Source organism: Hylobates moloch, unplaced genomic scaffold, assembly GCF_009828535.3.
Source record: "Hylobates moloch isolate HMO894 unplaced genomic scaffold, HMol_V3 SCAFFOLD_5, whole genome shotgun sequence".
In the NCBI taxonomy this organism is placed as follows: domain Eukaryota; kingdom Metazoa; phylum Chordata; class Mammalia; order Primates; family Hylobatidae; genus Hylobates; species Hylobates moloch.
Window position 1 is genome coordinate 33278370 of NW_026652280.1, and position 137781 is coordinate 33416150.

General features: G+C 42.7%; 1 protein-coding gene across 4 annotated transcripts; it reads right to left on the reverse strand.

Moving 5' to 3' along the window:
- Nucleotides 1-17970: 17970 nt before the first annotated feature.
- Nucleotides 17971-111813, reverse strand: ARK2N (arkadia (RNF111) N-terminal like PKA signaling regulator 2N). 4 transcript variants are annotated; one of them, XM_058438400.1, is made up of 6 exons: nt 111726-111813; nt 68518-69302; nt 44747-44929; nt 30995-31121; nt 21845-22017; nt 17971-20020 (listed from the first exon to the last, which is right to left on the reverse strand). In XM_058438400.1, the coding sequence occupies exons 2-6, from the start codon at nt 69230-69232 to the stop codon at nt 19986-19988; spliced, it is 1233 nt and encodes a 410-aa protein (XP_058294383.1). In that variant the 5' UTR covers nt 69233-69302; nt 111726-111813; the 3' UTR covers nt 17971-19985. The 4 variants fall into 4 exon arrangements, with proteins under 4 accessions (XP_058294383.1, XP_058294384.1, XP_032008290.1 ...); XM_058438401.1 differs by lacking the exon at nt 44747-44929; XM_032152399.2 differs by lacking the exon at nt 17971-20020 and having other exon boundaries at nt 21282-22017.
- Between the last annotated feature and the right edge of the window lie 25968 nt (nt 111814-137781).

Consider the following 137781-nt stretch of genomic DNA (forward strand, 5'->3'; position numbering starts at 1 on the left):
TTATTCAGAACCAGAATGAAACAACAACAGTGGTAATAGCTGCCACATACGGGGAGCTTGCTCTATGCCAGACACCATGCTAAAGGACTTCACGATACTTCATCACATGTATCACTTAGCACTGTATCATACTTTTGAATATATATATGTGTGTGTGTGTGTGTAAAGTTTTAATCACTTGAATAACAGCTGCTACTATGACCATTTAGCAGATGAAGAAACTGATTCAGAAAGGTTCAGACCCCTGCACTGACCCTTAGACAGTGAACAATTGCAGGGTCCAAACCTGGGTTTATCTGGGTCCAAAGTCCAAGTTCTTACTTCCTCTACCCTGGCATTGTTTCTGGGGCTTTCTATTATTTCTGAGGCTTCCATCTGAATATTTCTGGCACGTCCTGTGCAGCACCTAACATGGCCATAGGCACACAGTAAGGGAGTCCTTAGGGGCCATGTGGTTTTTCTAGAGCACTGGCCGTGGTCCTGCCTCTTGTGGGTGCTGGTGGCATCTTTCACTTCCACCTCCAGGCACAGGGAGAAGCTGACTGGAGGGGATTTGGGAGAGGCCAAAGAGGGCTCAGTCCAGCTGTCTCCACCTCTCTTGCTGGATGGGAGAGGCATCACATTACAGAAACTGATATACCCAATTCCCTGAGACCCACGGAGGGCAATCCTGTTCGAAGTTTCCACCCTTTGTTCTCTCCCACTGAGCCCCCAGGGGGCTGATAATCCAATTCTCAACAAGTCCTTCCTGGCTGGTAATTGCATTGTGTTTTGCTCCCAGTCCAATCAGGGCCCTCATCCTACATCTGTTTGACAAAACACTAGGCCAGGCATCTTGGGAGGGGCAGAGACCTGGGAGGCACTTTTCAGCTTCCAGGAGCTTAATATTTCAGTTGCCACAGGTGCAGGGACTGACATCCAATTGACTAGCAATCCATGACTGCTGCCCACTTCCAGGACAATCGCTGAGGTCAGGAGAGCTCAAGGTGGTGAGCCTTAAAGGAGAGGTGTGTTGTGGAGGAGGGGATGATGGACAGCTGGGTTCTGGTAGACAGGGAGGAAAGACGGAGGTGTGGGCAAAGTCCTGGAGGTGGGAACATGCATGACACATTCAAGTAACAAGAAGTAAGTCTGCCTGGATGGGCCTTCACTGTCTTCAACTAAGGGATGACGAATGACTCCAAAACACTCAAATTGTTCCTGGGAAGTCGGGTGGGGGGAAGTGTGAGTCAGCAGGCTCCTCTCACTATGCCCATGGCCCAGCCTCGGTCTACAGAACAGAGAGAGCTTGGTGCTGGAACTGGGTGTGCAAGGGTGCCCCAAATCAGGACACAACCACCTCATTCGTCCAGCCCAGAAATAGGGACATTTCTTCATCTCCTCTCCCACTCCTACCTAATCTAATCTGTCTCCCAGTCCTGCCTATTTCACCATCTCAGCTCTTCACTCATCTCTCTGGCAGGCAGGCACTGTCACATCTCCCCTGTCTCTTGGGGGCGAGCCCCTCCCTGATTGCTCTCCTCCACCTTGTTGCTCTCTGGCACATCCACACATATCTCCATGTGGCTCCCCCATGCATGCCACTTTCCATGACTTCCCAGTGCCTTTAGGTCCAGAGCCTTTTGTGGCTTTGTCCTCTCATCTGGCTGGTGCCATCTCTTGCGACTCTAAGCTCCCCAAAACATTCTGGTTTAGTTCTGGGCCTTTAGTTCAATTTATGATTATAATGCCCATCCCACCAGTACCTTCTATATGTGCTTAATCCTCACGGAAACCCCATGTGGAAGAGGAATAGAAAGGTTAAGTGACTTGTCTATGGTCACACAGCTGGTAAGGGCGGAGCAGGATTCGCATACAGGTGACTTATTCCCATAGCCCAGCTTCTTTATTTTTAGAGACAGGGTCTTGCTCTGTCACCCAGCCCAGAGTATAGGGACATGATCATAGCTCACTGGAACATTGAACTCGTGTAGTCCAGCTTCTTAACACTAGATTATAGTCTCTTCAGAAATGTCTATGGACACCAGTGGCCTCCTAGCCCTCCACATTCCCCTCCAACCCACGTTCACTATCAAGTCCCAACTGCATTTAAGGTTTCTGCTTAACTGACACCCCTCCACGAAGCTTTCTCTGGTGCCCCACTGTCCAGGTTTGGGTTAGGGCAGCGGTTCCCCTACTTTGATGCACACTGGAATTACCTGGGAATCTTTGTAAAAATCCTGCTGCCTGACTCCCACTCCTAGACATTGCGATTAAATCAGTACAGGGCGCACTCTAGACAAAAGCTCCATAGATGACTGTAACTTGCAACGAATCTGGTAACGATGGGCAGTGCAGTCATTCTGAAATTGGAGCAGGCATCAGAATCACCAGAAAGGCTGATGAAAAGAGATTGCTGGGCACGGCCCCAGACTTTGATTCTATATATCTCGGTTAAGGTCCAAAAATATGCATTTCTAGCAAGTTCCCAGGTGAGACTGCTACTGCTGTGGGTCCAGAGACCACATTGGGGGAGCCGCTGAGCTAAGGAGTCCTCCAGGTGCTCAAATGTTCCCAGAGCACCCGGTGGTCATCGCCACCTAAGCCCTTATCACATCTATTCTAATTGTCGTGTGCTCCTCCACTACCCCGGCCAGGCGACAGCTTTCTCTGTTATCTTCGGTAACTAGTGTCAACAGAGGTTGGGTGAATGAATCCACGAGACACCCAGGCAGGCTGCGCACTCCACAGCAATCCTTGTTTCTAACTGGAAAAAGTTAGAAACTGAGCGCTGGGGGCAAGCACTGTCCTAAGCGCCTCACACCGACGGCCCCTTAATCCTCACAAGCACTCTACAAGTAGGTGCTACTACCATTCCATTTCAGAGACCCTCGAGGAAACCTGAACACAGAGGGGTGGAGTAACCATTGTGCTGGGAGGCCCTTTATCAGGTGACCCCAAAGCTCTCCCCCACCACCGGACCCACACGCCCAGTCTAGACTCCCAGTGGGTTTCCGAGTACAAGTCTCCACCTATTGGTGGGTTGTGAGATCAGCCAGTGGGTGTAAGCAGCATCTTTTAAATGACCCAATCTGGCAGACCTGAACAGAAATAGACAAGAATACACTCAGGTAGTGACAGTAAGTATTGTTCAGCAAAACATCCATGTGCATAAGCGTATACTGGCTCGTGATATAAAATCTATGTCTGACTGTGAATCATAGTCAACAAAGTTTTCAAAACATTAGCTTAGAGAAACAGCCTCCAAATCTCCAAGCAAGTCCTCCGTTCTCCTGCCAGAGCCGGAGCTAGGGAAGAGCTAGGTCGGCCTCTGCTGGGCGCTGCCGGGACTGCATCATGAGCCTGGTAAAGTGCCCCTGGGCAGGAGGGCTCTGCTCTGCGTGGCTGTGGAGAGGAAGTTCCAATTTCAAAATACAAAATAATAATAATAATAATAATAATCAGATAAATAAAATAAAATGTTAATTCATTTTTATTTCCAAAACAAATTCTTCCCTGGCCATCAGTCCCACACTGTCTCCGCTGTGGTAGATGGCTTTGTCTGTAATCATTTCATCTTCTCAGGTAGAGCAGAGGCTCCTGAGGGTCCCCAGGGATTTGTGTCTCCACCCAGACCACTGTGGCTGGCTGACTGGCCAGCATGGAAGAAGGAAGCTGTCGAATCATTTAGCTCATCATGTAGAACCATTTAGCTTATGATACTGAACATCCAAGCAAGAAATAGTAAGGCCTGGGCCTTTCTCTTGTTGCAAAATCAAAGAGGGGATATAGCGTGTAAAATATATTAAGTAGCTGACCAGGCACAGTGGCTCACACCTGTACTCCCAGCACTTTGGGAGGCCAAAGCAGGAGGATCACTTGTGGCCAGGAGTTTGAGACCAGCCTGTGCAATATAGTGGGATCTCATCTCCTACCAAAAAATTGTTTTAAATAGCCAAGTGTGGTAGTTTGCACCTGTAGTCCCAGCTATTCAGGAGGTTGAGGTGGTGGGGACCGCTTGAGCCCAGGAGACAGAGGTTGCAATGAGCCATGATGGCACCATTGCACTCCAGCCTGGGTGGCGACAACGAGACCCTATCTCAAAAAAATAAAATAAAACATATCAAGTAGCTACTGAGGCAGGTAAGCATATATCCTATATCACCAAATCTTTGTTCCCACCTTACTATGCTCACTTTACAGATGAGAATACCAAGGCCTAAGATTATAGGCTGATGAGTAGAGTAGCAAGTTCCAGAAGCCAGGCCTCTGGACCTCTAGGCCAGTCCTCTGGAGACAAGCAGAGGGGACAGAGTTGGCCAGGACCCTCTTCCCACCTGGGCCGTTCATTTGCCTCTACCTTTGCTGTGCCTTTCAACTCCCTACAGTGTCCCTGGCAAAGCTAATTCCTTACAGATGAGACTATGGTCTTTGAAGAGTGGGGCCTTCCCAGTTTAGACCTCTTTGAGGTTCCCAAACCCTAACTACTGAATTTGTGGCCTTTCAGACAGAAAGTACATTTTCACTGTTTTTCACGATAACCGCCTTCTATTGGAGCATAAATTCGACTAAGAGGAGGCTTTCTTGTCTACTGTGCACCATGATAGTTTGAGCTAAGCCTGTTTTGGGGTGGGGAGCTCAGGACAGCTGAGTAAATAGTCGAAGAGGGATTTGGAGATGGGGGAACTTGCAGGGAAACAGATGAGGAGCAGTGAATAAACGAGGATCGCAAGGTGTTCACAAAATGGTACGAGGGTACTACAAGATCTAGAGTAGACCCAGCCCACACCCAAATGCTTGGGCCCTGGCAGTTCTGTGGAGTAAGAGAAGGGTTTCATGTCCAAGTTTTAAGTCCATGGCAGAATAGAGGGAGCACATGCAGACACAGGAACCAAGAGGCAGAGGTAACCCCAAGAACCTACACCCAAAGTCCACAAACATCTTGGAGTGAACTTGGAGTTTCCACAGGGCATTCCACAGAGAAGACGGGAGTCTCAGCTGGCATCTCAAGAGAAACCTGAGTTTCTGGCATAGCCCTGTGTTTACCTCTGAAACACACCAGGAAAGAAGGACAAACTTCCCAAGAAGACCCTCAGGAAAGCAGAGCAATGCAAACTGCAGTAAACCACCGTATGTAATCAATCAACAAGTAGGTATTAATACCAGGCCTCCTACCTTATCACTTCTGCACTTATAGCCTGCAAAACAAGCAAAGAACAAAAAAGGCTCACAGGTTGACTATCTTGACAGTCTACCCTTCCTCCCTGACAACTGTAGGTATAACTATGCCCACCCTTGCCTCCTTCCAGCTTCCAGGAAAGTTTTCCTTACCTGATCCAAGTTAGTTTATCTGGCTTTGAGTATCACATTATGTCCCTGGGCTCTCTCTCTTTCTCTTCCATCAATCATCCCTTTCTGGTGTCCCAACTGGTGCTTTGTCATCAGCATATACAGGATGTTTATCATTCCAGTATCTTTTAAAACTCTTCCTTGGCCGGGCGCGGTGGCTCATGCCTGTAATCCCAGCACTTTGGGAGGCCGAGGCGGGTGGATCACAAGGTCAGGAGATGGAGACCACGGTGAAACCCCGTCTCTACTAAGAATACAAAAAATTAGCCGGGCGCGGTGGCAGGCACCTGTAGTCCCAGCTACTCCGGAGGCTGAGGCAGGAGAATGGTGTGAACCCGGGAGGTGGAGCTTGTGGTGAGCCAAGATCGCACCACTGCACTCCAGCCTGGGCAACAGAAAAAAAAAAAAAAAAAAAACTTCTTGACTCTACACTCCTCTGGCTAACCCAAAACTTGCTTTTCTCTCAAACTCCGGAAAATCTGTGGCACTGGCTTCTACCCATGGTGCTGATAAATTTGTTTTGGCAGTTGCTGAGTTCAATGGGCAATAATTGGTTCTTACTTCCCATGGCCCCTGCAGCACTGCCTGCTGGCCCCTCTGGCTACGTGAAACCAGCTTTCACAGCATCACTCTCGTGGTCCTTTGCAATGCCCTTAGAACAGGTTTCTCAGCCTCAGCACTAGTGACATTTTGGGCTGGATCATTCTTTGTTATGGGGTTCTGACCTGTGCACTGTAGGATGTTCAGCAGTATCCCTCATCTCTGTTCATTAGATGCCAGTAGCAGGTTCCTGTTCCTGTTGTGACAACCAAAAATGTCCTCAGGCATTGCCAAATATTTACTGGGGGGTAAAATGGCTCCTGGTTGAGAACCCCTGCCTTGGAAGGATGCCTCCGCACTGGCCTCTTAGGAATGCATTTTCTCTAGCCTGTGGTTTTATCTGTCACCACATGCTGACACATAAATCAGCATCTCCAAAAGTCACGTGGCCACTGCCTGCTGCACATTTCCACTGGATGTCTCTTCAGCATGTCAAGCTCAGAGTGAACTTGACCTTTTCCTTCCTGTCTTCGTTTGAATTCTCCTAGGAGCAGAGATTGAGACAAGGACTTAGATGCAGGTGGTTTAACTGGGAGTTGATCTCGGGACACAGAAGTGAAGAATTGAGGAGAGTGAAAAAGGGAGAGTGAGGAGGAAAAGCCAATATAAGGTGCATCATCAAAGTCACTGGCATGAGCAACGGGGGCTGAATTCCGCTGGGATCTCCTGAAAAGCATACAGAATGTTTCCCAGAACTGTCCAACTCAAAGAGGCTGGGGCATTTGTCTACCGGCTCCCATCCTCCATTGTTGAGTGTTGTCCCAGGGCCATTAACTCCCCTAATTTCTGGGCTCTGCTTGATTCACACAAGCCAAACAGACTCCTGGGACTTCGAAGGAGGAGCTGAAATAGAAATCTGAATGATGCACTCCGTGTGATGGAAGTTGGGGTGCTGTCAGCATGAGTCCAAGCTCACACAGAACTGCCTACCACAGCTGCAGCTGGTCAGAGGCCGAGGAAGGGGATGTGACGCAGGACACGGAAAGTGGTCTACTCCCTGCTTGCACCACTCTGATCCACTCATGCCCCACATTCATTAAGTCCATTCTGTTACTGGGTCTTCAAGGTGGTAGCCAGGCATCTAGCAAAAAGATTTCATACAAGAAAGTTAACAGGAGGAGCTACAACCCTGCTCCCTGCTGCTGTAAATCCAGGGGCTGACTTTGCTGTTTATTGTCTTCCTTCTCTAGCCTCTATTCAGGATTTTCCTCATTGTCAGCATTTGAGCTGTTCCAGGTTGCTTGCCTGATGGGTTGACACTTATTGACATCCCTGGGGGTTTGAGCCCTCAGGTGACTTGGCTTTTTCAGGCCATACTTGCTACAAGGGCCCATGGCACCAAGAGACATTCTGGATTTCAGACCTATTCTTGAGTGTATTTTCTGAATGCTAGACATTCTTTCACCTTGGTGCTAGTGAATCACTGAGAGTGATGGTGAGAGGGACCAATCCTGTATCTACCCTTGATTCCTGAATCTGTGTGTTCTAGCAACTGGTACCACGTTATCAGCTATATCCTGAATGACAATAGCCAACCTCAGTGTATCATCCTTGAGTTGGGAACCTTAACTGAGTTTTTAAATATATATATATATATATTTTTTTTTTTTACCTTTATGGTTTGACTCTGGGAAACTGAGTTTTTAACGAGCCGTCCCATCATTCTATTAGGTCCACGGCTTCCCCTAGTTGCGGTATATACCACATCAGTGAACTCCCTGGTCATGCAACCCTTATTGCACCTAATTTGCCATAACATGGGCCTCTTAATCTACAGTGATGTGATGAGGCATCATATGTAGATAAATCAGGCACTCCAGAAACCCTCAGCTTAACACCAGAGGTAGCAACCCCAGGAAAAAGGATTTGCTGCCCTTTCCAAGGTGGAAGGGCCCTGATGTAGTCAAGATGCCTCAAGTGGCTGGCTGATCAAAGGCACAGGGCCTGTCTCTGCACTGACAGATCACCAGTCAGCAGTGGCAGTAGCTGTCTCCGTGGGCCCACGCCTCACCTCCGTCCTGGTCACCATGGCTACTCCATTCATAGGCTTACTGTGCAAGCCCTGGGGACAAAGCTGGCCTCCACAGGGTGAGTCACATCGTCCACCTTGCTATTCGGTACCCTTCCCATGGTGGATGCTCTCTGGGAAACATTTGTGCCCACTCCCATGGGATCATCCACACGCGTCTTCCCCAGACCTCCTTGTCTCCCTACTCATCTTTTCCCTTTCAGACCCCTTACTGACCAACGAAGCCATTTGCTGCCCAAGATTCCATATGTATTCTTATGGAATCCTAAGTCATACGGTCCAAGCAACAGAAGTACATACACTCCTATGTATTGCAATAAGGACAATCTAGAATAGACAGAAGGAAGATAATGAACAGCAATTTCAGCCTCTAGATCTGCTGCAGCAGTGAGCAAGGTTGTAGCCTGTTCTACTTTCCTGTACAAAGTATTTTTACTAGATGACTGGCTGCCACCTTGAAGACTCAGTGGCAAGACAGTCTTAATGTGGGGCATAAGTGGCTTGGAGTGGTAGATTTATCCCATGCCAGGGAGGCTCAGAGAGTGTGCAGTGGGGAAGGTGGCAGTTCCAATCCACCCTATTTTTATTTCTTCCTGCACTAATAGGTCTTTTCAAGCTGTATATTCAGCAGGCCTGACCATGGCCACACACGAACATTTACAAATCAGAAATTTCATCACATCCCCTTCTTCAACCTCTGATTTCAGCTGCAACTGTGATAGACAGTTCTGTGTGGCCTGGATACCACTTTTCCCTCTTTTCTAAGTTGGTGAGCAGGCGTACATGAACAGGCTTGAAGCTCTGCCCACTGCAAGAATTTCCCCTACCCAGTGTCTTTCAGGCCTACCTTAACTGGGGCTTTAAGTAGAAACAGCAGTCCATTTTGGCTAACACCAACACAATGAACTAGGCCTAAGATTATTCTAGAGTAGTCACAAGAAAATCTTTGGTGTGAAGTGGAGTCATTAATGCCACAGGCGCCAGCCTTGGGGGCCTGAGGAAGAGGCATGTGCAGCTTACTTTTACCCTCCGGCCCTCCTCATGCCTGATCCCTGAGCCGTACACCTTCCATCTTAGAATGAATTGCTGTTGGCCTGCTTGAATTTATGACCTGAGTGGCACAAAACCCAGCTCATGATAAACATCTCTGATGTCTTGATTAATGATGTCCAGTAGTCAGATGCTCTGTCTCTACCAGGACCCAAAACACATTGGGATCTGCTTTTCAAAATGTTTATAGCTCTCTGCTGCAGAAGGCATAGCCTTGCTCCAAAATCCTTAGGAAATCTATAACACACCTCCCTTATTGCAGCTTGCCAGAGACTCCACACTTCGTCTCTCCACTGGGAATACTTCCGGCATTGTGGATTTGCTGGGTCATATGGTCCAAGTGACAGGGCAGCTAGCATTGTAGCCTGGCTTGTGCTGCAGAGCCTTTCCTTGCTCCAAGTCATGCAATGAATGGGTTGAAGCAGTATTTCTAAATATGTTACGTGTTGTGTTCCAAAGCCAAAGAGCACCATGTGTTCTTCTTCTTAATGGCAGAGCAAGGGTCCCCAACCCCCTGGTCGCAGACCAGTACCCGTCTGTGGCCTGTTAGTAACTGGGCTGCACAGCAGGAGGTGAGCAGCAGGTGAGCAAGCATTACCACCTGAGCTCCGCCGCCTGTCAAATCAGCTGTGGCATTAGATTCTCATAGGGGCACAAATGCTATTGTAAACTGCAAATGCGAGAGATCTAGGTTGCGTGCTCCTTATGAGAATCTAACTAATGCCTGATGATCTGAGGTGGAGCAGTTCCATCCTGAAACCATTCCCCCCATCAGCCCCCAGGAAAACTTTCTTCCACAAAATGGGTCCCTGGTGCCAAAACGGTTGGGGACCACTGTGGTGGAGGATACAAAAGGCAATTAATTTATCCTCACCTCAGAGGGCACATGTGACCCAAAAGCATCTGCTACAAACCTGATGCCTTTTCTGTATTTCCTACTTAGCGAATGCAACATCTGGCAGCCTTTCTTCCTTTCTTCCTCACCCATGGGCTCTGCACCTCATCCCTCACCCCCGCCAACACTGCATGAACAAGTCCCACAGATTCAAACTTTATTCATTCTGACCTCTCCTTTCCATTTCCCCTCCCACTGCCTTGATTCAGCCTTCATCGTTTATCTGTTTCGATTCCTGCAAAAGCTTCCTGATAAAATTCCCTACTTCCAATATCAATTCTCCTCTAATTCACTCCACTGCCAGGGAGAGTGGCTTATTCCTCTCTTCTATACAATACTTACATTGTTCCCCATCATTTCAGAGGTACATCTTTGTTGCATTTATGTATCTAGATGCCCATTTTCTACCTCTAACAATAGGTTTTTTGCAGGTAATAAACATGTTCTATTGGTTTCCAGAGGTGGTATGTCTGTGGAATGTTAGTGAGGCATTCAAGGTCCTTTGCCACATAGCTCTTACGTCTCCAGCTTGCTCCCTATCACTTCTGCTTTCTCCCAACTACCAGTCCCTCTACTGAGCCATGCTCTCTCTCACCTTCATGCCATGCCTGAACTTTGTATCTGAATGACTCCTACCCACACCCTCCACTCTTTACGTCCCTGGATTCCATTAATTTCTACTCATCCTTCAAACTCAGCTGAACTATTGCCTTCTCCAAGAGCTCCTTCATCATTCATTCATTCATTCCATCCCACCAGCTAGTTTAGGGAGCCTTTTTGTTCCCAAAGCACCCTGCATTGACTGCTAATCTTAGCAGCATTTGTCAGGTTTTGTGACAATAGTTTGTTATACCAGACAGAGGTAGCTACCTGAGGGTGAGGATTGCCCCAGGGTCTGGCCGAGTGCCTAGCACATAGCAAATACTAAGCTGGCTCAACCAGTGAAATGTGCATAGTCCAGAGGTAGTAAACCCCCAGCCCTCAAGCTAAACCAGTCCTGCAGACAAGTGTTGTTTGGCCCACACAGTTCCTGGCTGAGAGGACAAACAGGATTGATCCAGGTTATAAGACTTTCAAGACTGATGGACCAGAGCTGGCCTCCATTCTCTTTGGTTACCTGTCTAGCCAGCCAGAGATGTACACAGGAAACATCAGATCAAGGATGCAAGTGACCACAGCTCCCTGGGTGCACTCAGTCCCTTACAGCAGTACCTCAATTATAACTCCAGGTCTCAGTAGTCTGCACAAAAATGGGGGTCACAACACCAGAACCACCCTAGGCTCACTGTTTTTTATCCCGTGCCAGGAAGGCTCACAGTGTGGAGTGGGGAAGGTGGCACATCGGTGACAGTCCACCCAATTTTTCTTTCTTCTTGCACCAACAGGTCTTTTCAAGCTTTATATTCAGTAGACCTGACCATGGCCACACACGAACATTTACAAATCAGAAATTCCACATCTACATTTTTAAAATCCAGATTTCCATTTTCTCTTGAAAAATCCATAGATATGGCAATATTGAACATTTACTCTCATAACAGTTGCAGCTTCCTCCTTTAGATTGCCATAAACTCTATCCAGTTTGCCATACTCCCCATTTGTCTTTTATCTGGACCAACGAATTATTTCCATTAACAGCCTTGCTTCTATAGTCATCTGAGTCTGCAAATTTCAAACTGCTGTCCTGTTATCTTATTTGATCCCTCCCCCCAAATCTAGGGATGGTGGTAGGCATACAACTATCCTCCCTTTTAGAGATGAAGAAGGTAAGAACCAGAGAGGTGGCTGGCCTCGTAGGTCACACAGCTTGTTAGCAATGAAGACATGACCCAAAACTAGATCTTGGGACTAGTGATTTTTCACCACCCCAGGCCAGTTATCACATACCCAACTGTTGCTTGCTCCTTTCTCTAAAGCACTTATGTCTCAAGGATGCATGTAATGCTTTAACTGTGTTGCTGTGAAATAGTCGGCAGGCCTACAGACAGATTTTGTTATACACACTTCTCAGCTGAGCTAGCCAAACAAGGACCAATGTAGGGCTGACAAGATGGATGGAGCGAACTAGGCCTCCACTCATAAACTCTTTATGACAATCCTGTAAGGTAGGAACTATTATCCCCATTTTATGAGTGAAGAAGTTGAGGTCCGGAGAGGTTAAGCGCATGTATTCTTTGGTTCTATTGGCTGTTAAAACAATGACATACTTCAGTTCCAGCTGGTAAAGGGCCCCTGCCCTGAGCTGCTCGAGTGCCTTCCTCACCACCCTGGCAGCCCCGCCAGAATTCACACAGTCTAGCAGTGTTAGGGTTAATTCCCTATCTGCCACAGACTGCGGTTTCCAGGAATTTGTGACAGTCACACCTCCAGTGTTAATTCTAACTGGTTGGTGCCTGAAAGGATGCTGAAAATTTTTTGAATATTTCACCGGAATAAAAGGTTTGCATTCTTAAGATATCCACTTTTAACATTATGGCAAATGAATCCACTCTACCAAGAGCTCAAAGAGCTAATCAGCAAGAATTTAGCCAAGACTTGAGGAGATGCAGAAGACTATTAAATAGACCAAAGAGAAGTGCCCAGCACTGACTAAAGCCAAGGTCCCAACATGTTTTCTGCCTTCACAGACCTACGGAATGCCATGAAATTTCAGCAGTTATGACAGTGACTCTCAGGGCTTGCAACCAAGAGAGGGAGCGGGAATCATGGAAGCAGCATCTCAGAGGAAAGGGCATGTATAATGAGAAGGCATCCCCATCCCCACCTCAGTGCCCAAAGGATAGAGTTATGGGCTCTCTGACATCTGGCAGGATGTCAGAGTGACTGCAAAACTTTCTGGGCAAAAGCCAGGCGAAGGCCCAGGAGCTCACAAGCTATGGTGATGTTCTTGCTCAGAGGGGAAAAACGCCTGCATCCTTCACCCCACCTCCCAAAAGCCTGTCTGTGGAACACTCCCTGGAAGTTGATAAGCACTCAAATTTCAGCAGGGAATAAAGGTTAGTTTCTTTCTGAATAATCTTCACCCTTGGGTGGCAGGTTTGGATGGCACAGAAACCTCAGCAAGCCACACTTCTCTTCACAGGGGATAGGTCTCCTACTAAAGGCACATCTCGGGGTCAGGGAAGCCTGCAGCCAGGGAGAAGGTTGGTCATGGTTGCCTTCAGTGACTGCCATCTTGGTCTTTGGGGTCCCCTGTAGCTGAGTTGTACCTTCCTACTATCCTTTCTACCTCCACTAACTCATTTTCTGAAGTGTGGTACCTATTCACAACATGCTATTAACAGCTTAAGGCACTATACCCTCAATTCCAAAGGTCATGTGTATTTTCATATAACAGCTTTATTGAGATATAATTCACATACCATAAAATTCACCCGTTTATAGTGTACAATTCAATGCTGGTTAGTACAACAGTCCCCTTATCTGCCGGGGATAGATTCCAAGACCCCTAGCGGATGCCTGAAATCATGAATAGTACTGCATCCTGTATATAGTGTTTTTTCCTATGCATATATACCTAAAGTTTAATTTATAAATGAGGCACAATAAGAGATGAACAAGATAGAATTTTAACAATATACAGTAATAAGTTATATGAATGTTGTCTCTCTCAAATCTTACTATACTATACTCACCCTTCTTGTCATCAATCTTATAAACAAGATGGCTAGTATCTAAATGAGCAGACAGCATATACAATATGGATGCGCTGGACAAACAGATAATTCATGACCCAGGTGAGACAGAGAGGAACGGTGCGAGATTTCATCATGCTACTCAGAGCAGTGTGAAACTTAAAACTTATGAATTATTTCTGATATTTTCCATTTAATATTTTCAGACTGCAATTGACAGGTTACTGAAACCACAGAAAGCAAAACCATGGATAAAGGTGGGCTACTGAATGTTCAGAGGTGCAACCATCACCACTCTAGAGTATTTTCAAGACCCCAAAAAGAATCCCCTTACCTATGAGCAGTCACTCCCTATTTCTACCTCCTTCAGCCTCTGGAAACCACTAATCTACTTTACTTCTATAGACTTATCTATTCTGGATATTTCCTGTAAATGGAATAATATGTGGTCTTTGGTAACTGGTTCCTTTCATTTAACATCGTGATTTCAAGGATTATCAATGTTGTAGGATGTATTGGCATTTCATTCCTACCGAGTAACATTCACTTACATGGCTACACCATATTTTGTTTATCCACTCATTGGCTGATAGACATTTGGGTTCTTTCTCCTTTTGGCGATTATGAATAATGCTGCTATAAACATTCATTGTAACTCTTAGGTTTAACCATTTGAGGGACAGCCAAACTCAAAGTGGCTGACCATTTTATATTCCCACCAGCGATGTACGACGGTTCCGATTTCGGTTCCGATTTCTCCACTTCCTCACCAATACCTATCTTTCTTATTCTAGTTATCCTAGTGGGTATGAAGTCGTATCTCATTGTGGTTTAGACTGGCATCTCTCTGATGGAAATGTTAAGCATATTTTCATGTGCTCATTGACCAACTGTATATTTTCCTTGGAGAAGAGTCTATTGAGATCCTTTGCTGATTTTTTAATTGGATTTTTTTCTTTTTTTTTTTTTTTTTTTTTAGAATTGAGTTGCAAGAGTTTTTTACACACTCCAGATACAAGTCTCTTATCAGATTTAATATTTCCAAATATTTTCTCCCATTCTGTGGGCTGTCTTTTTACTTTCTTGATGGTGTCCTTTGAGGCACAAAAGTTTTTTTTTTTTGATAAAGTCTAATTTATCAATGCTCATGCATTTGGTGAACATAGCTAAGAAGTGTTGAGAGCTTCTAAAGGGAATCAGCTTCAGATCTTACTTGTTTCCACTAACATTGGGAAAGTCACAAAAGAGTTTTCATTCTCAGGAAAAAATCTGATTATGAAATATTTAAAATATACAAAAAGGTACAATGAATAACATACATTTGTGTCCTTGCTACCCAACTTATGAAATTCTACCAATAAAGCTGAAGTCCTCTGTGACCCCTCCATACCTCCCCTTCCAGAGGCAACTATTACCCTGAATTTGGTGTTTATTATTCTCATGCATGTTTATACTTACTACATGTGTATGTATCCTTTATCAGTATGCAGTATATTGTCTTTTAAAATTTCAAACAAATAGCAGCATGTAGTGCATATTCTGCAACTTGCTTTTTCTCTGCCCCAAGTGAAGAGCAGAGAAAATGGGCAGGAAAACCAGAAAATTGAGGTTTTGTTTTTCTGAAGAGTTAAAAGGTTCTAATTTGAATCATTTTTTTAAAACATCTACTCTCACAAAGTCTACCTATGTAAATCCAAATACACAGTTATTCTTCTGTTATCAGTTTTCCCACCTGTAAAATTAGGGTAATAATCTGTACTTCTTACCCCACGTGAAACTTTTGAAATAAACATTCCTTTAAAACTTTGAAAACAGCTTTTAGAAATTCAAGGTTCTGTTGGTGTTAGTCATCCAATGCCTTCCCAAGGCTTAAGTGAGATGATAGAACTACAGTCCTTTGAGCAGTTTTTTGGAGTAAGCAGCTCTCTTGAGTTACTGCTTGAAAAGCCTGATGGCTCTGCAGAACAATGAATCATCCCCTAAAATCACATAGCCTTTTACTTTCAAAAAAGAAACCCGAGACATTCTTCATTTCACAGGTGCAGAAACTAAATCCTTTAGCAGTCACTTGGCCTTTCTGTGATCTCCTGTTCCCTGGGTCAGACCTAAACTCACTCACCTGGCCTCTGGTCTAACCCTCTCATGCTGCAGAATTCAAGATCCATCCTCAAGTCAGATTTGCTTGCTTTAGAATCAGTCACGAAAGTGAGGGCTCAACAGTCCACTACACTTTACCTTTCCACTCTCAGGATGGAGCAATCATGAAAGGGGAACAGATGTGACTCTGGGATATCAATTACCAAAGCACAAAAGAAAAAGCTGGTATCTTCTAAAAACTTCAGCAAGGCCAATGGGGAAAAAAAATCTTTAATAAAAAAGAAAAAGCTGCCACCAAATAGCTTCCTTCACTAAAGAGTAAGAAGCTAGACAGACATAATTTACAACCAAGGTGTGTTCCCAACAGCAGGACAGGGTCTATGAGCAGATTATACCAGTGCTGCTGCCACACTTCCTTTCTGAGGGCTGACTTCGCTGCCAGCACTCACTCCCATCATTCACCCTACCCTACCAAATGGGTCCTCAAGTCCTGGCAGGGAATCCTCATCACACAGAGGGATCCCTGCCTAAAGGCATCTCCACCTAGAAGGCATATCGTGTGTACAATGAATTAAACCAACAGAGAGTATCAGGTGAATGGGTGCTCTTTCCAAATTTCTGACACTCATGATCATTACTTGCATCTTTTTCTGAACTCACTGCTCCTACCACTACTTACTGTTGCTTTCTTCTGCTCCAGGCAGATTCTCCCAACCAAAGTTCCACCGTAGGCCAGAACCTCTCTAATTCTATGAATCAGTGCTTTCAATCATGGAATCATGAAAAAAAAAAAAAAAATCGTGCCTACCAATGACCTAGGAGGATCGCTGTTTCATAGAGCACTTGGTTCCAAGTGTGATTAAAACAAAACCTAGAAAAAATTCACTTTACTTAGGTTGCAAAAATGGAGCTGAAGAGATACATATATATTTGGTAAAGATTCTTTATCTGTAATTTTTCTCATTAGACTATAATTATAAATAGTTGGTATCTACTCTGAAAAACAAAACAATAAGGGAAGGAAAGGCCAAATGCCTGCAAAAGAACAGAAAGAAGCAGCCCAAATGAGATAAAGCACTAGCTACAGGTTATATTACTTACTTGTGCCTAGTTTCTTCTTCAAAAGCAGTATCCAAGGGCAAAAGGGTTCAAACGTAAGATCTTAGGTAAACAGTTTCCTTCTAGAGTCAAAGAAGAGTTTTCCTTTTTTTTTTTTTTTTTTTTTTTGAGACAGAGTCTTGCTCTTGTCGCCCAGGCTAGAGTGCACTGGCGCAATCTTGGCTCACTGCAACCTCTGCCTCCCCGGTTTAAGCGATTCACCTGCTTCAGCCTCCTGAGTAGCTGGGATTACAGGCCCCCACCACCACACCCAGCTAATTTTTGTATTTTTAGTAGAGACAGGGTTTTGCCATGTTGGCCAGGCTGGTGTCGAACTCCTGACCTCGGGTGATCTGCCCACGTTGGCCTCCCAAAGTGCTGGGATTACAGGCATATGAGCCACCGCACCCAGCCAAAGAAGAGTTTCTTACAGGTACTAATATGTCTATGTCTCAGATACGGGGTGGTATAAAAGAACCATTTCAAAAATCTGAAGATATCTCCTACTTGTTAATATTGTGTTTCCTAATTGTTAATAGATCATTTTCCAGTACAAGCAGAACTAAAAATTCTTGAGGAAAACTAAGAGATTCAGGAGTTGAATGTTTTAATAAAGAGGTTTCACTCTCCCTGGTTTCTCATTCCCCTTTATGTGAAGATAAGTTACAAACATCATGAGGTGTTAATATGGTAGTTCCTATCATTTTAATAACCAAATTAAAAATCTGAAAATAGAACCAAACTATGGAAAAACTTATTTAGGCTATTTTTCAAACACCCTATACCTGCTTCAATGTTTAACCACATGCAAAGTGCATGCTGGTGCAGCATCTTACCTTGACTCTCTGGTCTCTGCAAAGTAATAACCAGCAGTGAAGTTTTGTTGCTAGGAGTAAAGGTACCCAGAACAATAAGTCTTTGGCCCTCTTTGAAATCTCAGGTAGGGGTTACAGGAAAGCTAATGCAAAGCTATTTTTATCAAGATCCAACAATTATCCAAGGTTACTTGCAAAACTTCTTGGGAGTAGTTTTGCAAGTAACCTTGCAAGGATACAGCTCTTGCTTTGAAAACTCAGACATCTTATAAAGATAAGACTTGTTAACAAAATAGAATCCACTTTCATATTTAAAAGGTAGCTTGGAAACTGCTCCAGGTACCACCTAATTAACTGAAGCAGATAGGGAAAAAAACAAAAAACAAAAAGCAAAAAAAAACCTCAGAAGATATCATTGTTTAAATACACTCTATTTTATTGTCTTAAAATAGTTTAACCTTTATGCTACAGACTTATTTCAAAAAACAGAAAATCTTATCTTGCACCAAAAAATATATATATAACACTCTGTTTTATTATTTTTTCTCCAAAGACCATTAAATACTAAAGGGAAACAAAAACGAAATAATGAATGTAAAGAACCAAATTTTGTTTTAAAAACTAGAGTTGCACATTTGAAAACATTAATTCTAAGCAATGATTTGTCGTCACTGCATCAAGTCCACGCTCACACTCCAGCAACAGCAGATCCATTAACTGCCAAGTGCATTGGTTCCTAGCCATACAATGGCTAACATTTCATTTTCACGGTAAGAGGAGCAAAAGGCTTCAATGGCCTCTGTACTCTTTAAAAAACAAAACAACAACAAAAATATTTCCTAGTTATCCAGTGATTTTTTTTTTTTTAAGATCACTACCTTTTAAAATTTGTTAAGAGAATAAGAAGTAAGTAGTGTTTTAAATAAAATGAAAAAATACAACAGCATCAGACTAAAATACGTGATTATTTTAAACAAACAGTGCACAATCTGAGGAAGTTTGGTTAGGGCACAATCATTTTTATATCTACATGGAAGTCACATCATACACATATTGGAGAACAGGGATTGGGGAGCTTGCTTTGCCTTAAAAAAAGTTTAAAACTAAAAGACAAAATAGTGTCCCCAGCTTTTTCAAAAACCTTTGTGACAGTATAAAAAGCAGGTAACAAACTTATTTTTAAGTTAGTTATGGTGCTAATCTGCTAAAAGTAAAGATGAACAAATGACTAAATTAGTAAACCAGACTATTCATATTCATAATTGATAATAAAAGCAAAGTTTATGGGATGTTTGATTGCCAAGAATAAACTGAATGAAATAAATTGAATAAAAAAGAATGCATTATTCATTCAGTCTGGCCCCTACCATCAAAATGAAAAGACAATTACTGGAGAGCAGCAATTACGGGTTATCCGGCAGTCATGATGATGCAACAGCTAGGTCACTGCTCTGTTTTTCACAAATTGGAGGGGATGGAAACTTAACCAAGTCAGTGGCATAAACCAATTTGTGACCCACGTGTACCATTTTAGCAGAGAGATTAATCTGAAGACAATGTCCTGTGAAGCATAAAGAACTACTTATGCTACCAAATGTAAAACTTTGATTAAGAAAAATCCCTTTAAAAGAAACTTCAAATGTCACAGGAGTTGTATACCACGGAATTGTATCATTAATACCTTGCCTGAAACCACACTCTCCACTCTTCTGGAAATAGCAATGAAAAGAGTTGAAACACAGTCTCTCTATAGTTATTAGGGGAAGTGTCCCAACCTAGTAGGGGAGAGCTGTCTATCTCTACCATCCCTTCCCCTCTCCCTCTGCATCTTAATATCCAAATCTCTGTTCTGGTCCATTAAGTCAGGCAGTTGGGAGCTGGACTAGGAATAAGTGAGGGAAAAGTGCACGCTGAGATAAACGCAAATGGCCAGAGAAGAGACTGGTTACAGCTCCACTCTGTTCCTAATCCACAGTGCACACAGCACGCCAACTCTGTAGAGGATGACTATATTAGGGACTATGAAGAAAATACGTCACGGGAAATCACCTGCTGCGTGGAATTGGGAAAAAAAAAAAAATACATGGTTAACGTAAGAACAGGTCATGCAAAAACATTCATTAAAATGGGCCTCTGCCCTGATAGTGGGGGAAAAAAATAAGCTGCAAAAACTTCAAGTCACATAATCCACTCTATTCTCTATGATTTTCCTGGAAAACACAGACCAGAAATTGTACATTTCTGCTTTGTCTAGTATTTTAATTCAAGTCAAAAACTATGTGTAACAGTAAAATTCAATAAATTAATCCTAAAGTAAAACGTGAAGGTCCAAGGATACACCAGTAGTGAGTCTTCAGAAGGTCCTACTTTGCTCTGGCCTCTGGGTCTTTGGTTTTTGTCTAGAATTGTGGCCACGTGAGAGACTGATATATGAGTTGCTAAAACTGGAAGTTCATGATCTTAAAAGCTTGATCTAATAAAAGCAGAAAATAAAAATAAAAAAATAAAAGCTGATGAAGGGCAGAGGCCAGATCAAATGAGATGCTATCAGAGAAGATCAAAGAACATATGCACAAATACATTCCTGTGGAAGAAGAAATATACAGGAGAACTAATGCAACAAGAAGGGTAAAGGAATAAACTTGTCTTTACAAAAAAAAAAGAAGATGAAGAAGAAGAAGAAGAACAGGCTGGGCAGGTGGAGGCAGGCAGACGCTGATGCATGTGTATGTGGGGTGTGTGTCATTCATCTCAGCAGCCCCCAGAGCACTCAACCCTCACAGTGCCTTATGCAGAGCAGGCACTTGGTAAATTTGTTTGCTGAATGAAAACTGAAAATGGTAGTTCTCATACTCTTATGATAAGAAGAGCCACCAGGGGATTTGGAGAGAGAGGCAAAGGGCCATAGCAACAGTAACAATGGAAACAAAAACAAAAACAAACAAAGAAAAAACAAAAACCATGAAAAACAAAAGGTGAAGTCTTCTAAGCCAATATTACTTCACTCCCCCTGTGCAGAATACATAGTGTTCTAACTCTAGGTATTGCTTTTAAAAGAATTCACTAGTAACTACAACATAATATAAGAAAGAAGGTAGTAACTAATGCCACAAAATTCCAATGCTGGCATTTCCTGAATTCCCTGAAGCTCCTACTAACCTTTGTTAATCCTTTTAGATTCTGTAAAACTTACCAATGACATTAACGTGCTTTGCATCTGATCTCTTATGGTACATTCTGATTCTTCTTATGGTATTTTTTTTAGAAGGTAGAGGAGAAAAATACCCAAATACAGCATCAGGTCCACTTCATCTCGGATGTTAAACAGTTGTTGCTACATACTCTTTATATAGAGACCGGCTATGAAAGACGGCACTTTCCTCTCAGATTTGCAAGTGCCTGTAGCCTCAGAGGCCACATAACTTTTCATATTCTTCCCAACAGGTTTCTATGTTCACCTGTTATTTGATAAACCAGAAAAAAAGCCGAGGGAGAGAGATTTTTCCTACTGAACTCTTAATACCTTCAGATGCCCAGAAAACCTCATGGTGGGTATCTATCTGAAATGCCTCTGTCTCAAAGGAGGCATTTTGCAAAGAGTTATTAATTATTGCAACAAGGAGACCAACTAGGTCACCTTAGTAGTATTTATAAACACAAAGGGACATGTCAATTATCTGTGCTGTGGGAAGTCAACAGGAGCAAACTCAAGAAAGAAGGCAGAAGACTTAAAATAAAAGAAAATATAATTTTAATACTTCTGTCTTCTATTTTTAAGGACAAGTTTTTCAATGCACATGCCCTACTAGGTGCCAATAAGGACCTGACTGATATGTGTGCGAATGCCCTAAGATGGGAGTGCCAATGGGGTGGGCAGATAGTGGTCAAGTCTAGATATTAATTTCATTATACAGAAAAATAAATACAAGATTCAAAAACTGAAACCCATGTTGCCTGGCAATTAAAATATTATTCTAAAAGGAAGGCAGAGTTTCCTAAGATTAAAAGTCACCAAGTAAAATAAAGTTGTCTAATAAAATTCATCATTCTATATTCCTACTGAGGGAAAGAAGAAATTCTTTTCTCTGTGATAAGTTATTTTCCTAAGTGACTTCTTTTAATTAAAAAAAAGAGGAAGAGGAGGGAATTTTCCATGAGTTTGAATCCTACAAATGCCACAAACAGCTTCTGAAGCTGAAGCTATGACAATGAACTTCCATGTCACAAAGAGGATGAGGAAGTGGAAGGGAACAGTGCAGAGGAAACACAGTGACATTGTATTACAGTAGGTATTTACGCCTGCTATCCTCATCCAAGGTAAGGTCAACAACTTCTGCTGGTGAAGCCCAAGTCTGCTGGGGAGTCACAGCAGTCCATGACTGTGTTTGCCTGGTGCTAACATACTGCGTGCCCGAGCCATGCTTCCATGAAGAAACACTCTGAATCACACCACCTCGAGGATGAACACACCTGCAATCGAGATGAAGAACAAAAGCATGGTTAATTCCACCACAGGAAAAACAGAAGACAATCTGACCTCAGTTGTACTGATCAACATTTTTACTAAGATAAACCTAGTATGCAAGTTCATAAAATCCATAATCAATATCCTTCCCTCCATTCTCTGTCTCCCTCCCTCTCTCCCTACCCCACCACACCCCACTTGGTCCCTCTCTCAGTTTATTTAGCCTTAAAAAGGCCAAGGGTCTTATCTCAGCCAGAAACTCCTGAGTTGTGTCTAGATTAGTCACGGACCATGGGTGACAGGATGTTTCTCTGGACTCATTTACACCTCTGGGATCTTCATGATAGGGCAACACATAAATCCAGAACAAAGTTATGATGCCCAAACAATCTTAAGTCTGAACAAATCAAACAGTAAGAAAAATAGTTAAAACTTGTTCTTAAAATAAGCTTTATAATTGGTAATAATGCCTTCAAAGACAGTGACAGTAATACTCTTTCACAGATTAAATTTCTAAAAGTCTGTAAGTAATAGCTCATGAATAAAGGATTTCTCTTATCCTGAAGGTCACAACAGAAGCACTTGGTTCATTCAACAGAATCGCTTATAGTTTGGTTCAGTGAAAGTAACACAGCTGAATCTTCAGTTTAGATCCACTAAAAGGGTTCTATCAGAGGGAGAGAACTACCTTGTTAGCAAGTCACACCAAGAGTTCACTGAAATAAAATTGTTTCAGAAACACTGACAGTTTGAATTCCACATTCCAGTCAAATGATAGAATTGTGAACCTCCAGGCCAAAACACTAAGTTCTGACTCAACTGAGAGGAAGGTAGGCAACTCATGTAACCAATGCTATGTCCTCTCATCGAAACCTCCTGACCAGCCCTCAGGTAGCTTATGTGAGAAGTAACAAGTGGCATGAGTCTAGTCACTAAACTACCACAGTGGCTCCTGAGCAGCTGTTTGACAATCTGTAAGCAACAAATAATGCTGGGCCACTTGAGAATTTCAGCTTTGGTTTAATGCTACCTACACCACCAGGTTCAAAAGAACATTAGGGTAACAATGGACAAGATTCGGTTGCAAAACTGCCCCAAGGACCCTTAAGCTCCTGCAAACATGCCCTAGTCCTACGAAGGCTTAACCTGATAACTTCTCCCTTACTAAGAAAAATTCCTAAGAACAGATCTCTTAGGGCCAAAGCAGAGGGCAGAACGCAAATTTGTTACAGTACCAGAAGCCCATCATCTGTCCAGAGATGGACTATGTAGTTACCAACCCAGAGGCTACTACCTTTTCAAAGATTAGCTAGTGAAATAAATAGGGACAGTAAAATAAGGGACATAAAGCCCAATGTCTAATTCACATCTGTTCAACCCATTATATAAATTCATATTAAGTGACCATGTAGTCATGGAAAAATGTCAGCCAAAGGAGTCCATTCAGCATTTATAGAAATGGTTTTGACGAGACTGAAGGCCAAAGGAACACTACATTTACTAAGCGGTTTCACATATATTATCTCATCGGACAATTCTGACAGACCTATGAGGTAAGCATGGAATTTACTATCCTCACTCTACAGAGAGGGAAACTGAGGCTTAAACAGGTTACATGATTTGCTCAGAGTCACAATGCTTGAAAGTGATAGGCCAAGGAAGACAGGTCTGATTTTGGGTCCAACACTTTCCATATCATGTTGTTGCTTTACAGATGTGTGTATTAAATTGAGTGCAGCAAAACACAGCGAGAATCATCAGAGTACAAAGATAGGCCCAAACTAACAATTTAGAAGTATAAAGTTACTTGACAATTCAAAAGCTCACCTGTACAAGCACTAATTGAAGTCAAGCTGGCTAGAAGCCTGGTAAGAATTCAGGCAACAAATGGCAAAGAGAGTCAATGTAATCTTTGGCAGAATTTCTAAAAACATCTCCGAAGAAGTATATGGTCCCAATTGTTTATCTGTATTGCTCACTAAGTAATCATACAATGTAACGTCAGGCAGTGGCTTTTTAAAAAATCTGATCTAATCTGTTTACTATACAGAAGAAAAAACCTAGGCCAAAAGACAACCACCTAGGCTCTTAAACAAGTTAAGTATAGAACTGGAGTAAAATTAGGTCTCCACTCAAGGGTTTATTTTCCACTGAATAACAATGCCTTCTTCAGGCTATACCTGAAGTTACTACAGCATGTTTGACTGAAAGCAGCACTGCCTGGTTCCCAGGGCCATTCAATACGCGGCAAAGAAGAGTTTAGAAAGTGTCTGGCATAGGAAAAGAACTAGGAGAGTGAGAGGTTTAGAGACCTTATATCCTACTGAGGAATGGCTGAAGGAGACAGAATAGGAGACGGGGCACTTCAACTATCTAAAAATAGATCACTTCTGTAGTTATGTTACAAATGGTTCCAGTTACCAAAAACCAGCTTAGGCTACTTTAAACAATGAAGAGAATTTATTGGTAGGACACTGGGCACCTCAAAGAGCCTAAGATGATGGAACAACCCCTAACTCTCTCTATTTCTCCTACTTCAAAATTTTAGATTATCTGGAGAATGTGATGATACTATCTTTGGTCAAAAGCTTTCCTAACTCTAATTATTAATAGTTGTACATGGGATTCCCAAAGACAGAATCACTGTGAGGTGGAAGCCACCATGAAAGATACTATTTCATGCTCAAGGCAAAACCACTGAGAGCATGCTAAGAACCATGAATCAGTTTCTAGAAGGCAAGTTTCAGATAATCATTGCTATAGAACAAAGCCACTAAGAAATGGAATGAATTGCCTTTTAAGTACTCAAGTAATCGTTGAGGCATCCGTCAGGAATGTTAAGGAAGACTTTAAGATGTCCTCCAAGCTAAACAGTGACTTTAAGATTTGTTCAAAAACAGGCAAAACTATCATTAAAAGTCAGAATAGGCTGGCACAGTGGATCATGACTGTAATCCCAGCACTTTGGGAAGGTGAGACGGAAGGATCACTTGAGCTCACAAGTTCAAGACCAGCCTGGGCACCATGGTGAAACCCCATCTCTGTCAAACACACACACACACACACACACACAGACACACACAGTAGCTGGGTGAGGTAGTGGGCACCCATAGTCCCAGCTACTCGGAAGGCTGAGGTGGGAGGATGGCTTGAGCCTTGGTGGTCGAGGCTGCAGTGAACAGAGATCATGCCACTGCACTCCAACCTGGGCGGCTGAGCCTTGTCTCAAAAAATAAAAATAAAAAAAAAAAAAGTCAAGATAGTTACAGGGGAAAAGAAAAGGGGGAGGTTGTAATTAGAAAGTAGTGCAGAATGGCAGGGTGCGGTGGCTCACGCCTGTAACCCCAGCACTTTGGGAGGCTGAGGCAGGCGGATCATGGGATCAGGAGATCAAGACCAGCCTGGCTAACACGGTGAAACCCCGTTTCTACTAAAAATACAAAAATGAGCCAGGCATGGTGGCATGCGCCTGCAGTCCCAGCTACTCGGGAGGCTAAGGCAGGAGAATTGCTTGAACCCAGGAGGCGGAGGTTGCACCACTGCACTCTAGCCCGGGTGACAGAATGAGACTCTGTCTCAAAAAAGAAAAAAAAAAGAAAGCTCAGAGTGACTTCTGTTTTCTGATCTGAGTGCTTGTTACTTGGGTATAAGCAGTTTGCAAAAATTAAAGGTACATTATTAGTTATCTGTATGTGTTATTAGCCAATAAAATATTCACAAAAATCATTTACTTTAATGATCTCAAACACACTGAATAAAATGGGAGTTAGGAGATGGATGAGGACAGAACAAGGTTTTTAGCACATTTTTTTTAACTACAGAGGGAAAAAACAGTCAATCTAGTAAACAAAAGGGTGCTAGAGAAATATTTCAACTATTTTATAAGACAATATACATTACACAAAAATTTATACCAGATAGGGAAAAAAATTCAGGAGAAAGAGGGAGCACAATGGTTGTTAAGCCTCTGGAGTGGTCCTATAATGGATGCAAGAGGCTTGAAATTTTGTGAGGCAACATAAAAAATAAAGAGTTTCATGTATTATCACATATGCTTTTTCTGTATCATGAAAGACATGAGGCAGGAACATACTCAGCTGGTTTTTAATTGGTCCAATCAACTGTATTACTAATCTGTATTAGTGCAGATACAGGCTTTGTTCTCACAAAGCGTTTAACCTGCATACAATTGGTGACAGGTATGAAACACAACCTAGAGCCATATTTTGCATTTTATAACCAAGAAAATGCTTGGGTCTTGCTTCCCAAAATGTTAGGAAAAAATACATTATAAACATTATGGTTTGATAGAATAATTTCCTGTTCTTCATACACTAATATCAACAGAAAGGCTGCACAGTGGAAATGAAGTGTGCGCGTGCACACATGCACACACACACAGCGTGCTCTGACGGTCAACTTTTGATATAGTTAGCTTACTATTCTAAGAAAACAACATTAAAATTAATCATTTTTACTCTCATTTACAGACAGCCTGAAGGTGACCTCTTAGATAACATTTCTACTTCTTTTTCCTAACTGAAGAGGAAATGAATCCTTGTGATTGTAGGGAAACACTCATCTGTCTCACTAGTTTTTTTGGAGTTAATGTTAGCAACAGGCCTGGGCATGGTGGCTCACGCCTGTAATCCCAGCACTTTGGGAGGCCGAGGCGGGCAGATTGCCTGAGCTCAGGAGTTCGCGACCAGCCTGGGCAACATGGTGAAACCCCGTCTCTACTAAAATACAAAAAATTAGCCAGGCATGGCGGCATGCGCCTGTAGTCCTAGCTACTTGGGAGGCTGAGGCAGGAGAATTGCTTGAACCCAGGAGGCGGAGGTTGCAGTGAGCCGAGATCGCACCACTGCACTCCAGCCTGGACGACAGAGCGAGACTCCATCTCAAAAAAAAAAAAAAAAATTAGCAACTGGTCCTATGAAGCAATGTGTCTCAAATACAGCTTCCTACACCAATTATTTTGCTGAGGAATAACCCAACATTAACACCAATGATCACAGGATTAACAGACTAGAATGAGGTTCTCAAAACAGGTACCAAAAGGAACTGTTTCAACACAGTTCCATAACATACAGATCTGTGCTATATGTACTCATCTTCCTAGAGCAATTACCAATGAGGTCGGTAGAAGGAACAAATAACAGGACCAAAGACAAAAAAAAATTATTGGCCTGAGGTTCGTAAATTAAAAGTTTTGGCAAAATTAAGTGCGCACAGAAGAACTAGAGATGCTAGGAAAGTCTCCATCTCACTAGCAAAGAGCATCTGTGAAACTGGACTGTCCAAAAATTAACATCTGGAAATAACATTAAGGTAACACCAGGAGTTCCACACGGCAATATAAGGCAATCATAAAATATGCGTTCAACCATTAGCTCAGAAAGCATGCTTTCTAGTCTAAGACTAGAAGATACACAAAAGAGAAATGAATACATCAAAATCTACAATAAAAGAATAGGGGAAGACATTAGCATGCAAGAAAAGAAAAATAACTATCAAAAAAGGAGGGGGGGAGGCATATCACAACTAGAATTACTGAATGCAAAGGCCAAACAAAATGCTTCCAATATGGAAAAATGGCACCCAACACAAGTCAGGGCAGCCACAATTCCAGAGAACAACTCAAGGACCGAATCTGAGTTCTTAAAAACTCTTAAAAACCCAACAACAATGTAGAATATGAAAAGAAAAAATAAGAACAGGACAACTAAATCCAAACAAAACATCTACTCTATACATGCAAATCAAATGAGAACAAAAAGATGTGGATCAAAACCTAAAACCTTTTTCCAAGCGATAACCCTGCCAGAAGCACATAAATACTTCATAACTGCAACCCTAGACCTGTAGAAGAAATAAATTCCAGATGAGATACAGGCAGCCAAGGGGCAACTATGAAGCAACCAACAAGAAAGCCTCTTCTCCTACTTGCTTCTCAGCTTTTTAATCCCAATGTTTGAAAGATTATCAGGCTACTAATACAGAAGCTGCTGGGGGAAAAAAACGTCAGAAAGACTCTGTCCTAGACCCAAGATCAATATAAGGGACACCCTCACAAAATAATAAAGGAGTCAGTGAAAAATACCCCAAAGAATCTGTAAACTCTACATTCCATTATACGGACAATTTTAACCACCACTGAGGTTTTAAAATGGATGTCACCTGCAAGATACGATTTCCCAGGATTCAAACCAATGAGTAAGAATAAAACACAGCTTTATGCTTCAGAGCCTGTAAGAAAAAATCCTCGAAAATAATGTAACGATATTTAAAATGTAGACAAAGTCACTTTGTTCAAGTGTAGAATAGGGATTGTGTGTGTTAGGGGTGGGGAGAACTGAGAATTTAAATTTCCAGGTTTTAATAGAAATATAATGATAATTGTAACTCCAGATATAAAAATATTGTTTTTTTTTTTTAAGAAAAAGAAGATAAACATTTAATGATGAAGAAACATTGAACAAAGAAGCTAAAAATAAGTGTGGTTCATGCTGTAACATTTCTAGGCATAAGGAAACAATAAAAAGGGAGATGAGTTAGAAATTAATAGAGAACTTGACCAAGTGATGTGTCTTAGCACAGAGTAAGAGACTAGATAAACAATACAGGTTACTACCTATTCCTTCCCTATTTAAGTAGGAACACATAAGTACAATGAATTAAAATTTGAAATGTAACTCAAAAGGAAGTTGGTGAATGAATAATATGTCCCTGGCACATTTGAAGATAATTCACCCACATCAACCTGTCAGTGGGCAGGGTATCATAGTAGGAACCCTAAAATTTAAAAATACAATAGTCTAGAAAGATCCTGACATGGGGCTTAAAAGGATAATTTATATCATAAGCAACAATGGTGAAATAAACCAAAGGCAAAAATACGCTGATGTAAAGGAAGAAATCAGTAGTTCTAACTTTCTCATCTGGTAGGTAAGTCGGCCTAAACAGAAAAATGGAAGAGAATTTAATAGGAAAAAATTTGTAATTAAGGCAGAAAACAGAGAGTAAAGGAAAGACTGAAAAATAAAAATTCTTTCCCACCAGAATAGGGAGAATAATCACAAAAAAAAAAAAAAAAAGAAAAAGAAAAAGAGGCCAGGCACGGTGGCTCATGCCTGTGATCCCAGCACTTTGGGAGGCCCAGGTGGGTGGATCACCTGAGGTCAGGAGTTCAAGACCAGCCTGACCAACATGGAGAAACCCCATCTCAACTAAAAATACAAAATTAGCCAAGTGTGGCAGTGTCTGCCTGATATCCCAGCTACTTGGAAGCCTGAGACAGAAGAATCGCTTGAACCTGGGAGGCAGAGGTTGCAGTGAGCCAAGATGGTGCCACTGCACTCCAGCCTGGGCAACAAGAGTGAAACTCCATCTCAAAAAAAAAAAAAAAAAAAAAGAAAACAAAAAGAAAAAATGAAGCAGCCTTACAGGCATACTTACAGAATAAATACAGAATAGAGGATGAAGTGCTAGGACAAGACTAGTTCCAAAAAATCCAGAATTGGCCACTTTTGGGGAAACAGCAAGTTAAACTACAAATTAACTCTACATCCTTAAAGTTCCAATTATTTGACTGAAAAATGCTCTCAAAGTATACTTAGGTCTCTCTAGAAAAAGGTACCCTTAACGTACATGTATCTGTATTTCCACTCTATACTTTTAAGTTTGTATTTTATATAAGAGACAGAAGAAATGCTGGCAAATGTGTTTTATTACCTGGGTAACCAGAGTAAAATCAGATCAAAGAGCCAAGTAATGAATACACTACGTTATATACCCATTTATCAGAAAATCACAACTTCACTCTTGTGGCATGGGAGAAAAGTTGTTTGCTTTATACAAAATACACAAGTTCTAAAGTCTAAATTTTGGGGGGTGGGTGTGTGTGTCCATGTGCGGCAGGGGAGGTGGGGAGAGGATGTTCCAGAATGTTTCAGAAGAATATCGCTGAAAGGGTTGGAACCAATTATGATGAACATACCTTAAAGCAAGAGTCAGCAAATGTTTTCTGCAAAGGTATTGACTTTTCAGACAGTACATATCTTAGGCTTTGGGGAGGACATATAATCTTTGTTGAAACAATTCAACTTTGCCAGTGGAGTGCATAAACAGACATCAATGATTATATATAAAATGAACAAGCACGGTTGTTAAAATAAAACTTTATTTATAGACTAAAATTTTAATTCCTGTAATTTTCACATGTCACAAAGTATCATTCTTCATTTGATTTTTTTTTTCCACCAGCCATCTAAAAAGGTAAAAATCATTCTTAGCTCACAGCCCAGACAAAAACAGGCAGCAGGCCAGAATTGGCCTGTGGGCCACAGTTTGCCGACCCCTACCTTAACGAATGTCAAACTTCATAAAATTATGTTTATAATGCTACACACCAACTTGATGTCTTGTGGGTTTTTTTTTTTTAATCCTAAGAAACAAGACTCCCTTAGTTATATGAGCATTACTAGAAATATACTCTGTAAAAACAGACCAAAATAACTTGCAAGTTTGCTTCTAATGAAAGACAAGGAGTTGCTCTAGGAAACCAGTCAAAGAGGCATGATGTCAGATGCACATTTCCCAACTGTTTGCTCCCAGTATATTTCCAGGTAAAGTGAAAGGCAAGAAAGTATAAACGTGAGAGAAAAAAGTATAGTGATACTTCTACCTTAAATGAAAAGTCTGTCAAGTTAACTAAACATTTGCCTAAAAGAAAAAAACATCAGCTCTAGTTCACAGCCATGTATGGTTGAAATGTCCTTGATATGAGACAATATATAACACACTCTAAGGCTCATATCATGTCTAAACAAAAAGTATTTCTTAAACCAAACAAAACCAAGAGCTCCCACCATTCATTCATGCCAGCTATGCCATAAAGTCTACCATTTTCTTTTAACTTGTTTTCTGGTTAAAATAGAATTTATAACTTAAAATATCAGACTACTCTAATTAGTATCCTACCTTGCATGTTCCTGAACTCCCACAATCTCTACTTCACTATCTGAAGAGGCAATGTTAATTTCTTCATTGAGTGGCGCATTGCCAGCAGATGTTTTGTCACTTGCTAGGAATCCTGGATCCAAATGACCTGAGAAAGAAGGGGAGGAAAAAAAACAAGCACTATAATTTTATTCTTCACAAACAGTGGAAACAACTCATTGACAGATTTGTCATCTAGGTTTAGTCATAGAAACAGAATCACCCTGTGAGAGCCTGCCACAGCAAAACTGTCAAATAAGCTGGGGCAGTGTTCTTTGTTCAAAAAATAAACAGAATATATGCTCATGATGTATATTCAAACAACATGGCAGTATATAAAAGTATGAACTCAAAGTCTCTCACTCGCTACTTGTTAGGATAAAAACATTTAAATGCTTGGTAAATACCTATATCCGTCTACCCAAACCATAATAAACTCTATATATTTTATGCTGTAACGCTTTTTGCATTCAACTCCAGTCAGCTTTTAAACAACCTGCATAACCACCTAGAAGGCAGTGGGGCTCTCTACTGCTTATCATTTCAATAGAACCAAACTCTAAACCGGAAAAGCCCAAAGGCACATATAGAATAACAGAAGTAATCACTAATACCATATTTATACTGAGATGCTTTGTGAAAGATTTAGCATATGTTCTCTCTAAAGAAACATAGATTTGACAAAATCTGACCCAAAACTACATCTAAAAAGGAAGGCTGGAGGTAAATCACAATTTTGGCTCTGAGCAACTGAAATGTAACTTGTACATTGCTGAGAGTTCTCCTTAGAAACAAACCACACACTCTGGAAAAACATAACAGTTTGTGGCACTGGGGCATGTAAGGACTTCCTTACAAGAGTCTTCCCAAAGCATGTATTATATGATGCAATAAAACACATTCTCCAACATCACAGAAAACATGAGCTTCACAGAACTCTCAATAATGGCTAATGGCATGGCATCAAAGTACATGGCTCTAAAAACAATTCTAGCAAGAGCTAAAATAGTTCGGCCTATGTACCAGCTCTTGAATGTTCTGATTTAAAAGAGTGAATTTTAGAATACCTAGGAGTTAACACAGAATAAACAGAGTTGCAATGAGTACAAATTCTCATTTACTCTCTAAAGGGTATTTTTATTTAAATATATTGTGATCTGATATAAAATTATTTCCCTATTTAAAAAAAATCTACACAACACCTAATCTAAACTAAACCAATGTAAAGAAAATAAAATTTTGGCTCACGCCTGTAATCCCAGCACTTTGGGAGGCCAAGGAGGGCGGATCACAAGGTCAAGAGATCGAGACCATCCTGGCCAACATGGTTGAAACCGTCTCTACTAAAAATACAAAAATTAGCTGGCATGGTGGCGTGCCTGTAGTCCCAGCTACTCAGGAGGCTGATGATACAGAATTGCTTGAACCCAGGAAGCGGAGGTTTCAGTGAGCCGAGATCGCACCACTGCACTCCAGCCAGGCGACAGAGGGAGATTCTGTCTCAAAAAAAAAAAAAAGAAAAGAAAATTTTACATACAACTCTCTTCTCCCTTTACTCAACCCAGTGCTTCAAGGTTATTGAGAAATCTTGTACCTTTTTTTTTTTTTTTTTTTTGAGATGGAGTCTCGCTCTGTTACCCAGGCTAGAGTGCAATGGCGCAATCTCAGCTCACCGCAGCCTCCGCCTCCCAGGTTCAAGCAATTCTCCTGCCTCAACCTCCCGAGTAGCTGGCATTACAGGCACCCGCCACCACACCCAGCTAATTTTTTGTAATTTTAGTAGAGATGGGCTTTCGTCATGTTGGCCAGGCTGGTCTCAAACTCCTGGCCTCAGGTGATCCGCCCACCTTGGCCTCCCCAAAGTGTTGGGATTACAGGCGTGAGCCACCGCACCTGGCCAAATCCTGTACTTTCATACTCCTGTCACCCTTGAGTGTAAACCTTTTGGAAAGCTACAGACAGTCTCAAAGCAAGGCTTACAATTTTTATACCTTCTGACCCTGTAAACCCATCCCTAATAATTTACTCTTTAGCCTTTAAATAAGCAAAATGTTATATCCAAAGATATTCATTACAGTGCTATGTAGCAACTTGGAAAAATGTACACTAACATATAAAGTATTACACATAACACTACAAAAATATGTAGATTCTGAGTAAAGCTGTGAAAAATAATCAAGTTTGAATATGATTGTGGGTCTTTTTCATAATTCTTCAGTACTATTTTTACCTTTTATTCTTCGACTGAAAATGATGCATATATATGAAAAATTTTTAATGCTTAGAGTGGCTCCTAGCTAAACCAGTGATTGAGATTATATATCACAGTCTGCATGGGTTTGTAATCCAGATTATGTGGCACTGGCAGTGGGCACATATCAGGACCCTATAAGCACACAAAAGGTGGCATTCACCAGATAAAACCCTGTTTTATTAAATCTAGGGAGGCTGCTTAAATGGAATTGGTTAAGTCTTGCTTTCGTAAACCTAGATTCTTGTTCTGATCCCCAATACTTTGCTTGTGGCCAAGTCTTCATCCAATTTCTACTTCAATGTTTTGGTTATGGCTATCCTCATACACACTGTTCCAACTGTACTGCTAAGGAAGAATACAAAATCACAGACTCTCTTCTTTATAGCCTTCAACTTTTCCATATTCAATAATTCAAACGGTCTTTACTGTTTATTTGTTTGTACCTACAATAAATACTTGTGACATGCTATGTACTGTGCTAAGTGCTAGAAATACTATGGGGAACAAGGCAGGCATAGTCTCTACCCTCAATGAACCTGCAATATATGCAGAGATAATAAAAAGCAGTCTATTACACTATGGCTTGAAAACTGCTCTGATAGGGAACATTCACCAGACTTGAGGGTGATCAGGGAAGCTGGGTTCTCAAGGAAAAGTAGGCACAGGTGAGGGGAAGTGGCATACAGAACATTCTGTTGTCCTTTAAGGTATAAAAGTTTGGTGAGATTTGGGGGTAACAGTCAAAAGAGTAATAAGAAACAAGGCTACCAAAGTCAGCAGGTCACATCATGGTAAGCTGTCTGGACTTAGCTTTGAGAAGTAGGAAGCCACTGAACGATTTAAGCAGAGGGTAAGCAGAGGGGTGACGTCATCTGGTTTTGCATTTTAAAGAATTTCCTTTCAGAGTATAGAAATGAAACTGATAGCAAGCAGGACAGGAAATACTAGAGGCAACAAAACCAGTTAGACTGCTGCAGCTTCCTGGGTGAGAAATGACTATGGCTGAACTAGGAAAAAAAACAATGGAAAACACTGTGTGTGTGTGTACGAATGAAGGGTTAGTAATGTTGGGAATTAGGCAAATGAAAGAACATAGAAAGTCAAAAATGATGCTTAGGTTTCTGACTTAGGTAAATGGATAGAGTTACAATGCCATTCAGTACACTAATAAAAGCTGAGTGTGGCTGCTTAGGGCATGATGATAATGTGCCTTTAATATGTCCAATAAGCAGTTCACATAACTTAAGTTTTCACATAAATAATGAGTGTTCATGATAGCAGGACTTGCAAGCAAAGACAGACTAAGACAGGTGCCAGGAATGTTTCATAAATGAGTGAAACTATCATGGAGTCAGTAGATGACAGTCAATGGTACAACTGGTACTGTTTTAAAGCTCAGGTCAGAGGTCTAAGAGAAAATACAGACTTGTTAAATCCTCAGCAATAGGTGAGAGAATAAAGATCATCCTGAAGAGTAGAAGTGGTCTAGAAAACACAACCCAAGTATTGATGAACATAAATAATTAAGAGATGGGGTGGGGCGGGGGCGTGGGGAATTAGGCGTGGTGGTGTGCAACTATAGACTCAGCAACTCAGGAAACGGAGACAGGAGGATTGCTTGAGCCCAGGGGGTCAAGGCTGCAGTGTGCCATGATAGCACCACTGCACTCCAGCCTCGGAGAAAGCCAATATAGCAAAGCAATCTGAAGAATAATGAAAGGGAAGGAAGAGCAAACACAGTTTAAGAAGTTTGGCTATGGAGGAAAAGGAGATAGGATGGTACTGAGTAAGGAATATGGGCTTGAGGGAGGGGTGTATGTATGTATGTTGTATTTATGTATGTGTGTGTGTGTGTGTGTGTGTGTGTGTGTGTGTGTGTGTGTGTGTATAGTTTTTAACAATGAGAGAGACCTGTTCATATTCCAAAAGGGCAGAGAATAGGTTTGACAGCAGAAAGCTGAGGTAATCTGAATTTTGAAGAATGTGGCAAGGCCATCTGCAGAGAGTAGGTGTGGGCAGGTGTAGAAAAGCGAAGTAGCCACTACGAAGAAAGAATGCAAGGCCGGGCACGGTGGCTCAAGGCTGCAATCCCAGCACTTTGGGAGGCCAAGGGTGGTGGATCACGAGGTGAGGAGATTGAGACCATCCTGACTAACATGGTGAAACCCCGTCTCCACTAAAAATACAAAAAGAAAAAAATTAGCCGGGCGTGGTGGCGGGCGCCTGTAGTCCCAGCTGCTCGGGATGCTGAGGCAGGAGAATGGCGTGAACCCGAGAGGCGGAGCTTGCAGTGAGCTGAGATGGCACCACTGCACTTCCAGCCTGGGTGACAGAGCAAGACTCTGTCTCAAAAGAGGAAAAAAAAAAAGAATGCTGCCTAAGGAAAAGGGGGAGTTTCTGGGAAATGCTGAGAGCCTGGATGAAGCTGCAGACTAGGAAATTAAGGCAACCTTTAACTCTGTAACAAAGTGATTTTCTCCAGCTATGCTTAGCAGGGTGGATACAGGCTCAAAGTGTGCATCCAGGGATCAGACTCTGCCAGGTAAGTACAACAGAAAAGTCAACTCTACAAGTGACATTGGCAAAGGACAGCTGGGCCTACAGGCTTGACAGGGAAGGACATGAAGCTGGGAGAGGACTGATAAAGGGATGGGCGATTGGTCCAATGAAGTAGAAAAGTTGTGTGGTGGAAGTAGCTGCATAAGAGTACAGAGGCCAGGCACAGTGGCTCACGCCTGTAATCCCACCACTTTGGGAGGCCAAGGCAGGCAGATCATGAGGTCAAGAGATGGAGACCATCCTAGCCAACATGGTGAAACCCCATCTCTACTAAAAATACAAAAATTAGCTGGGTGTGGTGGCACACGCCTGTAGTTCCAGCTACTCTGTAGGCTGAGGCAGGAGAATCGCTTGAACCCAGGAGGCGGAGGTTTCAGTAGTGAGCCAAGATCGTGCCACTGCACTCCAGCCTGGCAACAGAGCAAGACTTTGTCTCAAAAAAACAAACAAACAAACAAACAAACAAAAAAACAAGCCAACAACAACAACAAAAAAAAACAAAGAGTACAGAAAAGCCTACAGTGGAAAAGGAAAAAGCAGTAAGGAGGGGTAGAAGGAAAACCAGTGGTTATGAGAAGTAAAACACTATACTTTCACCCTCTTAGCTACCTACAAAATACAAGCACCTGGGATCATCCATTTTTTGCCATCTTATCCCCAACTCTGTTGTCTTCCTTTGCTCCAGCCACCCACTGCTCACCCTCCTACAACTTTACCACTGCCTTCTGGAATGCCAACTCCATGGTAAAATACCCTGAACTTTCTTTCCACCTCCTTGTGGAAACCTGACTGACCTTCCTGAAGACGTCTCCCCTGCAGTCTTCTAAAGAGGAAGCTGCTCTTAACCCCCAATGCTGGGATGCAGATCACTTATAAATTACTCATCTCCATCCTCATGTACCAACACTAGTAGGCAGTGCCTTCCAGGAGGTTACCGTTTCACTGCCATCTACTGACTCTATGATTGTTACTCATTCATGAAACAGTCCTGGCACCTGTCTTAGTCTCTCTATTTACAAGTCCTGCTATCATGAATACTCATTATTTATGTGAAAAACCACCTCAAAACTGTCTGTGCCTACTCACTAAGAAGCAAGAAGCTGGGCTGGGCTCCATGGCTCACACCTGTAATCCCAGCACTTTGGGAGGCCGAGGCGGGCAGATCACTTGAGGTCAGGTGTTTGAGACCAAGCCTGGCCAACATGGCAAAATCCCGTCTCTACTAAAAATACAAAAATCAGGCAGGTATGGTGGTACGCCCCTATAGTCCCAGCTACTCAGAAGGCTGAGGCAGAAGTGCTTGAACCCAGGAGGCGGAGATTGCAGTGCGCTACATTACACCACTGCACTCCAGCCAGGATGACAGAGCGAGACGCCATCTCAATCAATCAATAAGCAAGCAAGCAAGGAGCTGAGCTCCAAGAGGTACTAAAAGCCACTTGTGGCAGACTCACAGTAAGGGGTTCAGCCTGTTGGGATCCTAAAAATAAATAAATGAAATTGATTAAACTAAATTAAAAAGGCAGACTGTAGACAGGCAGGGTGACTATAACCAAACTCTTCCTCCTTGATCACTCAATACTTTTAAACAACGGTAATTAAGAAAATACAACAAGAATATGATGGAATTAGTTAATTCTTAGTATCTCTTTGCCCAGTTCCTATAACCATCGTTCTAATTTATAATTCTACTCTCTCTAGGAGGAATGTTTTGTGAAATATCTGTTATCAATATTTCTGAATAACCAGTCTTCACTGACTAGGACCCTGCCATCCTCACCTTACCACCTCCAATAGCCTTATTCCAGAGCTAGAAATATCATCACTTTATTTTTTATGAAATGAAAAGTTACTATGCTACTTCTGTTAATTTTATACTGTCTTTAAAAAAAAAAAAAGGTACCATCACCAACATTTCGGATTCTTCTAACTTTATTCATTCATTATGGATCCAGAAACTAGTAATATTCCTTCCACATTGTTAGATAATCCAAACAATTCTGGCAGTGCAATTTTTGCCATAAAAATTGCAATCCAAACCTGCTGGTATTTAACATGGTTACAAAACCCAGATGATATGCTAAAACTGGTCACTTAAAATTGGGGTCTTTTTTTTTTTTTTGAAATGGAGTTTTGCTTTTGTTGCTCAGGCTGGAGTGCAACGATGTGATCTCGGCTCACTGCAACCTCCACCTCCCGGGTTCAAGCGATTCTCCCACCTCAGCCTCCTGAGTAGGTGGGATTACAAGCATGCACCACCACGCCAGGCTAATTTTGTATTTTAGTAGAGACGGGTTTTGGCCATGTTGGTAAGGCTGGTCTCGAACTCCTGACCTCAGGTAATCTACCCGCCTCGGCCTCCCAAAGTGCTGGGATTACAGGTGTGAGCCTCCGCGCCTAGCCTAGGGTCTGCCCTTATAGACCCTGGCCTGGGGTCTGCTCTTATCTGTAATGCTTGGTCAAAATACTAGTGCAGGATAAAAGAACAGGCATGAGAAAGTGATGGGGGTGCTAAATATAGACTGCCTGGTGAATGTTAAGAACTTCTAGACTAATAGTGTGAGACATTTGCCAAATTTCCTGCCAGAGCCTTAGAGAAATTGTGCTACACAGAAAACAAATCAGCTAGGACCCACACCAAGGCAATGAGATGCCGTGCTCTACAAGAGACACCAAAGGCATTCTGGGATGCCTCTGCCTCTTCCTTCTTCTATTTCAGAGCCAAGACCATTAGTCCTTTTCTGTCACTGTAACCCTCTTCAGCATGCCACACATTCCTTTGGGACCTCCAGTACAAAACCTGACATTCTCTGGCCTTTGGGCCTTTTCTGCTCTGCCCCTCCCTACCCCGCTCCATCCCCCATGGAGGACCTCACAGGATTCCAATGGCAGAACAGTGCCTAAAGCATACAGAAAAGTGAGCCAAAGATGCTATGAGGTTCTTCAAATACTGTCAGTGGTAGTAATCTTTTCCAGTTCTAAGACAAGAATAAGCCCTGTAGAGAAAAATGTAAATACCACAATTACCATATATTAAACTGAAAATAAAGCAGAGCACTTATATTTAGCTATTGTGACAGCTGGCTGTCTCTGTGTAGGTCTCTGCCTGTGTAGGTCTTTGGAAAGATAACTTCTGTCACTATATAAGAAAATTCTAAATTTTGTCCTCCCACTACAGACCTTTTCAACAAGAAAGGGTAAGAAAAAGTTACCAAGATAAGGTAGTTACCAAAATAGGGTAAGAAAAAGAAGCACAGAAAAAGTAGTAACTAAATTATCATGGAAAACAGTTTCTTTCTGTCTTTAAAGGAAATAATCCAGCTACTTTTTAAACTGTAAATCCATTGGGTAAGAACTAGGCCTGAGCTTTGCAACACACCGAAGACAAAGTAATACTACATACTGTATGACAGTCGCATGCTAGGCATTAAAAAAAAAAATTAACATCTTAAGTCACTACTCATTTAGCTTTAAAAACAGCAAATTACTACTTTCAGGTTTTTTTATTTTTTTTTTATTGAGACAGAGTCTCACTCTGTCGCCCAGGCTGGAGTGAGGTGGCACAATCCCGGCTCACTGCAACCTCCACCTGCTGGGATCAAGCACTTCTCCTGCCTCAGCCTCCCGAGTAGCTGGGACTACAGGAGCCCATGCCACCATGCCCGGCTAATTTTTGTTTTTTTTTTTTAGTACAGACGGGGTTTCACCATATTGGACAGGCTGGTCTCGAACTCCTGACCTTGTGATCTGCCCACCTCGGACTCCCAAAATGCCAGGATTATAGGCGTGAGCCACAGCACCCAGCCTACTTTTAGTTCCTCAAAGAGCATGTTAAACAACCTTAAAAAGTGAAGGAAGAGGGCTGGGCATGGTAGCTCACGCCTAAAATTCCACCATTTTTGAGATGCAGAGGTGGGCGGATCACTTGAGATCAGGAGGGCGAGACCAGCCTGGCCATCATGGTGAAACCCGGTCTCTACTAAAAATACAAAAAAATTAACTAGGCGTGGTGACGGGTACCCGTAATCCCAGCTACTGGATAGGCTGAGGCAAGAGAATCACTTGAACGAGAAGGCAGAGGCTGCAATGAGCGGAGATTGCCACCACACTCAGCCTGAGCGACAGAGCTGGAATCCGTCTCCAAAAAAAAAAAAAAAAAAGGAGTGAAGGAAGAGGTCAAAAATCTAAAATCTGGCTGGGTGTGGTGGCTCATGCCTGTAATCTTAGCACTTTGGGAGGCCAAGATAGGCGGATCACTGGAGGTCAGGAGTTCGAGACCAGTCTGGCCAACATGGTAAAACCCTGTCTCTACTAAAAATACAAAAATTAGCCAGGTGCAGTGGCATACACCTGTAATCCCAGCTACTTGGGAGGCTGAGGCACGAAAATCACTTGAACCTGGGAGGCAGAGGTTGCAGTGAGCCCAGAATGCACCACTGTACTCCAGCCTGGGTGACTGGAGACTCCCTTTAAAAAAAAAAAAAATTCTAAAATCTTACCATCAATTTGAAGCAGATAAACATGAAGAATATGACCATACTTCATCTCCTTCACTATACTGATTCAGAAACACGGCCATTCTGGTCTGATTATTAAAAACCCTACACTAGGAACAGGAAACCCAGGATTCATTTCTCTGTACTGCTACCATGTTAGGGACAAATCAAGATTACCATCCCTATTGTAAAGATGGGGAAAATGCTCAGAGCCTACCTTCTTGACAAGAAGGCTGATGGAAAAGATAAGGTATTTAAACTTTTAACTTCCCAGGGAAAAAAATCCTAAATAAGTTCAATTTACCACACCTATAAGCCTTCCTCACCAAGACTTCTGCTTCTTTTTGCCCCAACTACATTTATGTTTGCAGTGAGCCCTTACTAGCAACAAAAATGAAGCCATTTTCAGATATATTAATACAGTTTCCTAAACATGCTGGATACAAGAATTACCTGAGGTTATTATTAAAAAGAGATTCCCAGAAACTGTTTCAGATTTATTGACAGAATCATCAGGGAGAAACCTAGGAGTGTGAATATTTATAAGCACACTGGGTAATTTCTACGCTTTGGCAAAATTTAAGAAGTGCTCGTAGCAAGAGCAACTCGTTGCAGTGCAAGAGAGTAATTAGAAATCCAGTGATTGAGCCATTAATCACTTCCTTACTCAGTCTACTTCAGCATATTAATATTAACATAATGCTGGTTAGCATTTCTGAGGGCCTACTATGTGCTGTCCTCCGTAGTAAACACACTATATTTCACTTAGTGGTAACAATAACCTTTTGGAGTAGATACCATAAAGGTTGTGCCCCAGTTTTGTAGACAGGGAAAACTGAGGCTTTATATAATTTACCTGAGGGCATGCAGTTTCTAAGTGGCCACTGGTTCAAAACCACCCACTACAGTGTTCAATTCCAGCATCAATTTAAAAAGAGCAAACACATGGCAAGAATTGAAATGGAAAATTAAGGTCTTTTGTTGATCAGTAGCTTCTCTAATTTCAACTTACATTTTAACCCCTGCATGAGATTCAAGTCTTTTGCCTAGGTTAAAACTAAAACTAAATACATATTTTGGATGTAAGATAATCATCTAATTGCTTGGAAAAGGGCAACCTACTCTATCTTTAGTGCATACCTATGTGATCCTAAATGGGATGGGGCTGTGGACCTGGGTTGAGATGCTGCTGTTGATTAAAGTGAACCCCTGAACAGTCTGTTCAATAACTAGGCTTGTTATTTTGTTGTGAAGGGGAAAGACAGGATCCAGATTAACCACTACAATTTTAACTTACACTCACATCATAAGAATGACCATCTGACTAATAGTCCAAGTCTCAAAACTATTAACTGGCTCCTAAGCATAAATTCTATTAATATTTTATTGAGACACTGTAAGCACATTCAGTTGTCCTCACAAGATGAGCTCCACTATGATAATCACATCAAGACTACAGTATTATTTTTATTTATTACCCACATACCAGTATTGTCAGATTTAAGAGAAAAAAAAATGCCTTTGAAAGAGCCAATAAGCTTCATAACAAAATGTCATGGGGATCTGCTGAGCAGTGGTAACTGCATCCTATGATATACAGAAACCTATATAAAATTTATAGTCCAATATGCACAAATGCTCTCTCTATATATTAATTATATCCTAGAGAAATTATCATACACATACACCAAAAAACACATAAAGAAATGTTAAGAGCAGTATCACTTAAAATAGCACCCTAAATGTCCAACAAGAGAATGGGTAAATTGTGATATATTCATATAGTGGAATACTAAATAGCAGTGGAAAATGAATGAACTAGAGCCACACATAATAACAACAAAACTCATAAAATGTTTAACTAAAAAAGCACATTTCAAATGATCTTCAATGTGATACCAATTAGTTTTAAAAACATGCTTATTTAGATACATAACAAATGTGGTACAAATATATAAAGAAATACACAGGAATACCACACATTAAATATCCATTTTAGGATAGCTTTGGCGTGGGAAGGGCAAAGGGAAGGAAAACATCTGAAGCCACAGTTGTTTTCCTCCTCACATACTTTTACCATGTTTTACTTCTTAAAAAGAATGGTGGTAGTTTCCTAAGAGTGATTTTTAAATAATCAGGCTAACAATTACTTGAATCTGAAAATGTGAATGCCATCCCAAAAGCTAAACTTTAATGATGTTTTAAAACTGCAAACTTTGCACTATTCGGTTAAGTCATATGAAATGGCTGGATCTGTTGTAGGTCAAAAAGTCAAATATTAACAATTCCATATGGTTCAACCTAATACTAAGAATTCTGCATATGAAGAGCAAAACGTTGGTAATCATTTTTTATCCCAAACCTTTACTATAAAATGGTCTATATTTAATGGCAAGACTAAGAAAACAGGGAAATAAAACTGAAGTGGAATGGATGACTTAATTGTCAAAGGATGAAAAACAAAGATAAACCATCTAATATACAAATTACAAGGCTGGGTGCGGTGGTTCACGCCTGTAATCCCAGCACTTTGGGAGGCCAAGGCAGGCAGATCATCTGAGGTCAGGAGTTCGAGAGCAGCCTGGCTAACATGGTAAAACCCCATTTCCACAAAAAATTAGCCAGGCGTGGTGGTGCACGCCTGTAATCTCAGCTACTCAGGAGCCTGAGGCGGGAGAATCGCTTGAACCCAGGAGGCGGAGGCTGCAGTGAGCTGAGATCGCGCCATTGCACTCTGGCTTGGGCAACAAGAGCGAAACTCCATCTCAAAAATAAATAAATAAATAAATTACATAACTTAGAAACACATATTGTACAAAATGTGGCCAAACTACTTTCCACTGATATAAAGCATTATTACTTCTTTTTTATTTTTTGAGGGGATCCAGTCTAGTTTTGTCACCCAGGCTGGAGTGCAATGACACAATCTTAGCTCACTGCAACCTCTGCCTCCCAGGTTCAAGCAATTCCACAGCTGAGATTACAGGTGCCCACCACCATGCCCACCACTGCGCCCACCACCACACCCATCACGCCTAGCTAATTTTTGTATTGTTAGTAGAGACGGAGTTTCACCGTGTTGGTCAGGCTGGTCTTGAACTCCTGACCTCAAGTGATCCTCCCACCTCAGCCTCCCAAAGTGCTGGGATTACAGGCATGAGCCACCCAGAAGCGTTATTACTTCTTTTCAAAGTATTTGTATTAATACATATTAATAAATCCTTAAAAGACACTTGTTGGGCAAAACAAGTATTTATACATATAAAAACTGAAGTCCAGAGGAGAAACAACTGGTCCAAGGACAAACAGGCAGCAGTTACCAGTCAAAAAAAAAAAAAATCAAAACTAAATCCAGGTTCAGTTCCAAAATTAGCTACAGTAAATCAATCAGGTCAACAAACAAGTGATTTTTCTGTAATTCCAATCAAAGATTATGAAAGGAATAATTTAAGACAACAACAATCAATGGAGTTCTGTTATCAATATAAAAACTTCTAAACTATAACTCATTTTTTTGTAAAACTCATTTTTCATAAAAATAATTTTAGGTAGTGATTAAACTATTAGATTAACTCATAAAACCAATGCATTTATAAATTAACTAGAAAACTATAATCTTTCAGCAACACTAAAGAAATTATACGCTACATAAGCAGTCTCTCAATCCCCTTCTCTTCTTCAATGTTCAGTGCTAGTACTTTCACAACAACAACAAACAAAGGTTTAAATTAGAATGCTGAAAGAAAGTTTTGAAGAAAATACTGAAGAAGACTTGCAGGTATTGTGAAAGTTTTTCAAAGGTAATAGCAGTGGATATTTTAGTGGATAAATACCACTTTAAAGAATAATCACAAAACTAAAAAAATGTAAGACAAGGACAGAGATTTTTTTTGCTGAGCTAACAGAGACAGAAACTAAAAGAAAGGGGTTAGAAAAGACAAATGAGAACTTACTGACGAGGAATTAACAGGGTCACTCCACAGTAAGAAGCACAAGAAACAGCGGCAGCGCTGTGTATGAACAGCCAGCCCCACAGGGAGAGATTCAATGATTCCCTATCCAAGCTGCAAGGTCACTATCCAGAATTAAAGTGAGAGAACTGGCCAAAGAATATGAGCGTATCTGGGTCATTTTTGCAAATATTGGGCATTTTTAATCCAAGAAATATGCCTACTGAAACCTACCAATACCTACAATTAATGTCTTAAATGCTCTTATTTGTACTTCCTTCTGAGTAGGAAAGATGAATGACAAGCTATCCAAATTGTTTCAGGTATAAATGACAGCCTGGATAGTCACAACCAATTATTCAATGCCAGATGTCTCTGGTATGACCTGTTCTCCTCATCAGGGTCCACTACAAGGAAACAGCTCTAGGACACATGCATATTACACCATTAGAGAAGGGGAATGGGGAAGACCAACCTGCCTCTGCATTCAGCTCCTCTAGAAGCCCGCTGGTCCTCCAGGTAGCTCCTGTGTCCTGGCCGCCTACAGAATTATTGTGCTCTTGAACTACTGCAGCCGCCAATAAATTGTCCACATTTACCACTTCTGGGTCAGAGTTGGTGTCAGACATATCATAATGAGCTACAACTGGAGGTCCATCTAGGGAGGAAAGAAAATGTATACTTGTATCTAACGTGTGGGGTGAAAAATACTTCTGAAACTAGTAAGAGCCCTCTAATGTCAGTTGCCTTCATTATTCTACCTGATCAGAAAAGCTGCACTTTACAGATCTAATATTTTGCACAAAATGTGAAAGTGAAAAAGATAATTCAAGCTTACAAAGATGATGGACACATTTTGGAAGGAGGAAAAGGAGTGTTACTATGAAGAACAGAAGACAAGACTATACTCAACAATGTTACACTGAATTCCTGCCATACTTTTAAAGAGCAAGATTAAGAAAAAAAGGATGACTCCACAGAGAAAGTGGAACTGATTTCTTAAAGGAAAAAACTGATGCAAATTATTAAAACCCAATTTATATTTTTTAGAAGAATGAATCTAGTTCTTTCTCTTACTAGGTAATATAAAAAGTCTCTAATAGATTCAGAAAAGAAAATCAAATATATTTTCCTATGTCCTAAAGAAATAAGGTTAACACTAGAGCTCTGTTTGACTAACATATCTATTTCCAGTAAAGTCCTTTTATAAAAACAAGGATGTTATACACTTTATGACATTCTATAAAAAGACAATACAACAAAATCCATTTTCAGGATTTTGCTTTGGATATCTTATGAGGGATATTTCTATTTCCTTTTCCCTAAGAAAGACAACCAGCTCATACTCCAACTAAACAATATGCAATCTTATGGGTGATTTTACAAGAAAATATTAAAGTTCTTACTGGAAGAGGACCCTTCCACCCTCAAATCCCCCTAACTGGCTGAAAAAGGCAGCTGAGTTTCAAAGTAAATTAATTACACTGCAGCAATTCATGCTAAAATAAGTCAATATTCATGCTTGTAGAATAGATACATGCTTTAAAATGCTAATTCGACCCCTTTTTTAAGAAAAACATTAACAGCAAAAAGCAAATCAAGTTTTCCTTCAAGTAAGAAATCCCTCTACTACCCCTATTTTAATATAAAGCAGAAATAAAGGAATGCTGTTTTCTCCCCCAAAGACTATTTATGAAGCGCAAGCAAATTATTTCCATTAAGGTTTTTAAGATATCATCCAACAAATGAATATTAAACACACCTATTTTATGAAACTCTTGACTATGAAGGAATGCATATGTGCCAATGAATCATAAAAATGTAACACAATGAAGTATTACTATTTTAATACAAATATCCATTGTGTCAATTGTCACTGAACAAAAACACACTTTGGGTAATGATCCCTTAAAACTAAACTACCAAACCACAGGTTTATGTAGTAATATTTTTTAAATAAAAAATGACCAAACATAAAAGCAAATGAGTTGTTAGGTGTCACTGTATAAAGAACAGACATGTCACAATATGAAATTCTGACGATCATGACAACTTTAGTTGACTACTTAAAAATAATTTCCAGATCCCCTTAAGGGGTAAATCAAGTTCAATGACCATAAAATCCAACAGTGTGGCCTTGGTATCAGTTGGTAATTGATTTTAGTTTAAATAGCAAGAAACTGATTCGTGTTTGAGGTTTTTCTTTTCTAAAAAAAGAAAAGAAAGCTGCAACATTCTATGGTGTTCTCGTCAGAGTTCAAAATGATTATTATGGAATCAAGATACTGTGTGATGTCCAAATACTTGGATGCAGAAGATATAAGGGCCAAGTACAATATTGACTATTTGACCATATGTTCTATTTTTTAAGGGTTTTTTTTTTAGGTGTTTGTATTAAGTTATTTTAGTGAGTTATTTAAAATTTTATATGACTAATACCATTCAGAGCCTCTTGCCCTCATATTCTCCACCCCTACTCCCAAATTGAGGCAACAGGTCAATAGTCAAGTCAAAATTGTACCACTCCTACATGTATAATCATGCAAAAAAGTATAAGTGTATACATGCAGAGTGACATCACCTACCCATGAAAATAACTCGTCTGAAAGTCTTCATCAGTAGGAAATACAAGCATAAACTTGTTATCTGGCTTCATTCTTGTATCTTCCATATTTCCAAACAGCACACCTTATAACTTAGCTTAAATTTAGTATTCATCATAAACAGAGAGCAATATTTTCATATATTACACTTAAAATTGAAAATAAATTATGATCACTGTCATTTTTCATTTCCAATATATTCAAACAATGACAAGTCAATACTATATAAACTTCAATAAAATAATGAAATGGTTGTCTTTCCAACTTTGTCTTCCAACAAGAAGCCACAATTAAGGATCTTGTGTTCCAAGGTCATTTTACACTATCACTAGGAAACCAAAATTAAATAAGATTTGTTTAAAGCACTTGGGGCCAGGTGTGGTGGCTCACGCCTGTAATCCAAGTACTTAAGAGGCCAAGGCAGGTGGATCACTTGAGATCAGGAGTTTGAGACCAGCCTGGCCATCGTAGTGAAACCCCATTTCTACTAAAAATACAAAAAATTAGCTGAGTGTGGTGGCACACACCTGTAATCCCAGCTACTCGGGAGGTTGAGGCATGAGAATCGCTTGAACCTGAGAGGCAGAGGTTGCAGCGAGCCGAGATCATGCCACTGAACTCCAGCCTGGGCAACAAAGCGAGGCTCTGTCTCAAAAAAAAAAAAAAAAAAAAAAGCACTTGGCCTCAGGATTTGTACTCTGAGCTACCATACAAATTCTAGCTAACTTACGATAACAATTTGTGACATTCTTGTAAAATGTGATTCTTGCTATACAGAAGTAAATGACAGGTAAGATTCTGCAGTTATTTTATCTGCTTTTTAAAAGAAATATCTCTTGAAGGGAAAAAAAAATCACTGGGGAGGAGCTAGGAAAATTCAGCACATTATTAACAGAAGCTGACCGAGCATGGTGGCTCACACCTGTAACCTCAGCACTTTGGGAGGCTGATGCAGGTGAATCACTTGAGGTCAGGAGTTTGAGACCAGCCTGGCCAACATGGTGAAACCCCGTCTCTACTAAAAGTACAAAAATTAGCCGGGTGTGGTGGTGTGTGCCTGTAATCCCAGCTACTTGGGAGGCTGAGGCAGGAGAATCACTTGAACCCAGGAGGCGGAGGTTGCAGTGAGCTGAGATCACACCATTGTACTCCTCCAGCGTGGCCAACAGAGCAAGATTCCATCTCAAAAAAAAAAGCAAAAAAAAAACAAAAAACAAAAAACAAAAACAGAAGCTGCTATTTGACTCTATCAGTTCATTATAGGATAGAATAAACATGGGGATACTGCCCTTGCTCTCACATGATTATTCCTCTATGCTACTAAAACAACTGCATTGCTACAAAGAGACTGTTTCAATTTTCAAAAACATCAAAGTAATCACTTCAACTAAAGTTATACATGAAAACATTTCCAATTTGATTCAGTCATTAACATAGGCACATTCCATGCTTACAACATTTAAGTTATCCAAGCTGCACATTCTCCCATCTGCCAGCTCTGATGTCCGTCACAATCTTAAAACATAAATTTCTAATATTGAACTTATTGGTATTTCTATAATCATTAAAAGCATCTTTCTATAGAGGTAAATTAACACATCTGTGTTAAATAATAACCATTCAATCTGTGGTTAACTCAGGTCCTATTTCTCCTCCTGATCAAATTCTTTTGAAATGTTTGCTGTTACAACACAAGAAAAGTTAAAGGTCAAAAACCCACCAATGGCTGGGTACAGTGCCTCATGCCTATAATCCCAGCACTTTGGGAGGACAAGGCAGGACTGCTTGAGCCCAGGAGTTCAAGACTAGCCTGGGCAACACAGCAAAACCCCATTTCTATTATTAAAAAATAATAATGATAAAATAAAATTTTAGAATTTTTTAAAAATCTACCAACTTTTTATTTAAAAACATCAAGTCATCCATTTTATGCTAGAAATGGGTTTGTACTGTCTCACTAAGCTTCTATCCTATAATAAATGGGTTCTAACTTTTCAAATACCAAAATATAGATGTATCTGTGTTGTCACATATTCCTGATACAGTGAGGTCTACTCTCTTATGATCTTAAGCCTTCTGCGTTGTTGCCATCAAATGTTTAATTTACGAATTAGTTTCCTTTTCAAGTATGTCCTAAATCTCATTAGAAAATTTAAATCACAAAAACAAATCAAAACCTAACTTTTTCTTTACTATGTTTATCCCATGACAAATTTCCCTTTCCAGGTTTGACAATCAGGATTTTAAAACTAAACATACACTACTCTCATTTTACAGATGAAAATTTGAGCCCTAATTAGGTGAAACCACAATAGACTATAATTGTTCTCATTGTTGAAGGAAAGAATATACAGGATGAGATTGGGAGCAGCATAGGAAGTACAGATTTTTGGCAGCAGACACAAGTTAAAGCCCTGCCTACTCTCTCTTAGCTACATGACCCTGGTAAACTATTTCACTCCTCAGTGTCTTCACGGAGTTATGGTGAGGGTTAAAGAAGACGTTAACAAAGAACACAAAAGCAATTTAAATATTGGCCCACTGCCCTACCTTTCCATTATACTTAGCACCTGCCCTATTTTGTTGTTTGTTTGCTTACTTTTGCATGTATACTCTGCTGTACACCACTGGCATGCAAGAAGCTCTGAGGAACATCAGTGCCTAGGCCAGTGCCTTATGTTGGTCATAGATGAACCCAACTCGGTAAGTAAATGCTTTGGCTAGGATTCATAGTTGAATAAGGTCATCACAAATGTGACTTTCGTATTTTTGTTTGAAGTGAAATGTCAGATTGCATGTATTCATAGAAAAATGTTTCAAAGCCAAATGGAAATTGCTCTGGATTAATCTATATTTAGCATCATCTTGCCTACAAGAGCACCTCCACTAACACAAGTGTTGTCACTCTCTCATTATGAACTCTAACTAAATCTAGGAAACAGGAATAATTCTTGTAACCCAGAGACACATGGGACTATCATTCCCCCCCCTTTCTATTGCTAAGTCTAAGGCACAAGGAAAGGTGGGGCAATGGACAAATACATGGTTGGCTCCTTTGACCCCCATTTCAATGTCTATACAGCCATAGTAATATACAATAAAGCCTAGAGGAAATTCCCTTCCTCCTCTTTGCCATACCCAATCTCGCCAATCTCCTCACTAAGAGAAGAAATAAAATCTGTCTTGTTGCTGTCAAAAGACCCTATCACGGGCCCTTTGATGGCCTAGGCCTGGTTCTGTTATCCACACAACACCAAGAGAAAGAAGGAAGCGGTAAACATCATACTTAGCCTCAATCCAGATAGTGAAAAGCAAAAAAATCTTACACCTTATCTAGCCAAGGAATCTAAATAGGGGGAATAAGGTGTGGGCATGAGGGACTGAGGGAAAGAGGCAAACCTCAAGAGCTACAGAAGGAAATTTGCATTTTAATAGAACCTACTCAAGAAAAAAAAAAAAAGCAGTTTTATTACACATCAGAATATTTACCAAGATGAAAATGTATATTTACAAATGAGGCCGGGCACAGTGGCTCACGCCTGTAATCCAGCACTTTGGGAGGCCGAGGTGGGTGGATCACTTGAGGTCTGGAGTTCGAGACCAGCCTGGGCAACATAGTGAAACCCCCCGTCTCTACTAAAAATACAGAAATTAGCCCAGCAGAGTGGCATACGCCTGTAGTCCCAGCTACTCAGGAGGCTGAGGCAGGAGAATCACGTGAACCTGGGAGGCAGAGGTTGCAGTAAGCCAAGATCGCACCACTGCACTCCAGCTTGGGCAACAGAGCAAGACTCCACCTCAAAAAAGAAAGAGAAAAAATAGTAATAAAAATACCAATCATCGCTTCTCGACCTTTTGACTAAGATCAAGTGTAAAAATATCAATCAAGAAAATAGAAAATACATGCAGAATAATTTGAAAAGAAAGCAGTCATTTTCAAAACATCTCTTAGAAAAGAATTTCATCAACAAAAGATAAAAATCTATAAAGGGCCATTTCCAGAAAAAAGCCTTAAATACCAAAAACTACATGTGTGTTATTTTCTTCAGAATAACATCAGAAAATTATTTCAGTAAAAGGAAAAATGTCTAAGATAGGGCTACATGGAAATGAAATGCAGCAATATGCACTGAAACTTTGTTTCGGAGTTAAGTCATTTTTAAAATAAAACCAAATGAATGTATTTTGTACTTTTTCCATTATACTCAATTATTAAAAATTTAAACTTTTTATTATAAAGTTTCCAAGATGAAAATAAGATTTTAAGGATTACATTTGTCCTTATACTGGTAAACGTTACATCATTTTGTCCACCCAGGAAAGCTATTCATGAAGGGTTTACCATTTTGAAAAGATCAAAAGAGGTAAAAGCAAAGATCCAAGATTATCAGAGTAATGGAAAAGCTAATCAAAAGAAAAAACAATTTAATGTGTCACCACTAACTATAAAGTTATGAAGCCTCTGATTCAACTGGGGTTATTCGAAAGATAACTCAGGTAGTTCATCTGGATATTTAAGAGAAGCTATAAATACAGAAATGAGGCACCTGAAGAGGTCACCATCTTTCAATTTGTCTATTTCAGGGACAAATCCATGACCTACTGCTTTGAGGATTTAGATCCACAGATAAAAAAACTAAAATATCTGTACTACATACAGCAAGAAAGAGCACAAAATTTAGATATATTAACCACATCCCTATGTCTATGTACCCTGCTAAAGAGTCACCCATTCCACATTCTAGCCTTTTGATTTCTCCTTGAATCAGTCTAAATTTTGTTATTTTTCCAAATATTCATCAATTTTTAATAGGACAGTTTAGTAGGACATATAGTTTAAAGAAAAAGAATCTTGATTTTTTATGTTCACAGTGGTATTTTTTTCAATTACCAAAAAAACTAAAAATAATCTCCCAAATATGCAAAATCTATTGTTATATTAACTAGAAACTAATACCATTTATTTCATTACAGAAAAGCAAGTTTCTTGATTCAGGAACACCTAACGTGAATTAACTGGTAGGGAACCACATAACCCCATCCTCAACAGAGTAACAGGAAACATTTCTTTTTCAAAATTTTTATTCATCTAGGTTACATGTCAAATGCACAGTGAGGTAAAGGATATTAAGAAAATGCAATAAAATAAAAACAGTAATTTCATAACATTCTTCCCAAATCTTAAAGTTATATTATGAATAAGACTTAATTGCCAAAGAATACACTTCTTTGTGGATTATTCCTTCACTTTTTATGACGTCTTCTATTTTACACTGTGGTAATTTAATATAACATGAGAATATCTACTCAATACTAGCAAACTAACAATTTGGTTGCAACTTCCACTAACTTTCCTAAACTTCAGAGGAAATAAAAATAGAAACCGGGGGAAAAAATGAGTATAGAAACTTGGAAGTTATTCCCTGTTACTTACAATTCACAATCTCGTAACTTCTAAACAAATTAAAACGGTATGTTTTTTATCTGTACTAGGATTAAGGGCATGTTATTTTTGAAGAGGATTTTGAGAAAAAAAATTTACTGAAATTGTTTTGACACTGTATTTTCTGACATGCGGCATTCCACGAAATCTTTTTCATTGCAACCCTCACTATACTATTTAAATAATTTTTTAAAAGGAGAGACGAAAATCAATATAAGCTAAATAAAATATAAAAGGTATAATTAATTTAAAAGGCTACCTTTTTGTAAGATAACTTGCCCATAATTTGCTATTTTAAACAAATGATAACACAAAGCCTGTTTGCCATCTTTCTTATAACATTCATGTAACTGTATACCTTTAGGCAAAGTCAGCTATATGTTAAAAATAAAAATTACCAGTAATATCAATTTAAGGTACTTTGCTTAAAAAAGAATTCACTATATTGTTTCCTTCATTAACAAGCAGACTTAATACACTTTAAATCATTCTGCATACAACTTTTAAGAAATAAATCAGACTGAGCAATGTGGCAGCACTTTGGGGGGCCGAGGCAGATGGACCACCTGAGGTCAGGAGTTCGAGACCAGCCTGGCCAACATGGTGAAACCCTATCTCTACTAAAAATACAGAAAATTAGCCGGGCATGGTGGCAGGCGCCTGTAATCCCAGCTACTCGGGTAGCTGAGGCAGGAGAATCACTTGAACCTGGGAGGTGGAGGTTGCAGTAAGCCGAGATCATGCCATTGCACTCCAGCTTGGGCAACAAGAGCAAAACTCTGTCCCAAAAAAAAACAAAAAAAAACAAAAAAAAAGAAAGAAAGAAAGAAAAATCTTATGTAAAATGAGATACACCTAGACCCAGAGACTCTTGCTGTTAAATCTTAGTAAGAGCAGGGAATGACAAAAGCAATACTCAAAATAAATTAGTTACCGTATATTCTTTTATTCGGTCTGCTAGTGAGATTTAAAAAAAAAAAGAAGCCCCAAACCTTTAATCTTTTTTAAAAAGATATTTTTTCTCAAGCTTAATTACCATAACTAGGTTTATATGTAGGCAACTTTTATTTTCTTACATACCTTTAGGAAGCAATAAACAGGTATTATATTAATAACCTGAATCCATTAGAAATCACTGTAGCAACTGTACAGTTATCTGCCTCCAGCCACTTGTCAAGTCTAACATTAATGAAATTCAGTTACTTCAGAATTCTGAAGATGGGTACACACATGCATACACACATCCCTGAAACTAGGCTCATTTCTCTTAGTAAAAATCCAAACAAACAAAAAACAGATAACACTTTCCCTTGGAGCCCTCCAAATAATCTGTATGCTACTCCTAATTTTTAAAAAAGTAAAACTTCATGTAAAATATTAAGCCTTAAGATTTCAACTTGACCTTGTTGGGCTCTAAATTAATACTTTATGTGGGCTTTAAAAATTATGCTCAATTTTAACAATGTACAAAAAGTACAGATCAATAAGATTACGAGAGTTATTATTGTCTAATAAGTGGCTCAAATAACCAGATCACTCTAATCTGCTGGTTAAATTCTCTTAAGATGATTAGGTATCTAATGTCCTAGGACTGAGCTAGCACAAACTAGGCAGAAAGCAGGCTGTAGCTAGATTATCAAAAAACACATTTACCTTTAGTGAGAGGATAATGGCCTCTTAAATGCCAACTAAAGAGAGATACTAAAAGGAAGTATCAACATGTAACAACCAGTAATAAAATTATAACTGGGGTAGTTAAAACTATAATTTGTTTCCTAACATTTCTCAAGTTATTTTTTTATAACATTCAGCGATTTTTTAAATGAAGTAACTTTTTTAAAAGTCTGCAGCTTAATCCTTTTGATTCTCTCCCATGAAAACCAGAGAAAAAAAATTATCTGATAGATTAGACAAAGGGAAAATTCCATATGCACATATTAGAGAGATGCAATAGTCCAGATATGGGATTTTATTCTTAAATAAAAAAGCATTTCAACCATTTCTGGATTAGTGTTGTAGGTTGAAAGAGATTTCTTTCCAGCATTAACCCTTCATAGACTAGAAATAAATACAAACAGACACGGTCCTTAACCTTAAAATTCTAGGAAAATTAAGGGAATTTAGAGGAAACGAAGGGAGGACCACTAGGGACTTAAACAATAGCTACATAAAAATGCCGTCACATAATCCAAAAGTAATTCCCACTTACTACTATTATTAGTACTATACATGTAATCTTCAGAATACAGACTGCCTCGGGGAAAGAGAATGCAATAACCTACACTAGTCATGTAAAAAATATACATATTAAAACTACTTCACCGGCCAGGCGCAGTGCCTCATGCCTGTAATCCCAGCACTTTGGGAGGCTGAGGCAGGCAGATCATCTGAGGTCAGGAGTTTGAAACCAGCCTGGCCAATACGGTGAAACCCTATCCCTACTAAAAATACAAAAATTAGCCGGGCCAGTGGTGGGCACCTGTAATCCCAGCTACTCAGTAGGCTGAGGCAGGACAATCGCTTGAACCCAGGAAGTGGAGGTTGCAGTGAGCCAAGATCGTGCCATTGCACTATAGCCTGGGGGACAAAGCGAGACTCTGTCTCAAACAAACAAACAAACAAACAAACAAACAAAAAACACTACTTCACAAGGTGAGGCGTGGTGGCTCGTACCTGTAATCCCAGCACTTTGGGAGGCCGAGGCTGGGGGATCCCTTGAGCTTAGGAGTTTAAGACCAGCCTGGGCAACATAGCAAGACCCTACCTTTGCAAAAAATAAGAAAATTAGCCAGACATGGTAGCACACACTTGTGGTCCCAGCTACTAGGGAGCCTGGGAGGTTGAGGCTGCAGTGAGCCGTGATCGTGCCACTGCACTCCAGCCTGGTCAATAGAGCGAGACCCCGTCTCAAAAAAATTAAAACAACAACACCAGCACTTTGGGAGGCCGAGGCAGGCGGATCACGACATCAGGAGATCGAGACCATCCTGGCTACAGTGAAACCCTGTCTCTACTAAAAATACAAAAAAATTAGCCGGGCGTGATGGCAGGCACTGGTAGTCCCAGCTACTCGGGAGGCTGAGGCAGGAGAATGGCGTGAATACGGGAGGCGGGGCTTGCAGTGAGCTGAGATCACGCCACTGCACTCCAGCATGGGCAACAAAGCGAGACCCAATCTCAAAAAACAACAAGTACTTCCCATATTGACACTTCTTTAAATGTCTGTAATATAAAAACAAAGTATGTTGAAAGGGGAATTTTTTAATTGCGCTACCTGGAAAAGGTGTAACCATTTTAAAGCAAAATCTATTTTTTTTTTCCCAAAACAACACTCCTTAAGACAGCAATGTATTACCTCCAAAGCACTCTGTAAAAACTGAAAAGCAAGATAAAAATTTTTCATATATATGTTTCTGTTATAAATTATTCCTAAAGTTAAACTCTCCAAACCACAGAATGTCAAATTTTACTTTAGGAAAAATTTTTAATATTTTGGTATAGGTTCTAAGAATTTAATCAGTGTATTATGTCGTTCCTTATCTTTCTGCCAAAACTTCTTTTTCTTTCTTTCCTCAAAATTCTGTAGAAAAGGCTTTCCAAAATTATTAGTGTTCAACACCTTTTCAAATATTCAAAATGTTATTCTTACCTTGAATATCAACTATTAATACCTATGTTTTGGGCCAGGTGCAAATCCCACAGAATCTCAGCACTTTGAGAGGCCAAGGTGTGCAGATCACTTAAGCCCAGGAGTCTGAGGCCAGCCTGAACAACATAGCAGAACCCCGTCTCTACAAAATATATAAAAATTAGCCAGGTGCTAGTCCCACCTACTTGGGAGGCTGAGGCGGGAGGATTGCTTGAGCCTGGGAGGCAGAGGTTACAGTGAGACGAGATGGCACCTCTGCACTCCAGCCTAGATGACAGAGTCAGCCCCTATCTCCCCCCCCAAAAAAAAAGGCTACCTACGTTTGTTAATTCCATTCCACTGAAATTTTTTTCTTAAAGGCAAAAAAAAAATTAGAGCTCTTGCCTGATTATCCAATAACAATAAAAATTAGAATGGATCCAGTCAATACAATACTAGCAATAAGTTGTCTATGTTATTCTTAAAAGATTAACCTTTGCTATCTTAAAATGCATTTCAAAGCATGCTTAATATATTAAGTATTGTATCATAAAACAAAAAAGAAGCCTGTTAAGTGCTTGAAGCAGTTTACACATGCAAAGTAGTCCTTAACATGAAGAAATTAAATTAATATTTTCTTACATCTAAAAATCCATGTCTAATAAAAATCTGGGATTCCAGGAAGAAGGTGAAAACAGAACTTCCCTGAAAACACCTAAACTTCAAGTAAAGACTGTAGATTCATTAAAATTCAGTCAGTCATCCAAAACCAATATGCTCTTCCTGTTGATGTAAAACTTAATTTAAAAAAAATCTGTTTGAGGAAATAGTTAGCCAATGTTGCACTATAATTTCAGAGAGAAACCCATCAGTTATAATAAACTCATATATTTTATAGTGAAAAATCATACTAACATTATTTATTGTAAGTTGCTTGGTGTTCAAACCTTACCTCTACTGGTCAAATATTAAGTTCATAAAATCTAAAAATCATTACACACAAAAAAAAGAGATCGGCCAGGCACAGTGGCTCACGCCTATAATCCCAGCACTTTGGGAGGCCAAGACAGGCAGATCACCTGAGGTTGGGAGTTCAAGACCAGCCTGACCAACATGGAGAAACCCCATCTCTACTAAAAATACAAAACTTAGCCAGGCATGGTAGCACATGCCTGTAATCCCAACTACTTGGGAGGCTGAGGCAGGTGAATCACTTGAACCCAGGAGGCGGAGGTTGCAGTGAGTCAGGTTCGTGCCATTGCATTCTAGCCTGGGCAACAAGAGCAAAACTCCATCTCAAAAAATGGAAAAAAAAAAAAAAATGCAGAGACCTCTAGTCATATATATGTATATATGTTTATATATACATATATATGTATATAAATATACACGTTTATATATACATATATGTATATAAATATACACGTTTATCTATACATATATGTATATAAATATATATACATATGTTTATATATACATATATGTATATAAATATACATGTTTATATATACATATATGTATATAAATATACATATGTTTATATATACATATATGTATATAAATATACATATGTTTATATATAAACACATACGTATACAAACATACATATATATTTATATATGTATCCTTATACAAAGATGTATATATCCTTAAACAAAAACTGAGCACAGAAATAAGCCATCCCCAAAGTTAACTTCCAATTCTCATAAAACCAGTTCTAAAAAGAAAAAAACAAAGCAGCAATTTTTCAATTCAAAACCAGAAAAGGAAAAAATGTGGTTCAATCTATTACTGGTAATTTACAAGTTACAAATATGTGAATATAGAATTGAATTAAAACAAAGTGGTGACATTTTTTCTGAGTAACGTTACTAACAAATATTGAGAGACATCAAAGATCTTGATTGTTTATATAAGACTCTAAATATACCACCTATACTTCCTCTTAAAAAACACATGCAGAATTAGGTTTTTTCCAAAGTGGCAACCTCATTAAATAAAATGAACGTTTTTCATATTGATGTTATTATAAATGTGAAAGACTAATTTCCTCTCAAAAATAAATCCAGGCCAGGTGCAGTGGCTTATGCCTGTAATCCCAACACTTTGGGAGGTGGAGGCGAATGGATCACCTGAGGTCATGAGTTCGAGATCAGCCTGGCCAACATGGTGAAACCCCCGTCTCTACTTAAAATACAAACATTAGCTGGGCATGGTGGCGGGCGCCTGCAATCCCAGCTACTTGGGAGGCTGAGGGAGGAGAATTGCTTGAATCTGGGAGGCAGAGGTTGCAGTGGGCCAAGACGGCACCATCGCACTCCAGCCTGGGCAACAAGAGCAAAACTCCATCTCAAAAAAAAAAAAAGTAAATCCAGTGGAAACCCCAATTTTAAAAAACCACTTAGTGTCAGCAAACTTACATATTCCTATTGAAGACTGTAATCCTAATTTAGCTGTGTCTCACAGTATTACTAGAAATCTTTAAAAGATAAAATGTCAGCATTTACCAATCCCAGGCTGCACATAAAAACATCTATCATGTTGCAAGACCTTCAATCCTGTGGTATTTTCTATCTTTTGACACGCTCTATGAGCTCTTTAACATAACTAAGGCCCATTTATTTTTAGTTCGAGGATTGAAAACAAAATTAAACTGGTAGTACATTCACTAATAAACTTAGTCACTAGCAATTTAAAACACTACCCAACACATACCCTTGATATAGTGACCATTTTATCTTTACCCTCTACAGGTACCCTTTACATCAGAGTACCAGAAATTCCACTGGCTGATGCCTACCAGATTATTGCCTTGGGCACTGAGCTTTAAATTAAAGCTCAAAATAAAAATCCATCTCCATATCAATGAAAAATACTATTTTTCTCATGCATGAAATCAAGCTGCAGTCTTGCAGATTACTGCTTTTCCTACATTATCTTGCATAGTAGGCGCACAGCAAATATTTGCTCAAAAACATATTGTGTTCTTCCTGTATACAAGTGATATTGAATATAATTCATGAAAACTAGCAACAAATTAGATTATTAAATGACATGTGGAATAATGACATAAAAATGTTCATGAGCACATTCACAGTTAACTATGATCTTCACAGTTAACTATGCGGTCCCCCAATTAGAAGCAGAAGTCAACATAAGTGCTAAGAGATTCTCAAGGAATTAACCATCTACCTATTTGGGTTCACTAAAATTTCCAGCTTTTTTGTTTTATTTATATTTTTGATAAAAAGTAAGGAAGAGGATGGCTCCCACTATTGTATAAATATGGTTCTATGTTCCTACCATACATAACAAAACTCAAGTTAAAATTTACCAAATTCTGGGGCCTTCTGTTGTGAATACCTAATTTTTAAAAAAGAAATTGTCTACTAATGCAGCTTTTAAAACATCATCAGGGCTGGGCTCGGTGGCTCACGCCTATAATCCCAGCACTTTGGGAGGCTAAGGTGGGCGGAGCACGAGGTCAGGAGTTGGAGACCAGCTTGGCCAACATAGTGAAACCCTGTCTCTACTAAAAATACAAAGAAAATTAGCCAGGCGTGGTGGTGGGCTCCTGTAATCCCAGATACTCAGGAGGCTGAGACAGGACAATCGCTTGAACCCAGGAGGCGGAGTTTGCAGTGGGCCGAGATCGCGCCATTGCACTCCAGCCTGCGCGACAAAGCGAGACTCTGTCTCAAAAGAAAACAGCAACATCATCAAAAGAAACTTACAATGGGCAAAAGCATATTATTTCTTACACAATCCAAATGCAGATTGTCAATACAATTAATTTTGTGATAGATTCAAAGGTTGTTCTGTAATATTCCCATTTCCAGCAACGTTAACTAGAAAATTGCAATTATACATCTTTGGGAACTCTGACATACTGTCAATATTTGGACAAGTCACGTAAGAACCAAAGGGCTGTACTTGGAAATCAGGCATCTGCCATGTAAGCACTTGATAGGGTGATAGGGAAAATTCTTTGGCCAACTAGTTGCATCTTAGGTCCCCTGGGTTCCAGTAGCTGCTTGTTCTCTTCGTCAAGTGTCAAGGTGAGTTACCTTTTCCATCCACATGTGGAACTTCTCTGTCTGCCTCCGCATCTTGGAAAAACAGCTCGTGGCCTCTTCTAGGACACTGCCTGTACAGTTCCTATCACACAGTACCCCTGTCAAGTAATCCTGTAACTTCCCTGGGTGCTCCTTCAGATCCCCCAGCATGACTGAAGGCACCTTTAAAGACACTGAGGCCATTTCATAAAACATTATTGCTTCAGAAATTGTATTTTTATTAAGACACACTTACTCAGGAAAATTACATAAGCATTGCTAAGAAGAGCCTGATAGATCCAGCATTCATAGGCAGTGATTAAATTCATTAATCAAAGTCACTAATTCCAAAAAAATAAAATGACTAACATTATCATTTTTCATAGCTTTAATATATCTACCTGGCAGCATGTATTCTGTTACTACACAGACTGAATACAACTGACTGAATCTTCAATAGTAGTTTCCAACCTTTGCTGAACAATAAGAACTGGAGTGGCTTAACAAATACCAAAACCTAGGGTGGCTCCAAGGCTTCTAAGATTTGTTTCGGTTTAAGCCCCCAGGTGATTTTAATGTACGTCCTTAGTTGAGAACCACTACATTCTTGAGTGTTTTAACTCCTTTCACTTTAAAATTCTAAAAAGTTGTTTTGTCAGCTGGCCCATACTCAATCATTATACAATCACTCTCAGGTGATGATTCTTACCACACAAAAGATCGGTTTTAATTTTTTTTTTTAATTCTTATGGAAAACCACATGAAGGAGATGATACAGAATACCTCTAGGTCAGCTTTTACAAACTCTGGTCTGTGTAAAGTGTTAAAAATGCATGCCACACACACACACAAAAAAAATGTAGTTAAGTTTGGGGTATACTACAAATCACATCCTTCTCCTCTGGAGAGCACACTCATTAATGGCTGAAGTGCCCTGTGGTTTAAAACAAAAGGCATCTGTTAACACATAATCCAGCACTTTCCAAACACCTGAACATGTGTACAACTATTAATACCCAGTAGCATAGTGGTCCAGTTTACGATATGGTTCCATACATATATAATTTCATCCTTGAACTAGGCTAGATCATCTTTGGTTTGGGTCTCCTACAGTTTGGGTCTCTACTAAAACTAACTATATTGAACTCTTCATTCTAAGGGACCTAATAAAAATGTTACTTCCTCAGATCATTCTTGACTACACTAACTAAAATAGCTTTTCTACGCCATTCCTAATCAATCTTTATCTCTTATATCCTGCTTTATTATTATTCACATCATATATCCCTACCTGATAGCATACGATGAATTCATTTATTGTCTCCTCATGAAAGATTAAGTTCCATGACAACAGAGACTTCTTTCACTGTTGTATCCCCAAAGCCATGGACTAGGTGCTCAGATACTTGGTGAATAAAAGAATGATTGATGGAATCAACCAATCTTGGCCTTATACCATCAACCTACATCAAGAGTCTTATAAATAATGCTCTTATGGAATGCTCTATTGAGCATTTGTTAAACTAATTTGTGAAAACATGGTCTGCTTTATCACATAGTGGCCTTTTATGAAGATGTAAAGAGAAGTTTCCCATGTCTCACTATCAAATATAACTGTGTTTCTCCCAGATAAAAAAGAATGTTTAAATCAGTCAGGCCACCTATTTTCAATGCCTAAAAGGCTGTGAGACAAACATTTAGCCCAGTTCTAACCAGCAAACAAAAACCTCATGAAGTCAGTCACCAACCTCTGTCTAATTTCATATTATTCCTTTTCCTCTGATTACTCCATCCCCTACGCTGTCTTCACTTTTTAAAAAAGTTTTGTTTATATGAAAACTCCCTCAAGAAGGACATACCTTTCCCCAAAGGTTAGTATGTTTAGCTTATGGAAAAAAAGACTAAATGAAATCTAAAGCTTAACTTCCTTTAAGCCCCATTATAAGTGCTGGGCAAACTTAAGCATAGGACAGGAAATTGGATGGCTCCTTTGATCTGCTTTAGATTCTGGCATTACTTATTTCTCAATGAATACTAAAAACGGGTATTTAAAAGCTGAAAACGGTATAAGAACATTTATGCTGGGGGCAGTGAGATAAGTTGTAGCCTCGTAAAGATTCCTACAAGCAATAATCACTGATAAGCAAGACATTTTGAGGCCTTAAAAACAGGGACCACTTATGCATTTATCAAAGCCCACAGAACTTACAACACCAAGAGTGAACCCTAACAGTAAACTACAGACTTTGGGTGATAATGATGTGTCAGTGTAGGTTCATCATTGTAACAAATGTCCATTCTAGTGCAGGATGTTGATAGTAGGGGAAGCCGTGGCTATGTGGGAGAAGAGGGTACATGGGAACTCTCTGTCTCCTCTGCTCGATTTTGCTATGAACATAAAACTGCTCTAAAAGCAAAATCTATTAAAAAACAATGACAAAAAAAAGGGACCACGTTCTCACCTTGAACACACACATGCTCTTTTATTAACACTAAGATATATCCTATTTTGAGAAAAAGACTTTTGCTTTTCCTTTTACAAAGTTAATATAGGCACTCACTTCAGGAAATAAGAAAAGCAGGCCAAAAACAGTATCTTGGTGCTTTAACATGAGAAATTGCCAAAGGATACCCACCGGTAAGACTTCAAAGCTTTTTAATTAACATCATCCAGACCTTGTAGCATATAGAAAACCACATTTAGACATTGCATGCTTTTCAAATAATCGCTTAAATGAAGTAAGAGGGCACTTAATGCTTGTTAATTAATATAGAACTGTGCTGTGATTTATAACTAATGTAATTTCAAAAAAACCAGGCTCCACCGTTTAGAATCTGATATCCATTAGCAGTAAGAGAACTTAATTGAACCAGACTACCAGTTTCACAGTGATCAGATACAGGAAACTTAACATATCACTGCTTAACTGAGCGGTTCTGAGCCCTGGCTACTCAGTGTCATCACCTAAGGCCGATCATATAAAAGTCATCGGTTTTAAAGCTGATGCCTGGGGTCAGACCCCAAAGATTATGATTGAATGGGGCTAAAGTGGGGTCTGGGCATCAGACGGTTTAAATGCCACCCAGCTGATTCTAATACATAGCCAGATTGAAAACCATATGTATTTTACCCACCTGATTTGCATTTACCAATCTGAAAACAGTTTTTACCTGATTATTCTGTGTCAGTGTTTTGTTATCAATGTATTTTGTGAGCCTCTTAAATAGCTACCAAACTACAACCAGATTACAAAAGGCTTAAAATAGGGACATGAGGCTTTCAGCCACTGAAATCATTTGATATTCAATCTAGGAAAAAGGTCAATTACTGCGCTTCATGGATTCACTATGTGGGTTTGGGATCTTCAACCATGAATCCTCCTCAGTGCCTTATATTTAAAATTTGCCAAGCAATTAAACCCGCAAAAGGTTAAAAAGCCTCAAAAATTAGTAAGAAAAAACACGTCAGAAGAAAAATGTGCAAAGAATATGAACAGACTTTACTAAATGAATACAAATAGCTAAATGTTTTTCAACTTCACTAGTGATCAAAGAAATGCAAATTAACATCAAAATACCTTTTTTTTTTTTATTTTTTTAATGGAGTCTTGCTGTCACCCAGGCTGGAGTGCAGTGGCGTGACCTCGGCTCACTGCAACATCCACCTCCCAGGTTCAAGCGATTCTCCTGCCTCAGCCTCCCGAGTAGCTGAGACTACAGATGAGCGCCACCACGCCCGGCTAATTTTTTTTTTTTTTTTTTTTTTGTATTTTTAGTAGAGATGGGGGTTTCACCATGTTGGCCAGGCTGGTCTCGAACTCCTGACCTCAGGTAATCCATCTGCCTCAGCCTCCCAAAGTGCTGGGATTACAGGCGTGAGACACCACACCGGCAAGATATCATTCTTCCATCAAATCAGCAAGCTTTTAAAAAAAATTAATATTCAATAGCAAGAATACAATGCATGAACACTGAAGCTCCTGGGTGAAATAAACTTATTTTTGTTTTTGTTTGGATTTTTTTGAGACAGAGTCTCGCTCTGTCACCCAGGCTGGAGTGCAGAGGCTCAGTCATGGCTCACTACAGCCTCTGCTTCCCGGGCTCAAGCAATCCTCCCACGCCAGCCTCCGGAGCAGCTGGGACTACAGGCACGTGCTGCTACGCCCGGCTAACTTTTGTATTTCTAGTAGCGATGGGGTTTCACCATGTTCACCAGGCTGGTCTTGAACTCCTGGCCTCAAGTGAACCACCTGACTTGGCCTCCCAGAGTGCTGGGATTACAGGCGTGAGCCATCGCATTCAGCTTAATTATTTTTTAAAAGCAGTATGGCAGTATGTGGTCAAGAGCCTTAAGTGGTCATACCCTTAACTCATAACAGCAAAAACTTAAAAGAGCCCAAAGGACCATTAGGGAAGTTATTTTTATAATTAGCTAAATTATTCAAAATCCATATGTTCTAGGGAGAATATTTAGTGTTCTGGTTAAATGCTCAAAATGCAATATTAAGAGGGAAAGGACGATATATGCAATACCCAAATTTTGTTATATATCATGGAAGACAACATATTCAAATGTTAACAAAAGCAGAATTGTGGGTGATTTTAACTTTCTACTTCACATATTTCTATTTTTAAAACTTTCTACAAAGAATTTGTCACTTAAAAATATTTTTTAAATTTCTAAGCAAGAGTTAACTGATCAAGCATAAGAAGTTAATTATCTCTACCAGAGAAAAAACTATGAGGTAAGATGATAGCTTGTCATGATGCAGCTCACTGCATAAATATGTATGGTGAGTAATGGGTGCTGAGATTCTGTCTTGAAGTGGGGCTGAGCTGGTCTAGCCTGGCTGCATGGATTGAGAATTCAAGTAAACTTAAACAGCTGTCCTCAGTAGCCTCAATGACATTCTCCAAAAGAAATCAGATTTTCAAATGCAAACAAACCAAGACAGCTGACTCTTACCTACCATGAGGGGTATTATTTTTGGAACTTCAGTGTGAATAGGCATTTAACCACAAAGCAGGTCATTAAAGACAAGACAAGATAAAGCTACCCTGTATGGAGGTCCACTCTGCTAAATATTTATGAAAAACAGTTACTGGAAAAACTTCTCCCCACTGACCATGTACACCAATGCACGTATGTTAGCATGTTCAGAAAATTAACTTTTTCAAACTGAATGAAGGCTAATGTCCATTATTTACATTAAAATAAAAATCCCTCCAACTACAGATTTTATAGAGCTAGTCTCAAAACTGCTTTTACAGAGAAACTGGAACCCCATGAAAAGTAATGCGCTAATCATAAAACTGCAGAGAATGATCAAAGCACAAAAAGATAATGCATAAAGAAACCACTTGATAATGGCCGGGCGTGGTGGCTCACGCCTGTAATCACAGAACTTTGGGAGGCCAAGGCAAGCGGATCATGAGGTCAGGAGATCAAGACCATTCTGGCCAACATGGTGAAACCCTGTCTCTACTAAAAATACAAAAAAATTAGCTGGGCATGGTGGCGCATGCCTGTAGTCCCAGCTACTTGGGAGGCTGAGGCAGGAGAATCGATTGAACCCGGGAGGCAGAGGTTGCAGTGAGCAGAGATCGCGCCACTGCACTCCAGCCTGGTGACAGAGCAAGACTCGGTCTCAAAAAAAAAAAAAAAAAGAAATCACTCAATAAAAGCCTTGATACTCAAGATAACCATCACATAGTACTTTTACATGAATTCACTATAAAATATTATAACTTTACTATAAAATGCTCTTTACTCATCTCTAAGTCTGCCAAATGAAAGTACTGCCAGCATTATTTTGATATGATACCTCCAAACGGATTCTTAAAACATCAATATATTTCCAAAAACTTCAAGGAGAGATGATCTAGTGCCGATACTAAGCTGCCTGTCAGTTAACTGCTAACTTTAAAAAATCGTCATAAACAGCTGTTGCCCAGACATCAAACTCAATTAAAGTATGATCATGCACTATGCTGGTCTGCATTATTAATTATTTGCACACTCTAAAAGAAAATGCATTAACAGTTACAATTATTTGGCATAAGATAACATTTAGGATTAAGGTATTACGATATCCTAACAGGAATTATTTAGGATAACGCCTTCAACTTTTAAGCTGAGCCCAAACAAAAGCTTATAAAGAGCATTTTCTGAATTACTAAATTGGTTGTACCTTAATGAAAGAGTATGGCAATAATCGGTTTTTACTTTTCCACTTGGTTTCCATTCTGTGTAAACAGCTGAATTAACATTCTGACATCCAAGAGATTCTGTTAGGCCCATCCAGCTTAAGTTCACCTGAATGTCCATGTTGTTGAACTCAAGTCAGTTCATCATTTATCCTACCTTTACAATTTATGCAATTTTTCGACAACTGCTCTTACTATAACGTTGAGTGTGCCTCCTCTCTTCCCCAAAGTCATAAGGTGACTCAGGAAACTGAAAGATACATCACTGTTACATTAAAAATTCACAATGTCACAATTTTTCAAGAGACAATAATATGGACAATTGAAATGAAATTCCTAATATCTGAACTCTAGGTTGTTCCATTTTTGCTGCTTTGCATAATTCCAGTAAAGGTCATTCATACCTGCCTTATGGGAATGGCACCTCCCAAAACTGCCAGCACACACAAAGGCAGTCACATACAGTGACCCTGTACCTCAATCTACCATTTGATTCTCCAGGATTACCTTAGAAAACTATGTGTATTTTCAAAAGCCACAAACTGACTAAATGGTGTGAACAATAGAAACCAAATAGATTCAAATTAATTTACTTTGGTGTTCAGTTAGTACACAATTCAGAAGAGACAAGAAACAGACCACTGGTGTTTTAAGTTTTAAGCAGTAGTCAAGATACTCAATTAGAAAGATTAGGAAAATATGAACAAAGCACGTCTAACCTATTTAAGCAAAACAGGGAAAGTGCCTATGAAGACATTTTTCAAGCCACCTTTCAATAGGGTTCTGACTTTAAAGAGAATTTTGTTTACCCACCTTCTTCCTTTCCATAGAAAGGCAAAGTATTGGGGTAGTTACATAAAATCCTGTTTAGTAAGTGGAATTAAGTATTGTATTAAGAGTTCCATCAAGGTCTTGATTAAGAGGTTAGAACAGGATATAGGAATACATAATTTTACAGGTATTAATAAGGTTTTCTTAAAAATATTACTACATGTAAAACTAAAATATATACCTAAAACCTGCCTTAGAACAACCCCAAAGTCTGTTTCTCTCATGCATTTAACTGATGAGCTTCATTGAAATCCCCCTCCCGGTAGTTTTATTACAAGGAACAATAGCACAGGAATCCAACAGAGATATTAAAACAGTAAAAAGCATTTCTAAAGATCGTTTGAGACTCATATTTGTATTATATGAACGAGACTTATTATCAGAACTTGAACACCTATAAAGTGCTTTAAAACCAATCATTCTTGTTACTGAATTTATATAAGTTTGGGAAGCTATAGATTTCATTAACCAATATGATTTCTCTTGAAATATTCTTTGTATATCAGCAATATGCTGTCTTCACATGTAGAAACAGAAAGCTTTCAGAAAACGAGAGAAAAAAAACATAGTCACCCATAAAATTTTAGAAAACCCGAACTTGCCCCTCTTCAATGTGGCAATAAACAATACTGCCATGACCTATTCAATGCCATACAGTTTACAAAATGTTTCTAATCATATTGCAAGAATCTCTTGGATAATAAGAATTCACTACTTAAGAACCATTCAGATACATCTTTCTTCCACTATGAAATCTCAAGACCGCCTTTGTATTATAGTACACAGTGCCAGATGCAATAATAACGGGGAAAGCAGATTTACCAAATATGTAATAAATTACAGACCCTTATACCAATGAGAGCTAGAACAAGCAGATTTCTAACAAACTTTTTTAAAACCTGGAGAACTAATGGGAAATTTTTCAGAAAGACATTCTTTTCAACGTGGGGATAACAAGGATAACTAGCTTCTCATGCATTGAATATGGGGGAAAACACATAAAACTACTGTTTTTGGAGGAAAAATTATTAGAAAACTTTAACAAAAGATGGAATGTGTTATTTCAGACACTATAAGCTCGAGTGCAGTGGCTATATAATAAAGCAAGGTGCCTATTCCTGAGGAGAATGTACTCAGTAATGATGCTGAACAGTGAGTATTAAATCTAAGCAGTGCCAAAAAGGCAATGATTGGGAGTTCAGGTAATGTGTTAGAGTTGTGAGAAATTCCATTACTTAAAAATAATCTTGTCCCTATCATTAACCATTTAATTTTTTTTTTCCTGATGTGCTAAAGTGCACTGGAAACCTCAGAACAGGTTTTATAAATTGGCCATGTCTTGTTAATAGACTGCAGTCTTCAAATTTACACAGAGCTGCAGGTCTCCTGGATTTTTTCAAGTGTCACTCATCTAACTGAGCCTGACAGCTGAGAAATGCCATCAGGTACTTTACAGTCAGTTTAAAAAACATCCTCTACCTGGTATCTCTGCAGTGATTGTCTTGCTGCTCCCTGAAACCTCTTCATCATCATCTGATGAGCTCGTACTTGAGTCACAAGTCAGGTCACTATCACTGGTACTACTGTCCTGCAGCAGGTTATATTTCTTCCTTGCAGCAGCCTCCCGTTTCTGCCTCAGTAGCCTGATCCTCTCCTTGTGCTTTTGGCTCCGATGACCTTTAACCTTGGCGACTCGGCCATTCTGTTTATCACTGGATTGCCGGTTTTTCTTGGCAGCCATAGTGGATGTTTCACTTTCAGATCGGGACCGCCTAGACTTGCGCCCAACTGTGGCACCAGACACTCCTGAAGGGTCTCCTTCTACTGCCGTTTCTGCCTGAGAGGGTTCATTCTCTTCTGCGGAAGACAACGTATCTGAATCAGCCAGGTGACCACTAGAGGAAGGAGAAAGCATGCAGTGATTAGAGGAGTCACTCTCATAAACTCGGCCAGTTGTAGGCTTGTCACTCTCTGTGGATGCTAACTGAGACTCGGAAGAGTCCCTTCTCAGTTCCATCAACAAGCAGGGCATTGAAGAAATAACTGTAGAATCCGCTACACCATCTTTCTGAACTTGAGATTCCAGTTCTACAGATCCATCTTCCTCCTTGGCTGTCTCTTGTTCAGATGCTTTTGGTGGGGCTTCGGACTCAATGAGTTCTTCGACTTTTCCCACTGCCTCCTCCATCTTCATTTCAGAATTTCAAGTTAAATCATGGAGTAGAGTCTAGGAAATGATATCAAAGATGCAACAGGAAAGCAACCTGTACAAAAACACACAAAGTCAATAAACAGAATGCCAGATTATTTAATCAACACAACATGCCTACCTTTCTAAGTGGGTGGGGCAAAACTTACCATTACACAGGCCTTTAAAATATATATATATATATATTATTATTATCTGCTTGTTTGATCAACAGTCAAATTCAAAGGACTTAATACCGTCAAAATCTAAGCATACTGAGCTATTAAAAATGCCATAATATTAATCCTCTAACTTGCAAGGCCAACATGTAACAAACATTTTCAAGTTTACAATTTTATTTAAAGTGTTCTAGAAAGAAATCTTCAAAACTCTGATATAATTAATATGCACTCTGACTTTGATATAAATGAAAAAGAATGCTTTAAAACTAGTCTAGAAATGCATTACCTGGAATGACTACTTTTACATTCAAATCCAAAAAGAAAGGAGGTGGAGTTACAATAGAGAATTACAATAGAGTTACAATAGAGAATTATAATGGAGTTACAATAGAGAATACATTCAAATCCAAAAAGAAAGGAGGGGAGTTACAATAGAGAAACATCAAATGTTTTTGTTTGTTTGTTTGTTTTTGAGACAGGGTCTCACTCTGCCACCCAGGCTGGAGTGCAATGGTGCAATCTCAGCTCACTGCAACCTCCGTTGCCCTGGCTCAAGCAATTCTCTTGCCTCAGCCTTCCAAATGGCTGGGACTACAGGCGGCACAGCACCACACCCGGCTAATTTTTGTATTTTTTGTAGAGACAGGATTTCACCATGTTGCCCAGGCTGGTCTCGAACTCCTGAGCTCAAGTGATCCACCCACTGTGGCCTCCCAAACTGCTGGGATTACAGGATTAAGCCACTGTGCCTGGCTACACTTATGTTTAAAAAACAAAAACACAAACACACTCCAACTACATGCATTTGGCAAATGAGCAACCAAATACTATGCATCCAACTTGTCTGCAGTCCCCTCAATAGGAGTTGCTCTAGTGAAGCATTAAGATGAAAGGCCAGAATCTGATGCTTCCTCAATCCTAACTAGCTCCCACATACCTCATCATGCTGAATGTGAGTCTGTGTTCAAATAGATGTTTTATCCACAATGGTCACTAAATACAGAACCCGGAAAGCCTAGTATATTCTGTGAATGAATTAAGGGGTTTAAGGGAAAATACTCTACACCCATTTTACACTTTGTATGCTAAAGTTAGAACCTAACGCTCTACCACCACTGTGAGTGATACAACTCCAATTAACCATTCAGGTACAGGATATAATATTTAACCTCAAAAGCTGATGACCTATACAGTTAAGACCTTACTTAACATTGCCAACAGGTTCTTGGAAACTGAGACTTTAAGTGAAATGACATTTAACAAAACCAATTTTTCTCATTAACCTTATAACTAAAGAACATCATTCAAAGACCATTTAAAGTTCCATTTAAAGTCGTGGTTTCCAAGAACCTATTGAAAATCTGGTGGTTTTTAAAGAGGATGCTAAATATGGAAAGCAAGTAAATACCTTGCCCTATATGTGTTACATTACAGAAAGCAACTATCATGTCCATAGGTCACAGACACACATAACCGTTATTCTATACAGTAGGCTAGGTGCAATATGGCATCTCCATCATCTCACTCCATCAAGTTACCTTGATAGTTCAATCTACAGCAGACAAAAACCAGGAAATATTTGAAAAATCCTTTAAAACAGATCTAACATGCCAAGCCCACTTTCTGCTTAATACAAACATAAATATTCTATATACCTGTTTTGTTTTTCATAGCCCTGTTCTCAGCTGTTGATAAAACAGGCATTCTGATTAAGTTTCCTTAACTCATTCATGGAAACCAGAACATTCATGGCCACTGAAACATTTGTTAATTTAAAACAATCGTAGGCCAGGAGTGGTGGCTCACACCTGTTATCCCAGCACTTTGGGAGGCAGAAGTGAGTGGATCACCTGAGGTCGGAAGTTCGAGACCAGTGTGGCCAACATGGTGAAACCCCATTTCTACCAAAAATACAAAAATTGGCCAGGCATGGTGGCGAGTGCCTGTAGTCCCAGCTACTCAGGAGGCTGAGGCAAAAGAACCGCTTGAACCTGAGAGGCGGAGGTTGCAGTGAGCCAAGATCGCACCACTGCGCTCCAGCCTGGGTGACAGAGCAAGACTCCATCTCAAAAAAAAATAATAAAATAAATAAAAAATAAATAAAACAATCTTGTGTGTAGCCTACTTCACAAGCGTATTTGTATCAATTATAATACTAATGTTGGAGGCTAAGTGAAAATCAGCATAAATATTTTTTCTGGCACCATTACAAAAAAATGTAACACCTCTGAAAGCCAACAGAGGGAGTAACAGTTAAACCAACGGAGACCGTTATAAATAAAGCATGCTGTCAATACAAACACGAAATAAAATATTCACAGATACAAAATACCCCCAGGTATGAGGAATAAACCCAAGTTCTATTTTTTAAGCCAGTCAAATTTAGCAGTGGGGGGGACCAAGATTTTCTAACTGAATAAAAATGAGAGTTAATTCTATTATGGAGATTCAAGTTGTATATTCTGGAATAAAGATTATTCTTAAGGCTGGGCGCGGTGGCTCACGCTTGTATTCCCAGCACTCTGGGAGGCCGAGGCAGATGGATCACGAGATCAGGAGTTCAAGACCAGCCTGACTGAGATGGTCGAACCCCATCTCTATTAAAAATACAAAAATGAGCCGGGCATGGTGGCAGGCACCTGTAATCTCAGCTACTTAGGAGACTGAAGCAGGAGAATCACTTGAACCCGGGAGGTGGAGCTTGCAGTGAGCCGAGGTCCCGCCACTGCACTCCAGCCTGGGCGACAGAGTGAGACTCCATCTCCAAAAAAAAAAAAAAATTCTTCTTAAAGCTAAAATATCTGAGAAAATATACTCAGATGGAATTAATGTCAGCTATATAGGACAAGCATCAAAAGTCTCAATTCGTGAAAGAAGGCAGCACTGGATATTTTCGAAGTACATAATACAGCATCAGACTAAAAAGTAAATTTGTTAAAATGACCATACAACTCTTGTTTCTTCAAGAAATAAGCTGTGTGGATACACAAGTAAATCTAGATTGTTTTTCCCTGTTAAAAAAAAATGACAATATGGCACATCATTCAATTTAATGATTATCTTTCATGTTCCATAAATTCGAGTGTTAACTGAGATTTAATTTCTACTACCTAAATTAGTAGCCAGTATTGCAGTCAAAACCACTTAAATATGATCAAATCAATCACAAAAGACTAGTATTGACCACAAACAGGACAAAAGTTAGCTCATCATGGTATGTTCATACAATGTGGCCAATAAAAAAATGAGAAAGCACTTTATATAGAGGTAAGAAACAGTTCTCACGCAATTTTAATGAAAAAAGATACATTATAGCATTTATGTAAATAAATAACAAAACTATATTTACATGAGTTTATCTGTAGATGCATAGACTCTGGAAAGATATTTAAGAAAATATTAATACCAGTTGGGAAGGAAAGCAGGTGAATAAGGGAACAGGAGAGGACAGTGCTGTATGCAGTTTTGTATCTCTTGAATTTGTAATGTATACAAGCATTATCTATTCAAAAATCCACTCTGACATAAAAATCTTCTGAAGAAAAAGAAGTTGTGCTTTTCTTGGGCCATTACACTAGACTACTCTTTGGGTCAAGTTTAGTCAATAAATTCTACTATGCTTTCTACCTATAGTGGAATTTTGCTATAGTTAATTAAATACAGGAGAAAAAAGTCACAGAAAGTGAAAATATAAGCTCTGACTAAACTCCCTTCAGTGAAATAAAAACGAAGTGCCCTAACCACAGGGGGAAATGATGTCATACATAAAGATTAATCTTTCCACACGACCAGATTATTTACTGCATATATTGTTTTTGGTCAAGGGGAAAAAAATAGGTTTTTCTGGTAGGAACAGTCAAGTAGCTAGCAGTATAAAATGATATAATTGTCAAATAGGAATTGCATCACATAAATGGCATAAAAGGCTATCAACCCTCTGGGTTAATGTTGACAGTAAATTTATATTCAGTGAAGTAATAAATACACAACATTTTTCCTACTAGAACAGCACTTTCCCCCATGCTGTTCTTCCCTCCAATCTAAATGCAACCTCCTCTACATGAGTACTAGAGCTCATCCCCTTCTCATTTCCCTAAAATCTTACATTATTGATTATTCCTTGGCTCTCATCCACCTGCCACACCCAACTGGACCATTCATTCATTTTTGAAATCCTCCTTTGACCTATCACCTTCAATCTCACATCTCCCTCTCCAGGTATCATGCTCTTCTTTCACAGTCAATCTTTTTATGAGAGCTGTATAAACTTCTATTTCCTTAACTCTCACACTCCCTTCTGCAACCCAATCCAACCTGACATCTCCTTTTATCAAATCAGTGGAACAAGCCTAGGCAACATGGCAAGACCCCATCTCTACAAAAAATTTAAAAATTAGCTGAGCATGGTGGCTCATGCTGTGGTTCCAGCTACTGGGGAGGCTGAGCAAGGAGGATGCCTTCAGCCCAGGGGGACAGGGCTGTCATGAGCCGTGTTTGCAACAGTATGTTCCAGGCTGGGTAACAGAGCAAGACCCTGACTCAAAAAATAAACACAAAAGCAAAAAAACCAGTGGAACATTTATTACCAGGGTCATTAATTACCTCCCTATCTCTAAATCTAACATATTTTGGCCCTAATCTTACTTAATATTTAAGCAGCATTTTATGCCTGACGACTCTCTCTGCTCTTTAAACCAATTAATGCCTTTCTTTGGTTCAAGGTTTCTCTATTCTTCTGGCTGGTCCTTCCCAATCTACTTTGTAGGCTTAACTTCCTCTACCAAATCTCACGATTTAATACTAGGTCTAGGTCCTTTTCCCATCCACCAACGTGAGGTTTTTTTTTTTTTTTAAAGACAGGGTCTCACTCTGTCGCCCAGGCTAGAGTGCAGGGGCGCCATCGTGGCTCACTGTAACCTCTGCCTCCTTGGCTCAAGTGATCCTCCCGCCCCAGCCCCCTCAAGTAGCTGAGGCGAAAGCCACCATGCCTGGCTAATTTTTGTATTTTTTGTAGAGACGGGGTTTCACCATGTGGCCCAGGCTGCTTACAGACTCCTGAGTTCAAGTGATCGACCCACGTTGGCCTCCCAAAGTGCTAGGATTACAGGTGTGAGCCACCATGCCTGGCCCAAAGTGAGCTCTTCTAAACCCACATTTTCCAATACCATCCCTAGACTAGTAATTTTATTTCTCCAACTCAGATCTCTGAGCTCTATACCAGTCCACCCAAATACCCAGTTGACATCTGTATTTAGATTTTGGAAAGGTACCACAATCACATCATATCCAAATCCAGATCATCTCTGGTCTACCCCACTCTACTCCTCCTCTGGCTTTCTCTAGCTCAGTAAATAGCACTACTATTGCTATTATCTCAGTTGCTCGTGTCAAAAGCCTGAGTTATCCTTGACAATGCCTTCTTCTTTGCTCACTGCATCCCATCATTTAACACGTCCATCATTCACTAACTGCTATCAATCCCACCTCCTTAATAGTTTTCTAGTCTGTCCACTATTCTCCATATCCGCTGTCACCACTCTAGACACAACCTCCATCATTTATTTATCATCACCTGTCTCTTCAAACTCAATCTTTCTCCCGTGCACCAACCTGTTCTCTACACAGCAGGCAGAACAATATTTCTACAAGGTAAATATGTTATCTTTATGAGAGAAAGTATTTTTTTTAAGTACTAGAAGGTAGGGTAGAGGAGGATGGGTAAAGGAAAGTTGAGATTTATCTGATGTTTTTCTCTCCCTTTAAAAGGGGATTAAATATTGCTTTTTGATCAGTGGTGAATGTGGAGGAAAATAGATTATATGCAATAATCTGAAAAAACAGGTTGTTGGCCAGGCACGGTGGCTCACGCCTGTAATCCCAGCACTTTGGGAGGCCGAGGCAGGTGGATTACGAGGTTAGGGGTTCAAGACCAGCCTGGCCAACCTAGTGAAACCCCGTCTCTATTAAAAACACAAAAATTAGCCGGGTGTGGTGGCGGACGCCTGTAGTCCAAGCTACTCGGGAAGCTGAGGTGGAAGAATCACTTGAACCCGGGAGGCGGAGGTTGTAGTGAGCCAAGACCATGCCACTGCACTCCAGCCTGAGTGACAGAGTGAGACTCCATCTTTAAAAAAACAAAACAAAACAAAAAAGATGGTTAACTATGGACAATGAAAATGAATTCACTTTTTAGCCCTTGTACTCTTTAAGAAACTAACATGACAAAAGATGCGTACAGCTCAAAGAGTTAAACCATGGAATTTAAGCAGTATACAGTGCTCAAACAGGAGAGAGGGACTATAAAGTATAAAGCTGAATGAGGCTACTTGTGAAAATCTGGAAAAGTTTAGAAAGTTCATATCAGACCTCCTTCTTGGTCAGCAAAGCTTAATACAAAGTGAAAAAGAAGGCAGGCTTGGGGGTTTGTAAAAAAAAAAAAAATGGAGAAGTATTATAACATCTGCGACAGAGAATCTGACAGAGATTAAAACTGCTGAGTATAATAATTCATATAGTCAGAACAATTCACAATGCTCAATTTCCAAACTATGGGACCATTAACACAAACTTAAGAGGGAAAATGTGATTGCTTTCCCCTGCTCAAAACCCCTCCCCACCTTTCTAGTTTTCATCTTGGACCACTCACACCCTAGCTCCCTCCAACTACCAAGAATGTCACATAAAAAGTGTTTTTTCCAGATCTCTGGCCTTTCACAGTCATTTTCATTTTGTACCTATCCTCTTGCCGGCTACCCTTCAGAAATTAGAATAACCCTTTGGTAATGATACAGGCTAATATTTTTAGCCTTTGATAAAATTACATACTAATACTACCCCTATGAAATGCATATTACCCATATTATCCTCCTTCACAGTACTTTGCACAATTTTAGTTAAGTAACTGTATACTGTAACTGTCTGATGTCCATTCCACATACATAAGGACACATTAAAGATTTAAGAACAGAGCCGGGCATGGTGGCTCATGCCTGTAATCCCAGCATTTGGGAGGCCGGGGTGGATGGATCAGAAGGTCAAGAGATCGAGACCATCCTGGCCAACATGGTAAAACTCCATCTCTACTAAAAACATAAAAATTAGCTGGGCAAGGTGGCACACGCCTATAATCCCAGCTACTCGGGGGCTGAGGCAGGAGAACCGCTTGAACCTGAGTGGCAGAGGCTGCAGTGAGCCAAGATCACACCACTGCACTCTAGCCTGGTGACAGAGCGAGACTTCATCTCAAAAAAAAAAAAAAAGATTTAAGAACAGAAAATCATATAATCAACTACCATCCCAGCTGATTTATCTCTACTTGTAATACGCAAAACAGACCCTAACACCAAAAGTATTATCAAGAAAAAAGGCATAATTCTAATTTTGCATGGACTAATAATAAACATTATAAGAATCTGTGTATGTTTTCTCTGGATTGCAAATTTCTTAAAGCATAAAGCAAGGTCATCACTTAAGGTGAGGATGAATGAGGTAATACTGAAGTTGATCAGAGGACTAGGTGTGAAACAGTACCAGGAAAGTGAAGGAACCAGGGAAGTACAACATAGTATAATACAACTTCCAGGCAATAGTAAGGGCCCACTCTAAGGATTGTAGCCATGAACTTAAAGACTGGTATATAGGTATGTTTTTCTCCTTTCAAGTTCAGCTGCATAAATCCAAGTGCAGAGAAGGTAAAGGTTGGATTTAACCAGAATTTTAGTTTTGCCCAACAAGTAGAATGAAACAAGAAAGAAGCAAGAGTGTATGCAAGGAAATCATTCTAATGATCACATCAAGAAAGTACAGAGCACTAAAAGTGGGGTAGGTCAATGGAATGGACATCCCAACAGAGCCAAAGAATGCTGAAATCAGGGTACTGTAAAGAATGAGCTAGAGGCCGGGCGCGGTGGCTCACGCTTGTAATCCTAGCACTTTGGGAGGCCGAGGCGGGCGGATCACGAGGTCAGGAGATCGAGACCACGGTGAAACCCCGTCTCTACTAAAAATACAAAAAAAATTAGCCGGGCGTAGTGGCGGGCGCCTGTAGTCCCAGCTACTCGGAGAGGCTGAGGCAGGAGAATGGCGTGAACCCGGGAGGCGGAGCTTGCAGTGAGCCGAGAGCGCGCCACTGCACTCCAGCCTGGGCGACAGAGCGAGACTCCGTCTCAAAAAAAAAAAAAAAAGAATGAGCTAGAAAGATAGAATCCAAGAGTGTTGTGAATGAAACAGATTATGGAAGGGTTACAGTTATTGATAACTGACAGGATCTAAAACAATGCTACTGAAAGTGTTGTCTGTAAATCAATGTCCACCTGCAGTGAAAGAAGTATAGAAGGCCAGGCGCCGTGGCTCACGCCTGTAATCCCAGCACTTTGGGAGGACAAGGCAGGTGGATCACGAAGTCAGGAGTTCAAGACCAGCCTAGCCAACATGGTGAAACCCTGTCTCTATTGAAAATACAAAAATTAGCCGAGCACTGCGGCACGCGCCGTAATCCCAGCTACTCGGGAGGCTGAGGCAGGAGAATGGCTTGAACCCAGAAGGCAGAAGTTGCACTGAGCCGAGACCACACCACTGCACTCTAGCCTGGGTGACAGAGCTAGACTCCATCTCAAAAAAAAAAAAAAAAAAAAAAGTATAGAAACTGAGTAATTACTGAGAAACTTAGAGCAACTCTATATTGTTACAACAATCAAAATCAGTACTTCAACTTCCTAGTAATCGATTTTTATCATATGTTATAAAATAATCAATCCGCAGTGGACTAGAAATAAAAATATACTGGTCCTTCACAATGGATAGTTCAAAAAGCACTGGTTAGGTACAACCATGGAAGTAGGTGACTGAGGTAAGGTAGTGGACAAAATCTTACAGGAGAGTTCCACACAGAACTTACTGAGTAGTGTCAGAAGGATCACTTATGTGTGCACCGAAATCAGTAAGAATTGACCAGGTGCAGTGGCTTATGCCTGTAATCCCAGCACTTTGGGAAATCAAAGTGGGAGGATCACTTGAACCGAAGAGTTCAAGACCAGCCTGGGCAACACAGTGAGACCCTGTCTCTACAAAAAATTTAAAAATTAGTTGGGCATGGTGGCGCATGCCTGCAGCCCAGCTACTTGGGAGGCTGACGTGGGAAGATGGCTTGAGCCTGGGAGGTCAAGGCTGCAGTGAGCTGTGATTATGCCACTGCACTCCAGCCTGGGTGACAGAGTGAGGCCCTGTCTCAAAAAAATAAAAATAAAAAAAAAGGTCTGTGGCAGAGAGAGGAGGAGAATGAAGAGAAGTAGGTTAAAAGGTACAAACATACGGTAAGGTAAAAGAAATAAATTCAATGTTTGATAGCAGGGGGAAGAAAACAAAACAAGGACTGTGTTTTAAGTATCCCCAACAACTCAGTTGAGTGATTCTCAAAGAGTTAGTGTTTAATGTCTGAGATGAAATGATTATTTAAATTACCCATAAATGAGATCAAACAGTATCAGTAAAGTCAGATCTGAGAGAAGATATTTCAAAGAGAGAGGAGACAAGGTTTCATCACAGATCAGGGAAGTTCTCTAAAAGAGAAAAAATGGGGCTGAAGACCACTCTTTGGGTGACTACAGGTAGACTACAGGAAGAGTAAAAGTTTGGTGGTAGAAGCCAAGCAGCGGCTCACCCCTATAATCCCGGCACTTTGGGAGGTAGAGATGGGAGGAGGATCTCTTAAGGCCAGGAGTTCCAGACCAGCCTGGGGAACACAGTTAGACTCCATATCTACAAAAAATTTAAAAATTAGCCATGTGTCATGGTGCATGCTTGTAGTCTCAGCTACTCAGGGAACTGAGGTGGGAGGATCACTTGAGCCTCGGAGGTTGAGGCTGCAGTGAGCCATGATCATGGCACTGCACTCCAGCCTAGGACACAGAGCAAAGAAAAAAAAAGAAAAACAAAAGTTTGGTGGTAGAGAAATAATCAACTTGGATTTGGACTGGATAATCCTCATAACACAGGTCTCTACTGGGGGCAGTGGCTCATGCCTGTAATCCCAGCACTTTGGGAGGCAGAGGTGGGAGGATCGCTTCAGTCCAGGAGTTAAAAACCAGGCCGGGCGCGGTGGCTCACGCTTGTAATCCCAGCACTTTGGGAGGCCGAGGCGGGCGGATCACGGGGTCAGGAGATCGAGACCACGGTGAAACCCTGTCTCTACTAAAAATACAAAAAAATTAGCCGGGCGTGGTGGCGGGCGCCTGTAGTCTCAGCTACTCGGAGAGGCTGAGGCAGGAGAATGGCGTGAACCCGGGAGGCGGAGCTGGCAGTGAGCCGAGATTGCGCCACTGCACTCCAGCCTGGGTGACAGAGCAAGACTCCGTCTCAAAAAAAAAAAAAACCAGCCTGGGAAACATGGCAAAATCCCACCTATAGAAAAAAAATACAAAAACATTAGCCAAGCATGGTAGCACACACCTGTAGTACCAGCTACTAGGGAGGCTAAGGTGGGAGGATGGTGTGAGCCCACGGGGTCAAGGCTGCAGTGAGCCATGACTGCGCCACTGAATTAAATAATGCCCACCTGGGCAACAGAATGAGACCCTGTCTCAAAAATACAAAACAAAACAAAACAACCCACAGGTCTCAAAAATACAGAAATACAGATTTTGACATCATTGATATAAGGACAGATGATGGCTAAATACATCAATTCATCCAGGGAAAAACCACAGTGAACACAGAAGAGACTTTAACAGAAATTAAAGTTCAAAAGATGTGAACCAATTGTTTTCATATATAAACTGATAGGCAAGGAATTATTTTTGGAGGGAAATAAGACATACTCGTAAAACACAGAAAACATTCCTTCTCGAAATGCTCTTTTTTGATTGTTAACAACTTCCTGTAGACTTAGATTGTAAGAAAGGACCATGATTAATGGAATCTTACCAAAGTCCAGTGTATATCACAATTTATCTATCCATTCTACTCGACAGACATTTGTGATTTTTTCAGTTTGGGACATCATGAGCAATACATTCATGAAAAGTTTCATACATGTCTTCTTGTGCATGTTTGCACATGTTTCTGTTGTATATATACTCAGGAGTTAATACAACTCCTAGATTAAGTCATAGAATATGCTTATGTTCAGCTTTACTAGAAAGTTTTCCCAAATGCTTCCATCAATTTGTCCTCCTGCCAACAATGTCTGAGAGTCTCTGGTTTTTTTTTTTCATGCTTTACCAACACTAGCATGGTTGGTTTTTTGTTTCAGGCATTTATTTTAGTCATTCTGGTGGAAGTAAAACAGTATTCTCTCCAAGTCCATCATATCTAGAAGACACATGATCTACATATTTCTATTTCAGTCTCCAACAGAAAAGAAAATGGCAGGAATATCAGATCTAGTTTTCTTTTCTTTTCTTTTTTTTTTGAGACCGAGTCTCACTCTGTTACCCAGGCTGGAATGCAGTGGAGCCATCTCTGCTCACTGCAACCTCTGTCTCCTGGGATCAAGCGATTCTCCTCCTTCAGCCTTCTGAGTAGCCGGGATTACAGGCACCCGCCACTATGCCCAGCTAATTTTTGTATTTTTAGTAGAGATGGGGTTTCGCCATGTTGGTCAGGCTGGTCTCAAACTCCTGACCTCAGGTGATCCAACTTCCTCAGCCTCTCCACACAAATATAGTCCACACAATCTCTCCAAACAAATATAGTCTCTTCCTTCTCTATAATCCCTCCAATGACACTAATGTGGCAGTTATTTGAGAATATCTTATTTCATCCTTAACTAAAGTGCCTAGCTCATGCTAACTACGCACAAATAAATGCCTTTCCTATGTTGAATGCCTTTTCTATGCTACAAGTACATGGGTGCTAGTAGGGCACTTTTCAGCTAGTGTGCATGCTACCCAAAAAGGGCAACCAGATCCTGAGGAAATTACAACATTTTTAATATTTTGCAAACTATCAACAAAGTAAGAAAAACTCAAAGTGTACCTCCCAACACAGACACAACAGTGAGCTAAAAATTGGATATAAAACAACCTAGAAATACTAGAGTTGTCCTGGGAGCAAATACCATACTAGCTTGAGAACAGAAGATTAAGCTTTAGGCCAGGGCAAAGTTAAGAAAACTAGATCTAGGCCAGGCATGGTGGCTCACGCCTGTAATCCCAGCACTTTGGGAGGCTGAGGAAGGTGGATCACCTGAAGTCAGGAGTTCGAGACCATCTTGGCCAACATGGCGAAACCCCATCTCTACTAAAAATACAAAAATTAGCCAGGCGTAGTGGCGTGCGCCTGTAATCCCAGCTACTCAGGAGGCTGAAGGAGGAGAATCATTTGAACCCAGGAGGCAGAGGCTGCAGTGAGCAGAGATCACTCCACTGCATTCCAGCCTGGGTAACAGAGTGAGACTCGGTCTCAAAAAAAAAAAAAAAAAAGAAAGAAAAGAAAAAAAGAAAACTAGATCTGATATTCTTGCCATGAGTTGGGACCCTCACAGTAGCTTACACCACTAGTGAAAAGGAGATCTAGGGGAAAAAAAAAACACCTGCCAACAGAGGGCTTACCAAGAAACTTGTAGGTCAATGCTGGGAGATCAGAACTCAGAAAATTTGATTCTACTTCCTTATTATTACTTGGATCTAGAATTCAAATTTACACTGTCCACGTGGTCAAGAAACCCTGAAAAAGCAAAGAAGTCCACAGTGAAGGAAAGCATCGTCTCCCTAGGATCTCAGAATCTCCACCACATAAATTTAATCAAATAGAGTTTATAGGACAAAAGAAAGTCCAAAATGGACAAAAAAACAAGTCTACTTCACAGAGTCTGTTGAAACTACAAATACATATTCAAACCCGCAAGGAATCATCCTACACATATTTTTTTGAAAGCCTATGTGAAAAGTATTTCAAAATTAAAAAAAAAAAAAAAAGCGAAGGTCAGGCATAGTAGATCACGTTTGCAATCCTAGCACTTTGTAAGGCCAAAGTAAGGAAGGATCTCTTGAGCTCAAGAGTTCAAGACCAGCTTGGGCAATATAAGGAGATCCTATCTCTACAAAAAAAAGTTTTGAAAATTAGCAGGACATGGTGGCATGCAACTGTGGTCCCAGCTATTCGAGAGGCTGAGGTGGGAGGATCGCTTGAACCAGGAGGGTGAGGATGCAGTGAGTTGTCATCATACTACTGCACTCCAGCCTGGGTGACAGAGCAAGACCCTGTCTCAAAAAAAAAAAAAAAAAGAAAGAAAAAAGAAAATGATGTAATCAAAATAGTAGTAGTGCCCTACTAGCACCCACGTACTTGTAGCACAGAAAAGGCGTTCAACATAGAAAAGGCATTTATTTGTGTGTAGTTAGCACAAGCTAGGCACTTTAGTTAAGAATGAAATAAGATATTCTCAAATAACTGCTGCATTAGTGTCACTGTCTCAAATAAAAATGATGTAATCAAAATAAGCAGGGACAATGACAACAGATGCTAAAAAACATCCAGAGTTCCAATGCAATGCTTTGCAGCTGTAGAAATGAATAAGAAGCCACTTCGTGGATACTGCTACCTACAGCCAGACTTTAGCTGCCCTAACTGTGACAAAGCCCAACCATAAAAACCCCATCCTGGCCAGGTGTGGTGGCTCACATCTGTAATCTCAGCACTTTGGAAGGCTGAGGCGGGCGGATCATGAGGTCAGGAGTTCGAGACCAGCCTGGCCAACATAGTGAAACCCCATTTCTACTAAAAATACAAAAATTAGCCGGGCGTGGTGGCGCGTGCCTGTAATCCCAGCTACTGAGGAGGCTGAGGCAGGAGAATCGCTTGAACCCGGAAGGCAGAGGTTGCAGTGAGCCAAGATTGTGCCACTGCGCTCTAGCCTGGGTGACAGCAAGACTCTGTCTTAGAAAAAAAACAAAAACAAAACTGTATCCTGTGACATTCTGGTCCTGACATCTTGTCCCTGGCAAATCCTGAACTCAGTATAAATGACTCCCAGTTTCCATAAACTGATAAAATTGATTAGATAGATAGCAAATGTGGTGTTTTGGAAAAATGAGTAATTCAGGGTTTGGTCAGAGAAACAGAACCACCAGGTCTTAAAAATACACCCTCTGCCCCCAGCACGCGCACACACACACACACACACACACTGTAAAGAACTTTCTGTAAGGCTATCTTTGCATCTGATGCTGGCGCTTAAAAGCCACAGGGCCACAGGTGAGACAGAAAGATGGATGTGGCAGAGAACAAGTAGGAGAGAGCAACAAACAACGATGTAGACATCACACACACAAGCTTAAGTCCACAGGACAAACTGAACTCTGTATTAGTTCTTGTTGCCTCTAACCTTGATGGTATAGATGTCCTATGGAACCAAACCTCTTTGTCAAACAGCTAAACATATACCTGGCCCAGGAGTCAGCAGAGCTGAAGAAGAGCGGGAAGGAGATCTAGGGGAGAGTTAAACAGTTGCAGTCCCATAAGCTGCTTCACTACAAAGAAGTGAGGTGACTGGACAGATAAGCAACAATGTATATAAGCAACAAAATGGCCACTCTCCAAATCTCCTACAGTAATCTCTCTTGTGCCCAACCTTACAAGAAAGACACAGGAAAGTGTAATCACAGCATTTTGGGAGGCTGAGGCGGGTAGATCACTTGAAGTCAGGAGTTCAAGACCAGCCTGGCCAACATGGTGAAACCCCACCTCTACTAAAAATAAAAAAAAATGAGCTGGGTGTGGTGGCGCACACTTGTAGTTCCAGCTACTCAGGAGACTGAGGCAGGAAGAATCGCTTGAAGCCAGGAGACAGAGGTTGCAGTGAGCCGAGATCACTCCACTGCACTCCAGCCTGGGCGACAGTGAGAGATTCCATCTCAAAAAAATAAAATAAAATAATTTTTCAAAATTAAAAAGAAAGACACAGGAAAGGAGTTTCTAGGAAATGTAGTTCAGCCTGAGATGACATATAAGCCCACCATAGAAAGGTAAAAGATGGCATGAATACTATGAAAGTGAAGAACGGTTTAGGGTCTAGAGGTGCAAAACAAGCAAGAAGGTCTTAAATATTGACTGAGGGCAATTCTCAAATTTAATTGTTTTATCTCATTTACTCCCAGACTGCTTTAAAATCCATAATCTTTGTGTGCTCATTTGCTGCAATTCTATGGGTTCCATATTTCCCATTTCATCTTCCAATTCTAGCTGGACTACAGATGTAGCTTTATGATTATCATGAGAAAACTAAGCTACAAAACGACTACGAATGAGGTATCTTCTCTATATTAGGAATGATCTCCAGGGTCCATTTTTAAGAAGGAAAAAGGCTGGGCACGGTGGCTCACATCTGTAATCCCAGCACTTTGGGAGGCCAAGGCAGGCAGATCACAAGGTCAGGAGTTCGAGACCAGCCTGGCAAACATAGTGAAACCCCATCTCTACTAAAACTACAAAAATTAGCCAGGCGTGGTGGCGCATGCCTGTAGTCCCAGCTACTTGGGAGGCTGAGGCAGGAGAATCGCTTGAACCCAGGAGGTAGAGGTTGCAGTGAGCCGAGATGCACCACTGCACTCCAGCCTGGGCAACAGACCAAAACTCCATCTCAAAAAAGAAAAAAGATGAGTGGGTACAATATGGTATTTGTATAAAACATGAGAGAAGAAAATCTACCTACATTTGCTTATTTTAAAAATCTATAAGCAAACAGGAAATTAGTAATTCTTACTTGTGAAAAGTAGGAAGGTGAAAGGTAGAGAATCAAAATGGGAGAATGAACTTTTTATTATATTGTCTCATAGTTCTTCATTTTATGGACCAATGTAAAAATTAATCTTTCAAAACTGCATTACAATGTAACTATTAAAAATTAAATTTAAAAAAGAACCAAACAGTTCTTTTTTTTTTTTTTTTTGGAGACGGAGTCTGGTTCAGTCATCCATACTGGAGTGCAGTAGCGCGATCTCAGCTCACTGCAACTTCCACCTCCTGGGTTCAAGTGATTCTGTGATTCTCGTGCCTCAGTCTCCCAGGTAGCTGGGACTACAAGAGCCACCACCGTACCCAGCTAACTTTTGTATTTTTAGTAGAGACAAGTGTTTCACCATGTTGGTCAGGCCGGTTTTGAACTCCTGACCTCAAGTGATCCACCCACCTCAGCCTCCCACAGTGCTGGGATTATAGGCATGAGCCACCACACCTGGCCCAGAATTTTCAAAAATGGAAATATCGTAGGAAAACCTGGGCAGGTTAAGTAACAGGTTACACACAGCTAAAAAGAAAACTAGCAAACTAAAAGACAGATTTGAAGAAAATACCCATAATGGCATACAAAAAATATGAGATGGAAAATATAAAAGGGTTGAAAGTACATCATGCAGAATCATAAGTCCTAATCAAGGAACTACCAACACATGTCCTCCTGGATTTCAGAACTGCTATAGATCAGTGACTCCAGTGTACTTCCTGTTTCCCCCTTTTGGAAAAGAGAGTCTATAGATGTTATCCAATGACTAACCGGCTATTACATGTTGGGTATATATATAAGAGCAGGTAAGTTCTCTCTGTAGTTCACAGGTCTTTAGATCAAATGAAACTGTATTCATCAAGGAACTACATTCAAGGAACCTCACCGGAGAAGCTTCAGCCATACTTGGACTTAATTAAATGCTGTAAAGAGATAAGACTTTGGCCAGGCGTGGTGGCTCACGCCTGCAATCCCAGCACTTTGGGAGGCCAAGGTGGGTGGATCCCTTGAGGTCAGGAGTTTGAGACCAACCTGGCCAACACGGTAACACCTCGTTTCTACTAAAAATACAAAAATTAGCTGGCATAGTGGTGGGCACCTGTAATCCCAGCTACTAGGGAGGCTAAAGCAGGAGAATCGCTTGAACCCGGGAGGCAGCGGTTGCAGTGAGCCATGATTGCACCACTGCCCTCTAGCCTGGACAACAGAGCAAGACTCTGTCTCAAAAAAAAAAAAGGGACATGACTTTTGGGCAATCTTGGGAGGTAAGTATATCTGCCATGTGGAAAAATGTAAATAACTCATGGCCACAAAACACAAACTAAAATCTTTTTTTATATGTTCACAAATTCTTTGATGTTCCTCCCTTCAAAATGGTGACCTTAATTCTCCTCCCTTGAATGCAGGCTGGACTTGGTGGCTTGCTTCTAATAATAGAAGATGGTAGAAGTAATGTTCTATGATTTCCAAGATGAGGTTATAAAGAAGATAGTTACCACCTGGCATGCTTTGCTCTCTTTCTTCTCACTTCTCTCTCTAGGATTGCTCCCTTTGGGAGACACCAGCCATCATTCCATGAGGGCACTCTTGGAGAGGTCCAAATGGAAAGAATCTGAGGTTTCTACTAAAAGCCAACACTATCTTGCCAGCCATGTGAGTGAGTCACCTTGCAAATGGATCCTCCAGCCCATCAGGTCTACAAATAACTGAAGCCTCAAGCTGACAACCTGACTGTAATCTCATAAAGTCAAAACTGACCAACTAGTTAGTTGCTCCTAAATATCTGACTCTCAGATGTTGAAATGATAAATGTTTGTTGCTAATATCACCCCACTAAATTTTGGGACAATTATTATGCAACAATAGGTACAAAAATACAAGTGGTATTATCTTACAAATGCAAAATAGGCTTAACATTTACAACCTGGCCAGGCAAAGTGGCTCACGCCTGTAATCCCAGCACTTCAGGAGGCCAAGGTAGGTGGATCACAAGGTCAGGAGTTCAAGACCAGCCTGGCCAACATAGTGAAACCCTGTCTCTACTAAAAATACAAAATTGGCCAGGCGTGGTGGCGCACACCTGTAATCCCAGCTACTCAGGATGCTGTAGCAGGAGAATTGCTTGAACCTAGGAGGGAGAGGTGGCAGTGAGCCAAGATCGTACCATTGCACTCCAGCCTGGGTGACAAGAGCGAAACTCTGTCTCAAAAAAAAGAAAAAAATTTAAAACTCAATCACTGTAATTCTCTGTATTAAGAAAACACACAGGCCGAGCGTGGTGGCTTACACCTGTAATCCCCACACTTTGGGAGGCCAAGGCACGTGGATCACGAGGTCAGGAGCTTGAGACCAATCTGGCCAATATGGTGAAATGCTGTCTCTACTAAAAACACAAAAATCAGTCAGGCGTGGTGGTGTGCGCCTGTAGTCCCAGCTACTTGGGAGGCTGAGGCAGAAGAATCACATCACTTGAATCCGGGAGGCGGAGGATGCAGTGAGCAGAGACTGTGTCACTGCACTCCAGCCTGGGAGACAGAGCAAGACAACATCTAACAAAAAAAAAAAAGAAAAAAATATATATATAAACTGTAATTCCATATATTACCAATTAGAAAATGAAACTTAAAAAGCAATACTCAGTGAACTATGATGGCATCAATGCACTGCAGCCTAGGCAACAGAGTGAAGCCTTGTCTCAACAAATAAAAAAAATACAAAGCAATCCTGTGAGATGGAAAAAGTTGTAGAGAGCTGTTGCACAACAATATGCAGATAGTTAACACTACTGTACTGCATACTTAAAATGATGTATGTGATGATGGTAAGTTTTATGTTTTTTTAACCGCTTTTTTTTTTTTTTTTTTTTTTTAGAGACAACCACACTCTGTTACCCAGGCTAGAGTACAATGGCACAAACATGGCTCAGAGCAGGCTTAACATCCTGGGCTCAAGTGATCTTTCTGCTTCAGCCTCCCGAGTAGCTGAGACCACAGGCATGTGTCACCATACCACACTAATTAAAAAAATTTTTTTTTCTTTGTAGAGCCAGGGTCTTGCCATGTTGCCAGGGATGTGGTGTTAAACTCCTGGGCTACCTTCCAATGAGAGGCAGGACATCAACATTTCTCATCCTGCCCCCAGCTACTTGTCGCTGGGCCTAAGTTCTGGCAAGCATTGTCAGAGGAATGGGCTTCCTTCTTAACATCCCCCACTTGGGAGAACAGAGGCTCCATGATGGGGACAGCAACAATGAAAGGAGTGTGTCTATGATCACCCATGTCCTGGCACCATTTCCCATATTTATTTTAAAAACATGAATCTACACATTAAGGAAGCTCAATAAACTCCAAGTAGGATAAATGCAAAGAGAGCCACAATGAGACACGTCACAATAAAAATGCTGAAACCCAAAAAAAAAAAAAAAAAAAAAAAATCTTGAAAGGGAAAAGTGACTCATTACTTACAAGGAAAACTCAGTAAGATTAACAGTTGAGTTTCCCATAGAAACAATGAAAGCCAGAAGGCAGTGGATAGCATATTCAAAGTGCTCAAAGGAAGAAAAAATGTTTTTCAAAAATCCTATAACCAACAACGCTATCTTCTAACACTGAAGGTGAAATAAACCTTCCAAGACAGACAAAAACAGAGAATTTGTTGCCAGTGGATCCAGCTTACAAGAAATACTAAAGAAATCTCGGGCCGGGTGCGGTGGCTCATGCCTTTACGTAATCCCAGCACTTTGGGAGGCCGAGGCGGATGGATCATGAGGTCAGGAGATCGAGACCATCCTGGCTAACATGGTGAAACCCCGTCTCTACTAAAAATGCAAAAAATTAGCTGGGCTTGGTGGCGGGCGCCTGTAGTCCCAGCTACTCGGAAGGCTGAGGCAGGAGAATGGCGTGAACCTGGCAGGCGGAGCTTGCAGTGAGCCGAGATCACGCCACTGCACTCTAGTCTGGACGACAGAGCGAGACTCCCACTTGGCCGGGCGCGGTGGCTCACGCCTGTAATCAAAGCACTTTGGGAGGCCGAGGCGGGTGAATCACCTGAGGTCCAGAGTTCGAGACCAACCTGACCAACATGGAGAAACCCCATCTCTACTAAAAATACAAAATTATCCAGGCATGGCGGCGCATGCCTGTAATCCCAGCTACTCCGGAGGCTGAGGCAGGAGAATCATTTGAACCCGGGAGGCAGAGGTTGCTGTGAGCCGAGATCGCGCCACTGCACTCCAGCCTGGGCAACAAGAGCGAAACTCCGTCTCCAAAAAAAAAAAAGAAAAGAAAAAGTAAACACAGACTAGACAGTAAATTATTTTATATTATTATTGTTAATTGTTACAGATCACAATGGTATAATGGTTGGGTTTCTTCAAAAGTTTATCTGGGCCAGGCACAGTGGCTCATGCCTATAATACTAGCACTTTGGGAGGCTGAAGCCGGTAGATCACTTGAGGTCAGGAGTTCGAGACCAGCTTGGCCAACATGGCGAAACCGTCTCTACTAAAAATACAAAAATCAGCCAGGTGTGGTGGCACACACTTGTAATCCCAGTTACTTTGGAGGCTAAGGAGGAGGACTGCTTGAACTCAGGAGGCGGAGGTTGCAGTGAGTCCAGATCATGCCACTGCACTCCAGCCTGGGTGACAGAGCAAGACTCTCCCTTAAAAAAAAAAAAAAAAAAAGTTTATGTGGGATGCCAGGCGTGGTGGCTCAAGCTGTAATTCCAGCACTTTGGGAGGCCAAGGCAGGAGGATTGCTTAAGCCCAGGAGTTTGACACCAGCCTGGGTAACATCATGAGGCCCCATCTCTACAATGGGAATGACAGTGCACACCTGTGGTCTTTGCTACCTGGGAGACTGAGACAGGATTGCCTGATCCCAGAAATTCCAGGCTGTAGTAAGCTATGATCGAAACACTGCACTCCAGCCTGGGCAACTGAGTGAGGTTCTATCTCAAAAAAAAAAAAAAAAGGGTTAAATAAAAGACTTTAGGAAAAAATTAATGAAAGCAGAAAGCATAACTAAAAACAAATGGCAAAATGTGGATAATTATTGAAACTGTGTAATAAGTAGGTACACAGGGAATCATTATTACACATCTCTGTGTATATTTTACAGTGTTTGAAAATATATTTGAGGCCAGGCATGGTGGCTCATGCCTGTAAATACAGTACTTTGGGAGGCCAAGGCAGTTGAATCACTTGAGGCCAGGAGTTCGAGACCAGCCTAGTCAACATGGCGAAACCCCGTCACTACCAAAAATACAAAAAATTAGCCAGGCGTGGTAGCACACACCTGTAGTCCCAGGTACTCGGGTGGCTGAGACAGAATCGCTAGAACATGGGAGGTGGAGGTTGCAGTGAGTCAAGATCATACCACTGTACTCCAGCCTGGACCACAGAATGAGACTCCATCTCAAAAAAAATAATAATAATAATAATTAAATTTAACTTTAAATAAAAACAAGAGGCCGGTCGCAGTGGCTCACACCTGTAATCCCAGCACTTTGGGAGGCCAAGGCCGGTGGATCACGAGGTCAAGAGTACAAGACCAGCCTGGTCAACATGGTGGAATCCTGTCTCTATTAAAAATAAAAAAAAATTAGCCAGGCATGGTGGCACACGCCTGTAGTCCCAGCTACTCAGGAGGCTGAGGCAGGAGAATCACTTGAACCCGGGAGGCGGAGGCTGCAGTGAGCCGACACCATGCCATTGCACTCCAGCCTGCGTGACAGAGCGAGACTCCGTCTCAAAACAAACCAAAAAAAAGATTCTGTAATAGCTCCTTTTAGTAGAGACGGGGTTCCACCATGTTGGCCAGGCTGGTCTTGAACTCCTGAACTCGTGATCCATCCGCCTCAGCCTCCCAAAGTGCTGGGATTACAGGTGTGAGCCCCTGCACCTGGCCTATTAAAGAATCTTAAACCTCCCCTCCATAACAGGAAAGACATGGGAAAAATCAAAAGAAACCAGAGGGCCAGGCATAGTGGTGAACACCTGTAATCCCAGAACTTTGGGAGGCCAACGCAGGAGGACTGCTTGAGGCAAGGAGTTTGAGACCAGCCTGGGAAACATAGCCAGACCCCATCTATACAAAAAATTTAAAAATTAGCCAGGCATGTAGAAGGATTGCTTGAGCCCAGGAGTTGGATGTGGCAGTGAGCCTTTGCACTCTGGCCTGGGCAACTGAGGAACACTGTCTCTTAAAAAAGAAAGAAACAAGAAAAGTTAGGGGCACTGAACTTAAAACCCAAGAAAAGATTTCAAAGTTTCATTTGAGCTAATTTAAAGGTGTGTAAATATCCACTACAACGTAAGGTTAGGGGCCCGGCACAGTGGCTCACGCATGTAATCCCAGCACTTTGGGAGGCCAAGGTGGGCAGATCACTTGAGGCCAGGAGTTCAAGACCAGTCTGGCCAACATGGCGAAACCCCATCTCTACAAAAAATACAAAAATCAGCCAGGCTTGTTGGCGTGCACTTGTAATCCCAGCTACTCGGGGGACTGAGACACAAGAATAGCTTGAACCCAGGAAGTGCAGGTTGCAGTGAGCTGAGACTGCACCACTGCACTGCAGCCTGGGTGACAGACCGAGACTCCGTCTCAAAAAAAAAAAACCAAACAAACAAACAAACAAAAAAACCGGCTGGGAGCAGTGGCTCACACCTGTAATGCCAGCACTTTGGGAGGCCAAGGCGGGTGGATCACTTGAGGTCAGGGGTTCAAGACCAGCCTGACCAACGTGGTGAAACCCCATCTCTACTAAAAATACAAAATTAGCTGAGCATGCTGGCACATGCCTGTAATCCCAGCTACTTGGGAGGCTGAAGTAGGTGAATCACTTGAACCCTGGAGGCGGAGGTTGCCGTGAGCCGTGATCATGCCATTGTACTCCAGCCTGGGTGACAAGAGCAAAACTCCATCTCTAAAAAAAAAGAGGGGGGAATCTGTATGAACTCACAGAACCAATACTGCCAATGCTGTAGGTAGTACTGTAGAGTCAGGATTTTAAATAAAGTCATTCCAGAGTCCACATTCATACATTCTTTTTTTGTTTGTTTTTGTTTGTTTTGAGACAGAGTCTCACTCTGTTGCCCAGGCTGTAGTGCAGTGGCGCAATCTCAGCTCACTCGCAACCTCCACTGCCCAGGTTCAAGCAATTCTCCTGCCTCAGCCTCCCAAGTAGCTGGGACTATAAGAATGTGCCACCATGCCCAGTTTCACCATTTGGCCAGACTGGTCTTGAACTTCTGACCTAAGGTAATCTGCCCACCTCAGCCTCCCCAAAGTCCTGGGATTACAGGCGTGAGCCACTGCACCTGGCCCCAGAGTCCACGCTCTTTTTTTTTTTTTTTTTTTTTTTTTTTTTGAGACAGAGTCTCAGCCGGGCGTAGTGGCTCACGTCTGTAATCCCAACACTTTGGGAGGCCAAGGTGGGAGGATTATTTGAGGTCAGGAGGTCAAGACCAGCCTGGCCAACATGGCGAAACCCCATCTCAACTAAAAATACAAAAATTAGCCAGGCGTGGTGGCAGGCCTATAGTCCCAGCTACTCTACTTGGGAGGCTGAGGCAGGAGAATCGCTTGAACCTGGGAGGCGGAGAATGCAGTGAGCCGAGATCACATCACGCCAGCCTGGGCGACAGAGCAAGACTCTGTCTCAAAAAAAAAAAATTGAGATGGAGTCTTGCTCTGTTGCCAGGCTGGAGTGCAGTGGCACGATCTCAGCTTACTGCAACCTCCACCTCCCGGATTCAAGCAATTCTTCTGCCTCAGCCTCCCGAGTAGCTGGGATTAGAGGCATGCGCCACCATGCCCAGATAATTTTTTTTTTGTATTTTTAGTAAAGATGGGGTTTCACCATATTGGCCAGGCTGGTCTCGAACCCCTGACCTTGTGATCTGCCCACCTCAGCCTCCCATATTGCTGGGATTACAGGCGTGAGCCACCTCATCCAGCCAGAGTCCACATTCTTAACCACTCTCTGCTCTACAGCAAATCCTACCTACCACTACATCCTGTAATAATGAGCTGTTCAATAAATTGATAAAGTCAAGAGAAAGGATGCTTCTGTTACAATTATGCTCTTTTAACATTATGAATTTCAGTCAAAAATGCTGAAAAACATACTATTAAAAATTGGAAGCAACCAACTGGAAGCAAACATACTATCAAAAATTGGAAGCAACCTACTATCCTTCAGTAGGTGAATGGATAAATTGTGGTCATCCAGACAATGGAATATTATTCATCCATAAGAAGAAGTGCGCTACCAAGCCACAGAAGAAACTTGAATACTATTACAAAGTGAAGAAACCAATCTGAAAAAACTACATATTGTATCATTCCAATTGTATGACATTCTGGAAAAGGCAAAACTATAGAGACAACAGATCAATGGTTGCCAGAGGGTGGGGGAAGGGAAGAATGAAGAGGCTGAGCACAGAGGATTTTTACGCCAAACTACTCTGTATGACACTGTAATGGTAGATACATGTCATTACAAATCGGACCATACCCCTACTATGTACAACACCAACAGTGAACTCTAATATATGACCTATGAACTTTGGGTGAGAAGGACAAGTTAATGGAGGTTCATCAATTGTAATAACTGTGCCATTCTGGTGGGAGATATTTTACTTGGCATTAGGCATTTGTCCACACCCACAGAACTGTTATTTAGTTTTATTCAACATAGAATCTGTGTTAATCAATATAAAAAGAGTGAACCCTAATGTAAACTACGAACTTTAATAATGTATCAGGCCAGGCGTGGTGGCTCATGCCTGTAATCCCAGCATGTTGGGAGGTTCAGGCATGAGGGTTGCTTGAGATCAGCCTGGGCAACACAAGATGAAGTTTTGTAGAGACTCCATATCTACCTAAAAAAAAAAAGTTAAATAAATGATAAATAATAATGTGTCAACATTGGCTTGTCAGTTGTAACAAATATGCCAGACTAATGCAATATGTTAATAACAGGGCAAAATGGGTTGAGGACCCTCTGTATTTTCTGTTAAATTTTTCTGCAAACCTAAGACTCATCTAAAAAATAAAGTCTATTAATTTTTTTTCTCAATACTGAGGAAATGAGTTAGTTGAGAGCTACTGGGGGTCAACTCTGCCCTCATGAGAGGAAAGCCTGGCTGAAAATAAAGTCCAAAAGCAGTACACAGAGCCAGTACACAAAGAGATAAAAACAGTGCCGAGATAATATCAAATGAGCCCTGGATCCAATTGGGCCAGAGACCAGTTGCACACTGGATTTATCACAGTTAAATGAATCTATTAAATCTCATTTTTGCTTTAAAAAAAAACACAGATGATGCATACACACACATTACAGCCATCTTCTGCAAAAACATCTCTCATAGGAGCCAGAAACATCTCTCATAGGAGCTAGGGTCATAGCATACAGAAAACCAGTGCAGTTAACAGGTCTACATACAGACTTGGATAAGGCAATATGGGAGCAATCTGTACTACCTTGGCCTTTGCTTCTTAGCATTAAAACTAGTGACTCCACGCTGCACTACAGGGGTGTCACTGGGGCTGCTGGTAAATTTTAAACACAGCATAATCTTACTATGAATTAGCTGAGATCTCAATGTTTTCAAAAAATTTCAAGAGATTTTTTTAAAAGATGTAGGTAATTTCATTTCAAAAATCCATCCAAAGAATGCTCCAGACACTAATGATTTATTTAAATTGATGAATGTTTTACTGCATATTTGCAGGTTTTTTGAAAACCTGTAATTGTTTTTTTTGGGGGGGGCGGGGGGGACAGAGTTTCGCTCTCGTTGCCCAGGCTGGAGTGCAGTGGCACGATCTCAGCTCACCGCAACCTCTGCCTCCCGGGTTCAAGTGATTCTCCGCCCCAGCCTCCCGAGTAGGGATTACAGGCATGCGCCACCACGCGCAGCTAATTTTTGTATTTTTACTAGAGACGGGGTTTCTCCATGTTGGTCAGGCTGGCCTTGAATCCCCGACCTCATGTGATCCACCCGCCTTGGCCTCCCAAAGTGCTGGGATTACAGGCGTGAGCCACCGCGCCTGGCCTGAAAAGCTTTAATTTTTAAACACTACACGATAAATGGCCTTCCCATGTTGACAACTATCTCTAAAAAATTCTATTTAGGTTTTCAGAACATTTTAATTATTTTCATTAATTATTGCTCATAGCCAACCTACAATGTATAATCCTGATTTCTAAGAAAAGAATATGTAGGTCAATGGCCAAAATATATTTAGATAGATATATTTAGAAGAGTTTCTGAATTTCCAACCTGCCTCTTAGGATAAGACTAGATCGTGCTACACAAGTAGCCTTCTTCAACCAAACATAAAAGTTCTGAATGTCTGTATCTTTACAAAAGATAAATTAGGTTATACACATTTAAAAGATAAGGTTTTCTTTTTTTTTCTTTTTTGAGACAGTGTCTCACTCTGTCACCCAGGCTAGAGGGCAGGGGCATGATCATCACTCACTGCACTGGCAATCCTCAGGCTCAAGCGATCCACCCACCTTGGTGTCCCAAATAGCTGGGACTACAGGCACACGCCACCAAGCCCAGATAATTTTTTATAGAAATAAGGATTTCACTATGTTGCCCAGACTGGTATCAAACTCTACCCACCCTGGTCTTGCAAACTGCAGGGATTACAGACATGAGCCACCACACGGTTTTATCTGGGCACCATAGCATGTGCCTGCAGTACCAACTATACAGGAGGCTAAGGCAGAGGATCACTTGAACCCAAAAAATTTAAGGCCAGCCTGGGTAACATAATGAGACCCCCATCTCTTTAAATAATTTTTTTTAATGTTTTAATACAGACTCCTTTAAAGTAAATTTTCCTAATGTATTTGAAGGTTGCTATTTAGAATTTGTTTGCCCACAAATATACAAGAATACACCTTTTGTGTAAATAAAAGCACATCTACATTTCACACGTAAGAAGGGGAACAAGACAGCTCCTTGCCTTGACCTCTACTTTCCCTATATGTGTTTCCTTCCAATTAGAATAAACTCTTTTTTTTTTTTTTTTTTTTGAGACAGAGTCTCGCTCTGTCACCCAGGCTGGAGTGCAGTGGCATGATCTTGGCTCCTGGCAATCTCCGCCTCCCAGGTTGAGGCGATTCTCCCACCTCAGCTTCCTGAGTAGCTGGTATGAGAGGCACTGGCCACCACGCCTGGCTAATTTTTTTATTTTTAATAGTGACGGGGTTTCACCATTTAGTCCAGGTTGGTCTCGAACTCCTGACCTCAGGTGATCCACCCGCCTCAGCCTCCCAAAGTGCTGGGATTACAGGCGTGAGCCACCCTGCACCCGGTCAACTTTGATTTTTTTTTAAAGCCCAGATATGTGTCACAGAAATCTCACCAGCAGCATCATTTGCCCTCATTAGGCTCCAGATCTTTCAACATACCAAGATCTTTTCTGACTCAGGATCTTGAACTCCTGGGCTCAAGTGATCCCCAGGCCTCGGCCTCCCAAAGTGCTGAGACTACAGGCATGAGCCATTGCACCCAGCCAACAATTTTGATTTTTTAAAAGATAAGCTGACATTTCAAAATCTTATATTTTTATGTTAATAATTCCCTAACCATTTAAAATTTTTGCCAGGCATGGTGGCTCAGACCTGTAATCTCCAGCACTTTGGGAGGTCAACGTAGGAGGACTGCTTGAGCTCAGGAGTTTGAGACCAGCCTAGACAACATAGTGAGACCTCGTCCCTATTAAAACTAAGAAAAACAAGCTGGGCCTCCACACGCAGCGGCTCACGCCTGTAATCCCAGCACTTTGGGAAGCCGAGGCGGGCGGATCATGAGGTCAGGAGTTCGAGACCAGCCTGGCCAACATGGTGAAACCCCATCTCTACCAAAAATACAAAAAAGTAGCCAAGCATGGTGGTGTGCGCCTGTAGTCCCAGCTACTTGGGAGGCTGAGGCAGGAGAATCACTTGAACCTGGGAGGCGGAGGTTACAATGAACTGAGATGGTGCCACTGCACTCCAGCCTGGGCGATAGGGTGAGGCTCCGTCTCAAAAAAAAAAAAAAAAGGAAAAAGAAAAATAAGCTGGGCCTCATGGTGCAATGCCTATAGTCTCAGCTACTCAGAAGGCTGAGACAGGCGGATCGCCTGAGCCAGGCAGGTCAATGCTGCAGGGAGCCATGATTATGCTACTGCACCCAAGCCTGGGCAAGAGAGTGAGATCCTGTCTCAAAAAAAAACATATATATATATATATTTTTTAAATATGATTTTAGGCTGGGCGTGGTGGCTCACACCTGTAATCCCAGCACGTTGGGAGGCTAAGGCAGGTGGATCACCTAAGGTCAGGAGTTTGAGATCAGCCTGGCCAACATGGTGAAACCCAGTCTACTAAAAATACAAAAGTTAGCAGGGCGTGGTGGCGCACACTTGTAATCCCAACTACTCAGGAGCCTGAGGCAAGAGAATCACTTGAACCCGGGAAGAGAAGGTTGCGGTGAGCCAAGATCACGCCACTGCGCTCCAGCCTAGGCAACAAGAATGAGACTCCGCCTCAAAAAAAAAAATAAATATATATGATTTTGACCAGGCGCGGCGGCTCACGCCTGTAATCCCAGCACTTTGGGAGACCTATGCAGGTGGATTACCTGAGGTCAGGAGTTCCGAAACCAACCTGGCCAACATGGTGAAACCCCATCTCTACTAAAAAAACAAAAATTGGCCGGGCATAGTGGTAGGCACCTGTAATCCCAGCTGCTCAGGAGGCTGAGACAGGAGAATCACTTGAACCCGGGAGGCAGACGTTGCAGTGAGCCAAGATCGCGCCATTGCACTCCAGCCTGGGCAATAAGAGCGAAACTCTGTCTCAAAAATACATATATGTAAGATTTTAAAGGACAAAATCTGTACAAGTGGACAGTTACTCTTTACCTCAGTTACTCTTGCCTGACATTATCTGCCAAGGCATCATAAAAATAGTATGTGCCCTTCAAATAGGCATAATAATACTAGGCTTACAAAAAACTTCCATACTGTGCTTACTTAAAATTATGCTCAATGTATGCCAAATGGTTAATCAATAAAAGAAAAACTATGCCATACACGGAGGGAAGAGGGAGTTATTAAGCAAGGGAGTTACTTAGCAAGGGAGTTACAGTTTAGTCTAACAGCAGTTTGGTCTAAACAAATTTTTTAAGTTATTTTTTAATAGGCTTAGCTTGAAAACCCAAAAACTGTCAGCTGGCTTACAGTTTAAATATTAAACCATGTATGTTTATTACTGAATCTATTATTCAAAATGTACTATCCTAGCACCAAAAATCAAGGAAACTGGGCACTTCTCGCATGAATGAAACTTTAAATAAACCGAAGTCAAGAGACCACAAACAAGAATATAGTTAACTCCAAGAAAATAAAAATTTCCGCCTTTAAGACAGTTATTGGCCGGGCACGGTGGCTCATGCCTATAATCCCAGCACTTTGGGAGGCCAAGGCGGGCGGATCACCTGAGGTTGGGAGTTCGAGACCAGCCTGACCAGCATGGTGAAACCCTGTGTCTACTAAAAATACAAAAATTAGCCAGGCGTGGCAGCGTGCACCTGTAATCTCAGCTACTCAGGAAGCTAAGGCAGGAGAATTGCTTGAACCCGGGAGGCGGAGGTTGCAGTGAGCCGAGATGGCGCCACTGCACTCCAGCCCGGGTGACAGAGCAAGACTCCGTCTCAAAAAAAAAAAAAAAAAAAAAGACAGTTATCATATAAAACATTATAGTTGGCATCTACTGCTGATTTTTTGTTTGTTCGTTTTTTCATGAGACAGAGTCTCGCTCTGTCACCCAGACTGGAGTGCAATGACACGATCTCAGCTCACTGCAACCTCCACCTCCTGGGTTCAAGCGATTCTCCTGCCTCAGCTGTCTTTTTAAAAAAGTAGTAGTAAGGGCTGGGCATGGTGGCTCACGCCTGTAATCCCAGCACTTTGGGAGGCCAAGGTGGGCGGATCGCCTGAGGTCGGAAGTCTGAGACCAGTCTGACCAACATGGAGAAACCCCATCTCTAATAAAAATACAAAATTTGCCAGTCATGATGGCACATGACTGTAATCCCAGCAACTCGGGAGGCTGAGACAGGAGAATCACTTGAATCCGGAAGGCGGAGATTGCAGTGAGCCGAGATCATACTACTGCACTCCAGCCTGGGCAACAGAGCGAGACTCCATCTCAAAAAAAAAAAAAAAAAAATCACCGGGTGGGTGCGGTGGCTCACTCCTGTAATCCCAGCACTTTGGGAGGCCAAGGCAGGCGAATCATGAGGTCAAGAGATTGAGACCATCCTGGCCAACATGGTGAAACCCAATGTCTACTAAAAATACAAAAATTAGGTGGGTGTGGTGGTGCGTACCTGTAGTCCCAGCCACTCGGGAGGCTGAGGCAGGAGAATCTCTTGAACCTTGGAGGTGGAGGCTGCAGTGAGCCGTGATAGCACCACTGCACTCCAGCCTGGCAACAGAGCAAGACTTCGTCTCAAAAAAAAAAATTCACGATAATCAGCTGTGCATCTTTAAAAACCACTCTCCATAAACTTTTAAATCAATCAATTAAAATAATAAAATAAAAACACTCTCTTAGCTCTTTGTGAAAGTTTGCCTATTCTACACCTAAACACTTAAAATGCCCCCCTCCCTGTCCAAAATGCCCAACTTAAGGTATTTTCGAAGTTTTGCCTGTTTTTTTGTTTTTATTCTTTGAGACAGGGTCTCAGTCGCCCAGGCTGCAGTGCAGTGGCACAATCTCAGCTCACAGCAACCTCCACCTCCTGGGTTCAAGCGATTCTCCTTCCTCAGCCTCCTGAGTAGCTGAGATTACCAGTGTATGCCAGCACGCCCAGCTAATTTTTGTATTTTTAGTAGAGTCGGGGTTTCATCATGTTGGCCAGGCTGGTCTCAAACTCCTGACCTCAAGTGATCTGCCCGCCTAGGCCTCACAAAGTACTGGGATTACAGGCATGAGCCACCACACCCAGCCTTATCTGGTTTTTTAAATAAAAACAAGAATTGAGGATAGGGAATATGCAGACTGGAAAACAAGAGACAAACTGCAATGCATGAAGATAAAACTAGAATGAAGCAGGGCTTTCAAACATTATTGTGTGCCTACTTCCTGCTGGCTTTAGCAATTGTCACAAAAAGACTTAAAAGTTATTTCAGTTAGACAAGTTGGCTAGCACAGTAGAGAGCTATGACAATGGTGGCAGACAATCACAATACCAGTAATCATCCAAGAAAATTAACACCTAACAATTATTACCTGATTTTTCTGACTGTGACACACGTGCACACAGAGAGCAATCAGAGGAAATTTAAGCCCAAGAAGAGTTAACTTTATACATGAGGGAGGAGAATAAATAGCACACTATGAGAAAGACAACTGAAAAGAAACAAATTATGCACTTAAATGTTTTTACTTACCCCCTTAGCCCTCTATGCTGCATCTCCCATGAAAACAGGGATCATGTTCAGTATCAGTTCACTCACAGTTCCTAACACATAATCAATATCTGATATTTGTTGAATTGATCAACTGAATCTTTCAAACCAAGACCACTAATGAAACAACTTGTTTGCTTAAAAGTACTATTCATTTGTATATGAAAATATATTTCCATTACACAGAATCAACATGATTTCTCAGAGTAACTTCCCTTTTCTCTTTCTACATAAAACCTAAGACAAAAACTGACTCAACTGCTAATAGCCTAGTAAAGCTGTTTCCTTACATTTAGAATACTGCATTTAAAGTGATTGTGTATCTATATGCAAATATGCAAGAATCAGGCACTATGAAACTAAACATCTTTAGCTACATAACCACAAAATGAGGTAGAAAGCAGTATCTTACTAAAATTCAAATGAAGGCCCCTCTCCTCACACACTCAATTCTACGAAGAGACTCCATCGCATTCATAATACTAATCTTCCTAAATCTTTTTTATTGTTGTTGTTGTTAGAGACAGGGTCTCACTTCTGTCACCCAGGCTGGAGTGTAGTGGCACAATCACAGCTCATTGCAGCCTCACCTTCCTAGGCTCAGGTGATTCTCCCACCTCAGCTTCCTGAGTAGCTGGGACTACAGCCGCATGCCACCAAGCCAGGCTAATTTTTGTATTTTTAGGAGAGATGGAGTTTCACCATGTTACCCAGGCTGGTCTCAAACTCCTGTATTTAAGCCATCTGCCTGCCTCGGCCTCCCAAAGTGCTGAGATGACAAGTGTGAGCCACAACACCTAGCCATAAATTTTGGTTTTTGAGGCCGGGCGCAGTAGCTCACGCCTGTCATCCCAGCACTTTGGGAGGCCAAGGCAGGCAGATCACAAGGTCAGGAATTCGAGGCCAGCCTGGCCAACATACTGAAACCCCATCTCTATTAAAAATACAGAAACTGCTGGGCGCAGTGGCTTACGCCTGTAATCCCAGCACTTTGGGAGGCCAACGCAGGCAGATACAGGTCAGGAGTTTGAGACCAGCCTAGCCAACCTAGTGAAACCCCATCTCTACTAAAAATACAAAAAAATTAGCCAGGCGTGGTGGCAGGCGCCTGTAATCCTAGCTACTCAGGAGGCTGAGGCAGGAGAATCGCTTGAACCCGGGAGGCAGAGGTTGCAAGTAGCTGAGATCGTGTCACCGCACACCAGCCCAGGTGACAGTGTGAGGCTCCGTCTCAAAAATAAAGTACAAAAATTAGCCAGGCATGGTGGCACACACCTGTAATCCTAGCTACTCTGGAGGCTGAGGCAGGAGAATCGCTTGAACCTGGGAGGCGGAGGTTGCAGTGAGCTGAGATCACACCACTGCACTCCAGCCTAGGCGACAGAGCAAGACTCTATCTCAGAAAAAATTTTTTTTTAAATTTGGTTTTGAAAGACTTCTTTCAATTGTTTGCTGGGATTTTGAGTCAGTTTTCCCACCAAGAAGTTGCAGCATAGACAATGTAGACAATGCAAGAACCAAAGATTAGGACTAAAATAATAAACACTTACGGAAATACAATATAGTAGAAAGAGCCATTTTCTCCACAGCAACTTATCCCTTCCCTTAATCCTCAAAAGAAAGAAAAGTTTGAAGAAGCTATAAACAAGCATAAAAGACTCAAACTAGGACTAATGAGACCGGATGCCCCATTCAGAGCAAGGAATTATGAGTAACAAATTAACAGAACTGGGCAATGATCACCAACAACTACTAACATCACAGAGAACCAAATATTATGCACCTACTGATCCAAGTACCATCTATAAAGTATTCCCCTCATCCCCTGCAAAATCCAAGTACCATCTATAAAGTATTCCCCTCATCCCCTGCAAAAGAAGCAAGAGAAAGAATATATATTATAGAAACAATCTGATCAAGCTTCTAAATCTAATACCAATTAACTAGAAACCCAGGGGTCAGAGAAAAACGTTTACCACCACCACCACAGGAATCCAAAGGAACGTAACTGCTAAACCCAGACTGGGAAAATTTTGTAACTGATAATCTGCTAGGGAGAAGAAATGGAGAGGGTACCTACAGATTACAAAACAATGCAGAGACCTTATTTGGCTCTTGATCTGACACATTTATGAGATAATACAGAAATCTGAACACTGACTATCATATTACATTAAGCAACTATTCCTTTTTTTTTCGTGTGATAAGTTTTTCGGTTTTCTTTCCTTCAACACTGAAGCTGACTGGGAAACTGGAGTGCTAAAAGGTTAGAGTACAGAAAGGGAACACTAATATTAATACAGCTGAATGGATCTGTCCATAATGTGCTGAATTTGGCCTACCCGGAACTTAAATATAAATTGTGAGACTGCAACCACCAGAGATCAACTTTGCTTGCTTGCCAGCCAACTTTTTCTCCACTGATATAAACTCTATAAATAGGTCAAGAGTGATAATGGCTGCTCAAATCATTTCATATTGCAGATATTACTAATTCTGGCATGTACCTGGACCTGCACCAGGGCTCTGAATACACTAGCATCAAGTAAGAAGCAAAGGAAGTTATCAAATGCAAAAAAAAAAAAAAAAAAACCACAAAAGCACTGTGGCTAATGAGAGACTCTCTAAAGTACTCAAAAGCACCATCAGTGTAAATCAAGAATAATTTAAAACAGAGGTTCTTTTAATTTTTAAAAATAATTTTGTAATAGAGACAGGGTCTCACTTTGTTGCCCCGGCTGGTCTAAAACTCCTGGGCTCAAGCTACCCTCCCACCTCTGCCTCCCAAGGTGCTGAGATTACAGGTGTGAGCTACCACACCTGGCCCTAAAACAAAGGTTCTAAATTTTCTCCAAGATTTCTGCCCTGGTCATTTTCTATCTCCTTCAGAAGACAATTCACATAAAGATGGATCACCATATGCCAGGAACTGAGGTCCCAAGGTAAAAGCTGCCAAAACTCTCTCCACTATACACACCCTCAGGCTCACTGGGAAGTGCTTAGTTGATTTCAGCAGAGACAAATAGTAAGAAACCCTTGATAATAAATTGTTGATTTAAGAATAAGCTATGTTTCTATGCTAGGTTAAAACTAAGGCAGACAGGATACTGCTTAAAATTTTAAGCACATGAAGTTTTTGTTCTCAATACAGAAAGAAAAACAATCCTGTTTTCCTTAAGTTTTAGTCCACACCCAACTTCCCTATCCCCGACAATACCTTTCTCTAATTATAAGGCACCTAACAAAATGCAGACTACAGACATTATTGTAAAGGTCATTTTTTTAAACTAGTCAACTCAGTAAAAAAATAACTTCTACTGGTCACTTTGGTCAGTATCTTGTTTCTCTAATGCTAACTATGCTAATAAAAACTTAATTTCAGCCAGGCACAGTGGCTCACATCTGTAATCCCAGCACTATGACAGGCTGAAATGGGAGGATCACTTGGGCCCAGGAGTTGGAGACCAGCCTGGCCAACATGGTAAGACCCCATCTCAATCAATCAATCAATCACTCAAAATAAACTTAATTTCTAGACTACCCAAGCACAATTCTAGTTTTTCTTTGTTTTGTTTTTTGAGACGGAGTCTCGCTCTGTCGCCCAGGCTGGAGTGCAGTGGTGCGATTTCAGCTCACTGCAAGCTCCTCCTCCTGGGTTCATGCCATTCTCCTGCCTCAACTTCCCGAGTAGCTGGGACTACAGGCACCCACCACCACATCTGGATAATTTTTTGTATTTTTAGTAGAGACGGGGTTTCACCGTGTTAGCCAGGATGGTCTCGATCTCCTGACCTCATGATCCGCCCGCCTCAGCCTCCCAAAGTGCTGGGATTACAGGCATAAGCCACCATGCCTGGCACAATTCTATTTTATATACATTCTTAGGAATGGCTGCTCTAAGTAAGTTTTAACAGATTAAATGTTGTTTCTCTTTGAACAACAATCAGAACTTACTAATACATGAACTTGAATTACAAGCAAATGTTATTTTGCGAATGAACTGGCATTACAAAAAAAACGACATTTCCCCCCTACCTCCCGAGACAGAGTCTTGCTCTGTTGCCCAGAGCTGGAGTGCAATGGCAATGATCTCGGCTCACTGCAACCTTCACCTCCCAGATTCAAGTAATTCTCCTGCCTCAGCCTCCCAAGTAGCTGGGATTACAGGCGTGCACCACCACGCCCAGCTAATTTTTGTATTTTTAGTAGAGACAGGGTTTCATCATGTTGGCTAGGCTGGTCTCGAACTCCTGATCTCGTGATCCACCTGCCTCGGCTTCCCAAAGTGCTGAGATTACAGGCGTGAGTCACCATACCCAGCCCAAAAAACGACATTTAAGTTTCCAGCCTTTTCAAGCTTAGAAATACTAAGAAAAATGCTATTTTCTAATACCTTATTTAAAATGAATTTATAAAGGAAAACACTAGTTCCATACTACAGTTGTTTTGTTATGCAGTACTTTTTTCCCTTATAATCTACTTTCTCTTCTCTACATTTTAGAGCAAGAAGGAAACTTAGAAATCATCTGGTTCACTAGGTTGAGTTCCGTGGGCAGAGACTGCTTGCTTGTTTTGTTTGTATTTTTTTTTTTTTTTTTTTTTGAGACAAAGTTTCCCTCTTGTTGCCCAGGCTGGAGTGCAATGGCGCAATCCTGGCTCACCGCAACTGCCTCCCAGGTTCAAGAGATTCTCCTGCCTCAGCCTCCCGGGTAGCTGGGATTACAGGCATGCACCACCACGCCCAACTAATTTTGTATTTTTAGTAGAGACAGGGTTTCTCCAAGTTGGTCAGGCTGGTCTCGAACTCCAAACTTCAGGTGATCCGCTCACCTCGGCCTCCCAAAGTGCTGGGATTACAGGCGTGAGCCACCGTGCCCCGCCCCAAACTGCTTATTTTATGTGCCCATTACCACCTGGCACGTAAATGCTCAGTAAATGGGTTTTTAAATTTAACCAGGTATAAATACCACGTATGCATTAAGTCCCTGCTGATAGATTTCCGCTTTAGATTGTCACTTAACTAGAAAATACTCATTTAGGTAGCTTTTAAAATTATTTAAAGTCAAGTTAATAATTTAGGAATTTACACCATCTACCTATTAAGTGGCAGAGTCTGAGCACAGGAATGAGGTCCCTTATTTTGAATAGACATGAAAGAACAGAAACAAAACTTGAAACACTGTAAATTAAAGCCAAAAATCCTAACCACTAATCAAAACAACTTACCACATCTCAGTTATATTGGCTACTTTAAAGTATTTTAAAATCACATTTACTATTATCAGCTGCTACAAATATGTTCCGATAAATCTGTATAATACATAGATCACACAGTTTCCTCTCCTAGCAGTTCAGGAATATAGAAGAGAACTTTAGGCCCGGCGTGGTGGCTCACGCCTGTAATCCCAGCACTTTGGGAGGCCAAGGCAGGCAGATTACCTGAGGTCGGGAGTTTGACACCAGCCAGACTAACATGGAGAAATCCCTTCTCTACTAAAAATACAAAATTAGCCAGGTGTGGCGGCACATGACTGTAATCCCAGCTACTTGGGAGGCTGAGGCAGGAGAATCGCTTGAACCCAGCAGGCGGAGATTGCGGCGAGTGGAGATCACGCCATCGCACTCCAGCCCGGGCAACAAGAGCGAAACTCCGTCTCAACAAAAAAAAAAAGACAACTTTAAAAAAGCAAGATACTTTTTAGTTTCACCCTGCTCCTGCTCCTGCTCCTTACTTTTACAAGGCCCTGTAGGCTGAGTGTGAAAACTGACTGACTGAACATCAATCCCACTTCTGCTGAGAGAAGCTGCCCACACAGAAGTAAAAAACACTGCTTCTTTACTTTAAGTGGAATCATAAGAGTTCTGAAAAAGTAAGGAAAAGAGGTACAAGTAAAGGTAAAGGCTAAAAGGATTCAGAAGAGTATTATGACAACAGTCAAACTCAAAACCAAGACTGGAAATTGATAACTAAAGAAAAATAACTATCAGATTTATTTAATCTGATGACCAAGAAATCAAAATAAATAAACCAAACTAAAATAAATAAAACCAGTAAAATTTATATTCACTGGGCCAGGCTCAGTGGCTCACCCCTGTAATCCTAGCACTTTGGGAGGCCAAGGTGGGCGATCACTTGAGGTCAGGAGTTCAAGACCAGCCTGGCCAACAGGGTGAAACCTCGTCTCCACCAAAAATATAAAAAATTAGCTGGGTGTGGTGGCACGCACTTGTAATCCCAGCTACTCGGGAGGCTGAGTCAGGAGAATCACTTGAATCCAGGAGGCAGAGGTTGCTGTGAGCCGAGATCCTGACACTCCACTTCAGCCTGGGTGAGAGGGCAAAACTCCATCTCAAAAAAAATTTGTATTCACTCAACTTAAGGATAATAAAGAAAAATATTTTTGTTCTTTTTTTTTTTTTGAGAAAAGAGTCTCAGGCAGTGGCATGATCACCACTCACTGCAGCCACAAACTCCTGGGCTCAATTGCTCCTCCCATTTCAGCCTCCTGAGTAGCTGGGACTACAGGCACGTACCACCACATCCAGATAATCTTTTAATTTTTCTGTAGAGACAGGGTTTTGCCATGTTGCCCAGGCTGGTCTCCTGGGCTCAAGCAATCCACCAGCCTCGGCCTCCCAACGTGCTGGGATTAGAGGCATGAGCCACTGCACGCAGCCCCAGAAAAATCTGTAAAAAGGAGTGTCAGGGCCAAGCATGGTGGCTCCCACCTATAATCCCAGCACTTTGGGAGGCTGAGGTGGGCGGATCACCCGAGGTCAGGAGTTCGAGACCAGCCTGGCCAACATGGTGAAACCCTGTCTCTACTAAAATACAAAAATTAGCCGGGCATGATGGCACATGCCTGCAATCCCAACTACTCAGGAGGCTGAGGCAGGAGAATCGCTTGAACCCAGGAGGTGGAGGTTGTAGTGAGCGGAGATTGTGCCATTGCACTCCAGCCTGGGCATCGCAGCGAGACTCTGTCTCAAAAAAAATAAATAAATAAAAACAAAAGGAATGCCTATCTCATTCTTCATATTCTACCTGGAATTCTTTCCTCCAAAAAGAAGAAAATTCCCAACTCATTAGCGGACTAATAAGGTACCCTTGCAACTTGGCCCTATCTCCATCTGCCCTATCCATTCCTTTTGAAAACTCAAGGCACTGGCCCCACTTAACCATTCAAATACACTGATAATCATGACTTTGGTTAGGCTGCCCTAGGCTGGCATGCTCACCTGGAAATCCAACTCAAACCTCAGGTTTAAATGTCTAAGCTCCTTAAGCACCACGTGGCCTTGTTGGTCTTATTCACCGATATAGTTCCTGCAACTAGAGCACTGCTGGCACACAGTAAACACTCAATAAATTGTTGTTGTGAGAATAAAGAGGCTCCACATGAATTATTATTATTATTATTATTTTTTTTTTTTGAGACAAGGTCTCACTTTGTTGCCCAGGCTGGAGTGCAGTGGCACAGTCACAGCTCACTGTAGCCTCAACCTCCTGAGCAATCCTTCCACCTCAGCCCCACAAGCAGCAGGGACTAAAGATCCATACCACCCCGCCCAGCTAAGTTTTTAAATTTTTTATAGAAATGGGCTCTCAAGGCCGGGTGCGGTGGCTCACACCTGTAATCCCGGCACTTTGGGAGGCCGAGGTGGGTGATCACTTGAGGTCAGGAGTTCGAGACCAACCTGGCCAACATGGTGAAACCACGTCTCTACTAAAAATAAAAAATTAGTCGGGCGTGGTGGCAGGCGCCTGTCTTAGCTACTTGGGAGGCTGACGTGGGAGAATCATTTGAACCCGGGAGGCAGAGGTTGCAGTGAGCCAAGACCGCGCCACTGCACTCCAGCCTGGGCGACAGAGTAAGACTCCATCAAAAAAAAAAAAAAAAAAAGTAAAGAAAAAAAGAAAAAACAAACAAACGAAAGAAGAAAAAGAAAGGGGCTCTCACTATGTTGCCCAGGCTGGTCTTAAACTCCTGAGCTCAACTGATCCTCCCGTCTCAGCCTCCCAAAATGCTGGGATCAGAAGTGTGAGCCACCGTGCCCAGCCCCTTACAAATATTTTATCCACTCTATTTTCCATCCCCCTTCTATATAGCTCTTCCCTTTTATAGTCTCACAACTTTTTATTCAAATTATCATATGTATTTCATTTTGCCTACAGAATTACAGTAACCCAAGAAACTTTACTTGGTCCCAAACTCTTTCCTAAAATAACAGAAGATAATGAAATCAGTATTCCTTAAAGGAACACATTAAAAATCCAACATTTAGGCCGGGTGCAATTGCTCACAACTATAATCCCAACACTTTGGGAGGCCAAGTCAGGAGGACTGCCTGAGCCCAAGAGTTCAAGACAAGTCTGGGCAACATAGGGATACTCCATCTCTACAAAAAATTTAAAAATTAGCCAGGCGTGGTGGCTCACGCCTGTAATCCCAGCACTTTGGGAGCCGAGGCAGGCAGATAGCCTGAGGTCAGGAGTTTGAGACCAGCCTGACCAACACAGAGAAACACCGTCTCTACTAAAAACACAAAATTAGCCAGGCATGGTGGCACATGCCTGTAATCCCAGCTAATTGGCAGTCTGAGGCAGGAGAATCGCTTGAACCCAGGAGGTGGAGGTTGCAGTGAGTGGAGATTGCACTCCAGCCTGGGCAACAAGAGCAAACTCTGCCTCAAAAAAAAAAAAAAAAATTTAAAAAATTAGCTGAGTGTGGTGGCGTGAGCCTGTGATCTCAGCTACTTGGGAGGCTGAGGTGGGAGGAATGCTTGAGCTCGGGAGGTTGAGGCTGCAGTGGGCTGTGATCATGCCACTGCACTCCAGCCTGGGTGACAGAGAAAGAGTGTCTTTAAAAAAAAAAAAAAAAGCACACACACACACATTTTTCACCTTTTACAGGTTTTTCTCTCAAGTACTGTCAATTCAGTAAACATGAATACATGTTATTTCCATATCCTCAGTTACGTGCAGGAAAATGAGGAAGATCTAAGATGATTTACCCAAGTAAGGTTTGGGTCTCTAGTGTACATGAATTCCAAACTTTAAAAAGAAGAATACTGAAATTGCCTATCTATCAAGTCTGTTCATGCACGTGTCAAAAAAAGCCGTAAGACTGGGAATCCCAACAAAACAACTTCTTGTATAATAAGTAACTACAGAAGCGCACAGAATTTACTAGTCATACAATAAAGAGACTGAAAGTACCAATGTCACTATTAATATTAGAAGCAAGAAACCTTTGAAGGACACGCATTAGCCCTCAGTTCTAAAGGAACTGCATTAAATTAGAACCTAAAGCTGAATTTATCTTTACTATATGGGTTTTGAATTAATCATAACCATAAAACAAAGAGTATTATTACAGTTACTCTCACATAAATGCATGTTACAGTAATATAAAGTGAATAAGTAACAACTACACTGTGAACTTATTCTAACAATGGGGAAAGTTTCCAGCTCCAATATCCAGTCCATCCTATTTTTCACAAAAAGGTGTCAGAAAAAAAAATTTTTCCTATTAAGAAATCTGATTCAGGCCGGGCGCCATAGCTCACGCCTGTAATCCCAGCACTTTGGGAAGCCGAGGCGGGCGGATCACGAGGTCAGGAGTTCAAGACCAGCCTGGCCAATGTGGTGAAACCCCGTCTCTACTAAAAATACAAAAATTAGCTGGGCGCGTGCCCGTAATCCCAGCTACTCGGGAGGCTGAGGCAGGATAACTGCTTGAACCAGGACCCGAGAGGCGGAGGTTGCAGTGAACCGTGAGCCGAGATCGCACCACTGAACTCCAGCCTGGGCTACAGAGCGAGACTCCGTCTCAAAAAAAAAAAAAAAAAAAAAAAAAAAATGGTTAGCGATGTGACTCCTCAGGACATCAGGTAGTAACTATCAGTTGTAGGCCTCTAAAAATGCTTGTTAAACCAAAAGGCAATGCTCTGATTACTGGAGGAATCTAGATTGCCAGGATCAGCAAAACTACATTAGAAAGTTAATAGCTTCCATCCTTAAAATATCCCAAGAGAAGAAAGGCAGTGATTCTGTTAGCATGTACCCAATACTACACAATAATAGCCTAAGCAAAATTGGCAGATGCATGTTTAATTAAGAGGTCCAACCTTGACGAAGTATCATCAGTAGGATTTTAATTCTACTGGGTGGGAGAATTCAGAAAGCAAAAGGTCAGGCAAAAAGCAAAAAACCCATCCAAGCAGAAACTGCTCAAGGATCTGGTAGGGCTCATACCGATGTTCTCTACTTCAACCTGTGAGCATCGATTTTGTGATGGGGGCTGCCGGGGACGGGGGGCGGGGGGGGGGGGCGGACAATTTAAAAGTGAGAATGAATGGCTTGCGTAAAGGCGATAGTCTTCAACCCGGGTTCGTCAGTGTACATCCTCGCCGGTTTTGAAATAAAGTTGACAAACTCCCCAGAAGCGGTCTATTTTGGAGACTGACATCTCTCGCATTGACCGGAGGCGCCTGCCGACCAAAGGTAGTGGAAGCGCCGAGAGGCAGGCGGCGCCAAGCCTATAAGAAAGCCTTTTCTCCTTCCTCCAAGGCCACTGCGGCCGCGGCGCCGGAGCTCTCCGCTGCAGGGGCAGGTGTCGGCGCCAGACCCCGAGCTCTCCGAGCTGACGGAGTTGCCGCCACTGCTTCCCCCGCGGGCCTAGGACCCGGAAAGTTGCGTGAAGACAACTCCAGGGCCGTGAAGCCGCTTCCCCCGCCAGCCCGGGGACTGCGGCACCTCCAGCCTCCCCTCAGCACCCCCGGAAAAGGACTCGCCTCAACCCGGCCCCAGCGTCTGGGGTCTTGGGGTGCCGGAGCCAACTCCGCCGGGCCGGGAGGAGGCGAGGGTCACCAGCGGCGGACGAGCAAGGAGGTCGGAGCGGTGAGATGCTCCCGCGTCAGCCGGCAATCCAGGCTGCGAGTTCCCGGCGCCCACCAGCCGGGCCCGCCAGGACCCCAGCGTCCGGACGCCGCAGAGCCCTCACCGCGGCCCGTAACCCTCCGATTCGCCCCGACCCCTCCCTGGGACGCAGCCCGGGCCCCCCAACTCGATCAGTAGCCAGGCCGCGGCCCTGCGCCCCTTCCCGCCTCACCTGCGCTCCGCGGCGACGCCGTGCCTCCTCGCTCGCTCCGCGCGCGCCCCGTCGGGGCACGCACCGACCCCCCGGCCGGGACTCTACCCGCTGCGGTGACTCAGGACGGGACGGCCACCGCCGCCTTCTCCTCCTCGGAACAAGCCCCGGCAGTGAGCAGAGGGTCACGGTCAGAGCCCCTGCCGGGACCAAAGTGAACCTCGCCGCCTTCGCAGCCTCTACCACCAAGTCCCTTCAGTCGTCCGCGCCGCCCCCAAGAAAATGTCACCAGAGGCCGTTCCGCTCAGCGCCTCACTTCCGCCCGGAAACACAGAGCCGGCGTCGGCCGGCTAGAGAGGCCGCTGTGCCGGAGACCTCTGGAGACTGGCGCCCGACGCCCGAGAAAAACCAGACAGCGCCATCTGGCGCGATGGAACCCGCGCTCCTCCCGCTGCAGACTGCGGGGCGTGAAGGCGTCGGCTCCCCGGGCTTCTTTCCCGCGCTCCCTCCTTCTGTTGAGACCGTCTCCTTTCCGAAATGTCTTTCCCGGGGGGTGGGAAAGCCACTCAATGCAAGCCAAGGACAATGCCTTCAGCAAAGGACAGTGCTCCCTTTTCTGTGCGCTGCTCAGTACTCACCCCCTCTTGAGGCCCTTCCGAAAGCAGCTTGCGGTGTCTGAATCCCTGAGTCGCTCCAGCGGAGAGCCCGTGCCCTTCTCTCTCCGCTTTTTCGCGGATGTTGACAGCTGGGCTCGGGGAGACTCGGCTGAACTCTTCTCGGGCAGCGGCACCAACATCTGCTCAACTTTCTGCCCGGGCACCTTGCAGGCCTTGCAGATTGACCGCCACCTGCTGGTGGGACGGGGCCCGCGGGGGAGACCCCGCTCTGCCCCGAATTCCGCCTCTGCAGTCTCCCTGCGATTTGCAGTCAGCCCTGAGGAGGGTGGGGGAAACGAGGTGGACCCGAACCCCGAGAAAGGGGAGGAGGGCCCAGGCCCACTGGCGAGTAGAGCGCTTCCCAAGGAGGAGCAGGAGATGCTGAAGACATATCTCACGACTCAAGATCTGGCCAAGGACCCGCGCTCCCCCAAAGCAAAGCAGTGTTTTGAGAAGAAAAATAATAATAATAAAGCTTTGAGGAGGAAAATGTAAACGGTCTTTACCTTTACAGAGCTGTGCTGGAACCTCGGATGAGACCCGTCAAGAGGAGATTCTGAAAATCTCACACCACTGGGTCTGCACTCCCCTAAACATCAGTCTCCCCCTTCAGACCAGGCCCCTTAGTTCCCCCACTTCACTCATTTTTTCTGACTGCCTACAGGAGTGCAAGTTTTTCATCCCCAACTACAAGAATAAATTAAGAAAAGAAAATAACTTTTATTGAATGCCTATTACATACCAGGCACCTTGCATTTAAATGGGTTAAATCCATTGAATCCTCATTACAACTCATAACAACCCTGTGAGTTAGATGGCATTACTAGTCCTAAGTTGCAAAGGTGGAAACTGAGGCACAGAGTGACCTGCCCAAGATGACACATCCAAGTAAGTGGCAGTGTTGGATTCCAACACAGGCAGAGCTTACTTTCTTAACCACAGCCACCAACTGCCTCATTGAGAATCACTGAGAACGTAGTGTGTGCTAGCTAAGTAGTTTATCTGTAGATGTTATTTCACTCGTTCATTCATTTATTTACTTTCTGCTACCTGAGTCCTCAAGGGATTTGAGGGGTTATGGGGTAGTGACAAGAGCCCAGCCTATTTCAGTAAAAAAAAAGAAAAGAAAAGAAAAAACCACACTAAGATCACAACTTTCAGTCTGGAAATGAATGAATGTGGACTAATACATTGAGTTTTTAAAAGATTCCTTGACAGTCTGATCTAATCAATGCTGCAGAAATACTGAAGTAGGACCCTAACTACTGAGATACCATCTTGGGTCCTTCTCCTGTTTTTTTTTTTGTTTTTTGTTTTTTTGTTTTGTTGTTGTTGTTTCTTTGTTTTTTGTTTGGTTGGTTGGTTTTGGTTTTTTGTTTTTTTCTTGAGACAGAGTCTTGCTCTGTCGCCCAGGCTGGAGTGCAGTGGCGCAATCTTGGCTCACTGCAATCTCTGTCCCCCGAGTCCAAGCGATTCTCCTGCCTCAGCCTCCCGAGTAGCTGGGATTACAAGCGCACACCACCATGCCCGGCTAATTTTTTGTTTTTTTAGTAGAGACGGGGTTTCACCATGTTGCCCAGGCTAGTCTCGAACTCCTGACCTCAGGTTATCCACCCACCTCAGCCTCCCAAAGTGCTAGGATTACAAGTGTAAGCCAGCGCACCCAGCCCCTTCTCCTATTTAATACCAATAAGTCAATTTCCTACAGCGAATGGCCTTTGTATATTTTTGGAGGCTAGGGCATTTGATATCCTAATTACTAATATTTTTATTACTACTGTATTTCCATTATTAAATGCACAGTTACTTGCTTCTTCCCCGTCTTCTGTAGGAGCAGAAGGGACCCTACTTCTGCCTCAAAGTCTTCTGTGTATCCAATACTTCGCTCTATAAGCTCCTGAAATGCCATCTCCCCCATAAAACCAGCTCAGCCCAGACAACACCCCCGTCACCACTACCCTTATTACCCCCTCCATCCTGGCCTTCCACTGTGGGTCAGGACTCCCCTGCTCACACACACTCTCCTACAAACATGTCTGCCCTTGGTCTATCTGTAGGGTTACTACTAAATCATATTCGTCATCCTCTCAACTTCTGTCATAGCCCTAGAGGCCAGAGTCAAGCCTGTCAGAATCACTCTTCACCATCATTTTTTGCACCTGATATACCGCCTAGCCTGGGGCTAAGCCTGCAGCAGGTACCTGCCAGCCATGGTGGCCTGGACAGTAGCATCAGGGTGTGGCTGGTCTGGCTTTGACTGTAACCTGATCTCTCCTGACTGAGCAGGTTACTTCTACCATTTGCCCTGTAAATGAGAACCACTCAATAGATGATGAAAGTAGGGGGAGACGAGGGGAGGGAACCCTCATTTCTGGGCTCTGGGCTGCCCCCTCCCTTCCATCTCAGATTGCTAAGAATTGGGCAACCTAAGGCCAGGCGTGGTGGCTCACGCCTGTAATCCTAGCACTCTGGGAGGCCAAGGTGGGAGGATCACCTGAGGTCGGGAGTTCAAGACCAGCCTGGCCAACACAGTGAAACCCCATCTCTAATTAAAAAAAAAAAAAACACAGGCCGGGCACGGTGGCTCATGCCTACAATCCCAGCACTTTGGGAGGCTGAGGCAGGCAGATCACCTGAGGTCAGGAGTTCAAGACCAGCCTGGCCAACATGGTGAAACCCTGTCTCTACAAAAATACAAAAAATTAGCCAGGTGTGGTGGCGCACACCTGTAATCCCAGCTACTCCAGAGGCTGAGACTGGAGAATCACTTGAACCCTGGAGATGGAGGTTGCAGTGAGCCAAGACTGTGCCACTGCACTCTAGCCTGGGTGACAGAGCAAGACTCTGTCTCAAAAAAAAAAAAAAAAAAAGGCCGGGCACAGTGGCTCATGCCTGTAATCCCAGCATTTTGGGAAGCTGAGGCGGGCGGATCATGAGGTCAGGAGTTTGAGACCAGCCTAGCCAACATGGTGAAACCCCGTCTCTACTAAAAATACAAAAAAAAATTAGCCAGGCATGGTGGCAGGCGCCTGTAGTCCTAGCTACTCGAGAGGCTGAGGCAGAAGACTCACTTGAACCTGGGAGGCGGAGCTTGCAGTGAGCCCAGATCATGCCACTGAACTTCAGCCCGGTTGACAGAGCGAGACTCTGTCTCAAAAAAAAAAAAAAAAAAATAGCTGGGTGTTGTGGTGCGCTCCTGTAGTCCCAGCTACTCGGGAGGCTGAAGAAAGAGAATCGCTTGAACCTGGGAGGCAGAGGTTGCAGTGAGCTGAGATTGTGCCACTGCACTCCAGCAAGACTCTGACTCAAAAAGAAAAAGGGGCAACCTGGCCTCCCTCAACGTAACCACCCACCCCCACTATAGCCAGCACCCACTAGGATTGCCCAGGACCTGCTAGAAGGCAGTGGCCTCTGGGGAAATGCTGACCTTCTGCACAACAGTACCCACAGAACCTCAGACAAGTAACCGCTTCCAGGGTTAACATGACTCGCTCTGCCTCACAGCGTCATTCCACGGGATTAAATGGCCTCCTCCAACACAAGGACATCGAGAAGCATTCTAAGGACTCTGAGTAGTGGAAGATCAGACAGTTGTCAGGACCAGGGGCTCTGGGGTTTGACAGATCTGACGTTGGACGGAGTTCTGCCTCTCTAGCAGAGTGACCCTCAGGCAGTTATGCAACCTCACTGAGCCCCATTGTCCTCGCCTGCCAGACATGGATGACCCCCTAGTACTCTGTTGCAGGCTCTGGAGGAGTGAGGGTAGAATGACTCATGATTTCAGCTCTCAGCTCCATGCTCGGCTCAGACAGAATGCTCTAGAACGAGGCTGCCGCTCTGATGGCAGCACTCCAGGCCAGCACCTTCTAGGCCACAGACTCTCAGTGGTCAAATACAGTGAAATTTCCATCTCAACAGACTCATTTTTCCAGAGCAGCAGGTTCACGTGGAACCAGAATGGAACAGTGCAGAAGGATACATGAAAGTGTAGCCAAGGGTGACTGCGAGGGGGCCCCCTTTCCCCCACAAACCTCCAGCTCCCCACCCTGGTTCTCTGGGCTGGCCAATTAAGACTCATCTGTCTTGGGTAAAGTACTCTGAAACCCAGCTCCAAGTCTCTCTTTCTAACCGGGTGATCCCCCTGAAACTCCATCTATTTAGAAAGTCTGTAAGTTCTGAAAATGGAAAAAAAAAAAAAAAAAAGTGAAAATCAATGCAAAGGACAGTTTCATTTTTTGTTTGTTTGGTTGTTTGTTGTTGTTGTTGTTGTTGTTTTTTGAGACCGGGTCTCACTCTGTCTCCCAGGCTGAAATGCAATGGCACAATCACAGCTCACTGCAGCCTCAACTTCCCGGACTCAAGCAATCCTCCCACTTGAGCCTCCCAAGTAACTGGGACTACAAGCACATGCCACTATGCCCAGCTAATTTTTAAAAACATTTTGTAGCCAGGCACAGTGGCTCACGCCTGTAATCCCAGCACTTTGGGAGGCCAAGGTGGGCAGATCACCTGAGGTCAGGAGTTCGAGACCAGCCTGACCAACATAGAGAAACCCCATCTCTACTAAAAATACAAAATTAGCCGTGTGTGGTGGTGTATCCTTGTAATCCCAGCTCCTCAGGAGGCTGAAGCAGGAGAATCACTTGAACCCAGGAGGCGGAGGTTGTGGTGAGCCAAGATCGTGCCATTACACTCCAGCCTGGGCAACAAGAGTGAAACTCCCTCTAAAAAAAAAATAATAATAAAATAAAAATGTTTGTAGAGACAGGGTCTCACTATGTTGCCCAGGCTGGTCTTGAACTCCTGGACTCAAGACATCTTCCCACCTCGGCCTCCCAGTGTTGGGATTACAGGCACGAGCCACCATGCCTGGCCCAAAGGACAGTTTTTAAATTTAACAAGTATGTATAAGCCTCTCTTTTTTTAATGAAAAGAATTGCCCTGTATGACATGGTGCCTGACCTTAGGGGACCTCCTGGGTGGGGCAGAGGGTCCTCTGACACCCCATCTAAAGCGGCACCCAGCACCCACACTCCCCGTTACTGCACCCGTCTTCTTAACACGTGCCCTCATGTGCTCCTGCTTTGCATGCTCTCTTTCGCTTTAATCGGACACACCAGAGGGAAGAGCAGCCAGGGGGCGGGGTCCATGCTGTCTGATCGTGCTCAGTGCCTCACGCAGAGACCCCAGATACACTCAATGCAAGTGTAGTGAATGGAGGAAGTAGACCTAAGATTCTGAAACCTACAAGGATGTCAACACAAGGAAGTGGTGCCAGGTGCCAAGTGGGTTAGAAGCCAGGAGGAAGGAGGGACCTCTGCAGACAAGGCAGTAGGGGACGCCTCAGGGAGGGCCTGAAACCTGCCTGCAGGTGGTTAAAAAGGAGGAAGACTCAGTGCCTTGAGGGCAGAGCCAGGTCATCCTTCTTCACTGCCCCCTTGGTGTCCAGCATAGAGCCTGGCAGATGGGACAGCCAAAAAGAGTTTGTGTGATTGAAAGGACAAGTGTGCAGAGAAGTGACTTTGTGGGAGGGGTGGGTAAGAGGTAGAAAAGCCCCTGGGATGCCGGGCGCGGTGGCTCACGCCTGTAATCCCAGCACTTTGGGAGGCCGAGGCGGGCAGATCACGAGGTCGGGAGATCGAGACCATCCTGGCTAACACGGTGAAACTCTGTCTCTACCAAAAATACAAAAAAATTAGACGGGTGTGGTGGCAGGCGCCTGTAGTCCCAGCTACTCAGGAGGCTGAGGCAGGAGAATGGCGTGAACCCGGGAGGCGGAACTTGCAGTGCGCCAAGATGGCCCCACTGCACTCCAGCCTGGGCAACAGAGTGAGATTCCGTCTCAAAAAGAAAAGAAAAGCCCCTGGGATATTTGGAGGACAACTACCCAAGGGCCAGATGCCTGCAGCTGGACAGCAGAGGAGTGAGGAGAGATAAGACTTCAAGGGAAGTTGGGGGATTGAGAGTGTAAGAAGCCTGGGATTTATTTTTTATTTTTATTTTTAATTGTATTTAATTTAATTTTATTTTGAGACAAAGTTTCGCTTGGTCACCTAGGCTAGAGTAGTGCAGTGGCAGGATCTCAGCTCCCTGCAATCTCCGCCTCCCGGGTTCAAGTGATTCTCCTCCCTTAAGCCTCCCAAGTAGCTGAAACTACAGGCACCCGCCACCACGCCCAGCTAATTTTTGTATTTTTAGTAGAGACAGGGTTTCACCATGTTGGCCAGGCTGATCTTAAACTCCTGACTTCAAGTGATCGCCCTCCTTGTCCTCCCAAATTGTTGGGATAAGAGGCGTGAGCCATGGCGACACTGTTTTGGAAGAAAGGGCTTGGTAAAAGCTTCAAAGCCCTTGTAACATCAGCTTTATGGAGGCTGTCTTCACCTTCCTCTCCCCAGCTCCCAAAACTACAGTATTTAAGTAAAGACAAAATTAGGGTATCTGTGGTAGAATAACAAATACGCATTTGGTCTTTGCCCCAGTTCCTGGCACAAAGCTCTTAAAAGCCTCAGGATCTCCTGAGTAGTAGGAATGTCCTTTGTTATTCAGGACGAGCTCCTTTCAGCCACACCTGTGTCTGGCTCTTGGAGAGTCCCTAGATAGCTTCTGGATGAGGGCTGGTCACCACAGGAGCCAACCATATGATTAGAGAGAGGGTTGGAACATTCAGCCCCCTCCCCACCCACAACCTCCCAGGATGGAAGAGGGGTTGGAGATTGAGTTCAATCACCAAAGGCCAAGGAACCTTCAGTAAAATCCCCAAAACCATGTGTCAGAGAGTTTCCGGTTGGTGCTGGGAGGATGGCCCACTGGAGAGGGCATGGAAGCTCAAAGCTACCAGCCGCCTTTCTTCCTTGCTTAAGGCAAGGAAGGATATTATAAAGGATCCAACTCAGGACCTCCCATTTAGGTTCCTGAGTTGAATCCCTTATAATAAGCTGGTATTAGTAAGGAAAGTGCTTTCCAGAGTTCTGTGAGCCCTGCTAGTGAATTATCGAATTTAAGGGGGGAGAGGTCATGGGAACCCCCAAATTCACAATCTGCTAGACGTAAGTGTGGGAGCCCAGGCACCTGACTTGTGGCTAGCATCTGAAGTGGGGGCAGCTTTGTGGTACTGGGCCCTTAGCCTGTGGGGTTCGAAATAACTCTGGGTGGTTAGTGTCAGAATTGCATTAAATTGAACTGAATTGTTTGGATACTCACTTGCTGTCAGAGAATTAGAAAACTGGTACCAGAAAAAAAAAATACAGGATTCTAAAACTTTGACTTCATTTTATTTATTTACTTTTATTTTTATTTTTATTTTTGAGACAGAGTTTCGCTCTTGTTGCCCAGGCTGGAGTGCAATGATGCAATCTCGGCTCACCGCAACCTCTGCCTCCCGGGTTCAAGCGATTCTCCTGCCTCAGCCTCCCGAGTAGCTGGGATTACAGGCATGCACCACCATGCCCGGCTAATTTTTTGTATTTTTATTAGAGATGGGGTTTCTCCACGTTGGTCAGGCTGGTCTTGAACTCCCGACCTCAGGTGATCCACTTGCCTCGGCCTCCCAAAGTGCTAGAATTACAGGCGTGAGCCACCATGCTCAGCCTTTATTTTATTTTATTTTAATTTTTTTGAGATGGAGTCTCACTCTGTCACCTGACTGGAGTGCAGTGCCGTGATCTCGGCTTACTGCAACCTCTGCCTCCCTGGGTTCAAGCGATTATCCTGCCTTAGTCTCCCGAATAGCTGGGACTACAGGCATATGCCACCACGCCTGGCTGATTTTTGTATTATTAGTAGAGACAGGGTTTCACTGTGTTGGCCAGGCTGGTCTCAAACTCCTGACCTCATGTGATCCACCCATCTTGGCCTCCCAAAGTGCCAGGATTACAGGCGTGAGCCACCGAGCCCGCCCTATTTATTTATTTTTACTGTTTTATTTTTTGAGACAGAGTCTCGCTATGTCACCCAGGCTGGAGTGCAGTGGCGCGATCTTGGCTCACTGCAACCTCCGCCTCCTGGATTCAAGCAATTCTCCTGCCTCAGCCTCCTGAGTAGCTGGGACTACAGGCATGTGCCCTCATAGCTGGTTAATTTTTGTATTTTTAGTAGAAATGGGGTGTCACCCTGTTGGCCAGGCTTATCTTGAACTCCTGACCTCAGGTGGTCTGCCTGCCTTGGCCTCCCAAAGTGCTGGGATTGCAGGCGTGAGCCACCGCGCCTGGCCAATTTATTTTTAAATTGTTTTTAGAGACAAGGTCTCTCTATATTACCCAGGCTGGAGTACCATGGCATGATCATAGCTCACTGTAACTTTGGACTCCTGGGTTCAAGCAATCCTCCCACCTCAGCCTCCTAAGAAGCTGGGACTAGGGGCACATACCACCATGGCCAGCTAATTTTTTTTTTTTGTAGAGACAGGGTCTCACTATGTTGTCCAGGCTGGTCTGGAGCTCCGGGCCTCAAGCGATCCTCCTGTTATGTGGGGGAGGGGGAGGTCCTTGCTCCCAGAGCTCCCAAGATGGCAGCAGGCTGCTTCCAAGATGGTGGCAAGCCTCGTGTTCTCTGACCTGGGGTTCTTGGCCTCGTGGATTCTAAGGAATGGAATCTTGGGCCATGCGGTGAGTGTTATAGCTCTATTAGAAGCCGTAGGTCATGGAAGAGAACCGTGGAACCCAATGACTAGCATTCAGCTTGATTAGGACAACCCGGGCACTTAGCCGTGCAGTAACAATGGCAAGCCTCTAGCCTGATCGGGAGTGGCAATGGGTGCCTCGCTGGATCAGGAGCACAGAGGACACCCTGCTGGATCCAAGGGATGGAAGTCAGCGGTGGGTCTGCAGCGGCGGCAAACAGCAGTGGTGGACGGCGAGCCAAAGCTCAGCTCCAGCCGTAACAAACACGGACCAGAAGAGAGTGCAGTTGCAAGATTTAATAGAGTGAAAACAGAGCTCCCATTCAAAGGGAGGGGACCCAAAGAGGGTAGCAGTTGCCAACTGGAATGCCTGGGTTTATATCCGGATCATTGTCCCTCCCACTGTGCTCTCAGGCAATAGATGATTGGCTATTTCTTTACCTCCTGTTTTTGCCTAATTAGCATTTTAGTGAGCTGTCTTTACTCTCTGATTGGTCGGGTGTGAGCTAAGTTGCAAGCCCCATGTCTAAAGGTGGAAGCGGTCACCTCCCCAGCTAGTCTTAGGGATTCTTAGCCTAGGAAATCCAGCTAGTCCTGTCTGTCACTCCTGACTTGGCCTCCCAAAGAGCTGGGATCATAGGCATGAGCCACTGTGGCTGGCCTGACTTTAAACAAATGTGTTATATTTGGAACTAGATATGTTATATTAAGCAAGACCAGTCCTAGGGCAAATCTCTTATGAGGATTCCTTTCCTTCCTTTTGTGTGACCCTCTCTACCTTTTATTTAGGTGGCAGTCAAAGTGGCCATTCCCCCAGACACCAGAAGGTGAATTGGTTTCATGCTCCGCCTCTCCCAGGGGTCTTGAATTATAAAGGAGTGCCTCTGAGGTGGAATCCATGGGAATTCATCTTTCCTGGTGACATTTCAGGTAAAGTAGTGGGTGGGGAAAATATTACCAGGTGGGGACCATTCCAACATTCTTTCTGTGCACACATGATTACATGGCCGTCTTCTCTAGGTGGGTATTAAGAGAGCCAAATGATGCGTGTTGTTCGATTTTATTCTAAAGGTATTCATTGGAAGCCTGCCCACTAACCACAAGGCACATTGTTAGGCTCTTGTCATATAATCCTCATGACAATGAGCAGGACAGGTAGGTTTTACAGAGGAGGAAACTTAGGCTCAGAGAAGACAATTCACCTAAGCAAGTCATATGGGCTAAAGCTCAGGGAGGGAGTCAGGATTCCTGGAAGAGAACATGGTCACCTCCCTCAAGATTACTGCTGTCTGTCTAAGAGCAGGGCTCAACCTAGAAACACATCACAATAGCAGAGGAGGTCGATGCAGAATAGGGACTTCGCATGGAGAAATTAATTCCCAAGAGCACCAAGGACTCCTTGGAAGAGGAAGCTTTTGACTAGGGCCTTGGAGAAAGAGCAAAACTTCCACGGATAGAGACAAAGAGAAAGGTATCCTGGGCAAAGTCTGGCATAAGGCAAGGCTGGCATCAGGAAAGTGCAGGGCACAGCCAGACTCCAAAACAGGTGTGTCTCTCATACAAATGATACATAAGGGTTATGTTTTGGGCCCTTATCCCACTCCCCTCCAATTTTGTTTTTGTCTTTTTGCTTATTCATGCCAAGAATGTACATTTGTATAGAGCTTAACTTGAGGATAAGTAGGATTTCATTAGCTCCTCTAAACAGCCCTGAAATGTAGTTAGGTTAGGTGGGTATTGCTACCATTTTGCAGAGATTATACAACTGACACCAAAAGATTTCAAATAAATGCCTATTGAATGAGTGAATGAATGAATGAATGAATGACTTGCCCAAGGCCACCAGCACTAAATGGGAGAATAGGGACTAAACCTCATTTTGCTCCTCCAAATCCCAAACTCTTTTCACTACTGTACATATCTGGGGGACTTAGCAGTGCCATTGTGTCTGTGTATTGGGGGTGGGGAATTAGACTCATTATTGTGTTTCATAATGTGCTGATCATTTGAAAAAACTCCGGGCAGGAGAACAATACAAGCATTCATTAAAGTACTTCAATAGACTGACAGCAGCAACAATAACCTAAAATTAAATGAAGCAGAGTATCTCATGTGAGTCTTCTCTTGAGGAGTCCGGTGCAAAGACACCAGGCCTTGGGGAAATAGAATGGGACTCCCTAGGAGAAAGACAAAGCAGAGATTTACAGAACCTGGTTGGAGGCCGGGGACAGCAGGCTAGGAGGGCCCCCACCAGCCAGGCAACAAACCCCCAGGACCACAGGTCTCTGGGCAGCTTTCAAAAGTTTCCACAATTTATGAGTAGCTGTAATTTACTGGTAACCACGAGTAAGCACCAGCCTACAAGCGACCTCAGAGATCACTATCGTATTTTAAAGAGTCCCAGCTGGGCGCCGTGGCTCACACCTGTAATCCCAGCACTTTGGGAGGCCGAGGCGGGCAGATCACGAGGTCAGGAGATCGAGACCATCCTGGCTAACACGGTGAAACCCTGTCTCTACTAAAAATACAAAAAATTAGCTGGGCGTGGTGGTGGGCACCTGTAATCCCAGCTACTCGGGAGGCTGAGGCAGGAGAATGGCATGAACCTGGGAGGCGGAGCTTGTAGTGAGCCGAGATCATGCCACTGCACTCCAGCCTGGGCGACAGAGCGAGACTCCATCTCAAAATAAATAAATAAATAAAGTTAAAAAAAATAAAGAGTTCCAACATAATGGCATCTTTGTACTAACTTCACTTTTTGGAGAAATGTGTCCTTAAAGTGCATAGTACAGCTGTTCTAGCTTTTTGATTCTGCTGGTGGTTTCTTTCATTAGTTCTTCTAGTCACCAGAAGGGCAGAAGGCCAGCTCTGCAGGGAGGCTTACCTAAATCCATCCCTGGGATATTAATTAGGGAGGCCTCACGGAGTGAAGCCAGGCCCACCATAAGTCCAGGATGCCTGTAAAGCTGGAGGATGAGCTGCAAATCTGGCCCCATCCCTTTAACCAAGAGAGCACACACCCATGCACTTTGGGTCAGACTGAGGGGTATATAAGGTACATACGGCCAGTCTCTGCCTGCAGACAGCTAAGACTGTCAGAGGTGTTTGAACCAGAGTGACTCCATCTTGAATAAGGGCAGAGTAAAATAAGGGTGAGAGCTACTGGCTGCATTCCCAGAAAGTTAGGCATTCTAAGTCACAGGATGAGATAGGAGGCCGCCACAAGATACGGGTCACAAAGATCTTACTGATAAAACAGCATGAGGTAAAGAAGCTGACCAAATCCCACCAAACCAAGATGGTAACAGAAGTGACCTCTGGTTGTCCTCACTGCTCATTATAAGCTAATTATAATACATTAGCATGCTAAGAGACACTCCCACCAGTGCCACGACAGTTTACAAATGCCATGGCAACATCAGGAAGTTACCCTATATGGTCTAAAAAGGGAGGAGCCCTCAGTTCCAGGAGAATTACCCATCCTTTTCCAGGAAAACTCATGAATAATCCATCCCTTGTTTAGCATGTAATCAAGAAATAACCATAAAATAGCCAACCAGCAGCCCTCGGGGCTGCTCTGCCTGTAGAGTAGCCATTGTTTGATTCCTTTCCTTTTTTTTTTTTTTTTTTTTTGAGACGGAGTCTCGCTCTGTCACCCAGGCTGGAGTGCAGTGGCGCGATTTCGGCTCACTGCACGCTCTGCCTTCCGGGTTCACACCATTCTCCTGCCTCAGCCTTCCAAGTAGCTGGGACTACAGGCGCCCGCTATCACGCCCAGCTAATTTTTTTGTATTTTTAGTAGAGACGGGGTTTCACCACGTTAGCTAGGATGGTCTTGATCTCCTCACTTCATGATCCGCCCAACTTGGCCTCCCAAAGTGCTGGGATTACAGGCATGAGCCACTGCGCCCGGCCTTTTTTTTTTTTTTTTTGAGATAAAGCTTCACTCTTATTGCTCAGGCTGGAGTACAATGGTGCAATCTTGGCTCGCTGCAACCTCTGCCTCCCGGGTTCAAGTGATTCTCCTGCCTCAGCCTCCTGAGTAGCTGGGACTAGAGGTGCCTACCACCACAGCTGGCTAATTTTTTGTATTTTTAGTAGAGACAGGTTTCACCATGTTGGCCAGGCTGGTCTCGAACTCCTAACCTCAGGTGATCCACCCACCTCAGCCTTCCACAGTGCTGAAATTACAGGTGTGAGCCACCACGCCCGGTCTGTTCCTTTACTTTCTTAATAAACGTGCTTTCACTTTACTTTATGGATTCACCTGGAGTTCTTTCTTGCACAAGATCCAAGAACCCTCTCTTTGGGTTTGTATTGAGACCCCTTTCCGGGAACAAGACCTGTTAGTGAAATGATCAGAGGCCAAGCAAGGTGGCTCACACCTGTAATCCTAGCACTTTGGGAGGCTGAGGTGGAAGGATTGCTTGAGCCCAGGAGTTCAAGACCAGTCTGGGCAACATAGAGAGACACTGTCATCTCTACAAAAAAAAAAAAAAAAATTAGCTGGGCATGAGGGTGTGTGCCTGTAGTCCCAGCTCTTCTAGAGGCTGAGGTGTGAGGATCACTTGGGCCTGGAAGGTCGGGGCTGCAGTAAGCCATGATCTCACCATTGCACTAAGCCTGGGTAACACAGTAAGACCTTGTTTCAAAACAAAGAAAAAAAGGCCGGGCGCGGTGGCTCACGCCTGTAATCCCAGCACTTTGGGAGGCCAAGGCGGGTGGATCACGAGGTCAGGAGATCAAGACCATCCTGGCTAACACAGTGAAACCCCGTCTCTACTAAAAATACAAAAAATTAGCCGGGCGAGATGGCGGGCGCCTGTAGTCCCAGCTACTCGGGAGGCTGAGGCAGGAGAATGGCGTGAACCCCGGGGGGCGGAGCCTGCAGTGAGCCGAGATCGCGCCACTGCACTCCAGCCTGGGTGACAGAGCGAGACTCCATCTCAAAAAAACAAAAAAAAAACAAAAAAAAAGAAAAAAGAAACAGAGCAGTTTCCTGAATAAGTTGCCTTCACTACAGGAAGCCTTACCTAAGGCAAAAATATGAACCCAAAGTTTGTCTTCGGTGTGTCCTTCCCTGCTATGCTCATGACCTCTTAAACCCAGCCAGTGCCTTCTCTCATCATTCAAGGCCCCAGGACCTCAGCCCTCTTTGCCCCTCCTCACTTCCAATAACCAAACCTTCCTGGCCTAGGACTCAATCTCTAAGGCTTCCATACTCCATGTCTTAACAACAATTAATTACAGAAACTAATTCTTACTAGAGTGGTAGCTGGCTAATATACTGCCCTTCCCAGGTGACAAAATACTTCTGTCCATCTAAAACAAACACTTCTCTAGAAGCAGTCAAAGAGTGACATACAGGGTAGGAATTTCAAAGAGTAAGGCAGCTCAGCTCGGGAGAGGGAGATCTTTTTGTTGAGTCACGTTTTTTGTTTTCTTTTGTTTTTGTTTAAGACGGTCTCACTCTGTTGCCCAGGCTGGAGTGCAGTGGCGATCACAGCTAACCGCAGTCTCGACTTCCCAAGCCAGGTTTTTTTTGTTTTTTCCTCACTACAACATCTGCCTCCCAGGCTCAAGGAATTCTCCTGTCTCAGCCTCCCTAGTAGCTGGGACTATAGACACACACCATCATGCCCGACTAACTTTTGTAATTTTAGTAAAGACGGGGTTTCACCATATTGGTCAGGCTGGTCTCAAACTCCTGACCTCAGATGACCCACCCGCCTTGGCCTCCCAAAGTGCTGGGATTACAGGTGTCAGCCACCGCACCTAGCCCCCAAGCCAGGTTTTATAGAATCCTCAAATTATAACATTCTGGTGGCCTAAGAAAGCCAGTCTAACACACACACACACTTGTGGATTCTTATTGATTCATGAATCCAACTATTTTCTAGTCCTGGTGTACCAGGAACCAGGAAAATACAAAGCTCTAGAATTTATTTTTTATTATTATTATTTTTTAATTAAAAAAAATTTTTTGAGTCTTACTCTGTCACCTAGGCTGGAATGCAGTGGTGCAATCTCAACTCACTGCAATTTCCGCCTCCTAGGTACGAGTGAGTCTCCTGCCTCAGCCTCCTGAAGAGCTGGGACTATAGACCTGCACCACCATGCCCGGCTGATTTAACTCTAGAATTTATAATACAAAAAGACAAGAATAACTCAAAGGAAAAGAACAATAAGAAGACAACTGAGCCAGGTGCAGTGGTCCACGCCTATTAGCTACTCTGGAGGCTGAGGCAGGAGGATCACTTGAGGCCAGGAGTTCGAGGCTGCAGTGAGCTATGATTGCTCCACTGCACTCTAGTTCTGGATGACAGAGCAAGACATCTTCTCTAAAACATAAACATAAAAAAATTAAATTTTAAAAAAGAGGACCATTGAGAGCTAACGCTAAATCTGTGCTACTGATATTATTAGAGCTATATTAATTCACAAAGGGAAAAGATCATTGTAGAAATGAGCCCAGAATGGACTCATAGTGTGGAAAGAGTCCCACACTATTGTGGGATAAGACTGGGTCTAAAGTGTAGATGGAATACAAGTATGGAATGTTCCAGGCCTTTCCGAAGGGTACTGAAAAGTTTCCCCTGGAACGCTTTTCTTACTTTTCCAAATATTTCCACTTAATTTCAGAAGCTTCTAGAATCCATCTCCTCAAATCCATCCAACCTTGGGGTCTATATTGATGGCGGGGAGCAACCATAACCCTAACTTGGGGGGCCACTGCCACAAGAACTGTAGGAAACTTTTTTCCATTCTAGCAGGTCATGACCCTTTTATAATCCTGTTCCTTCAGCCTGCCTTTGGGAGAGGTGTGTTCTCAGCTAGAAACTCTAAATTGGTATTGTTGAACTGGAAGAGTCAGGAACGCTCAGGAGACAGCTTATCATCATGGGAGGCCCAAAAGAGATTGCCCCGGGCTACAAGGGGGTGGGAATGTACAGTCACTGCCAAGGCCACTCATCCCTGCCAGTGGTCCTGCCAGAATCTTGTAGCAGCAAGAACTCTGTACAACTCAGGGCTCACCCTAGCCAGTTCTAGGAGCTCGGTAGAGGCCCCGGCTGCTAAAGGGCTGCCTCTGCCCTGCTCACATCTCTCCCTGAAACAAGGACTGTTTATGGTCGCTTTGTCTTCTCCTCAGTTGTCCTCCTGAGACTGCCCCCAGAGGGCTGACAAGAATTGTATGCTGGGTTCTGGACAGAAATATAGTTGTAATTAAACACTAATCAGGCTGCACTCTGCCCACTTTCTTGTTGCTAAAAGTCACTAGTTCCTGACCATTTGCATTGCCTTTTTGCCTACAGGTAGGATCTCTGACATTAGGGTCATAAGACTAATAATTGATTTGCATCCCCATGGTTCCTGGCTGGAGTGCAGTGGCACCACCTGATCTCAGCTCACTGCAACTTCCACCTCCTGGGTTCAAGCGATTCTCCTGCCTCAGCCTCCTGAGTAGCTGGTGTTACAGGCAAGCACCACCACACCCAGCTAATTTTTTGTATTTTTAGTAGAAACAGGTTTTTATCATGATGGCCAAGCTGGTTTCAAACTCCTGACCTCAAGTGATCCACCCGCCTCGGCCTCCCAAAGTGCTGGGATTACAGGCATGAGCCACTGCACCCGATCTAAAAGGTTTTTCAGACCCCCCCCAATTCCAGCACCCAGTCTGAAGATCCCCACAGAGGAACGGGATCCACGTGAGAATACAGCTTATTCCTCTCCCTGTCCCAGGACGTCAGCCTGCACTCTTCCACCAATCAACGATCTCCGCACTTCTGCCCACTCCAAAACCCTTAAGAACCCTAACCCCAAATTCCTTGGGGAGATGGAGATGAGGTTTTCTCCCATCTCATTATTCAGTGACCCTACAGTTAAACCTCTTTCTCTGCTTCAACCCAGTGTCTCTGCGTATTGACTTGCTGTTTGCATCGGGCAAGCAGATGATGATGGCTCCACTGCCCTCGTTTTTCCCTCTAATGTCCATTTTGTGCTGCAGCTTCTTCCTCACCCTTCTCTTTTGTAAGGTGCCCCAGCTCACACCTTGGTCCACGTTTACCCTCCAGTCATTGTTGCAGTTGCCTGTAGGTGTCACCTGCCCCAGGGTTTCCCTCCTGGGACACTCTGGATTGCATATGGACAAACCTAGAAGAGAGAAGGAGTTAACATCCTATGGGGCAACCTTGACCCGAGGGGGCCAGAACTGGTAGATAAACATCCTCTATTATTTCCCTCAGACAAACAATTTTGAAGCTCGTTCTTTGGTTCTCTTTAGGGGCAAACAGGTGGACCATGCCCAGGCGGCCTCCCTGGAGATGAGCTTGATAAGGCAGCACACATTGGAATGGCTCTCCCTCCTTCCTTGGGTCACTCTCCAGTTCCTCACTCCTGTTCTGGGGTAATTCCCAAAATAAATGACCTGTGTGCAAGCTCTTGTCTGAGACTCTGCTTCTGTGGGAAACCCCAGCTGACAGCTCTCCTTTCTCCCCAGGCCCCACTCTATTTTTCCTGCTCTGTGCTGCTGTTTTTCTCAAGTTCTGTTCTCCTCAGTCAGCCTTGGAGACACTGTGCTCCCAGGCAGGCTGCACATGACGTGGTGGGAGAGTACACCTCCACTTGGCTCACTGGAAACCAAGGGAACCGAGGTCAAGGAGGGCAGCAAGGACAAGAGAGGGGCTATAGAGGGGAGGGGGATGCTTCCAGTCCTAAGAACTCTTCTTTGGAATAGAGGGGACTGGTCTAGCCTGAGAGAGAGTACGGCCTGATGTTCCTCCTACATACCCTGCGCTCCTTGGAGGTAGGCCTGGTGCTGGTTGGTGGCATGATCTGCAGGTCTCGGAGGATCCTTCCTGTCCTGCTCAGCTCACCTGGGCTTTCTCTGTGTGGGGCTTCTTCTCCAGCCTCCAAGTGTACAACTTGACCTTGAGCAGCCCTCTTTCTCCATCCTCACTGAAGACACAGTAGAAGGACTTTATTTACATTTAGTCTGTGGCAGGAAGGACCAATCCACTGAAGGGGTTCCCCCTCTTTGTCAGGCTTGGCTCAGGCTGTTGTAAGAACCTGTCACCATCTAGTCTCAGGAATGGTAAAACACTCCCCAGGCCAGGTGTGGTGGCTCATGCCTGTAATCCTAGCACTTTGGGAGGCCAAGGCCAGCCAGATTACTTGAGGTCGGGAGTCCGAGACCAGCCTGGCCGATATGGTGAAACGCTATTTCTACTAAAAATACAAAAAACAAAATTAGCAGGAAATCGCTTGAACCCAGGAAACAGAGTTGCAGTGAGCCAAGATCACACCACTGCACTGCAGCCTGGGCAACAGAGCAAGACTCTGTCTCAAAACAAAACAAAACACACTCCCCAAACAGTCACATTCAAAGCAACAGGTAAGGGAACGATAGAGTAAATTCTGTACTGATTCAAGCCTTGACAAAATTTCTAGGGTGGAAGAGTGAGAAGGAGAGCAACATTTCATGAATAAACAAGGTCAGAATTTATTTACAGTGAATAATACTCTAGCCCTCCAACTCAAGTATGCAAGAAACATCACTGTCTTAATTTCCTAGAAATCAATTTGATTTCTACTTTAAGGCCCCCACCTGGCAGGAGAATTCATACCAGTCATTGCTGAGGTTTCATTTGCCTTCCCCACCCAGGAAACCCCAGACACGATAGTTCTAAGAAGACATAGATGTGGACAGAGGAAGTCCTTCCAGGTACAGCACTCAACCTAGTCTGCTCTATTGGGTAAGACAGGCTTGAGGTTACCTCCCATTAGGACTAGTGATAGCATAATAGAATAGAGTCCTAGGAACTGAGACAAGGAAGCTGCAAACTCAGCCTGAGCTACTTGAGAAGGATTGACTCACCGAGGAGGAGAACTCTGAGCCATGACTCTAAGAATGACAAGAATTTTGCCTCATAGAGAAGAGGAAAAGCATTCTGGAAAGATGTCACAGTGGAATGAAAGGACCAGGTCATTCTGGGAATGAGTGCCCGGGGGCTGATACTCATTTGGATGTGGGGAAGGCAAGGGTAAGGGAGGAGTTTAGAAAAAAGGAAAAAATCTCATTTGAGACAAGCCTGGCCAACATGGTGAAACCCTGTCTCCACTAAAAATACAAAAGTTAGCCGGGTGTGGTGGCACACTCCTGTAATCCCAGCACTTTGGGAGGCCAAGGCAGGTGGATCACTTGAGGTCAGGAGTTCGAGACCAACATGGCCAACACTGCAAAACCCCATCCATACTAAAAATACAAAAATTACCTGGACATGGTGGTGGGCACCTGTAATCCCAGATACTCGGGAGGCTGAAGTGGGAGAATCGCTTGAACCTGGGAGATGGAGGCTGCAGTGAGCCCAGATCATATAGCTGCATGCCGTTGTGGATGACGGAGTGAGACCCTGTCTCAAAAAAAGAAAAAAAGAACAAAATCCCCAAGGAAGACTTATAACGTGGACTGTGATGGTTTTGTTTTTCTCTTGCTAGGGTTGGGGCCTGTGTAATAAATAACCCTTTCTCTTTCTCTCCTCAAGTTTGGAACCAACTAAAAAATAAGATGCAGGAAACAGGTGAACACTTAAATGTCAACTTTATGGCAGATCAAAGCTGGATTGGGGGACACAGTGCAAATGAGCAGCCCCCATGGACTTCCTATCCCATTCCTGTCCCAGCAAATGTAGACAGACTATTCAACCAGTCACAGGAGCGCTGGATAAGCTCAGCCCTGTCTGAACAGCCCAGAATCTACCTTCAGGCAAGTCCTAAAGAGAGTACCTGGTAAGGCTTCCCACCTCAACTTCTCCCTGGAAACCTTCACACCAGAAGGTGAATTGGTTTCATGCTCTACCTCCCACCATGGTCTTGAAATATAAAGGAGTGCAGCTGACATGAGATCCATGGGGATTAATATTTCCTGGTGACATTTCAGGCAAAATATTGGGTGGAGAAAATATTACCGGACAGGAACCATTCTTCTTGCTGGGAGAGTCAGGCCAGAGAGACTCCAGGAATATGGCTCCAATGGAGACCCCTCCACAGGGAAGCAAGAAGTAGGGGATGGAGTTTCCATTTCACAACCCACATCTACCCTGTGGGCACTTGCATTGTTATTGCTTTCTGAAATAAAGAACTACCTCACATCTGCGTAGAAATCAAACTTTTCAGAGTACTTTCACATCCATAAAACAAGAGCATAGATACAAAGTAGAAGAGTTTTCTAAAATCATCTAAGCCTCTTTATCCCTTTACAGATGATAAAATTCAGGCTGAGAGCATTAAGAGACCAGGCAAGGTGGATCACCTGAGGTCAGGAACTCGAGACCAGCCCAGCCAACATGGTGATGGATGCCTATGGTCCCAGCTACTCAGGAGGCTGAGGCAGGAGAATCGCTTGAAACTGGGAGGCAGAGGTTGCAGTGAGCTGAGATCATGCCACTGCACTCCAGCCTGGGCAATAAGAGTGAAACTCAGTCTCAAATAGACAGAGACCAGCCAAGGGCTACACAATTAGTGGTCACCTGTCTCCCAGCATGACCAAAAGTCTCAAGTTCCTTTGGCTTTAGATCCCCAACACAAAACCTTCCTCCATCTTTGAATTCTCTTCCCTGCAGGAGCTATCCTGAAAATCAACACAACTGTTGGAAAAGAGGGAATGGAAGGAAAAAAGCTCCTGGGAGCGGCTAACTGCTCTGGGTGGACTCAAGAAGCTTAGCCTATAAAATGTATTTGTTTATATTTGCATGGCCGGTATTCAGCAGAGGGGCTGATAGAGTGCTACGTAAGGTCTCCATTCTGACGAATCGAATGAATGCTTGCATGAATAAATGAACGGCTGAAGAGCCAGAAAACTGGAGATAGGAAACATTTTTTCGGAAATGGGTGAAGAAGGACTCTTTAAACAGCAGAGCAGTAAACTTGGCATTGCTCAGAGGCCTCTGCTGGGCTTGTGCTCCAGCTGGCGCCTCTCCCCATTCTCCAGGCATCTTTAAAGGTCATCTTGGGTTTTTTCCTCTCCTTCATCCCTGTATCGAATTTGTTTCCAAGTTCTCTCATATCTCCTTCTTTTCCATCTCTGTTGTCACATCCTGGCCTAGGTGCTTATCACTTTCTGCTGGCCTGGACTCATGTGTTGGGGCAGGGCTGAGCACAGAGGCCTGGGAGGCAGTTAGGAGGCTATCTGCCTGCATCAGGCTGCAGCTGACACCTGCTTTTGTCTCCCCTCCCCCTCCACTGCCTGTGGCTTCCTCCTTATCAGCTACCCTCATGTGCACCTTCAGCCTCCTCCCAGCCAGCTCCCAGCTCTCACCAGACCAGGCACTCCCTACACTTTCAGGCTCCCTCCACCCCCTCACCCGTGCCCTCCCCTCCCCTCCCCCAGCCCCTTCCTCAGGTTTCAATTAACTAGCTGCCCATAGATTGCAGCAAATTTATTCTCCCTGAAATAGAAGTGACCCATAACAAGGCTTAATGAGATCATCCCCCAAGGAATTTAATAAGGGACAATCCCTTTAGCCAGTCAGATGAGCGTGTCAGCTGTGTGTGAGGGAGTATTGGGGGAGGGAAGGCAGACAGTGGGTGCCCCACCTCTGGGGTGTGTTGGTGGTCCAGGCCCCTGGGACAGGTGGCAGTGGCTGTGGGAAGCAGAGAGACCTGGCAGACCGGCTGGGTGGGACAGCACAGAAGCACAAGCTCACCTATTTCAGAAATGTGCCAAGAGCTAGCAGGAAACCTGATGCTCTCCCTGACTCAGCTTCCCAGGAGCTCCCTAGGGCAGTCTTAGAGGTCACAAGCCCAAGAGTTTTAGGTGTCATGAGAGGAAGATTGCAGAGTGGACCCTCTGCCCCGCTACTAAATTAACAGAGGTGGGGATGGATGCCCAGCATGGTCGCGCTTCCCTTACAGAGCAGGGGAAAGAGGACATTTGTTTTTCCTGCTCTTGAAAGCTGATCGCCTCTGCAGCCAGGCGTGGTGCCAGTTGTGGTCAGCGTCTAGCCTGGCAGATGGGTCATCGAGGACTCAGGGTGAGTCCTCAGCTGTCTGCATTTTGCAGCAGCCACCTCAACAACACACCTCCTTGGCACCCACAGCCCCCCACATGAGAGCACTAGCCTGCTCACCCATTAGAGAACAATTCTTCCTTCTCACAACGGTGCAGCACTCAGCATCTGCCCATACAGAGTCTCCAAAAGCTAGAGCCTGAGAGACTCCTAGGTGTGACCCGGTTCAACCATTTCCCTAATTTACAGATGCACAACTGGGACCCAGGGAGGTTAAGAGACTTCCCTAATGTACTGGCTTTCTGTGTTGCCCACAAATCATCTAAAAATGATTGTCATATAGCAGATTAAAATAACATAAACTTAGCGTTATTTCTATGGGTCAGGAGCCTGAGCTCAGCTTAGCTGCCTCCTCTGCTCCATGGTTTCCCCAGGCTGAAATCAAAGTGTCAGCTGGGGCTGGAGTCTCATCAGAGGCTCAAGTAGGGAAAGACCTGCTTCCAGGCTCCCTCAGGCTGTTGGCAGAATCCATCTTCTTGCAGCTGCAGGACCGAAGTACCCATTTTCTTGCTGGTGGTCAGCCGAATGTTCTGGCAACTAAATGCTGCCCACTCTTCCTTGCCAAGTGGCTCTCTCCATAGGTCTTCTCATAGGTCAGTTTCTTCAAAGCCAATAACCGAGAGAAAGTCTCCAACCTCAGGAAAGGGTCAGTCCTTAAAAGCCTCTTAAGGCTTTTAACTGATTGAGTCAGGCCCACCCAGATGATCTCCCTTTTGATGAAATAAAATCAACAGATGGCCGGGAGTGGTGGCTCAAGCCTGTAATCCCAGCACTTTGGGAGGCCGAGGCGGGCAGATCACGAGGTCAGAAGTTCAAGACCAGCCTGGCCAACATAGTGAAACCCCATCTCTACTAAAAATACAAAAAATTAGCCGGGTGTGGTGATGTGCACCTGTAATCCCAGCTACTCAGGAGGCTGAGGCAGGAGAATCGTGTGAACCCGGGAGGCAGAGGTTGCAGTGAGCCGAGATTGCACCATTGTACCCCAGCCTGGGCGACAGTGCGAGACACTGTCTCAAAAAAAAAAAAAAATCAACGGATTTGAGACCCTAATTACATCTTCAAAATTTCTTTACCTTTGCCATATTCTGTTTGTGAGAATCAAGTCACACAAAGTTTGAATGTGTCCCACCCACATTCAAAGGGAGGGGATTATATCCCAGCTACTTGGGAGACTGAGGCAGGAGGATTGCTTGAACCCGGGAAGTGGAGGTTGCAGTGAGCTGAGATTGCGCCACTGCACTCAAGCCTGGGCGACAGAGCAAGACTCTGTCTTGAAAAATAAATAAATAGGCCAGGTGTGGTGGCTCACGCTTGTAATCCCAGCACTTTGGAAGGCCGAGGTGGGTGGATCATGAAAAATAAATAAATAGGCCAGGCGTGGTGGCTCACGCTTGTAATCCCAGCACTTTGGGAGGCCAAGGTGGGTGGATCACGAGGTCAGGAGTTTGAGACCAGCCTGGCCAACACAGTGAAACCCCGTCTCTCCTAAAAATACAAAAATTAGCTGGGCGTAGTGGCACGCACCTGTAATCCCAGCTACTCGAGAGGCTGAGGCAGGAGAATTGCTTGAACTCGGGAGGCGGAGGTGGCAGTGAGCCGAAATCACGCCACTGCACTCCAGCCTGGGCGACATAGCTAGGCTCCATCTCAAAAATAAATAAATACATAAATAACATGAACAGCAGCAGATGGGAAATTTTAGGGCCACTCTAGGGTCTGTCTACCACATCTAATGTCACACAGCTGGGTAACAGCAGAAACAAGATCTAGAACCTAGGTTTCTTATAGAAACAGATCCCTGGGGCCAGTTAAATTTCAGAATTCAGAATGTTCCAGATTTCAGATAGGTAATCAGGTGCTTATACCATAAACATAATACCCCTAGCAGCGCCTAGAGGAACACCCAGGAGTCACATGCCTTAGAGTTCTGCAGTCGACCAAAATGAGGGTTCAGGTGAGGTTCTGCTGCCAAATGAATTCAGGTCAGATCAGGTTTTGCCAAATGAATTATGAAAAACCTTTGGGTTTTAGAGCTTTGGGGGCTTTGGAAATTCCAGTAAGGGATTGTGAGCCCATAATTGACACTCATTGAGTTCTGACCATATGCCAAATTTGGGCTAAGGATGTGCATTCTCACAGCCCTGTGAGAGAAGCAGGTTTTCAAGATTTTTTATTTTATTTTATTTTTGAGATAGAGTCTTGCTCTGTAACCCAGGCTGGAGTGCAGTGGTGCAATCTTGGCTCACTGCAACCTCTGCCTCACAGGTTCAAGTGATTCTCTTGCCTCAGCCTCCTGAGTAGCTGGGACTACAGGCTTGCACCACCACACTCGGCTAATTTTTGTATTTTTAGTAGAGACGGGGTTTCACCATATTAGTCAGGCTGGTCTTGAACTCTTGACCTCGTGATCTGCCTGCCTTGGCCTCCCAAAGTGCTGGGATTACAGGCGTGAGCCACCGAGCCTGGCCATTTTTGCGATTTTTAAACCATTTTCCTTCCTATATATCCTTCCCTTCCCTTATTCTCATTCAAGTGGGCTCTGCATTCATTGATGTGGAGGTGGGAAGAGGCTGGGTAGAGCCTGAAAATCTCTCTTGCTTAATTTTGACAAAGCTGCTCAAGCCTCAGATTGGGGAGGAAATGTGGGCCTTTGATAAAACGCTTCCGATAAGCAAAATAAATACATAAATAAGTAAAAAACACAAAACAAACAAACACCAAAGACTGGAAATAGATCCCCCACACCAGGCTAGGTAGAGGAAGGAGATGGGCTGGGGGCTTCTGGCAGTACTCCCAAGCTGGCAGCACTCCCAGAGTGAAGGCTGCATGCTGTGCCTAAACAACTGGCATCCTGGGTGCCTCTCAGTGTGCTTCCCCGGGAATGGAGGAAAGGGGCATCCTGGCTAGACACTGCTTGGCTCAGGATTGTCTTTAATTTGCTTTCTCATAATGTTGTGTAAGTGAGTCTTCTCTTTGCACCAGAACAAGTCTATTTCTCTCTAGCCCAAGTACACAACTTGTTGTTGAATAGATATTGCTCAATAAATGCTCATTTAGGGCCGGGTGCTGTGAGAGGTCAAGGAGGGTGGATCGCTTAAGCCCAGGAATTTGAGACCAGCCTGGGGAACATGACGAAACCCCATTTCTGCAAAAAATACAAAAAGTAGCCAGGCATGGTGGCAATAACCTATAATCCCAGCTACTCGGGAGGCTGAAGTGGGAGGATCTCTTGAGCCTGGGCTGCAGTGAGCTATGATCACACACTCTAGCCTGGACAAAAGAGTGAGACCTTGTCTCATAAAAAATAAAATAAAATAAAATAAGCTCATTGAGGGACTCTCTTCAGTGAGTACTGTGGGTCCCTAGGCCCCTCCCTCTAGGACTTCCTGTGTAGTTAACATCCTCTGAAATATTTGCTTTGGTTAGGAGACCCTCTGTTTGTGTGTTTTTTGTTTTGTTTTGTTTTTGTTTGTTTGTTTTTTTGAGATGGAGTCTCGCTCTGTCACCCAGGCTGGAGTGCAGTGATGCTATCTTGGCTCACTGCAAGCTCCGCGTCAGAGGTTCAAGCAATTCTCCCTGCCTCAGCCTCCCGAATAGCTGGGATTACAGGTGTCCACCACCACGCCCAGCTAATTTTTGTATATTTAGTAGAGACAGGGTTTCACCATGTTGGCCAGGCTGGTCTCGAACTCCTGACCTCAGGTGATCTGCCCACCTTGGCCTCCCAAAGTGTT

Coding starts and splice junctions, on each gene's coding strand:
- ARK2N (XM_058438400.1), bottom strand. CDS start 69,232: ATGAAGATGGAGGAGGCAGTGGGAAAAGTCGAAGAACTCATTGAGTCC. Junction 31,122..44,746: donor GGAGCTGAATGCAGAGGCAG/GTTGGTCTTCCC, acceptor CTTCTTTCTCAG/GTCATTTGGATCCAGGATTC. Junction 22,018..30,994: donor GGAGTTCAGGAACATGCAAG/GTAGGATACTAA, acceptor TCTCGATTGCAG/GTGTGTTCATCCTCGAGGTG.